The sequence below is a fragment of the Phodopus roborovskii genome, unplaced genomic scaffold (assembly GCF_943737965.1).
Source record: "Phodopus roborovskii unplaced genomic scaffold, PHOROB, whole genome shotgun sequence".
In the NCBI taxonomy this organism is placed as follows: Eukaryota; Metazoa; Chordata; class Mammalia; order Rodentia; family Cricetidae; genus Phodopus; species Phodopus roborovskii.
Genome location: NW_026125937.1, coordinates 306,191 through 450,369, shown reverse-complemented (window position 1 = coordinate 450,369; position 144,179 = coordinate 306,191). Strand labels below are relative to the sequence as shown.

Here is a 144,179-nt window from a genome sequence, read left to right as displayed (position 1 = left end):
ATTATTGTGCTATTTATGGTGGAAAAGATTTAGAATTAGCCTGGGTGTCCATAAACAGATAAAGATAAAATGGTACATACACACAATGGTGTTTTATTCAGCTATAAAGGCAAACAAAATTATGTAATTTTCAGGAAAATTGATGGAACTGGAGAGCATTATGTTAATCAAAATAAGTCTGACCTGTTTATTCTTACATGTGGAAACTAAAGAGAAAGGTAATAGCAGGCACAGAATAGCATGGGGATTATTAGAGAGAAAAAAAGAGGCTTATGGGGAGACATAGACAAAATATGTTATGTGTATATCACAATAGTCACAATGATATTCATGATTTTGTAGAATTAATATGTTTTAATTAAAAAGACTGTATATTTGGGAGTGAATTACAGTAATGTAGTAATGACAGTGAACAAAATTAATGGTGCTAAAGACAAATTGGGGACTCCCAAGTTTAAGGGTCAAGATCCAAATGACCATTTATACTAAAAGCAACACTTGCCCCATCTTTTCAGGTGTGTGTGTGTGTGTGTGTGTGTGTGTGTGTGTGTGTGTGTGTGTATGTGTGTAGGGGACTGGCTTCATTTCCTTTAAACTTTCTGCTTACTCTCATTGTCATAACATTTTGAACAAGTGCTCTTTTCTTCTGACTTTACCTAAAATGAAAGTAGCATAGTTTCCAGGTTTTGAAATCTCACATCTGACTTCAACCCCAGTTGGGTGTTTAGAACACACACTCACTTTGGTTTTCATAAATGCCATTCTCCGCCCCAGTGTATCCCTTACACTCAGTTCTTTAAATTATCCTTTATTAAGTGTATCAGTGAAATACATACTGAAGAGAACACTTAAACCTGAGGGACTTGCACTGTGGGCTACCAATCCATTTTGACAGACAGCTCTCCTAAAGACAACATAAAGTGATAGTAAAATATAAAGAAGCTATATCAATCAGCTTCCCAAGAAGTAGAATGAATGAGTGGGTCTGTGGTTTCTTGGCCACTGATGCTTCTGTTTTGCCCAGTCTGTGCTTTCTTTTGGAGGTGGGAACAAGCTCAATAGTGTTTGGTCTGTTCTTGCAGTATTAAAAGAGACACCTGGTATTACTTAGTACTGATTGGTTTGGGGAGGCGGTGTTAAAGTGCTGAGAGTCCTCCAAAAGAAGGTCTGCATTGTTGAGAAGTGATGATGGAGAGAGAAAAAGAGAGGATGAGTGATAGCTATAAGCCATGGTCCTCCCTCTTCAGAGACATGGTGCTGTTGACAGAACAAATAATCACATGGAAAAGACTTTGAAGTTCCCACATGGTCAGCAGACAAGGGACCACAAGGCTTAGCCATAAATGCTGGAGTTTGTTCAGAGAGCAGAAGGGAGAACTAGCTTGTGCTTGAAGCCAAGACCAATCTGAGACCACAGAACATCAGCCTGAGGGCTAGGGCTAGGCAGATATTTTGCTTTTGAAACCTGAGCTTGTGTTGCTTCTGATGGTGGAGGGTGGAGATGGAATTTTGCTGTATGTTCCACTTGTACAAGCAAACCCTCGCATAATCTTGACCTCAGAACAAAACATTACACAATCCTTTCATCACAGCAGGTTACTTTCCAAGGACACAGCTTTGACTTTCAGCTAGCTATAGGTGTACTGTTGAGATTCCAGCCCCCATACTTAATATGTGCTTGTTCCAGTTCCAATATTTTACATAACACATGTCAACAATCTACACGATGCTGCCTCATGTTTGGATTAATTCAGGAAATCCCCAAATGAGGATCCACCCACATCTATCCCTAACACACACACTTGCCAATTCCCCACCTTAATTGAGTAATGAAGGGTTTTGGTAACAGCAAGGTTTAGCAACAGGTATGTACCTAGTGGGTCTATGGTTTGTGGGTCTTCTAACTATCATGTGTTAATCTAGGTATTGCTCCAGTTGTTTCAAAGTTTCCAGCGCTTACCTGCCCCCTCCCTACTACACATCTTTTAAAATCTGTTTTCCTTCCTATATTTCTTAAATAATAACATGATTGTCTTCTGTCCCTCTTTTTTTTTTTTTTTTTTTTTTAACTGCTAGAATAGCTGAATATTCATTTACTGTTTTTTGTGTTTGCCCTTCTCCTCTCTGCTTTCTCCATGTCACATGACAGACTCATCATTTCCTGCTTAGAATGTTGCCATGGCCTTCAGGAACCCATTGCTTCTATTGCCATAACCACACTGATTCTGACTGATTTACTTGGTGTGTCTGGCCCTTACCTTTTTACCACTTCCTGCACATTCTCTCTGCCCACTGACTTCTATTCATTTACTGAATCAGGCTATTTCCATCATGTGCAATGCCCATTCCTCAATCCCACTGGCATTATCCCACCTATATATTGTGGTTCATGCTAATGCCACTGCATGGGAATCCCACCTGATCTCAACAGGCAGAGTTCTTCACTCTTCATCCTGTGTTCCTACAGTGTTTTATTGAGGGTCCCATTTCAGCATTTATTTCCATTTGTATGTATGTTAGTGATGTGCTTGGAACCACTAGACTAGAAGTCCCTTAGAGCTCAGGGATGACCTAATTTTCTTTCTGTGTCACACTGTGGCATCTAACAAGCACCCTGGCCCTAAACGACCTAATGAATGAAGTAAGTAAATAAAATTTCTAGATTTGAAGTAAAGACAGGTAAGCATTTGCTGCTGTAAGGACAGGTAAAGGGATTCATTTTTCTAAGGTCCTTTAAATGGCAAGGCCACTATTGCTTTCACCACAGTTCTTTGCTGGCTGGGTAATGCCACCTCTTCAGCGATCCTGGCACTGGGCAGTTGGTAGCAATGTGTTATTTTTTTAAGTTGAAAGAGGTTGTCCATATGTGTGATGTGGCAAGAAATTGAGTGTGTAGGTAGATAGCATACACTTGTAATTCCCTTTTTATTCTTGGGTAGAGCTGTCCCATAGAAACATTGTGAGGTGTGCATGCTATTTTAAATTTCCTTCCTTCCTTCCTTTCTTTTCTTTTCTTTCTTTCTTTCTTTCTTTTTCTTTCTTTTTTTTTTTTTTTTGCTATTTTAAATTTTCTGGTACTCAATTTATAAAAGTAAAGTAGTTCTGGAGAGAAGTCTCAGCAGTTAAAAGTACTTGTTGCTTTTGCAAAGAACCTAAGTTTGGTTCCTAATACTTGCTTGGTGGCTAATAAGCATCTCTAACTCCAGTTCCGGGGTATCTGATGTCCTTTTCCAGCCTCCCTGGGTATCAGAGGCACATATATGCACAGCTACACGTGTAAGAAAAACACCTCTAGACTTAAAATTTTAAAAAATAACAATTAAAAAAGTAAAAATTTCCCCATAACTAAATTCAATCTCAGCTTTTAAAATTAAAATTGAGTTAATAACAATTCAATAAAATGTTACAATTTAATTCTTCAGACATATTAGTCTTGCTTCATTCAAATACCCAGTAAGTAGCCCATTGTGGCTTTGGTGTCTGATTGCACAGCCACAGGACTCAAAGATTTCTAAATATCATTTGCCAAGTTCACTTCTCTGCCCTAACAACTTAATTTTGAGAGACAATGAAAAAAGTTGTGGTGAGAAGAGGATGCCATTTAGGCAACAGTCTTATATTCCCAGCTTTGCCACCAACTACACAAAGCTGTGGCCTATTACTGGCTTCCTGGGTGTTCCCTGAATGATAACAGAATTCTGTTGACAAAGCTCTTTAAAATCCTTATTGGGCAGGGTGCCTGTGAATTGGGGTCCTGCCTGTCTTGCTGCTGCTTCTACAAGCTAATGTTGATCCACAGGTCCTTCTAAAACAAAGAGATATATAGGTCCTGTCTCACATCACATAAGTCAATTATAGGTTTTATCATCTGCAGCACCAGGGGGTACCCCATTTTTAGATGCTAACAACTTTGATCGGACTAGAACTTATTTGACATTTCAGCTTTTAACTACTTTTGAGTGATCAAATACATAGAAAACATCTTTCACAGTCAAACATCAGAGTTTTTAAATAAAAAATCTATATCTATATCTATCTATCATCTATCCATCCATCCCGTTTTCTTCAAATTTCCCATCAAATGGCACCTCCAACCAATTTAAAGCTTAAACAGTTTAAGCAAAATATATTGTGGAATAAATGAAAATGAAGTGTGTCACCTAGGCCAATGTCTAGCCTGTGTGTCTCATGCAGGGCCATGACGGCATTCACTGTTCCCTATTTATAATAAGAAACTTGAGTGAGTAATCAATTTCCCGAAAATTCTGGGAGGGTGATTCTTGCCCCATGGCTAGCTGGGATGTGAGATTGGAGGCCTAAAGAGAAACTGAAATGGCTCTAGTGCCGTAAGGGTTTTGAAACAGGTGCAGCCTCTCTTCTTCCCTCTGGGAAGCATGCTGTCCACAGTTGGATGAGTGTTTCAGCAGCAGTTCACTGAGCTCTTGGATGAAAATGGCAAATTTCTCCCCAAATGAGCTGATTATCTGCTGCTGTTGGGTGCAAGGCATCCCTCAGCTATGGCGGGAATTACAGCTTCCATCTGTTCCCTAATGTGAAAAATGTGTGCAGGCCTCTGTGCTACCAAGCTACATGAACTTTAGACATTCAGATCTGCTGACACATTTGGGTCGCAGCCCTCGGAATGGCTTTTGTTAATTATTTCATTACATATCCAAATAACCATCCTGAGGGTGGTCTGGATTTGTGATCTGTGACAGTGTGGTGCTGACATATTTCTGGCCTTTGGAGCTCTCTGTTTTTTGGCTTTGTTTAGAGGTTGATGATATATAAGGACTCGGGATATTTAATCATTATTACTTTTGAAGTGAGCACAGTACCACTATTATGAAAAATTCTTGGGCACAGTTACAGCCAAATCAACATCATTAACTCTTGGCTTCTTCCCAGAGTTTCCAGTATTTCACCTTGCTCCATTATTTTTTTCAGACAAATCAAATAATACTCTGTGCTTACAGTGCAACTTACATTAGAAAATTCCAAGGTCCTCTACAAACTTTTATTTCTTTGAGTACAAATAATTATCTTTGGAGGGCCATGCATATTTGAGTCTGTTTATTTGCGCAGGGCTTTGTTTCCAGCGAACAAAACAATTATGGCTGAATTTCTTTACAATATAGACATGTAATGTGCTGCTTAAATTTTCTTGACATTATTTAGTAAATATTCTTTCAGTAAATGATTAGATAGAATCATAATGGCTTCTGAGAATATAACCAAGCATTAGTTTCTTATACTAATTTTGTGTACTTGAATGTTTTCAGAGTTATGGCTGGTGCATTTGATGGAAAATTTGTTTTTATTAATTATTAACTGCTCCTGATTGTCACCTAGATGAGGAAGTGTTTTGATTAAGTAAGCAGGATTAATTCACCAATTGAAAAACAAGTTATTTAAGACTTAGTTTATGATTTCATTGCAGTCAGATCAGGTGGTCTCGTGGTTGCTTGTTTTATACATTACCAGCAACCTATTTTCACTAAATTGACCAATTATGGACTCTCTCACACTATTTTATGTACTTGTGGAATAGAAAAGAGTAAATATTCACATAACTTTTTTTTTCTTTCTAGTTGCACAGACTACATTTCCCAGAATCCTTTGCAGTTAGGAGATTTGTGACTAAGTTATAAATGTGGGCAAACATTAAACATCTCCCCTTCTAGCCTTGTATGTATGTCTTCTTTCCTTCATATCTAGATGCACTTAATTCAGAGGAGTAGTTGGACTACAAGATGAAAGAAACTAGTTTGCTGGATGACTCCATGTAATAGACATCTCAGCTGCCTTGAGTGTAACACAGAAAGAAGTTGATTTCTGTTCTCTGAAGCCAGTGAGATTTGGGAGTTGTCTGTTATGTCCATTAGTCTACCCTAACTAATGTTCTTTTAGATATGGCAGAGAATCAGTCAGTACATATTCCCATACACATTCTACAGGATTCATGGGTGTACAGAGCACATTACTGGTGTTGAACAGTAGGTCTTGAAAATGTGTAACCAATGAGCCATGTGGTTCTTTGATCACCGTGTCCAATTAAGCCACATGGTTATGTGATTTTCTGGTTTGACTCAGCCTTTTATCTGGGGCAGATGCAACCATGAATAGTTCCGTGTAGCAAAAACTGATCATTTCAGTAAGTGACTTCCCTGGAGGAAGGAGGAGAATATGCGAATATTCATGTGAGTTATTGAGGATTTCAGGCTACAGCTTCATTTCTTTTCCTCTCTGAGAAGCATTTCTTATCCTACGTCCATGTCTGGATTGTTTGCTTCCCATGCTTCTCATTTTAGGTTCTTGCCATCCATTGCTCATTTGCCTAAACTGTCTTCTTACCTCACTAGTAGGTCATTTCTAGCTCTTGGTTCAGGCTGGCTTCTCTAATAGACTGTATGTATGTATCTATGTATGTATGTATCAAAGATTACTTCAATTTGACTCATTGTTTTATCCTTAGCATTCCATTCAGTGTCTCACACATATGCACATAAATGTATTGTTGAGCGAATACGAATGATATGAATGACAATGGTATTTTGATAATCAATGAACAATAGGGTCTATAGAGAAGGCTCAATGGTTAAGAGCACTTGCTGCTCTTGCACAGAAACTGAGTTCAGTTTCCATTGCCCGATTGCAAGCATCTGCAATACTGGTTATAGAGGGTCTGATGGCTTCTTCTGACCTTCTCGGGTACTAGACATGCACATAATACAAGTGCATACACATGCAAGCAAAATACTCACACACATAAAATATAGAATTCAGGAAATAATCCTTAGATTACTTAAATGAGCCAGGCTGGATTTTAATTTCCTGCTAAAAATAAGAAACCTGAAGATGTTCATTGACTTTAGCTTTATCAACAGCTAAAACACAAACCAGAATTTAAAACAAAGGTAGGATCCATTTTCAGGTTTTTATTTACTAGCTGCTGTGAGTCTTTAAGAGTTAGAGCTCAACTAATTAGTTACTCCATTCATCTCATGAAAAAATTGAGTGCAATAATATGAGTAGACGTTAAAGCCAAATTGCCTTTGTTACGGCCCAGGATAGATCTTATTTTGAATTGCATATTCACTTTTCAATGTTTATCAAGCCTCCTCTATGGTACAATCTTGTTCCAGGTCCTGCGACATGGTGGTGCATAAGGTATAAAATGTTCCTGTTCTCAAGGATATTACAAAAATGACAATAACAAATAAGTAAAAAGACATCTAATGGGCATAAAGTTCCAGAAAAATTTTAGAGAAGTTAATGTGATAGAAATTGTCTGGTCCAGGAAGATTCCACAGTTAAAAAAGTCTCTAGAAAAAGGGTGTTCCTAGAACATGTAAACTGAAACCTGAATGACAGAGTCATCAGCTATATGAAAATTGGAAAGGACTACAGCTAAATATTTATCTGGTGCAGAAATGAGAGAAGGTGATTTGTCAAGGAATGAGAAGATGCCTTAAATGGTAGGAGCAGAGAGAGTATTGAGTGGAGGAGGAGTAGGGAGGACTCAGGGAGGGATGGTGGCATGAAACAGTGGGTGGCAGTTCATGGAAAAAACTTGTTTGGTTTTGTTTCTAGAGTCTAGATGTAGCCCTGAGAGTAGTGGAGAGCCATGAGGAAAAGTTTAAGAGGAGTAAAGAAATGACCTAATGTGTATTTTAGGGAGAGCAATTTGCTCTGTGGAGCAATTGCTCTGAGCCTCAAATGGAGGCCTGAGTAGAAAAGGATTCATCCATAAAATGAGAGACTTGAGCTGAAGAGTTCTTTGAGCTTTAGTATTTTCTGATTCTGTGTTATCTCAGTTCTCGGGGTAAAATAAGTGGCCCCTTGCTGAATTGTTAGTATGCTCTGTGAAAGATGATTTTTTTTTTCCAACAAAGCTCTATGTAGGGTGGGTGGGCTGCAGCTGTTCAATTTCAATTAAAGAAACTCACTTAAATCTCCTGCTTTACCTCGATTGTGTAAAAGAACACATCTGAATTCCTAGTGTAGGTGTGAGGAGGCACTATTTCAGAAGCTTCTTCCTTCCCAAATTTAGTTTCTTGAGGGGAAAAAAGATTCCCACCTGGGAGATACAATAGAGAACACACCTTGGCTACCAAAACATTGTCAGGCAGGCCCCAGTGTCCTTGTAATCACCCCCCAATCAGTGGTTCTCTAAATGCTTGTAAGGCCTGCTTACTGAATGACTAAGAGAAGAAATGGGCCTGTTAGTTATGGAGACAGTGGTCCTGAAGCAACATTCCTTCCTCCAGAAGAGGCAGGGTCCAGACCTCTGAACAAATGAATGTTCTAGAACTTTGAACAGATGTGCTCTCACTCAGAGCTGAGTATGTACACAGGTCATCATCCCAAGACAGCTCCCATCACTTCCCAGAGCAGAAATAAGATGATAATATCTAAGCTGTTAGATGAGCAATCCACAACCAGAGCTGGATTGTGATTCCACTACATAGTGGACAGGGCCCAGAGTAAAGATCCTGGGCAGAGGAAGGTGATGAAGAATACGGAAAACCAGCTGGCCAGGGACTTTGAACTCTGAACCCGATGATGGTTTGAGAGGGCTGGCAGTACCATCAGAGGTAATGTACACATTAGATGATTCCACTTGAGTTCTACTGCCAGAGAATACTAGGAGTTTCTCAATGGCCTCTTTTATGGTCCCTAACATGCACTGTAGCTGACCCTCCAGACAAGGAGAAGGGAATTAACATGGAGCAGAGATAGGCATTGTTTACTAATATTCATGCTCTCCTTTCTCCCTCATTACATGATCTGGTTTTGTTTCCCAAACTTCTTTGTGGTGGAGTCTTTCTTGAAGGTGAAGGCCAAATTCTTTGTTCTCCTTCCATGTGCACTGGTTTTTGTTGCAAGTTAGGGAGGAGGTGGAACTGTGGTTAAGCTAGAGGATGAAGCAAAATTTTCATTACGGTCAGGACTATGGTACTGAATCTTCGGAGTGGTATTCACAATCTCCCCAGAGGCTGCTGTAAGTGACTGCATTCAGAAGTGTGTCCTGACTAATAGAAAATGAGAACATTACAAGCGGTAGGGTAGGCAAATAGTGACTTCCTGTCTTGAAAACTGTCCCCAAGGGCATGTCATTAAGATCATATTCATATTTTCTAGACATTGGTACTCTCACCTCAAATACTTGCCTCTCTGTCTCCTGTCTTCTCAGTGTGTCTTGATGATTTCTCCCCAAAGCTTATGTGTTATAACTTTAATTTCTTAATATACAGCTTGGAATGGTAGGGCTTGTATGCAGGTGTTTGAGCCAGGAGCTAGATCCCTCATGAATGCTTTTCTCATAGGAATGAGTTAGCTATTGCAATAGTTTGGTCCTCTCTTCTCTTCTATGTGTGTTGGTTTTTCTGTCTGCTGATTACCATCAACTGAAGTAGTACATACTCCTCACCAAAACCAAAACAAAACAAAACAAAAAAACCAAAAAATGCCAATTCCATTCATTTAGATTTGTTGGCATCCAGAACTTTGAACTAAAATTCCCATTCTCCTTATAAATTACAGTCTCAAGCTTTCTACAATAGAAAGACTAAGGAGGGTCAAGCAGTCTCTCAGAGGGCAGCATAGGACCAGAACACACAACCTGGCTTATTTTGGTCCTCTGTGTTATTTACTGCTCCTCTCCAGCTGCATGCTTGGTCATTACTGGCACTGTTGTGGGCTGGTATCCCTGGCACAATAGCTCTGCATGTCACCTCTGAAAGGACACTTGAGTTACAGGTCTCAACACACAAGTGCTTTCAAAGCTGGGCAGGTAACTTAAATGTGGGAGCTGGCCCAGCATAAGAAGAAATGGTGTGGACTTGGAAGCTATGTGCTTTCTAAGTAAATGAAAGGATTGAAAGTCCATTTAAAAAATAAGTCATTGTGGGGTTGGGTTGAAGAGCCACTCGAAGAACTGAGCTGAAGAGCACTTGGCTAGCATGTAGCATGCACAAGGCTCTGGGTTCCATCTCCAGCACTGAAAAAGTCATTGTGCCATGTAAGCAAGACAACCCATATCAAAATGCCACACCTGAATAAAGTCTTTTGCTATTATTCATTTCTCATGAGGATGGAGGAAAGGGCAAAAATCATAAGCTATGTCTGAAAAATCTGTTTTATGCTTTTCTGTGCCTAACACAGCCTGATTAACAAAAACAATAATTAGTGTTTTATGCTGACTGATTTCTTAACATACATACAGAAAACTGTTCAAATCATTCAGCTCAGTGAATTATTACCAAAAGAATACATCCCAGCACTGACTTGCCAAGTCAAGACCTAAAATATTATTGCCACCTTGGAGTCCTTCAAAGGCTCTTCTTCCTCACCAAAGGAAACTGCTATTTTTAACACCACAGATTAGATTTATAAAAATGAAATCATGAAACATGTCTTTTTTTGTGTGCCTGGCTTCTTTTACTCAATGTTGTATCTGGGAGATTCACCCCAGATGTTGTTGGGTATAGCACTGGGATTATGGCGTGGCATGAAAATGCCAAGGTTTATGTAACTGTTCTACTGTTAATTAACATTTGGCTGTTTCTAATTTTAGACTATAATGAATAGTTTTTTTTTAGCATGAATAGGTGAAACAACAGAATGACCTGGTGTCTGAGATGGGAAGTGGTCAGTGTGCATACAGCTGGCCCTGCAGTTGCATTTGACACACAAGGAGAGTGAGGAGCTATGGGAGAGGGATCAACAGCAGCTGCTACCCATCTCTCTAGAACACAAACCCTTATACTTTTAGAGCAGGACCCTTTGGCTTTCCAATGCTGAATAGCCTGGTTAGGAAAACTTGTTCCTTTTTCTTATTTTCCTAGAACTCTAGTGCCATGGTCAATTTTTTCATAGGCAAGTTAGGATGTTGAAAAATGAGCTAGCTAGTGGGAAGGTAGGGCAACTCTGAAGTCACACTTTACATCAGCAGATTGACTCTCAACTTAGTCCAGCCTTTCTCAATTGATATTTTCACTCATTTGCCATAATCTGACATTGTTTTCTGATCTAACTGTGAAAGGTGCTGCTGCCCCCAGCCAGCCCTGGCTGGATGGACATGTTAGGAGCTTCAGTGGGGTGACATTGAAAAGGACTTAGACTAGGTTGCTGTCCCTATAGGTAGTTTGCTAAATTCTCAGGGATGAACTCCATTCACATCACTGACAGAAAGATAAAACAGTTTTTTCTTGCTTTTTGTCTCCCTGCTTCCATTTAATGGTATGCTCCCCCAAAGGGAAAAGGAAATAGGGGAATGAAGTTCCACGCTAAAAATACTCGGGGCAGAAACACAGTACTGAGTTTAGCATCTTGTAAGTCAAAGGCAACAAAAGTAATTTAACAAGTTTTAAAGGAGAAAGCCTGTATAGCACTAAATATTCCATTTTCTTTGTGAATCGCATCAACTCCCAGTCAATTTTTTAAAAAAGCGGCAAATAAAAATGCTTCCCCGTTTTATACTTTGGGGGAAATCTCTTCCTTATATTTTGCATAAACAGTCTGGAATTCCACACTCATTTGTTTGATCCCTTTGCTGCTAGTTTTGTAGCTGACCAATCATTTGCCATTGGGTGGACAAATGAGGGGAGAAAATCTTTTATTTCCTTCCAGTATTCTTACTTCTCCAAATTGACTGCTTAAGCTTTCAGCTGCCGTTATCACTCATTTTCATCATTTCCCCTAGTGTTGGATTTCTGTGAGAATACTGCATGTGAACGCATGATGTCATTACAAATAAATTGAAAAGAAACTGGAAAGTTTCTGGAATTCCCTTATCTGAAGAAGCCAAAATAAGGAAACTTAATTTGCATCCAACAGGAGCTCAGTGGAGGCTAGTGCTATTGTGGCTGAAATAATTTCTTACTAAATGATATGCCAACACTGAAGTTTTCTTGGGGCTTTTGTTAAAGCAAACATCTTAACTTTTCTGTGTCTGCCCTGTGGTGCATGCAACATGTCAGAGAACTCATGACAATATGATGAGTAGGCCCCAATGTCTATTTTTTCATTTATATGTTCAACTCTTTTTGTTTTTGTTTTTGTTTGTGTGTGTATGTGTGTGTTTATTTATTTATTTATCTATTTATTTATTTATTGTTTTTTTTCCAGACAGGGCTTCTCTGTATTGCTTTGGAGCCTGTCCAGGAACTAGCTCTGCAGACAAGGCTGGCCTCGAACTCACTGAGATCTGCCTGCCTCTGCCTCCCTGAGTGCTGGGATTAAAGACATGCACCACCAATGCCCAGCTCAACACTCTTTTTTAAAGTTGCAATCTTTTGTCTTTTATTTTTTAGATTTATATAATTACAATATTTTCCCTTCCCTTCCCTCCAAGCCCTTTTTTTTTATTAATTTCTATTGTTTTTATATCTATATAAAATACATTCAACTCTTACAGTCAAGAGTTCTATCCAAGACTTAGAACAATAGCGTTGAGGAAGTAACATTTTCTCTTTATCACTCATGCTCAAGATGTCGGTGCCATTCAAAAATGAACCAAAGTTAGATAGAATAATAGAGTGATGGAGTACTTGGGATACTAATGTTATCTCTCTGTCCACAAATGGGCTTGCTCTTAAAATGATTAAATTGTTCTTTCTCTTTCTGGGTAAAACATTTCTTTCCTAAGATCCTCATGAAATCAAATTGTTAGCTAGTTCTAGAATCATAGGGGGAAAAAAACCAAATTGTAGTTTCTCTTTATGCTGAAATTCCTTTCCATCTGTCAACTGATGCCTCTATACTATCATTCCAGGTTTGTTCCCCTATCATTGGGGCAGTTACTTTTACTTAAGCATGAGGGGATGGTTAAAGTAAAGGTGGGGCAGAATGGGGCTTCTTTCTGTATTGGTGAGACCGGAGGCCAGAGAGAGGAAGGAGGAGAGACAGACAGCCTGAAGGGAAGGAAGCTCAAACAAACAAACAAAAATCCACCCAAACAAAAAAACATGAAAGCTCACTTGGTTCCTCAACAGACATCTATGACATCTAGTCCTCTCTACTTAGTTTGTTTTTGGCCTCCTGTGTGATCTAGCTATTCTGTAATTGCTGCTGACAAACTGAAGCTCTGGTATGTAAATGGCTCCAATACCGAGGGGCAACTAAGGGCCAAACAGAGTTTCCAGTCTTTCTAGAAGGGTTTATGGGAACATCAGTGAAGGTCAAGACGAGAGATCAGGAACAAAGGTTTTGTTTTCACCTTCACTTATAATAGGAACTTCTTACTCAAGCACATGGGAGTATACGGCATAAAGAATACATGGAACTACTTTTCTTGTTGCTGTGACTGAATGCAGAAGCAACTTCAGAGAGGAAGAATTTGTTTGGGCTCACTGCTTAAGAGAATACAGTCCAGCAACATGGGGACCATTTCCCAGCTGGAGTTCCACCTGTGGTGGAAGGAGCTGTCAATGTGTTTTTAACATGGATCCAGGCAGGAAAAAGCAAAAACGAGCATAGGCTAGAACCAAAGCTGAGCTCTAATCCTCAAGGCCCATTCCACAGCCACCCACTCTATACAGGTAGGTTCTACCTCATAAAGGTTCCATAACATTTCCAAACACTGGTACCAGCTGGAGATCAACGATTCAAACACATTCAAACACATGAACTTATTTGGGACACTTCACATTTAAATCATAGCATCATATATGTACATGCGTGCTTATACCTACAGACTCTCTCTCTCTCTCTCTCTCTCTCTCTCTCTCTCTCTCTCTCTCTCTCTCCATAAATGTTCTTCCTGAAACACTCAGCAAAGCAAACAACAGAATTTTATCCAGTTCCGGTTTTGCTTATTGTCTGTTGGCCTTTGATTAAGACATGAGTGATGGGAGATTATAAATCTGTGCTTTCTACAACAGGAGAATTGGGCGTCTAAACTCTATCATTAAGATAACTCAGCATAGCAGCCAGGATTGCAGCTTCTGCCAGAGACACCTCAAATGTCTTTAGCAAATTATTTAGTCACTCTACATCTGTTTCTTGACCTGCAAAATTGAGCTAATACTTGTATCTACTGCATAGTTTTTTCTGTGAAAATTGAATGATAAAGCACATACAAAGTATTTTAATCAATGTCTCATATGTAATAGACGCTTAATAAATATTTCCAAAATGTTGTTGTTACTGTATTATTACTACAAGGAAACTGCCATTCCATGTTGGCCTTATATTTAGTGTGAAAAGTGAAAATTTTGACTTCTTTTCTTATCGTAAGTCTTGCAGGCTCATCCGAAGATGTCTCTTAGTGTATGAAGAAAGGAAAAGTAACAACTAAGCACCTCAAAACAAAACAAATGATAAAATCTGGGGTGAGAGGCAGAGGGGGATTGGCTTCTTGTGATGAAATCATGTCATTGTCACAAATTGGAGAAACTGTCAATTTGCACCTTGATTTTTTTGTTTGTTTGTTCTGAGATCTAGGCTTTAGTTGAAAGTATGGAACTTCCTTCTGTGTTTGGATGAATCACAAAAGCAAAGCATGTTGACTTAGTTTTCCAGCACTGCACAGACTTTGTTCTCTTCTTAGATTTCTGTCTGTGTACCTTCTCTGACACAAGAAAACAAAGTGGCAGCACTTCCTTGGTGAGAGCAGAAACTGAGTGCCCTAGTCATGGGGCTCTGTAGGGACATAGAGTACTACTTAAACTCTACTTAGCTAATCTGATGGAAACCAACTTGCTGACTTGGGACCTGTGGTGTGCTTTTTATACATCTCATATTTTTTTCTGCTATTGGAGGCTGAACCCAGGGTCTTGCACATGTTAGCCACTATACCACTGAACTACATGCCCACCCTACTTTCTATCTCTTTACTATATAGTATCACTGTTTTAATAAATGCTGGCATCAGGCCTGGTGGAGGCTGAAGCAGCTGTGGGGCAAAGCACCTCCAGGCTGTGGCCGGATGGGTCTTTAATTTTGCACACATGTTCACATATGTATAGGAATTCAGCAGATGGGCAGCAATCTACTGACAAGTAGCAGTAACTCTGAATAAATCACATTGATCTGGGCAGCAAGTTTGCCTCCAGGGAACAGAGACTTAGGCAAACAGGAAGAAAAGGCATTCACCTAACTTTTTCCCAGACTGCCAGGAAACTTAAAACGGGTCAGTGGTGAATACGAAATTAGCTTATGGCTACTCTCCAAAAATGATTTGACCTGTTTTGGAATCGTCAAGAATAAGGCAAAGGAAGTTCAGTGGCCTACATCTAGATTTCTCAAGGGAGATGAGAGAGAGCGCAGATTGTTGGACAGCTGCAATACCCAAGTCACTGGTTATAGACCATATGAGTGGGTATGGCTGGGACTCATGAGAAGGACTCCAGAAAACTGATTTGGAGCCAACTGCTGGCACAACTTACCATGCAAATGATAACCCCAGCAGATGTGTTGGCTGTTTGACATGCCAGCTTGTGGTCCTGGTCACTGAAAGAGCTATAACAGATTCAGAACACCTGATGCCACATTTAAATTCTTTTCCACTCATTCTGTAAGAGGGAAGTTTGGAACAAATAACAAGGAGATGCTAAGATCTCAATAGAGTACAAAGCCACAAAATACTAAGGTTGGCTCCATCATAAACTAGGTTGCCATCGACAGCCATACTGGTAATGCTCAAACTACATCTCCTTTACCAGCAGGTGTACCTCTCTTTTAGCTGCTGTGACTGTGAGCTTCCTTGTCTCTAGAAAATTGCATTTAGTGAAGTATACACACCACCAACACTCTTGAAGCCAAGGGAGACCAGAGCTCCTTATTTCACCTTCGCTGATAGATGGAGTGTTCTATCAAGTCCAGTTGAGCTCTTTTTGTATTTCCTTCTTCTGCCTGTTAATTCTCTTTTCCATCTTTCTGTAGTGTTGTCATTGGTCAACACCTATGGGAAGAGTGCCCCTTGCCTAGTGTCCACAGAAGGAAGCCTGGGGAATCTATGGCATTATGCATCTTGGGTTCTATACATGTTCTATTCTGGTTTCACAGATAGTACCCTACCCAGAGCTGAGCAGTGCTTATATCAGAACTTTGTATCAGACTTGCATACCTCTAGACTTCCCTCATCTGCATCTCATCCCTGCTTCCCCCTTGGCCTTTCTTTCAAGGTGGAAGGCAAGTTCACAGGATATAGGACACTCTTTTTCCCTTGACATCTGGTTTGATTCTGGGCAGCTAAATAATGTCTTTGCCATGAACAACAAAAGCTAATTCACTGTGGTTTTTAAACACGGAGTGCAAATATTTTTCCTTTTTGGCTTGGGGTCACTGGAAGGGAAAAAACAGGGCTGAGAGAAACATTAACCTTTTAAAACCTATTATGACTTCCCAGAGAAAATAAAACAATGGCAGCATTTCCTTTCATTTGTGAGAGCCCTTTCACGAGTGTATGTTGTTCACGGCAAGGCTAGAGCTCTGCAGAAGAGTTTGAAATACCATGTTCATGCAGTTGTCCTTGCTGAAGCTCACCCTGATTGCTTCCAAGAACCCACAAGGCCACCCTCTTTGCTTTGTTTCCCATTGAATTTTCCTCTTGCTTTTCTCCAACACATGCCTTTCCTCCTTCATGCAAAGGCCAGATACTCTGCTAATGGGTGGGCTACAGTGCAATTAGCAGTATTTTAGGAAACTATATCACCCACTGATGCCACTGACAGATACTGAGAAGGGAAGATCCAGTCTGGGTCATTTATACAAGGTGTAGGTCAGAGTTGCTGTTGATCTGGGGTTCTTGCTTTATTTTCTTTTTCTTTTATTCTTAAGATTATAATATAATTACATTATTCCCCTCTTCTCTTCCTATCCCCAAACTCTCCCATATACTCCTCATTATTCTCTTTCAAATTATGGCCTCTTTTTTAAAAAAGTAATTGTTGCCACATGTATATATGTATATATACACACACTTATTCCTGATTATAACCTGCGCAGTCTGTGCAATGTTACTTGTGTATATGTTTTTGGGGCTGGATGTTTAATCTTGGATAACCAATTGGGATGCTTTTCCCTGGTGAAGACTTGTTCTTTTGAGATAAGGTCTCACCATGTAGTGCTGGCTGAACAGAAGTTTAGTATGTAGACCAAGTTGTCTTCAAACTCTCAGAAATTCCCCTGTCTCAGCATTCACAGTGTCAATATTACAGGTGTGTGTCACTACTCCAAGTCAGATTTGGGCTGTCTAGGTACATCCCAGAACCACAGCACCATTCAGTTTCTATCTGAATACAAATAAGGTGCAGAAGCCTACCAAGAAGGGGGCTGTGAGCATGCAAAGTTCTGATGACTCTGAGAAGAAAGCAGTCAATTCACCATACTAGCTGTTCTTCAGACTCTCAGACCCCTTTCTTTCTTTTTTCTTTTTCTCTCATCTACTTTATCTTAGCTCATGTATTTACTTGCTGGGCTCAGGTGGGAGGTGAAACAGATGCCATGACAACATACAGCTGTTGGAGAAAGGCTGTGAAAGTCCCTGAACTCCCTTTATGACAAGAGAAAGCCTGAAGATAGTCCAGGATTATTGACATTTGTGAATTGACTTCATGCATCTTGTTCTATTACTGTTATCTGTAGTCAGTCCTTGAGCATGTTGAGACAGGTGGTGGAGGTTGGTGATGGTGGTGGTGGTGGTGTGTGTGTGTGTTCAATGGGAGGATCTCAGAAAACCATTTGCAACCTGCAAAGAGCAAACTCTAATTGTGTCCATCCTTGTCTCTCTCTTCGCCTCTTGGATATGTGTGCAAATATTTGTTGGCTTGTTGTTGATCAGCCCTCACACCAAGCAACAATTGCACAGGCAAGCAAACCAGTGTCATCCTGATGAGAACTATGGGAGGAGTCTGGAGCAGCTGTGGAGCAATGGGATGGAATGAATCTTTTCTTGTGATTGGGCAGCAACAGGGGCTGGGCGCCTATGCTCCCTGGCTTTTAGTATTTGTTCAGTTTCCTGTCTCTAGCAGTGTGCTAATAGTTTCCACAGCCACTGGGCATCTGGTAGAGCTTCCTAAATGGGTCAAGCCTGAGGTTCTGCATTTCTAACAATCTCCCAGGTGCTGCTGATGCTAAGGATCCCTTAGCCAAGTGCACTTGGAATCCCAAGGCTGCAAAGAAGAACCACTGTATTCTGAGCTGTGCAGAGCTGGAAATGGAATAGCACTAAGCCCCTCCTTTGGAGACAGGGTGTGTCTGAGGCTGTCCCAGTCCTGATTTGCCATTCAACTGAACCCCAAAGGGATTAACAGCTGGCCCAGCACTTGGGTGAGACCATCTCCCCCTCCAGGGGGGTGTCCCAGAGGCAGTGCAGGGGTTGTGTGAAAATCTGCCATCCTTCTTGCTGAAGGTTGCCCCTTCTCACCCTCCCAACCCCCCTGCCCTGTATGCTGACTTAAGCAGATCAGTTTTCAGTTCTCTGGCATTCCGAGAAGCTTTGCATAAAAGAAAAGGCCTTTCCTTAAGAAGCAGAGCGGGAATCCAAGCATGGCTCTTGCCTGCTGCGTGCCCAAGAATGAAGGTATTTGGGGTTTGCAGCATTTCCTGGCAAGACAAAGAGGGAGGGGAACTGGGGGGGGCCGGGCTCCTGGAGAGGGACTTGCCCTTCTGTGTCTGTAGCTGTTTCCTATTCTTGGGTGAAACAGTACTGTGCTTCCTGAAAAAAGTGAGCCCGTTCACAGGCACAGACGTGAGGAAGGAAAGCGCCTGGCCCTCATTCACAAGTGACTTTGACATTTACAGTCGGGTCTCCTCTCTAAGTTTCCGCTTCCTTGTGATGTTCATGCTGCATGTCCTGACTTTTGTGCTCTTTCTGAGAAGGTGGACTGCCCAAGACTGTAAGAGAGTTTCGTCTTTCTCCCAGCTGTTCTGTGCTACATTAAAACGTTTTGAAGGAGGAAGTAGGGGTGGTCTAATGAGGATTCTTCCAGGACAGGGTCTTGGCTCAGGGTTTTGGGAAAAGGAACTCCATCTTGCTTGGAATCATCCCAGGCATCCTCACCCCTTCTCATCCATCACAACCACTCCACAAAACCCCCATCCCATCCCCAACTTCTGGACTTCTGGGAATCCCTCGGGATCACTCTTCCACTCTGAGATTGTGTGAGGAGAGATTTATGTCCCCATAGTTCTGTAAGCAGCCTTGAACTGAGTTCAAGTTCCCTCCTCTCTCTTTTCCCATCTTATAGTGGCCTCCTGTTAAGTGTTTTAAAACATGTTGAATGCTTCCTACTTTTTTGTATTGTTCTTCGTTTCTTGATTTCATAAGATTGGCCACACACAGAACCCTCTTTGAAAACTATTGAACTGTTCAGTGTTCTTCCTGCATTGGAGATAACTCTTGTCATTATAACCACAGATTGTCTAGTGACAGCTCCTTATTTAGGTTTCTTCTGCAGACCTCACAGTCCCCAGCTGGGTTGTTCCACTAGAGGTAGGCAGCATGAGAGCTGAAGCTGGTTATTCTCTTTGCCTGAATGAAACCACTTTGGTGTACATTTGCCACCACTGACTACCTCGGTGGAGACTGATTCAGGCCCATCCTTGAAGAGAGCTGTGGGCAGCTCTCTGCAGTGTGTGTACCACCCTGCTACTTGAGAATACTCCGTCTGACTTGCATTTGCAGGTGTGGTGATGGGGAAGCTCTGATTTGAGCATCTTTATTACCAAAGTTGAAGAAGGAGATAACTTCTGATGGGCGCCACTGGGCTTGGGACAATGTGTTCGGTGTATCTGGAATACTGCAGCTTCCAGATTTTGCATTGGATTTTCAAATCCCTAATATTGTTCACATGTATTGTAACTAACCTTCATTCATGGGCAGGCCACACTCCAAACTAATTAAATCGGGATTTTCTAGGGGTGGGTCCAGGTATCAGTATGCTTTCTTGTTAGAACTTCTCAGGGATATATATATATATATATATATATATATATATATATATATATATATATATATGTGGGGGGGGGCTAGGGTAAAGAATCACTGACCTGGAAAAGAAATAAGGACTGCAACCACCCCACTCTTCAGTTTACTTCCCCAAAGCAAGTGAGACTATTAAGTTCATACAATTTCATACAGACCAACAGATCCAGAAGGGGCACTCAATGGCTAGGTAGCATTTTCTTATTGAGCCTGAAGGACTAAGGGACAGAATGGAGCCTGAAAGCAAGAATGCTCATCACGGTACCTGCCAGAAGTTTCTGATTTAAGGCCAAGTAGAAAGGCTGGCAAAAGAAGATCTTTTTAAAAGGCTTGAGCCAGTGTACCCTGGAGTTGTTGACAAGTTGGCGGGGAGCACGAGTCAAAGTGGTGAAAGTGGCTGACAAGCCAGGGAGGACTGGGGACCCATGATAGGACCACGGTTCTTCAACTTCTTGTGGCTGTCAGCACACTATGACTTTGATTGTTTTTGAGCAGTAGTCTCAGCAAGGACATGACACCCCAGCTGACACTGGATGGCTCATCTGTAGAGAACCAGACCCTTAAATCAAAGGTTCCTTCAACCTGGGACTTGGCAAATACTAGATTCAGCATAGTAAATAGCTGAAAGGAAAATGACTGCTTTTTGTATCAGCCCAAATTTTATTATACCAGGTTTCATTATAAAAATGTTAGAGGTTTGGGGCGTGTGTTTATTACAGAAACAATGTAGTTACAGTGATCTTCAACATCTTTCAAACTGGAGTCTCAAAGGGAGTTTTATTTACTAGATTTAAAGCTGTGGAACAATTGTTTTGTATGATTGCCTTATAAGCACAGGGATAATTCAAGGAAAAACAACTCTCTGTTTTCTTTCCTCCTTAACCCCTGCTGAATTTCCCCAATGTGAAGAATGGCACAGCCACCTACCAACAATACCAGATCTTGGAGCTGATAGACTATATTTGGGTGAGGCTTGAAAGGGCTAGAAATATGGGCTTCAGGGAAACTAGGGCATATGACTCAAGTTCCAGTCTCCTGTTGCTTCTGGCTTAGGAGAGTATTTTAGTGATTTGGACAGGTGTGTGAAAACTACTTAGCCACTCAAGCCAATGCACAAGGTCTAAGACACTCATGCAAACCTAACAGATACTTGTCAGGGGCTCAACAACTACTGTCATTATCTGTACCAAGATACCTAGTCTTTCGTATTTTCCAGAAACAAGGCTTTTAAATCAGCACCAATGTCAGCTCAGGTCCCTTAGTTTACTCCTGAGAACTCTGTGCTCAGAGGTTGATTGCTACCATCTTGTGGCAAAGACCACTTTGTCAATTTTTTTCAGTGTTTGCAACTCTTAATTTATCTGATTTTTGTGATCTTTATTGGGATTTTTTATTTTAAAAGTGTTTCTTAAAGAGTATGCTCAGGTTTTAAAAAGTAATCATGAAACTGGGCATCGTGGTGTATATCTGTAATCCTAGCACTCTGGAGTCTGAGGCAGAAGGATCATGAGTTCAAGGCCAGCATGGGCTATATACCAAAATCAGGGCCAGCCATAACTACAGAGTGAGATGCCACCTTTAAATAAACAAACAAATAACTATAAATTTATCTTAGAGTGAAGCTTTGGTAACTTTCACTGGTTCTATCATGTTGTTTACTGTTGTTTCTATCCTCTATAGATTTTGCAGGAATGATGTGGCATAAGGGAAATTGAGCTTTGGTATGTGACAGATCTGGGTCTGAGCTCTGACCCTACTATTTAGTAGCTGTATGTCTCTATGGGAGCGGGCGGGGGGTGGGGGGCAAGTTACAGGCCCACAGTTTCTTTAGTTCTCAAATGGCCATCTTAACATTGCCTGTATTTCTTAAAGGAGAATTAAGTGAAAGAATGCAGCTAAAGAATTTAACATGATTAATCTGAGGGTGTTCAGTCCATGGTAGATATAGATAATAAGAATATTTAAAATAATTCCTCATTGGCACAAGCAAGAGCTTTGTGTATGGAAAGCTGCTCTTCATTTGCAGATCTTAGGCAGAGGGCCAGGACAGTGGGTGTCCTTTCTGGATCAACCCACTAGGCCTAATGTCCTCCAGAGGCACTGGCAGATGGGACATGAAAATACCAACAGTATGCCTAGGGGAAGGAACAAAGCCAAATGTTACACTGGATTGAGCATGCCCAGATGAATCAGAAAAATCCTAGTACTATTCAGAACCCTGCCCCTACCCTGAAACCTGCTCCTGCTACTTGATAGAATATTGGAGCCGCCGAGTCCCAGATTTTGTCTCTTTCTTAGCTCCATGACTTGTGTTCTATTCTATAGCATTTAGGGGATACACTGTGGTCAGCACCTCAAAGGAGATGATGATTTGAGGAGCAAAACTTTATGGAATAGATTATTTAAGGATCTAAACTTTATGGAATAGCAGCATCTCTTTCCTAGGCTATGCTTGACTCTGGACATTAGGGATGGCTAATGTCTGCTTCTGCAATGGAGAGCCAGGAAGATACTGACCCATTAGAGTTGAAAGGCCATGCATAGTATCCTGAAGTCCATCCTCAGGGCAAAGAGGCCATTTTTCCCTGTCAAGTGAAGCTGATGGGGGAGGGAACTTCTGAATTGACTCTATTAGGATAAATAGGATACGATATGTCGAGTTTTGATATGTGGTATATGGTATATCAGGTTATGGTATATCAACTTTTGGGTGAATTGTAAGGTATGATGAGTTGTTGTGTTTGCCTTTTGCCTGTTTTCTTTTAGTTGTTCTTTGCCTTTTCTCTGCACTTGTGGGAGGGTAGGTTGTAGAGTACATATTAAGAATTTATGGGTCAAAAATACATAAATAGATAAAAATTTAAAAATAACTTAGGGGGTAGGATAAAGCTCTTGGGAGCTAAAGACAGTTCTAATCTGCATGCCACACCTAGTTTTGTACTATGCAGTTCTCTGTGCATACAGGTAAACTGAAGTGGAAAGATTTCCTGTCTATTTTCAAGGCAGAATATACTCATATTCTCTGTAGCCCATTTAGTGCCTCTGCATACTCTGGCTCCTTCTCTCCTGAGTGCTCAGTGGGGATACCAAGATGGTCTAATCTTTTAAAGAATGCTGCTGGTTCTGGTGTTCTTGCTAGAGAACCTGACTCATTGATCTTATGTGTGACTAGAACTACAGGCTCCCCATATGACAGGCAAGAGAATCAAAAGGTAATTAATCTGAGTCAGATTCTGGTAATCCAGTAGCCAGATGCTGAAAGTTAGACTCCAAGAAGGGCAAAACTATACTTGTTGCCTCAGCTTTGGAGAACCTAGTCCACCTAGGAATGTAATCTTTGTTCCTTTTATTTTTTTTCCTTCTCCCTATAACTGAGCTGGGAGGAAGTTTTGATTTATTCTTCAAAATAGAGGAAATCACTCCTCTCACCACCTTGTCTCTGTGTTGTGTTTGCCATGGATGGGATCTGGCCATTAACAACTATGATACTCCCACCTCCTTATCTAAGTTTTTCACTCTGGAAAGCTTCAACAATGAGTTAGAGTTAGATGACTAATTTTGAAATGAAGAAATACTTGAAAATAGGCCAGGGGCACACATCAGTAGCCACAAAGCCTTTAGTTGAATGGTTGAAAAATTCTGCATCACTATGACTGCTTTTGTGGCTCCTCTTCTGAAAACCAAGGGTGATGACAGGGGCCATGAGTTTCTAGTGATTTCCATGCCTATCTCAGAAAACAAGCCAAATGGACACCAGGGAGAATTAAGATAATTGTGTATTGAGTGTTTATTTCCTTGGAAATATGTTGGTTTTCAGTGTCTCTTGATTAGGCTTTTATTTTTCCTTTTTTTGTACCTCCTCTCTGGGTTTTTAGTTGCTTCTTTTCTATTTTTTTTTTTTTACACGAAAGACATCATTGGTAAGAAGAAGAGATTTTATTTTGAAGAACAATGATCACATTAACAAGGTGACAGCAGATAAGCTAAAAGTCACTCCATTTTCTGCTGGAAAAAATGTTCTTTGCTGCCAAATTGCCTTCTGCCTCTCTTTGTCTATTCTGCTTTTATAGGAGGGTGGCAGGCCCAGCCACTGATGGACTCGGAAGAAATATCTAGTAGATAGGGAATAGCCTTAATTCATACAAGAAAGGAAGCTTTTGAATTCAATGATAAAAAAATAAAACAAACAAATAAAACAACCAAAAATTGACTTCCTCTCCTATTCCACAGCATTCTTGGGGCTTCATCTTTCTGTAGGACAATGACATTTCTTTTTGCTCTTGGTTCAACATATCAAACAAAAAAGAGCTATGAAATCTTAATTTTGGTAAAGGGCAAAAAAGTCTAATTCATTGCAGTTTGATAGACATATAAGCCTAGATAATGTCCTATGGGTATGTTTGGGGTAAAGCTGAGGAACCCAAATGATCCAGCATTGCATAAAAAAATAGCAGAACCAAACCAGTGTATGATTTGGTCTCCAGGAATATCTACCTATAAAAATAAGGTAGAAAACCCCTCCAAATTTCAAATCAGTTGGGGAAAGAAAAGGTCCATATGGAATACAGGGGTGAAAGGAAACTTCCTGAATGATGTGAGATTTGAGATATATACTTTGTTAAACAGGAAAAAACTATATCCTATGGTTATTAGCTCTAAGGTTTACCTTCTGCCAAATTTTAGAGAATTGTGAAGATGAGTAAAGTATTGAAAATAAACACATAACACAGTGCCTGAAACATGATAAGGATTGAATGAATGGTCATTGTTGGGATTGGTTGGCTTTTGGAAAATTGGGAGGTGCTGTTGGAAGCATATGAGCAAAGCCTTCAAGGTTCTTTCATGGACAAATGATGTTATAATCATTATGGGTAATTAAAGCTTTCTTTTTCTATGACTTTCTTGCCTCTAATTTTTTCTATTCTTTTCTGAGGCTGGCTCTCATGTTTTATATCTTGGCACACTTTAGTTATTATCAGCATACCTCTGGCAGAAGGACAGCAGACCTAAGAATACAGAAGATTTTTTTAACCCTTCTCTATTTCTCAATGCAACCTTTCTCATACACTGGCTTGCAATTTCACTTGTGTATGAGTGTTTGGCTGAAGATGTCTTTGTTTCTAACCACTTATGTCAACAACTTCAAAACATATATTATCCGATTTTCTTTTATTCTGTGAATGTATCCTCTAGTGATTTTATTTAGGTAGCAAAGGTGTTTGGGGAAAGAAAGGTGTCAGGTGAGAGTAAAGAAACAATGGAACTTTTTTCTTTTAAAGTTTGTAAGTTAAGATGGGAGGCTGTGCTGGCTAGTTCTTATGCTAACTTGACAGGAGCTAGGGTCATTGGGGAAGAAGGAATTGTCACTGAAAAAAATTGCCTTCATAGCATTGGCCTATAGGCAGGCCTGTAGGACATTTTCTTAATTAGTGATTAATATGGGAGGGCCCAGCTCACTGTGGGTGGGGTGACCTTTGAACATCTTATAGAATCTGGGTTCTATAAGAAAGCAGGCTGAGCAAGTCATGAGGAGCAATCCAGTAAGGAGCACAACTCCATGGCCTTCGCATCAGCTCCTGCCTCCAGTTCTTGCCATGACTTCCCCGGACTATGGACTACAAACTGTAAGATGAAATAAACTCTTTCCTCCCCAAGTTGCTTTTGGTTCTGGTGTTGTTAACTAGGAAACCCTAGTTAAGACAGAGGCTAAGTTTTGTTTCATTTTGTTTTTTTACAATAAATAATTACACACTATGGTCCAAGGTTGTTCATTGATATTGGGGGCTGAAAGATTTGTGGGCCCAATGGTTGGGGAAAACTAAGACGTTAGTATTAAAAGTCATTTAGTGACTACTTTTATGTGCTTAGTAGGATTATTCTGAATACTGTCATGGGTGATTTTCATAACAGCCCTTTAATGTGGGTACAAATACTATCATAGATCCAGAAAACCAAGTTTAGAGTGTTTACACAACGTACTCAAGATTGTGGCTAAAATGTTACAGAGGATGACCTTAAAAGTTTTGCACACTGCCAGTAGAGATCTGAAAATAACTGCCCCAAACTAAATGGGGCAGTGTCACACAATACCTTTGGAGAAGTGAAAATATTCAACACAATTAAAGTTTAAAGATGTGATGTGGTTTATGCTACAATCTCTATGAAGAACATCTGAAGTAGAAAAGAGCTTAGATTCAATTTGTAAGAATTAAAAACTGAGCAGGAGAGATGGCCTTTACGAAATGTGAGACTCTGAGCTAGAAAGAGACATTGCTTTGATAAATATAAAAAGAGAAGAGGTTGGGTAAGGCCTGTTTGTTAAGTTCTACATCAATTTCATTCATGATTCCAGAAGTTTTTGCTAATAAACTTGACTGACTGCAACTGATATATTTGTTAGCCAGCATTGTTTATCAATAGCATGCTGTTCAAATATTCATTTCTTAGGAGAAGGTTGTAAATGTCTTGTGGGACCATAAAAGGTGATAGATTAACAAGGGCTGGAGGTTGTGGCAGGTCAAGAAGTTACCATGCAGTGTTTCCCACATACTTGCTTGGACAGGCTGGCAGGTCAGCATAAAGAGATGGTGTTTTCAGTGATAAGAAAGAAGACAGCTTGTTCTCTCTCTCTCTCTCTCTTTTTAACTTCTGGATTCTGGTGAAGATGCTGGGAGGAACTATAATATCTCTGGACAACATGAAAAGTAGATGATACGATTGCAGCTATTTTTGTAGTTCTTGCAACTACAAAAAAACAAAACAAACAACAACAAAAAACAACCTGTATCTCCTTTCTACAACCAGTCATCTTTATACCACCATCTGCCTTCCCAAATTATGCAAGGACTTCCTGTTTCTGGTTAACCCTGAAGCTATCTTGGACTAACAGCACCCCTGGTTGGTTGGCTGGAGGAATTCTTAGATTCAACACTTTCCCTCTTAATGCCGTAAAAAATACTGTAGAATGACAATGCACACATCATGGAAGCTGTTTGCATCAGCCTGATTTTTTCAGTCCTGCAGATTTGCTTGCACTTCCCAAACACAGCATGCCCACTCCAGAATGCTTTAAGTCCGTCTGGCTAGCTCTGAGACAGTAGGGAAGCAAAGTCAGGGCTTGAACTAAGAAAGGCTGCAAGTGTTGCTAGAGTCAGTCCTTTGAAAATCCAGGAAGTCTCTTGGTAAAATGCCTCCTTTGGGGGAAACATAGACTACCCAATTAATTGCAAATGCAGAAAGAATGTTTGGGCTACAAATAAAAAGTCTTTTCTCTGATTTTTTTTAAACACTCCTTATAAAACTATGCAAGAGTTAACTGAAAGGGAACCCTTTATTTACCCATTCTCAAAGAAGAAAATGAATTAAATGAATTAATTCCTGCAGTATTTTAAATGCAAAATGAAAACCACTTTCACTGTATAGATGAAAATACTGTCTGTATAATTGTTTGTGTGCTTGTTTAACTAGAGGGTACTTACATAAAGACAAATGAAATCATTCAAAGTTCAAAGGCTCTCATATTTGGTAAGACAAAAAGCCCAAGCATCCACATGTTAAGATCATTGAGCAGTCAGCTAATACATTATCCACAGCATTTTCTTCAGAAGAAATAGCTTTTGCTGAAACTGATGGGAGCTCCGAATGCTGAACATTTTTCCTCTTAAATAAAGTTGGTAATTAACGTCATGATTAAGAGCACAGACTTGGGAGTTGCTTTCACTGTGTTGAAATTCTAGCATTCGGCTGAAGCTGAGAACCACGGCTTGAGGTACTTAGTTGTAGCCATTATTTCTTCCTTTCAGAGATAATTCAATTTGGTCTTAATTTAGTTTATATTATTCCTTCCTTTCAAGCATTTCCATCTGTAAGTCTCTAAAGTGTGTGTGGAAAGGGAAGGGTGGACATCTCTTTCCCTTTCTTCCCACCTACGTTTCTGAGTACCTTGTTTCTTTAAGAGGACAGCTATGGGGATGGCTGCGGAATAAAAAGCTGACATAAAGTTCTTTAAAAAAAAAAAAAAAAGGAAGAGAAAGAGAAGAAAAAGAAAACACATGTAGTTTTTCTGGTTCCACAATCTGTAGTTCCCTGAGTTATGCTTTGGCATTTGCAGCCTTTAAATATATCATCCATTCTCTTTCTTCTATTCTCCAATTATTTCTTGAGGGTGGCTTTGTCCCCCTCATCTTGTTGATTCTGTGCCTCAGCCCTATGTAATTGAACACCAGCCTGGTGAGCACAGAAGCAAAGGAGGGAGGTCAACTTCCAGTACTGTGTCTGAACTGGCACATTCACAGATCATATTGAGGTGTGACAAAAAGTCTAGTGTTCAGAAAGATTTGTCTTTTGTTTTATAATGCATTTTCTCTATAATCTTCCTGTTCAAAGCAATAATTGCAATATTAGTATCTGTATGAAGATACGACCAGGAATGTATTTTTAAAAAATTCTACCAGTTAGCTTTTTCCACATACCCTATCAGTCCAATATATTTAATAGGTAGTGAATGAAAATGAGGATATGACTTCCAAGATATGGTTGAGGAGAGGTTTTCATTGTAAATACTAAGGAGAGTATAATCAGAGGCGTTTGAAGAGAGAAAGAAGTGGACTAAACATGGCTAGTAGACTGAACCTGGCCATGAGAAGAGAGAGAGGTGGGGAGAGTGAGAGAGGAAAAGGAGAAAGAGGAGAGAGGGCCAAGAGGACCAAGAAAGGAGCCAGGAGAAGAGAAGATCCAAGAAAGCACATGGCAAAAATGGCAGGGTTATGTAGGAAAGAGAAGCTGGGGGAAGGGAAATAAAGGCCCTGGGTTGGTGAGATTTAGGGTAGGGGGCAGGGTGATAAGTGCTGAGAGGAGCCACTGGTACTGAGTGAGTCTAGAGGCCAAGCAGACACTTTGGTATGCTAATAGGCACCAAAGCTAGCCATTTGTTCCAAGTTTCTTTGTGACCTGACAGGTAGGTTTTCTGCTGCTTAGAGATGGCTTGACTCAGTTAAACCCTTTAGTGCATGCCTGTGCAACTGGAGCTGGACAGCTAAGGTTTGTGACCTAGGGTGGACTTCTGCGTTAGCCTGGTGGTTAGCAGGCTGTGATCCAAGAAAAGTTTGAGGGTTTGCAGGGACGGATGCTGGGCCATTCATGTCTTATCATCCAGAAGGCTGGTTCTGACTCCTTGTATGGCAAGAAGGATTAGCTACTACAGTCAGCAGACATTCTAAGTCTTCATTGGTGTCGTCCAGGGTCAGAAGGTGTGCAACATAATTTCTATTGGACTCTATTAGTCAAATGAATTCTCAAACCTGCTCAGAAATAGACTCAACCTGTTCATGGGAAGAACTAAAAAGTACTGTGGATGTTTCTGAAATCTACTGTGATAACCAAGTAGCTTGTCTGCAAGTTCTTATACGTGTAAATCAAAATGACTCCCCAAGTTCTTGCCATAAGAATGAATCTCCTACTTGCATTCAAATAGAAAAGAACGACATGAAAATTTCTCAGGGCCATGACAATGGACTACTGCCCATGAAATTTCCATGGGTCATAGCAGATGAAGAGCTATCCAAAAAGGTGGAGTAAAAAGAAAAGAATAAGAACTTGGGAATCAAAAAGAACTGAATTCACACTCTAAAGCACCCCCCCTTGTCTAGATGCCCTTGGGCAAGTTACCTAGTCTCTCTGAGCATCAATTTCCTCAACCATAACTCTGGAATGATAATTATTAAGGCATAGGATTGTTGGGGGGACTAAATGAGATTATAGTGTAATCTCCAGAACCTAGTAAAGAGTCATCTCATGTTAGTCATGCCATTCCTGGCTTTCTTTCCTTGTCTCCTTATATTTGTGACACTCATGTGCAGTGGGCATGGTAACTATCTTTTGCTTAGAATCAAAGTGTCTTTGCCTCTTTTCCTGCCAGATACCAGCCTGTCTTTTTACCCATGTATTACTTATATTTGAGAAATGACTTTGATAAAATATCTTTAACTTGGAATCTTGGCAATATTCGCAAACATAACTTACATTAAGTTTTGTATAGTTTGTTTGCTTGTTTGTTTTTCCTGCATGCTCTGAATGGATATACTGTGGGATATCTGGGGAACCCACAGTCATAAAAACAAAACAAACAGAAAACCCCAAAAAACTTTAAAATAATAGGATTTGGGGAAAGGCTCTGTAATCATGTTCTTTCAGAAAGAGTACATTGCATTTGCACTGGATAAGGTTTTTGAGAATAACCAGGAGTTCCAAGTAACGAGCTTAGTCTTTTGGGGCTAGAAGAAGCCAGGTTGGACAAAACCTCTACTTAATACTTCTGCTCTGATAAAGTCCATAGGGTTCAATTTTGGCTAAATCATCATAATTCCCACCAAAACAGCACAGAATGATAATGGTTTTATTTATTATTTTATGTGCATTGCTAGTATATGCAAAGTTTTATAGCTTGCTATAAATCCGGAGGGATTATCACAGCTGTTACTTATTTTAACAGGTCACAATACAGTAGTTTATGCCAGATGGTTTGGAGAATTTGGAGGGAGAAAAATCTATTCAGGCAGCCATATAGATACTAACTTCAGTATTCGTGCTCTAAAATTAATTTGCATTTGTTGTGATAAGGGCTGAGGATAAAGATCAGTGGTAGAGCACTTGACTTGCATGTATGAGGCCCAGGGACATTTGTTGTTGTGTAAAATTTATATTAATAAACAACAGTTCTTTATGAACAGGTGATCGATTTTTATATTTTGGTGATCTATTGTGAGTGGGGTGGGATAGTAGCAGTTCCAATGGCTGCAATTAGAATAGATGAGAAGGAAAATTTAGCCTCATCCATATCAAGGGAGGAGACTTCCAATAGCTCCAGGGAGATAAGACTAGGAGGCAAGACTGAGTATCCATTTTGAGTCTTAGTACATTTTAGAGCCAAAGAGAATAAGGCTGGGAAGTAGCTCTAAGCAAGCACAAAGTGCAGATAGATGTGCTGGGAAGGGAGTAGAGCTGGAGTTGGGATCCTTGTGGTCATCAACAAGGTCAGCTTGGAATAAAATGTTCACCCAGATATGAACATGTTTCTACCTTCACAGACACTGATGTTTATGGGTATAGTTGTCAATTATGAGTGCTCAGCAGAAATGGGGAGAATAAATAAATACTGTCAATTGGAAACTACTTTGGAAGGTATTTTGGTCTCCAGGTCTCATAGACAAATAGAATGAAAGTCCTAGCAGAGACCTGGTAGGTGATATCTACCCTTCTGTTTATTTTTTTGTTGGGGGGGGGTCGGGGAGAAGCAGAGGATCTTTAAATTGGATCTTTTCTTTCAACAACAACCTAACCCTGAAAATTAGACTGCTGTGGTACTTAGACTCCCTTGGCCTTCTCTGCTCTCCCTTTCCTTGGTCAGGCCTCACTGATTCCTCTTCAGATTTCCATTTCGTGCTGGGAAAAGACCATAGTCTCATTGTTCAATATAATTCCAACTCTAGGTCTAACACATGACTGAATTTTCTTGGTAAATTTTCCGTAAATACAAGGATAATATACCACCTCTAGAACTAGATTAAATTATATAGCATTTTACAGTCCATTTTCCCAGCTCCTGCGAAATAGGTGCCAACTAAGATCTGTTGGCATCAACGAAATACTCAATTAAGCAGAAATGGTGAATTTTGAAAATGGGTACTTCAACATGTGGAGAGAGGCCGTATTTCAAAATTCAAGGAGTCCATGAATGTTAAGGGATAGGAGTAGAGCCTGCACTGGGGAATACCCCAACTTATCTGGAAGAAGAATAAAGCTTTGAAAATGCATAGGCTGGACAATACAGAATTGCCTGTTCTTCTCACAGCTGCTGAGCTTCCAATGACTTTAGCTTTCTGGAACACAGCCCTAAGCCTAGAAATAAGCGAAAGCTTACCAAGAAGGATATTTTGCAAGTATGTAAAGAGTTGTCAGCAAGCCTATGCATTTCATCCTGAAGGCTCTTGCTCAGACAATTGGTTTTTTAGTGGACAGATGTCACCCAGCTATGGGTATGTTTTGGAGCCAAAGAGATTAAAGCCAGAAAGTAGCTCCAGGTAAACATAAGGAGGGGGTATGTGTGGTGGGGAGAGAGGTGAACTGGGCCCACTGTGGATTCCAACTATAGGGAAGGAGCTAGAAAGAGGGTGAGAGGAATGAGAGCCGAGAACTAAATATCAAAGAATGAGCTTGGAAATCCAAAAAGTGTCTTAGAAATGTGTTACCATAGAGACCAATAATAAGCCTTCTTAATAAAGACCCTAAGTAATCAGCAAAGCATTAAATTGTGTTTTCTATCGTCTGATTAAAGTGATAGGAAAATGAATTACTCAAGGTAGGCAAATTCTGGAATAAAATCTCCAACATTTCAGTGGCTTATTTTTCACTTATCTAAGTCTAATGCAGATTATTGTATAGTCATTTGAGGAGCCATCTTGGGGCTCCACCACCCCCATGGAGCCTCTCTTCAGTCAGCAATCAGAGAAGAATATAGTAGGGAATGGGTAGGAGTTTTATGGGTGGTGCCTGGAGACACACATCACTTTTTACCAGCGTTCCTTTGGTCAGTTCCTCTTTTGTTTCTAACCTCATGCTGGAAAAAGGACTATACCTCACCTAGGATTAACAACACCAATGAAAAAGAAGAATTGTTTATGAGCCACACTGTCAATCAGAAATTAAAAAACTGGAGCCCAGAGCTAAATCCCACTTACTAGGGAGTTTTGTGAAAAAACACAAACATTTATTGGACTATGCATTCTTTTTTACTGCTTTTGAGCTACCACAACAGACAAAAGTGGTTATAAAAGAGACCACATGACTTGCAATGCCTAAAATACTTTCTGTCTGGCCCTTTTCAGATAAAACTTGCTGTAGATCCTCAGTAGTCTAAGGAAGGATATACATGTGATTCTTTCTCCTGAGACCTGGTATCCAATAAAAATAAGCATGAAATCCACATGGACTTAGTTATAAACTTAATCCTTAGAATGTTAGCTCCAAAGGGTATCGGTGTCTGCTCTGTCACTTCTAGCAGCCAGCACAATACCTGACAGTAAGTGCTTCCATTTGAAACACTGAGCCATAGAAAACTTCAAGTTCCCTAGCCACAGCACAGGTCGTCAGAACCCCCCCCCCCAGGGGAAACATATACAGTATGAGTACTGTGTGTGAAGATCTTAAACACATGAAGGCTCTACCTTCACCGAGCTTTTGTTATATGTCAGGTACCAACATTGTGCCTTATAACGTATTTACTCTCTTAGCAACGTAGATATTCTTATGTTCATTTCACAAGCAAAACAAATGTTGGAGTTCAAGAATGTTACCAAAGCACACTTGCTAATGGGTATGGAAGCTAGGATTCTTTCTGAGAATCTGTTTTTTTTTTTGTTTGTTTGTTTGTTTTGGTTTGGTTTTTTTTGGGGGAGGCTGAAGAAAAAAAAGTTTCCGGCCTTTCTGAGTTCAAAGCTTGTATTTGCTTTCTTTACTCTGTAGGACTTTCTTAAACCCTGTTCATATTTAAATAATCTGGTCATAGTAATTCTATCACCACTATTAAGAACCTCCTAATTATTGGATATTATAATATGAAGGGACAAATAATTGGCTATTTTCATCCCCGTTTATAGTTCTGTACTCCCCATTGTCAAGGTTCCCCCTTGATGGAGCAGCTCTGAAAACCTAGAGCAAGTAGTTCATCCACTTGAACTGTGTGATCAGTGACTTGGCCATCAGTTACTTGCAGTCTCATCCAGGATTTCTATGGGGGGTAGCCATTATGTTCACCCTTACACAAATCCTCTTCTTAATGCCTGGGAAGTTGGAGCTCACCTATGATGGAGCCTCATTCCCACTGAAGTTGGTTTGAGGGCTTGCTATCATGAAGATAGATGGCCACTGAGCCTAGTCTTCAGTGTGATGCAGCAAGTCTGGGTGTGGGCTTGTGGGTATCATTTCTGACATCCCTGCTCCCCACTGGTTGATTTTGCTGCTGTTGCTGATCCTTCAAGTAGAAGAGCTAAAGAAAAAAAATCCTTGTGTTTTTTTCTTTCCATCCCAACCCTTCTATTTCTTCTCCAAGATTTTCCTAGAGCTTCCCAGATCCTGATCTTTCCTCTCATCATTAATATTTCTGTGACATATGGCATTGCCATTCTAGATCACACTATACTTCTGCAACTCTGTCATTTCCTAGCTTCTGATGTGGGACCTGTCCCCATCTTACTTTCTGTTTCTCTGACTTATCTGTCTCTTCTTCACTTGTCACCTCTTCCTTTGCTACTCACCCTTTAAACTTTAGGGTTCATGTCTCACTGGGAAAATGGCTACACCATCTCGTTCCCTTATCTTTCTTGTTGTGGACACACTGTCTTCCATGGGAACTCCTGCCAGATTTCCTGCCCTTGCTGGCTGCTGGAGGCCCTCCAAGCCTTTTGGCATGAGCAGGGTTGGAGGAATGCTGCCAACACAGATGAACTTGGGTTCAATGTGATTCTTCATGTGACCACAATCATTAATTCATAGTAATGCCAATTAGGAAATATTCTTTACTCAGTGCCCCAGCATACCGCGTGATTTCTTGTGACCTTGGCAAAATGTGTGCCTCACCACAACTGTGAATTATGCAGGAGTTAAAGGCCTCATGGACAGAATCTTGCTCATACATGCAAATCTGCCCAGGGCATCAACCTCCCCACTTACAAATAGACAGCCCAGTCAGAAAATAGTCAAGTTTCTCCTAAATGAGTTTCAAAAGCCCCAAGACAAATGAGCAAAACCGGGCATGCCACAAGGCATCTTTGGATAATTTCATTCACTGGTTTCCTCCTTGCTATATATTAGATTGTATCTCATAAGCGTTGTTTTAAGTGGCCCTAAATGACTCTGCCTTCTGCACTGGCTTGTTATATATAGAACCTGCCTGCCTAAGGCATGGGCACACAGAGTCATGGTTTTTAATCCTGATTCAACCTCGGAGCTGGTCTAGTAAATCATTCTTCCCTGGAGATTAATACAGGGCTGCAAAGGCATTGTCCTTGCAGTGTGTTTAAGCCAGGGAAGAGTGAGTTGTGTCTAGATGTGAGGATTCAGAGTCCAGAGCTGAATGGGGGAGGGGAGGGGATGCAATGCCACATTTTTTTTTTCCTGCCCCTCTACCCCTGTTACATGCCAGCACATGCCATAGCTGTTCGTAGTCCTTTTTGCTTCAGAAGGTGGGCTTGCCCTGGTTGGCTCCTTCAAGTGCTTTGCTATGGCCAGAGACTGGGGACAGGGAAGTGAGAGGGGAGCCACGGGGGTGCGGTGCTGAGCAGCCGCGATGGGTCCAGCCTGTTGGTGATGTGTAGAGTCTACTGCCACTCTGGGCATGGGTAACCCGCAGCCCCAGCAGTCGCACTATCTCACAGGTACAAGAAATCCGGATCCGGGATCCTCTGCAGCACCCAGCTCGTGGAAGCGCACAGGCCGGCTCCCGCGCGCCGCCGAGTTTCGGGCTGGGGGCTGAAACCTGCAGATCACTGCGGCTGGCAGCAGGGGACAGATTCTTCCCAGCCAGGTTCTCTCTAACCCAGCGGAGACCGGAGATGTTCGCGGAGCCAGGAGGCTGTCTGCGGAGCATTGGTGCAGCCTTGCCTGCTGCCCGGGAGGTTTGGCTGCCGCAGTCCTCCCCATTCACTGGGCTGTAAATCGAAGCTGTCTACGCGGGCCAGGCGCTCGATCCCAGTGTGGCCCCGGGGCTTCGTCCCGCCCAGGTCTCTGGGCACCTGATTTCCCAGTGGTCAATTAGGTGGCTCAGCCTGCAGCATTGAAGCAGTGGAGGGGCCAATGCCCCTGCTTTGATGGAGCGCGCCGTGCGCAGAGACCTCCCCAGTCGACTTCCTCATCAGAAGGCAGCATCCATTCATAATTCTCTCCCTGCCTGTGGACCGAGTTAGACTGGAATTGGGCATGGATTTCTGCGATCTCTCTTCTTGCATCTGAAGGAGAAACTAAGATAAAAGAAAAAGAAAAAGAAAAAAGGAAGGGGGAATGCGGTCGTAACGCACCAAGGTGCTGGAAAGACCCCCCTCCCGCCCCCGAGAGGCCTCTCCTTTGCGGGGGAGAGGGAGACGAGGCAGATCCCCAGCCCAGCGCCCCAGCCAGCTGCTGTTTCGCTGCGGAGCCGGCACGCATGCCTACCTCACCTGACGGCCGCATTCCCGGGGAACCGGCACGGGGCCCGGCGGCGCGCCCAGGGCGCACGGCCGGTAGGATTTCTGCACCTGGTGAAAGATGCGCGGGCGGCTTGCCCAGGGCCGAGCCCGAGCCTGAGCGGACGCCGGGGGAGGCTAGCCTTGGCACGGCACCCCACCGCAACCCCCCGGGATGCTCCATGACTCGCAGCCCAGGCCATGCTGGTGTGTGAGAGAGGGGACCAGCTTGGGGAGGTGGTGGTGGTGGAGGGAAGGGGTTTGGGCAATTGACATGATTTTAAACTAATTTTTCGCACCTCTGGGTTGTGGGTGAACTTGGGGGTGGAGGAGGCATGGACGGCAGCCCAGCCGCGCGCTAGCTGGAGAGGAAATCCTCGCAGCTGGCTGAGGTCTGAGAGAGCCTGGTCCCCTTGGAAGAGAGCTGAATGAGGATGAGCGGGCGATCAAGGTGGACCATACATAGCTTGGAGGGACAAATTGAATCGTGTTGGTTTTCGAAGGACATTTATTTTTATTTTTTAAAAAGCATATTGCAGCTGCAGCTTTGAAGTTTGCCGCCGCCTCCCCACCCCCTACCCCCATCTCGGGTTTTGGGGCGGGGCGCCACTTTCCCAAGCTGCTGTCCAGACCCTTAGCAGCTGGGTGGAGGGGTCTGCAAAGGCTGCAGAATCTGGTGTTGGGCTGCTTGAAGGGGACATGGGGACTCGAGGGAACTGTGCTTGGAAGAGCGCCCCAGGCTTGGCCTTGGGGGAGGGTGCTCTAACCGCTGAGAGAAGTAGGGGATCCCGCTTGGGGGTCTCTCCTGTTTTTCTGCTTTGCTACTTAATGTTGGGTGACATTTTGCCTGTGCAGGGGTTTCACTGTCATGGAGCTGTGACGCTTGAAGGCAGAGGAACTGTTAGAATGGGTTGGAGGAAACAACCAGAGACATGGAGCTTTTCAGTTTGTGGCAGTGTTAACCATTCGATTCTGCTCCCTTGGCATACTTGTCCCAGGAGGTCACTATCCATGACCATAAGTATGGCTGCCTGGCTGATTAGCCTTGCCGGCTGGTGAGCCAAAGCTGGACCAAGCCAGAAATGCATTTGCAATAAAAGAGCAAAGCCCCACTGGCCTCCCTCAGGGGAAGACTAGGCAGACCTGGCCATTGTGGAATAGTGTTCTGTCATAGCATGATATGCTCTTGAGTTTGGAAGCTCTTGTTTTATGGGTTTTCTATTTTGCAGTTGTGTGCCCCTCGGTCACCAGTTTGTTTTTCACAGCTGCATGTGAGCAAGGCAAAGATAACAGCATCTAAAAATAGCCCTGCGGCTGGAGATGGAGCTTGCTTTGACCCCATCATTCCAGGGCTGGGGTCTCCCTTCCCAGTTGCCTGGTGGGATCCAAACTTGTACTGCCAGACAACCTGAGAGTGAAGCCATGCAAGCTTCAGGCTGAGCTTCAGGCTGGGAGACTGGAGTGCTGGTCTGTGTGAAAGGGCAGCAGCTCTGCCGAGCCTCATCCCTTCCTTTGGGAGACCCAGAGCAACTGGGCTGCAGGATTGGAGGATGGGAATCTGGAAAGAGATCCCTTCCCTGCCCCCATTCTTGGACATTTGGGCTTTATATTCCCTCTGAGTTGCACCCAGCATTATACATGGGGCTTCCTACTCTGTGTTTCAGGAGCCAGCAGGCCACTCCCCCCACCTTAAAGGGCTGTTAATAAAGGAGACCAACGGGTTCAGGTAGCACTTAAATCATGCCAGCTTCATAGTGTAGCCAGGGTACCTACCACTCCTTTCTTTCTTGGTGTGCTAGAGGTTCTCAGCCTACCTGAAGGGCTCTGCCTTCAGCTAATGGGGCAGGGGGCACATGGAATAGATGCAGAAAGGAACTGAAGAATTTTCAGTCATGGTGGCAGGTAACAGGAAGCCCAGGTCCTCTTCTAGGAATCCTAGATCTTCTGACCCTGTTGGGCCTCCCCCACTATTTATTTCCAAAAACCTCCATTTCTTCCATGTTCAGTTTTCTTTGGTGCAATGGTTAGCACATTCCAGTTCTACACAATATGGATTCTGTATTCCTAATTTGAATGAATAATGGTGATTATTTTTGCAAGAATTTTCTGGTAATTGCTGAAAAATGTAAGTGGCTATTTATGTACAGCAAAAGAAACAAAGTATAAAGCAAAGGTGTGAATATTCAGCACTGACTCTGGATTGGAGCCAGAACCTCTCAGGCAATTTCTCTCTTTTCTTTCAAAGTGAATGTTGATTTTTGAAACTTTACCTTAATTTTCTGTAGGTCACAACTGTAACCCTTGGGAAATATTAAAATATCGATCATGATCTAGAGGATGAGACCAGACAACAGAACACCTGAGAAATCCATCCTCCTTCTAGTCTTCTCATAGAATATTGCCAATAACAACTCAACTGGTTCCTCTTAAACATTGCTCTCATGTTTAACTCCCCAAAGAAACATTGGACAAATGACAATTCAATGAAGCCCAGTGGCCCAGTGTGGGAGCAGCCTCCTTTGATCAGCTTAGAAGAGTAGAGGCTAAGACTTAGAAGCTTAGGAGACTTCCACTTCGAATTCAGATTTCCCAAGTCCAAAGCATTGGTTTGGCTTAACCTGTAACAAATAAGATGTCAATGATCCCTTGGTCTTAGGCTGAATGTCAGTTTCCTCTTGAAATTAGAACCTGAATTAGCAGTTAACTAGGGGCCCAAAAAGAGCATATCATTCAAGGAAGGCACCATATAAACCCTAAACCCCAAACAGATAACACAACATTCTTATACAAAGACTAATCACCTTTGGGGTTTGCTGTGATAAGTAGCCCAATCATATTCCCTCTTGTGCCTTTCCCATTCTCTGGAGACTCGGAGTCCATGCTGGGTCCTCTGCTCATGTCAGCAAGAGAAGAAAATGAGATTGCAGAAGATTGCACTGGAAGGAGCACTTGTCATTCACGTCCATGGCCAGAACCCAATCACATGGCCACATCTAACTGCTAGGGGCCTAGGAGGTATAGACTGGGCATTCTATGCATAGTTAATATATGCACTTGCATAAGGAATTCCCTTTCCCCCACCACCTCTGCTTTGGTGTTTTTAGTTTGACCAAATTCAGTTCAGATCTCCATCTTAAAATAGATGACAATTCTACATCACCCCTTCCATGTCAAAGAGATTTGGAAAGGTGTAGAAACAAAAGGCTCTCAAATGGACTATATGGTTCAGCCTCTGTAGGCAAAGTTCCAGTCGTTAGTCCCATCTTCTAGATAACTTTTCCAGCACTGTGTAGTGAGTTTAAAACAGGACTGCAGAAGGAGCTTAGATCCACATTTCTTGGCTCACACTCTTTCCACCATGCCATTCTGACCCTGCCCTCTTAAGAGAGCAATTATATAGGATATAGTTTCTGAAAGCTGGCATCCTTTCCTAGTGTGTAGTCACTAAAAGAGCTATTTATATGATTTAAAATCCACGTACATTTCTTCCCAATTCCTACAGTACAGTCATTTACAGTCAGGCAAAGAATAACCAGACATTTATCTATGCTCTCTACATATATTAGTTCATTCAGTCCTCATAATAATCTTAGGAAGTAGGAAGTGTTATGACCCCCATTTACAGGTGAGGAAATGGAGGCGTGAAAGACTGGGTGACTTCCCAGAGTTGTTTTGGTTAATAGTGACAGATGGAAAGTCTGATTCTGAGCCACACAGCTCTGGTTTCTTTTACTATGTGTCCTCTCTGATTTGGTGGATTTCTTGTCCAGTCCTTTCTAGGGTATATAATTGGCATAGACCATGATACCCAACTTTAATATTCTTAGTCTCATCTTTTAGTGAGTGACGTTGAAAGTGGTAGCAGGAAGTTACTACAAATTTTCTGAACTGGGGTTCTGAGCTCCAAGCCTATGAAATTAACACAAGGTATTGAACTTACAGAAGCCCAACCTAATGAGACCCATCTGCCTGCCTGCCTCACTTCCTTCCTTCCTTCCTTCCTTCCTTCCTTCCTTCCTTCCTTTTCTCCTTCCCCTCCCTCCTTCTCCTTTCTCTCCTTCCTCCCTCCCTGTCTTCCTCCCTTCCTTTCCTTTCCACAGTTTTGATCTAGTCATTATTGTGTATGTAGTGACTATTGCTAGAGAACCCAAAGCGTGTTTATTTGTGAGAAGTGACCATTTAATGAGAAAAGACTGCTGTGATGTTGAAGGGTGGTGAGTGGACATGGTAGGGTGGGTACTTGACCTTGAGATTGCTACTATTTGCTACTATTCTTTTTACTGTTGCATGGGAAACCACCCCAAGCTTTATTGGCTTGAGCAATAGCTACTTATCTGTTGGTGTTGAATTCTGCATTCTGGGATGAACTTAGCTAGCCATTCTGGCTAGGCATTCAAGTGACAGGTCAGGTGGCATGTCACCTGAGGGCTCGATTCCCCATGAGATGTCCAGATGACTATGCTTCTGTCCCCCTTTCTATGCAGTTTCAGGGATTCTCACTCCCCACCTGATTCTCCTGCAGGGTAACTGGATGACAACCTGAATGCTCAGGCTCCCCAAGAATATAGAGACTGCTAGGCCTTCTGATTGAGCACATGGCTAGTTTTGCTAATGGAAAGAAGCAAGTCCCAGATTCAGGAGTAGGAACTAATTGAGGTCATAAATACCAGGGACATGGAAACAGATTGCCACAGAGGTGAACCTCTGGGTTTATAAATTGAAGGTTTCCCAAAGGTCTCAGGAAGAGTTTACTGTATATTGCGAAATATGTAAAATAAAATCCATTCATTCTACTCAATGAAGCAAGACTATTATACATGCTTGGTTCTTTCTCCATCCTCAAACTAATTAACCATTTATACCCCAAAAGAGCACAGAAGCCTGAAGAACAGAACTGAAGTGACGCCTACTCTCTTGCATCCTTTCATGTAGTATCTCAAAGATATCCATTTTAAAAGACACAGCAGGGACCTAGAGAGAAGGTTTGCAGGTTAAGAGCACTTGCTGCTCTTGTAGAGGACCTGGGTTCAGTTGCTAGCACCTGTATAGATAGAGACACATCATCTACTGTAACTCCAGTTCCAAGTGATCCAATGCCATCTCCTGGCTTTGCAGGTATCTGCCCATATGGAGTGCACATGTATGCAGTCAGGAACACACATATAGGCATGAAATATATAATTTTTATTATCCAATTTTTTTCATACAGTGTATTTTGATCATATTATTTTCTCTCCCTCTTTCCAGATCCCCCCACTCCAAATCCACCCTACTTCTTGTTCTTTTACTCTCTCTCAAAAACAAAAAACAATAAATCAAAAATGAAATTCAAAACAAACCCCAACAAGTACAAAGAAAAATACAAAAAATCATAGAGTCTGTTTTGTGTTAGGTAAATACTCCTGGGCATGGTCCCTGCCCTAGAGTATTGTTGATATATGCAGTGACCCTCCGGTGAAGAAAACTTACTTTCCTTTTCCTGGAAGATATTGATTGCAAATAATTTCTTGGTTACGGGTGGGATTTTCTGTACAATTTACTTTCTTTATCCTGGGATATTTTTGTCTGATTTGAACTTGTGCAGGTTTCGAGTTCACATATTTATCAGCCATATTATGTCTGGAAGACACCATGTCCTTGGAGTAGTCCACTACAGTTGGCTTTCACAGTTTTTCACCTCCTCTTCCACATAGATTCCTGAGCCTTGGCAGGAGGTGTTTAAAGAAGATATCCCACTTAAAGATGCGTACTCCAAAGTTGCTCACTCTGTACTTTGTCCAGTTGTGGGTCTCTCTGTTAATTCCTGTATATGACAAGAAGAAATGTCTATGATGAATGTTGAGCACTGCACTGATCTATGGAGATAGCCAAATGGCATCATTTTATTGCTATGTTCTTTTAGCAGAATAGTAGTTGTAGGCTTTTCCCTAATCCCATGATATAGCTCAGGTTTTGGGCCACTTTAGCATTGAGAGAGATAACAGTGCCAACTCTCCAGAATATTATAGTTTTAGAAAGTTGGGACTGCACCAACTGAATGAGAAGGTAGGAGGACTATTTCTGATCCCCTAGAGCAAGTCTTACATTGTGAGGGAACTTAGCATGCACATTGGAATCCCTTGCCTCAGGGGATAGAGCTGCTTTTATGGTTCAATTCATGTGTGGTCCAGCTCAGATTATGTCCCCCAGATTCCAGACTTACTGTGGTAAAAGAACGTGCAAGGGCTACTTTGACACACTATTCTATTTCCCTCTCTTCAACAAGATTCAAGTACCTATACCCAAGTCACTCATTCACCAGACATGAGTGCAGGTAGCTAATGGGTCACCGCTGAGTCCTTCTCTAAAAATTTCCTCCACTGAAGAAAGTCACCCCTCCCAAGATCATGCCCTTTCCCAGATGTTGACTGGTCAGTACAAGTCTTTTATAAAGGCAGGGTTGTTTTGTCTCAGTTTAGGAAAACTGCAGAGCCATCTCACTTCCAAACACTTCAATGCTTTCTGGCACATTAGTCCAAGCTTTTGTTATGACTTCTTTTTGTGTCCAGTCCTGTTTCATTCAGTTTCTTTACAGTTGTTGACCCAGAGAGCATTTCCTAACAAGATTCTTCCACACTAATGTGTATATAAAGGTCTATTTCCAGGGAACTTGACTCATGAGAGTTTGGAAGCTAAGCTACTTCCTGGTCAAGATTGGGTCACTTGGGCATGTATAGAAAGCAAAGCACATGGGTTAGGCCTACATCAAATGCCTCCATGTAGCAAGAGATGACTGGTACTTGGGCAACGTCATGAAGGTCATGAGGAGATGAGCAAAGGTTAAGTGTGGTACCTCAAATATTTTCCTCCTGATTACTGTGTGCCACACAACTTCCCTCAATGTTGTGTTGGTGGTGGTGGTAGTGGTGGTATGTGTGTGTGTGTGTGTGTGTGTGTGTGTGTGTGTGTGTGTGTGTGTGCTTCAGGAATGGATGATTCATGACATTGATTATATGGTTAACAATTGTGCCTAAGCACTCTTCCACCTGATTATTTCTTCCTTTGGGCATGGCACTGGCAATCAAAATTTATCTTTCAAATTAAGGCTATAATTATATTTTGATAAAGATCTACCAATTCAATGAGAATGAAATTTTGAGGGTTGCCAGGATACAGATGACTCTGGGTTATAGAGAAGGGTTTGCATGCAGAATACTAATAGGTGGTTCAGCAGTCTTATCTAGACCTTTCCAATAGCATCTGATAATGCAGGCCCATCAAGTACTGTTTTTCTGCTATTATTCTAGGAGTATAAAAATGATGAAAGATATGAACAGGCGTTTATGAATGAAAAGGTGATTCATCAGATGTTTCTTAGTCTGTCTCATTGAAGTTAAGAAATCCAGTAATAATTACGTGGCATTAGCTCAACAATTTAGGAGACAAAAGCGTGCTCTTACTTTCCTGCCTCTTTTTTTATTGTAAATAAAACAGATGATTTTGGGTTATTGATTTTTCACTGGGAAAAGGACCCATGTTTGTAATGGGGTTGACTCCAAGATGACTAGAAATAGTGGGCATTTTCTGATGTTATGTAATATTTTCTTTTCCATTTTATCGTCTGATTATTATTCAACAAGTAATCTGTTTGATAATCAATCAGCAAATAATAGGGTCCTCAAGTTCTACCCGAGGGATCAAGAAAGTTTAAAATGGATGACAATGTGTGAAAATAATAAACGACAATGCAGAGTTGTATTTCTCAGCATAATGTTATTAAGGGAGAAGAAATGTGATTTGAATAATGCACAAGTTTTATGCTGAATGATATTTGATATACACATCTGCACACTCCCCAAACAAGTCATAGTACATTTTTATGTTTCTGAGTCTGAAAAACTCCTTTTCATGTGCCATGTGCTTACTAGACAGTCATACATCTTGTCTTGTGAGGTATATAGTTAAGGCTTTTTCTCATAGTTCATTGTTTTTCTCTTTTATTGGTGTTACTAATTGCAGTAGTTCTTTGTATATGTTAAATAATAGTATGCTAATATTATTAATTACAAGCACTCCTAGTATTTTGTGCCATACTTAATTTTTTTTAATGATTCCAATCTCTCTACTCCACATGCTGGGGATTAAGCCCAGACTTTTTTAAAATTGAAAGTAGTTTTTTTTTTCTACAATATATTCTGATTATGGCTTTCCTCCCCCAACTCCTCCCAGATCCTTCCTTCTTCCCTACCCACCCAAATCCACACTTTCTCCCTCATTAGAATACAGACATCTAAAAATCTAAAAAAAAAATAAGATATAATATAAACAAACAAACCAGAATAGGACAAAACAAACGAACTGTAGAAAAAGAGCCAAAGAAAAAGCACAATGAACACCTATAGACTCGGACACACACATATTGGCACACAGAGAAAGGAATCACACAAAAGCATACAGCTGGAAGCCATATTATATAAGCAAAGTACCTGTAAGGGTTTTTTTTTTTTTTTTTTAAAGACATGATTAGCAAATGTTCTACTACTGTGCTACACCCTGAACCCTGATAATCTCTTAATGAGCAGAAAAATTTAATCCGACAAAATCCAGTTCATCAGTGTTTTATTTTATAGTTAGATCTTATCAGCAAAATCTGCTTTCTTTAAGTTCACCAAGATTTTTACGGGAATTTTCTTCTAGAAATTTTGTGGTTCTTTTATTGGAACTTAGGCCTCGTGTCCTCTAATTCTTATATGTGGAGAGAGTGTGTGGGAGGCTACATTTTATTTTTCCTTATTTCTCTGCTTAGTTGTTCTAAACCCACTTGCTTAAAAAATGTCCCCCTTCATTAAATTGACTTATTGCCTTTTTCCAAAACTCACCTTTCTGTTTGATTCTGCATATGGACTCTCTATTGATATGTGTCTACCCCTTGCCAAAACCAGATTGTCTTAACTCGTGAATATTTATAGTAAATCGTGATATCAAGTAGTATAGATTCTCCAAAGTCATTGTGTTGAAAATTTCTTAGATATTCCATAATCTATGCATTTTCATATACCTTTAGTACACACACACACACACACACACACACACACACACACGGCCCCTGGTAGGTCAACTGTGTTGCAGCACAGACTTCATACCTTCACACCTTCACACTCAAAAATATTTGGCCAATGTAAGTTGGACTTGAAGTTTTTTTTTCTTTCTTTTTTTTAGAGAACACAAAGTTGGGTGTATACAGACATGGGGGGATATGGGAGTAGCTGAGGAATAGTGATATGAAATTCTCAAATAATGAATAAAGATATATATATATATATATATATATATATATATATATATCTCCCATGCTGGGATTTTTGACTAGCATTGTTCTTGTTCTGAGTGACTCATATCCATCGAATTTTGGATAAATGAACATGTATAACAGTGTTATTTTTTTCAATACCTGAATATGTTCTTTCAATCACTAAATATGGTATGTTCTTCATTATATAGGTCTTTAATTTATCCTGTCAATGATGGTAGTTTTTAGTTTAGAAAATGTACAACCTTTTCTAAGCTTTTTCTCTATGTACTTGATTACTCTGATATTACGATAAATTATATCCTCCTTTATTTCATTCTCTATTTTTTCATTATACACACACAAAACACACACACACACACACGCACGCATGCACACTCACATCTATATCCTTTTGTGAGGATGGGGGGAGACCAGGTGTAGAACTTACTATGTAGAACATTTTGGTTTTGAATTTGCAGTGATTTCCCTGCCTTTGCTTCCCAACAGCTGTGATTATAGGTATACATCACCACTACAGCAAGCTATTTAATTTTTATGTATTGATCTTAAATCCCATACACAGTGATACTTTTCTGAATTCACTGTTGAACAGTAGCAGTGTTTTGCAAATTATGTAGGGATTTTTACCTATTTACAGTGTCTGAATAATAATGATCTCTTTCTCTATCCTAGCTTCATGTCTTCTTACACTGATGAGATTAGGAAAAAAGCACTCAGAATTTTATCATCAAGTATGATATTAGCTGTAGTCATTTTGGAGATGACCATCATTGGGTTTTGATATTAGAGTTACTGAGGCTTTGTACATTTTGTTGGGAAGCATTTATTCCTCCTCTAGTCACTAAAAGAATTAATATTAGTTGATATTATTACTTCCTTAAATATTTAGTTACTGTCTCCTAGTGGTGAAACCAGCTGAACCTAAAATTTTCTTTATAGAAATAATTTTGATCATTAATTCATTTTCTTTTGAAAATATAGGACTATTTTCCATTTCTCCTGTGTCCCCTGTTAAGTTCTTACAGGATTCTTCATGGAAGTTATTGGATGTATTAATGCTACAGATTAGTACAAAGAACAATTATATCACTTGATGTGGAGCAATGCTAAGAAGAGACTTGGAAAAATAAGGAAGGGAGTCCTGAGAGAAAAAATTGCAAGTTGTTTCCCCTGCACAACTTTTTCTGGTGGAAATGATTTAGGGTGATTGAAAGATGACAGTAAAACTAATACATATCTTTTAGCAATGGTAAAGTATGCACAGGTAAGCACTGCCTGTAGGAAATCTGAGAAAGAATGGCACTAAGAAAGAATAGACCTTCAATTTTTGAGAATTTATTTCTCTGTAGGCAACATGGTCTTATGTACTGATATCTGGTTATCATTTTCTATGTTTTATATCCACCCTCTGATCTAGATGACCCCAACCTTTATTTATACTGAAGTTCAATGTTAAGCATAGGTAAGACAGTTAATAGTGCATGAATGAATGACAGCTGAAAAGTTGAGTAAGCAAATATATAAATGAATGAATGAATGAATGAATGAATGAGCAGGAAGAATGAAAAATGGTATCAGTTAAGATAGACAACACTAGAATAGATAGCATATATACAAATAAGAATTTTTAGCCAGGCAGTGGTGGCACACACCTTTAATTCCAGCACTTGGGAAGCAAAGACAGGTAGATCTTTGTGAGTTTGAGGACAGCCTAGTCTACAGATCGAGTTCTAGGACAGGCTCCAAAGCTACACAGATAAACCCTGTCTAAAAGCAAAAACAAAAACAAAACAAAAGAAGAATGTTTTAATATAATAAAAATTCTGTTTCTTCCTCATTCAAAACTTAGTGTAAGCCCGGAATGCTCAGCCCCTAAGTGTACTGAGAAAGAGAGGACCAAGGCTCATAGGAATTTTCGAATGGTCAAGCCCAGAAGTGGTGTACATCTCTGCTGTTCAAAGCCATTATCCAGCACACAGTTTTGGCCCCAGTTCATGCCAGAAAACAAACCAACCCATGGCCATTTAGTAAGAGCTAAGGACAATTAGAAAGGGGTAAACAGAGAACCAAAACTGATACTGCTCATTCTGGGAGACAACTGAGCCTTGGAGACATTAGTAGTCTTGCTGAGAACTGCGCCCTACCTTGCCTTCCACATCCATTACTGACCACTTTGCCTCTAAGAGCTTGATCTCTCTGGCCTGCCTTTCAGGCATTGCTATTTATCATTCCACCCCCCAAATCTCCCTCCCCGGGCTCAATTTTTGCTAATGAACTTTTAGAAGCTATCTTCTCCAGAAGAAACTGAGAGCAGAACAGAGTGCTAATAGACTCTGCCAGCAGTTCCCTGCTAGCTCCATCCAGAAGCACAAATGAAGAGAGGCACAATGTGGGTCAGGGCAGGGAGTTTTGATGATGAACCTCCCAGGAGTCAGCAAAGCAGCCCTGCTCTGGGAGGCATCTGCACTAAGCTCATGGCAGCTGCTGAAAGACAGCTCCACAGTCCCTGTGATCTAGAGTCTCCTGTTCAGGATCAAAGTGGCTGCCTCTGCAGGGCCCACAACTGCACAGTGAGGGCTCAGTGGCCTCAGAAAATGCTTCTGGGCATCTCATGTGTAGCCCAGGGTGTCAAAGCAAGCAAAGCAGCCAGGATATAGGTACATTGTGGCTTTCAGAACAAGGTAAGGATTAGAGATAATGAAGGCCAAGCTCATGGGATAAAGCTGGAAACATAGTGGGTTCTCAGAGTTGTCAGTGGTGATGGCCATGGAACTGGATAAAGTAGTACCTCTTATCATTTCAAGTTTAGGGAGACATACAGAAAGCCTACTGCTTTTCCCTTGAAGGCTACCTCCCCAAGCAGGACCTTGGCTAGTCTCCTAGCTCCTTAGCATCTATCAATGGTTAGGTTGGGGATTTCTTGCCTTTTACCTTTAAATGCACAGTTAAGGCCAGGTGTGGTGGCACACACCTGCAACCCTTGTGAGACTAAGGCAGGAGGATGGAGTTTAGTGTTCTCCCAAACCGTACACATTCAAGGCTGGTGTGGGAAGCTTAGTAAAACTTTTTACCAACACTTCCCCAAAGAAACAAAAAGCCAAACCATCCTAAAGGTACAGTCAGAGTGAAATTAAGAATCTTCATAAAATGGCAGAGTTTTTCAGAAAATTTGCCACAGGAGAAAAGAGAAGTGGACAAGCTAAAGGAAGCTGTAAGAAAAAAAATTAAGGGAAATATTAGCACTATGAAGTGAGGGAGGAATGCTTTCTTAATGCTTCTCCTAACCCTATTCCTGAAGTATAGTTTTGCTGCTCTTCAAATACCCAAGCTTGATTCTACTTAGAGGCTCTTGCCTGTTGGCTCTCTTGGGTTAGAATTCTCTTAACCTCATTTTCACCCAGCTCACCCCTTTAATAGGTCAGACACATGCTCAAATGTTACCTTACCATAGGACTCAGAAGTAGATCCCCAAGAAAATTATTCACATTCCAGTAGTTTCTTTGAGAGGTAAACTTAGGAAAGACAAGTAAGTGATAGGGCAAGTAAAGGCAGAAGGAAAAGGGATCTGACAGAGGCATGTTATCCAGCAGTCATCAAGTAGGCAGCTGGCACTCAGGCCTACTAAGGATCTCCGGGGACCAGGCAGCATGTGCTTAAGAATTAGCCTAACTTGTGAGGACATTGACATCTGCTCAAGGAGTTCTTCCAAGGGGCTAGAGATGACTAACACATCTAGTTTGCCCAGCTTATAGGCTAAGAATTTTCCCATTGCCACGGGGCAGGGGGATCACTTTTAGGTAAAATATTTCAGGAAATCACAGTTGAAGTGAATACTGAGAGGATGCCAGCAAGACGCTGAGCATCTGCCACACTACCCTCTGCAAAACAGAAGGCCTGTCACCCTTGATCCTCTCACCCCACTCTCTGCTCCTTCATGGAACTTCTGCCATTTGACATAACATCTGTATATTTATTACCATCTGTCTCTTCTGCTATACTGAAATCTCCAGGGAGAGAGACCTCATATATCCTTCAGTGCCTTGGACAGAGTACTGAATGTTCAGTAATGATTACATAAATGAGTGAACTTAAGAGAAACATGGGCATTTGTTGACATCACTTTTATCCTGAGCATGTGTAACAGTAGGAGGAGAAGGAATAAATAAGTTGCAGGGACCAAGATAAGTGTAGCAAAATGAGAGGGCATGGCTGCTGCTTGAACATGAGTAGATAAAGAGAATAACAGGTCATTGCAGTTTCTTGGTCTAATTTTTCTGGGGACTCGGGGATTTCATTTTTGCTGTGGATATAATAGCTATTACTTTTGCTCCATATACCAAATGGAAACAGCAACAACACAGCGGGAGTGTCTTCACAGATTGGGAAATGTGATATATATCAAAAGCAAAGAGTGTAAGGCAAGAAATGTGAAAAGGACTGAGAAAGGAAGGAGAGAAAGACAGTGATGACTAAAGTACAGCAAGAAGCTTTAGAAAGGCCTCACATATTCCAAGAATTGAATATTCAACTGAAGTGTCAATTTCTGAGATGCTAGTTTGGGGGCTTAAGTAGATGCATCTGACCCAAAGCTTTACTTGTAAATCCCAAGAACCTGTTGATTCAGGCCCTGATCTATGTGCTTCAGTCTGGTTTGGACTTACCCCAAGAGGAAGGAAATTCCAGAAGTCCCTGAACAGGCAGCTTCTCTAGACTGCCTCAGTGGCTCCTCCTAGTTTCTACCCTTTCAGACAACCCCACCCCAAAGGAAACTGGCATTTCGAGTTGGACTTTAGCCTGTAGCCACTGTGCATAAAGACTTGGGAAGACACATTGGTAAGGGGACACTACAGTGAAGGGTTGGGGAAAATTGGACATACCTGTGTGCCACTTGTTGTGGGTGATTTGTTCTGAAAAGAACAGACCTTTCTCAGGATGGACAAAAGGTAAGTAAATGTTCTATGCACCAAATCTACTGGCTTAACAGTCTTTAAAAGAAAGATTTCAAAACCAGAAAAATGATTAAAATACATTCTTAAATGAAATTTCCAATTTATATTACGCCCCAGATGCCTTCTTGCCAGTATCCTTACCTCTTCATGTAAACATCCTTGCCCTGATATTTAAGTCCCTGAAAAATTGGCAGGAGAGGCCCTCTACTAATAGCCCATTTTAAGTGGGTCTGCCCATCTCTGTACAAGGTGAAATTTTCACTGGTAAAATTAAGAAAGAGCCAGTTAGAGGTGGTTTATAGTTTGTGTGAATGTTGAAATAATGGTTCTCATTTCTTAGTGGGATGACCACATTAGCTAGCTTTTTTTTCCAATTGCAAAAGATTTGAAATTCTATAAAAACACCTATTGTTTATATTGATATGTTGTTAGAACAAGCAATATGACCATAGAGGTATCCTAGATTGTTGTATGACCTCAAAACTATTCTCTGGGTTGATATTATTGACTCCTTTGATTTGGTTTGCAGGTTGGCACCCACAGTTACATTTATTTATTTACTCATCTATTTATTTACTATGTGAGTGCACATGCCAGTACATGTATGTGGCATTCAGAGGACAACTTCTGGTCTTTCCTTCCTTCATGTGAGTCCTGAGGATTCAACTCAGAGTCATCTACCTTGGCATCAAGCATCTTTGCTTGCTGAGCCATGTTACCTTTATTTTATTTTATTCCTTTATTTTTAACCTTTTATGTTTTTCATTTGTGTATTTACTAAGTGATATTTATCTCCCTACTAAGCAGAATTGTATTTGCTCCCTCTATTCTTCATATGACTCCTGGTCTGCCCACAGTGAAGTATCCCTAGTACTCTTACCAAGAGATTCTTCTTAAATTTCATATTAAGTCAGGTCAAGAATTGTTCATATTCAAATATGTTTTTGTTATCTGAAAATCAGAAATTTACCGTAGTTCAACCTAATGCCTTAGCATATAATGATCTCTGCCAGCATCTGTCCTCCTGTCTGATAATCCTAGCTATCCATCAGTCCTCTTCCCACACTACAATGGTTCTTCATTCCTGTACTCCTCCTGGAATTAGAAAGCATTTATCCTGAACCAGTGTGGAACTCGGTGTCTCTTCAGTATGAACACTTGATCCCACCTTGGATAATCATCTAATTTACCTAATCTGACTACTAGGCTATGAACTCCTTGAGAGCACTGCTGGTGTCCTTTTCTTCTCTCAGTACTTCTGTAGTCTTTGACAGTATCATAGGTAAAATGCTTGCTTTCTTAGCCCTGAGTGTGGTGGAGAGTAGAGTCAATTTTCTGCTGGAATTTATTTCTCTTTTCCCTCATCTTGACCAATCTCTATAGCAAATCAACCCAAGAAGAGAAACATAATAGAAATAGCTTGAACCTGAGAAGGAGCTATAGGGTATCACTTATTTATTTTGAAAGATTGCTGAGGTTTGGGGTCTTCATTTTCTTACTCAAGAGGTATAAAGTTGAAGCATATGAATTTGCCATATTCATCTATTTTAACCTACAGAAATCTCAGTTTCACATCATTCAAACCAGACTCTTAATATTTTGGCTCACACACAGTTACTCATGGCTGAAGTTGTCTGATCCCCATGTGTGATTCACTCATAGAGCCCATGGTAGTGCAGTTCTCATGGAGGCTCATTGTAGCTTCTGATGAGGCTGTGGCCTTTGGTAGATTCTGCAGTAGTTTATGGAGTTTACATTAGAAGCTCTGGATGCAAAAAAGGCTGGTTCATTTCCTCTTTCCCTACAGGTGCCAACATATGTGTTTGATCTCTGGGATAAATGCCAAGACCTCCAGGTTTGAGTTTTCAAATGTCCGGAGATCAAAAGCTCTCCTCACGACCACAGAGGCTTCTCTGTACTGTTTCTCAACAAAGCCTGCCCAGCTCCTTTGAGGGCCAGTATGCAGACGTCACAGCAGATGAGAAAGGAAGTGCAGGAGCTCTTGGTTTCCTAAATAGAGGAGATGAGTATGAAGGGCAAAAAGTTGGTAGGTCCTTCTCAAATGAATCATGAATTAAAAATTTAGGAACTTTCAATGGAGTTTTGGTTATTTATGAACCAGAAACACCTGGATAGGTAGCTGAGAGTCTCTCAGAGTTTTCTCTTTCTTGTACCTCCTCCCAAAATACACAAGACCCTAACATTATTATATGTAGTACCTTCAGACATTTCATGTGACTTTTAAGCATAGTATTTTTTACTCTATAGTACTGGTAGAAAACACCCTAAAGACAAAGGAGGATAGAAAAATGAGTTCAGTTCTCTTACTGCAGTCATTTATTTTGTAGCTTTTGAAGTAAGAAATTATGACATTGTCATTAGGAATCTAGATTTTCAGCATAAGAGAAAAAGAGATCAAGTATAAAATCAAGGAAGTTAAACTAAAAGCTACAATCTTACATTTCAATTGGAAGTGACAGTTTAAATTCCATTGACTTTCACCTTTTGAAACATGTGTGTTTTCCAATCCTACTTACTGAAGAAGCCTAGAATTGGTGGCAATACTATACTAGAGAATACCTGTGGTATACAAAAGGATTTTCCATCTTAGAGGAGCCAGGACTAATTTCAGGTCTGGGGCAACAAATGCATAAGATGAATCTGGGATACCTCTCTTGGTATCTCTGTAGACTTAGCAAGTTACAGACTGAGTCACAAAAGAACCCATCTTCTCTGACACACTGGGTTGAACATGGATGGGTTCAGTATTCCCTACTCACCAGGACATGAGATACCTTGTACAAATATCTAAATTTCTAGGATAGAAAGCTCCTTTGAAAAGACAACCATTTGGCTTAGATGCTCATGTAGTCATATGCATATATGTGATAAGGTCTATATACATATACATATCTTATCACAAAGGAAATTTGTTAAAAGAAGTATGGGAGGAAGCAAATATATTATTTTTTAATTATTAAAAGTATACATGAAGGAAACTACTTAGAAACATTCTGGTGTGGTAACAGTGGCCTTGGATGACATGATTTTTGAGTGTTTTTTCCCATGTTCTTTGAATGTTTTGAGCTTACCATGAAGTATCACTGCATTATTGCTATGAAGAAAAACCATAACCAAGGCAATTCTCTTTTTTGGGGGGGAGGGATTTCAAGTCAGGGTTTTTCTGTATGAATCCCTGGCTGTCCTGGAACTCACTCTGTAGAACAGCCTGGTCTTGAACTCACAGAGATCCACCTGCCTCTGCCTCCAGAATTCTGGGATTGAAGGCATGTACCATCACCATCCGGCAGCAATTCTTATAAAATAAAACATTTCATTAAAGGCTTGCTTATAGTTTTAGAGAGTTAATCTGTTATCATCATGGCAGGGAACATGACAGCAAGCATGGTATGGAGTAGTAGTTGAGAGCTACATCTGATCTGTAGGCAGAGAGGTGGGAGAGGGGGAGAGAGGCAGGCAGGCTGGGGAGAAGACAGAGAAAGAGAGAGTAGGTTTAGCATGGGCATTTGAAACCTCAAAGCCCACCTACAGTGATACACTCCCTTCAACAAGGCTGCACCTACTCTAACAAGACCATACCTCCTAATCTTTCTAATCCTTTCAAATAGTGACACTCACCAATGACTAAGCATTCAATGTATGAATCTATGGGTACCATTCTCATTCAAATCACCATAGGATATATTAGGTTGTCTACTGGAACTGGAGGGGGGTTAAATTTACATTTTATTGAGTTATTTTATAAGATAGAGAAATGTATAACTTTAGCTATTTCCTTACTTTAGAGTAGCTAAATAATAAATCCTTGAAACAAAAGGGAAGACGGAGTGGCAGAATGACTATATGACCACAACTATGATGATGACAAGGACCCTATGGTTGACAGCTCTATGACTTGGATCTGAAATGTCCCCTACAGGCTCCTGTTTTGAATGCTTGTTCCTTAGTATATTTTTGAAGGCTGTGGGACCTTTAGGAGATGGTGACTGACTAGAGGAAGTAGGACATTAGGGGCAGATCTTTCAAGGGCGTAACTTGGTCGCTAGTTCTAACATTGCTCCACTTCCTGGTCTATGATGATGTGATGAGTTTTGTCACACTCCTGCTGCTGTACCTTCCCTGTCATGTTGGACTTGAATCTCTCTGGAACTGTGAACAAGAAGAAACTTTTCCTCCCTTAAATCACTGTTGTCAGGTATTTTGGGCTCAGGGGCACAACAGTAAATAAAACAGAGCCTCTGTGTTCCTGCTCCCTGGTTCTTGGCCCAGAGGCTTTGCAATGTAGTTGTGGAATATAAGTGGCAGGGTATGAGCAAATGTCTAGACCCCTCAGGTTACTAACAGGTCAATTTTCCTCTTCAGAATCCTAGTTATCTCCGTATCTAAGCCAGTGCTATCTATTGAGAGTATAAAATATCTTTAGGCCCTTAGAATGTTAACTCAGTTGGCAAGATCAATCACATGCTCTGCTCAATTTACCCCACCTCTTCATTTTTTCTCTTTTCCCTTCTGGGAAGCTCTCTTCTCTACCCATTTCCCCTAACCTCTTACTGTAATGTAGTCTGTCCCTTCTCTTGATTCCTTCTTTGTGAATCCTTCTCTGTATCTAAATTTCATCCACTGTGATTTTGTAGATGAATCAAACTTGTAGTTGGTGCAAAACCCCATTTGAGCTATTTGTGTCTATCTATTTATTGCCAAACTCCATGGGGAGTCATTAACAAGCAACAGCAGCAGTCACACACATTTACACTAAACATTTACTTGGGACAGTGTGTGCCATTGCCAGGGATATGGAGACATGTGCTTCCAGAGGTAAGGTACATGAATGTGTCTCAGTAACTAAGGAAGTCTGTAAGGAGTACGAAAGAGTCAATAGTGAATGGCTAAGAAACAGAGTACAGCTTGGGGCATGAGGGTTATTTTTGGAAATGAGCCTTATAGGATGGATAAAGAGCAAGTGGTAAAAAGCATTCTGCATCCAAAAACAAATTAAGTCTGTCTGCTACCCTCCCTGGGTAGTCCTCTTCTGGGTTGTTTGATACGAAAACAGACTGCAGAAAGGGCAGAATACAAGAAAAGTGTTCAGATAGTTCACACCCTGTGCACCCACATGTAACCCAGATCTATGTCCTCAAGATGAGTTTGTAATTTTTTGTTGCTGTTCCAATGTTCTTTAGTAATGTCACCACCCTATGGTTGGCATTTATACTCTAAGCCTCAACATAGCTCGTGCACAGGGCTATCTCTTCCAGTCATGATATTCTCATAGAGCTCCTGGAAAAGGTACTTTTGAGTGTACCAAGGATCTGTAAGGCAACAGTGTACAAGTCTTGTTTCAGTAGCTGTTCATCACAAGCTTTGCAGCCTAGATTGAAATGCTTCAGAATCCTAAAATTAGAAGAGCTGATTACATAGAAAATAAGAGCAGTAGAGAGTTTTGTCTGAGGGACAACGAGATGAAAGTAATAGGTAGCAAATAATGACCAAAGTGGTGGACACAGAATCCAGCCAGGAAAGTCCATGAACCCAGGATGAGGATGCTTACACTCTATTATTAGCACCACCACCACCATCACCACTACCACCACCACCACCACCACCATCATCATCATCACCATTGCTTCTGCCAAAACTCAGGTCTGTGAGTTTGGATCATATCTTTGGCCTTAGGTTTCCTTATCAACATTTGAGAGTGACCTAAATCATAGTTTTTATAGTGTATTGACTGCTTCTCAGAGTAAGATGTGTTTTTAGATCACGACCAAGCAAATTCGTGTATGCATGCCCAGCAGAAACAACAAACAATAGCTCCACAGAACAATGTAGTACACTTGAGCATATTCTATTCTACTCTATTCTATTTCATTGTTTTCAAAAATGCTAGTCTTGACCTGCTGAATGGGTTTTGCAATCCACTAATGGGTCATGCCCCACAATTTGAAAAAAAAATGCAGAATACTGTAATTTCCGAGGTCCCTTCCAGAAGTAGAATACAATGATTCTGTTCCATGCTTACAGGAAGTTTCTGAAAACAATAGCTGATCTGTAATAGATGACAATGTGCTTACATTGGAGAGGAAGTGTATAGTGTAGAATAAGGCAGGAAAGTGACCTGAAGAACAAGTTATTTTGAACCACTCCTAAGGGGCATGGATTGTACTGTACCTCTGAGAATGACTCTTGAGAGGATCTTCAAGTTATCACACATAGTACTGCCCTATTTAACAGCCATCAGAGATTGGGATGTCAGACATACTGGTGAGGTCACAAGCTCCTTGGTATTGGACAGACTTCTGTTTCCAGCATGTGAGACCCTCACAGTATATCCTGTATTGGCCTTATCTTCATTTGTATTTTATCTACTAAGAATATAGAAGTTTGTGTATTTGTATGTATGTACAATGTGTAAGTGTGTGCATGCACACATCCTGTGTGTGAGTGTGGCCAATTTCATGCCATAGTGTGCATTTGGAGATCAGAGAATGTCTTAAGATGCTCTACTTCCAACTTGTTTTAAGTTCTCTTTGCCATTCTCTATTATGTATACCAGTCTTGAAGGAACACTGGCTTTACCAACCTATGCTACCAACTTTACATGGACTCTGTGAATCTGAACTCAGATTCTTAACACTCACATGGAAGTGGTTTTACACATGAGATATCTCAAGAAATGTAGACATCTCCCCACTTTCTTCTTTTAAGCTTAGACCTTAGACTCTTGGTCTTCTTTTTTCCATACTGTAGGAAAAGAAAGTAATCTTTGATTAATCAGTGATAGGCCAATGCAGTATCATTTCATTGAAGCCTCAGAACCACACTCTGAGTGCTCTGTGATCCCATTTTTTCTGGAGTATGGAACAAAAATCAAATCGTTCCACGGGGTTTCTCTTGCTGTGGTAATTAAGCCCCATCTTTTCATCACTGAGAGCCCAAATTCTCCCCACCAGGCCATGCTGCCATCACTATAATACAGAATCTTTCATGGTAGGTTTTGGTGGCTGGTAGAAAGCAAAGGTATCAGACAGAAACAAGACTGAACCCAGAAATGGACACTTTCCAATCATCATATATAAAGATAGGGATCAGGAATGCTAGGATTGTTCAATGACTTGCATAAGGCCATGTGGCTGCAGAGCTACAACCACGATGTAGAGCCCCGATGGTCTTTCCAAAGGGTATCTGACACCAAAACAAACAGCAATAGCAGTAATGAACAGTCTTCCTGTCGTGAAGGCTTATCTTGGTATAGAAATTGAGAAAAATTGTTCATTCTTTCAGTGTTCTGTTGTATAAAAGAGCTAGAACTTGTTAGGAAATCTCCACCCATCTTCCTGATGCTGAGAAGCCTACATTTGATAATCCATCCAAAGTTGGGAGCAGGTCTGAATTACTACGGATCTGGAGGGGGAAAAATCCCAATATGACAGTTTCAAGAAACCTCACTGTGGATTTGGGCTGGTTGGCAGGCATTTTGTTGTTCTTGCTGTTCCTCTGTGCTGCCCTCCTGTCTCCTCCAAGTTGCCAAGCAGAATGGGCAAAGGGCTGGTTGCCAAAGAAAGAACAGGTGGGAATGAATGGTATCCCTTGGTGAACTCCCTTCCCTGTCTTCCCAGCAGCCCAGAGGACTCTAGATGCAGCAGCTCCAGACTGACTACATTTCCATTTTGCTCACCAAGCTGTCGGCTGCTGTGGAACGGCTTGAGCATAACAGGGAAGTAGGAGCAATCCGTCTGTGTATCTGCAACACCAACTATTTCAGATGCTTTCTAATGGACAAATGTGTGATGCTTCTCACTGCTTTCTATCACAGGCTGCCAGAATGAATGGTCTGTGTGGACATGGGTTTCTGGCTGAGAAGTTATTATGCCATGGGGGTAGGGATGATCAGCAGAAAGACTGGAAGGAAGGTTAACAAAGGTATTTGTAGGTAAATGCTTGTAGACACTCTAAGAATGTGTTTTTAAATTTTTCTTTTCTCCTTTGAAGGGGCAAAAATTCCATTTCTGAGTAACTTGGCACATTTTGCTGTTTTTTTTTTTATCACACATAGCATTCAAACTTTAATTTTAACTGTCTGCTCCCCTCTCTCCTCTTCAATTTTGAGAGCCTGGGAGAAGGAAGAGTGAAGCTAGGATTGGCCCACTGTAGGGTAGAATGTTTTTCTAGGACAGGATGCTAAAGCCTGAACTTTAAGCCCCCATGATTGGGGGTGTTGGGAATTAGACCCTGGTCCTCTGGAGGAGAAGTCAGTGCTCCTAACTGCTGAGCCCTCTCTCCAGTCCTAAGAATAAGCATTTTATCCTTTGCTCGAAGGTTATACTTTTAAGGTAGCAAGAAGGTCATAAGGCCAGCCAGGAGAGCTGGAATCAAATAAGTACCAATCCTAGAAGGGCAGGGGGATAAATAGGGGTTGCAGAAGCTTGGGCAAGGTAATGTGTGCCTCCAATCTTCACTCTTTCCCAATAGCCCCTGAAAGTAAAACTCCTAGGCAGAAGCGTTTCCCACTTCTTACCTCTTCTGGTGTTTGAGGGAGGGTCTCAAATGATAGTCTAGAATCACATGGAACTCATTATGTGATTAAATTCCCCAGGGTAATCTCTGTCTCACAGAAATCTTTCTGCCTCAGCCTTCTGGGTGACATGACATATGAATATTATATGACACACCACATGAGATCTTAAATCTTATGTCTAAGTCAAGTCATTTCTGAGGACCCAAATGAATGACAGTACTCATGCTGTGATACATCACTATAAATCAAGATCAAGACAATCTCATTGTTTCTGAGGTTTGAGGGGAATGAGCTCAAGGGAATCTCTAAAGACTCCGCTGTTCTACAGACACGATGGTCTTTTCTTGAAGCAGTTCAGTCTTGTGGCATCTATTTGTACTTCAAGTTGCCTTTCTGGAATGTAGTAAACCTCTTCCAACCTCATCTAGTCACTATCTGGAACGTTCTCTCAGTTCTTGGTTACACCTACTCTATGGAAGACACAGAAGGTGGAAGTGTTGAGTTCTTTGCTAGATACTTTTAATGTGTCAGATAACTCCTTCTCTCTACATGAATCACGTTTTGCTAATTTATTTCTGATTGGTTTAAGAAAAGCAAGCATCTGTGAACCCATAGATGGCCTGTGACCCCAGATATTCTAAGGTATATGATTATGAATTTCTTTTTTTTGGAGTTCATCTATAAAATGAGCCAGTGCTTCCTCTGTGGGTAGAGTGAAGGGCCTATGGTATTATGAAGAAAATGCACCTGTGCAGCCATGAGGCATGCAAATAGCCTTTTGTTGTTGTAAAGTATAAAAATGAATAATCTGATCCCACCTCAGGTTTAATGCTTGCCATCATCTGCCTTGGGCAGCAGTAACACAGAGAAGATGATAAGATAAGCCAAGTAAGTGACTGACTTGAAGGAAGTAGACACATTAATGGGGACAATGTATTAATCCTATGACTATGCTATTATTCCATAATAAACTATTATAAACTTGGAAACTCAAAACAACATTGTTAAGTAGACCTGGTGGCACAGGTCTGTAATACCAGTGACCTAGAAGGTTGAGATGGGAAGATGGCAAGTTTGAGGCCAACCTAGGCAACTTAGTAAGACTGTCTCAAAGTAAGTAAGTAAATAAATAAAAGGAGAGCTGGCGATACATCTCAGTGACAGAGCATTTGCTTAGCAAGTGTAAAGCCCTAGGTTCAATCCAGTACTACAAAACTAAAACCAACAACCCCTCAATATTATTTTGCAATATTGTGACTCAAGAGTCTGAATCTGTGTCCTTTGTTCAGAATCCCACTAGGCTAAAAATCAAGGTGTAACTTAGGGCTGTGCTGATCTGTGTCCCAGGTGTCTCTTTTGAGCCTATCAGTTCTTGGCAAAAAAGAAAAATCATCTTTTTGAGGATATAGAACTGGGGCTCTTAGTATCTATAGGTTAACCATCATTTCCCATCATCAGGCCTTCTCCACAATGTGGCATTTTGCTTCTTCAAGGGCATAGGCAAATAAATGCCTGTTACTTCTCATCTCCTAAGGACCCACATAATGACCCACTCAGTAAAATGCTTTCCTGTTGATAGATCCAAAGTCAACTGCATAGGGACCATAAAAAAATCCTTTTGCAAACTGTTGTGAAGTCACAGGTTCTTCCCACACACAAGAGGGTTATATGGGTATATATTGAGAATGCACGAATTTTGGGGTTTATCCTGGGACTCTATTTGACAGAGGAGTCCCCTAGTTGTAGTCAAATAAAATAGAAAACCTAGCTTACTTATCTTTTTATTGCTACGAGATTATATATTACAGAGATAACTAAATGTGATATAATCATGATTCAGCCATGATGAAATTGCCAAATATGGAAGAAAATAGGGTAGGGTGAATCTGAAAGTGGGGCAACTATACAATGGCAGTGGTATAGCAATATTATGAACAAATTAATTTGTTAAACTTTAGTTTAACTACTACTTAGCAAAAGAAATTACTTTGTGTATGTGTACATATACATGTATGTGCATTTGGAGGTCAATGCCAGGTATCAACCTCTATCATTTTCCAGCTTATTTTGGGGAACGGTTTCTTGCTGAATCTGGAGCTCACTGATTTGGTAATATAGGCTGGCCAGCAATGTCTGGGGATCCCATTGTCACTGTTCCCTCACTGCTGCTAGGTACTATAGGCATTTATTGTTGTCAGGCTTATTTCATGGATGCTGCGGATCTCAATTCAGATCCTCATGCTTGCTTTACCAATGGAACCATCTTCCTCAAGTCCAGAAGTGACTTTTTTATTAGGAAAATGTGATAACTTCATTGAGTGTTCCATTTGTGCTTTTTCCTGCCTCCAGTAGATGCAGCATACACTTAATACTCTGTGACTAAAAGACATAGCTGAGCAGTGACAGACATCACTGTAGCAATACGTAAATGAAAATATCTCCTGCTAATGTCTGGATTTAACCATCTAGCTTCTCAGAAGAGAAAGGATAGGGGATGTGTGGACTCTTGACTGTAAAAGCAATCATTGTGGGTGAGAGTTGGTTCCTCTAATGAACCAGCATGAGGGTTCAGAAATTAATCTTTGCATCTGGAATCTGTTCTTAGCATCAGGAAGTTTAGTAGTCAAAAACATCAAGACTGGCTTGTCCATTGACCTTAATAGGAATTTAGGGCACCAGCAAAGAGAGTAATTAAAAATAATACCATTTCCTTTCAAATAATGGGAAATTATATTTAATAATGAGAAAAATTGCTGAATTTCTTTTTCAGTTTGTTATGTGATGTTTTCTGAAAGTATAATTACGTACTACAGAAAGGTGCGAGCTGTACTTTTGGAAGTATATAGGGCCTCTCAGTCTGAGGGTTTTAGGTCATTCCTAGGAGATTGTATCATAGTGCAGCATAAAGTATACACCAGACATTATTGTACTTAATCAGTTGCTTTCAGGAAGAATCATGTCAACATTTTCATACAAAACCACAATTCATATGCCTCAAGATGATAGGGATTCTGTGCGTGGTGCTCTGTCTAGCAGAGTCACCCAGTCCTTCTCACTCCTCCAAGGGCCCAAGGCATCATCAGAAAACATTTCGCATTTCTCAAGTTTTCCTGATGATAAGAATAACAACTTTGGAACATGCTTAATAGGTACAGGTTATCAACACAGTATTGATACCAATGTTCAAGGGTTCAGTGATCTTCAGGTTCTTTTTATCAAGCACATCTGATGAGTCTTTTCCTCAAGCCAATCCTAAGATAAATAGTGAGACCATGGGCACTTGACCTTTTATTGTGAGGGGGTGCCAAGGTCTAGTCAACAACACAGATAGCATGAGGGGGATTAAATCTTCTGACCTACCTGCACTCACCTGGGCCCAGTCCCAAATTATGACTCTAATCTCCCTGAAGAGACACACTTTATGGGAGGGGTATTCATACCCGTGCAAACACATTTCTAGAATTTCCCATTGAGTTTCTTGATCCTATTTTATTCTACAATCAGACTTTCTGTTCTGTCCCTTCTACCAGCTGCCACCAGCACATGAGTTCACAGCCACCTTTGTTGGGTTTAGCAATGACCTCAGCCTGTTGAGCAGGAGTTGACCTCCATGTCCAGAGACAGACTGATTTTCCAACTAATCCCATCACTGCACTGGCGTGTTCCTCTGTGGATAACTGAATGAGACTTCTGTCTTCAGAGCTCTGCCCACTGTCCACTGGAGAGGAGCACCCTGATCTAGACCCATCCCTCCCCTTCTATACTAAGACATCCCACACATTTTCTCAGGCCTGAAAGGATCAACTTGACCCTTTGTGAATCCTCCTGTTCTTGCCTACAGGCTTCAGTGACCCCTGAAAGTTGAGGCTAGAAAATAGCTTGAAAAAGAAAAATTGCTTCCTTTCATTCATGGTTCCATTGGCCTTCCTCCTTCCTCCCAAAGAGTGTTGCCTCTGCCCAGGGAAATAGTCTTCTGATTCACATTCTTAAAGATTAAGCATCTAGGAAGAAGAATCTGTGGCCAAAGGCAAGAAAATAGGATAAACTACTTATGGCCACCCTAGAACAACAGGGTTAAATGTATTAGCCACATATAGCTATTTTAACTAATATTAAAAGTTAAAATGTTAGTTCCTCACTCACTAGCTCAATAGCCACTGTGGTCTTCTATCTCTTGGTCCAAGGTCAACGAGGATACTATATTGTATAGTGATGCTATGGAGAATTTTCTCAGCATGGAACATTTTATTAGATAATTTTGAGACATGATATATTCTTCTTGATTCTGCATGTGTTTCAACACATCATTTTATATGTGTTTGTTTCTATTTTCATAGTGCTAAGAATCAAACCCAGAGTTTCACATGAGCTAGGATAGTGATTCTTGTAATAATGAATACTTTATTCTAGACTAAACAGTGCTATTAAATGCTGTATTAGAAAAAAAAAACAAAAATAACCTGTTCATGGTGAGAGAAGGGAAATTTAATCATCAAAAGGTTATCTCTTTCCTTTCTGCATTTTTCTATAGATTATCTTATTCCAGGTTAGACTTCTCAAAGTGGAATGTTAGATCAGACTTCTAAAAGAAAAGGCTCAGAATGGTGCAAAAAGCCTATGTGGGGCCTAGGGATAAACAGTGAAGCAGAGTGTCTCCAAACCATGCAGTGGGGAAATGAAACAAAGCAGGAAGAAGGCTGAGACCGACAGGAGCAGGATCCTCCTTGGCCAGGGGTCTGGCTCTGGACCATAGGTCTGAAGGAGGAAGCCACCTGTACCTGATCTTAGCAGTCTTGAGGCTAATAGGCTGCCAAGTGCTCATGAGTGTCTCTATGTGGCCATTTCTCAGAGTCTCCTAGTTCCCAGGTTTTTCTATAATTGTGCATCCTCTAAACATAAGAAGTTTGTTTTGTCCTAGGCTGTAATGAAGGAGACAGTGGTGAATTAAATGCTGTGTTTAGGAGAAAGAATGTCTTCCTTGATTTCCCAGATGAGTTGTAAGAACCATGTTATCTACACCCCCCACCCAATACGCACTATCACACCTGTCATGGTTCCTTTAATGCTTGTGGTAACCTTTGATGAAAGCAGGGAAAATGGCAATCATTGGAGTCAAGAGGGGGAGGGCAGGATCAGAAACCTGCAGCCAGAAGCCCAAGGAACAACAAACAATATAAAATACAGACCAAAGTTCAGGTAGACAACAAGAACAATATGCAGAAGTATCCTGTGGTTTCCCATCTCTTGGTCCTAGGGCATAGTTGTCTTCATATGTATTGTCAACTTCAAAGTTTTTCCATCCTTGAGTTAGGTTTTCTGATGGGGTCAGTTAATATGGACTTTACCTCTACATGCCTTCTCATCTCCCTGTCAATCCCCCCTACACCCACTAAATGAACAATTAGAGCTCCTGATGCACACATAATACCCTGTTTGTTCTTTGTCTTGCAGCCGTCTCCAACTTGGACATCGAGAGTAAGTTGAGTGTATACTACCGTGCACCATGGCACCAACAGCGAAACATCTTCCTCCCAGCTACTAGGCCACCCTGTGTGGAGGAGCTGCATCGCCATGCCAGACAGAGTCTGCAAGCCCTGCGCAGAGGTAACTGATCACAGGGTGGGGGATTTCTGGGACACTATCAGAAGGCTGTGCCATCTAGGCGTTTCCTGTCCCATCAGTCCTGTGACCTCCTGTGACCTACTTAGTTAAAACAAGCACTTTGAAATGTTCACATTTCTACCCCTCATGAGATGCATACATAATATCAACTACATGTGTATATGCGTTAACATTATCATTATGGCCTAAGTATGATCACAAAGAGAATTCAAAGAGGAAGAACATTAATAACACTGTATCTTAATATGCAAGTGCCAATTCACAATTGTATTAGATGACATAATGAAAGGAGTTAGATGTCTGTACCTCTCAAAACTAAATTTGAATTGAATAAAGACAGAAATCATCCCACACAAAAATGTGGAGAAATGAAGAAGCCCTAGAAACAGGGGTAGGGGAAGAGCCACAAAAATTGGTATATCCAGAACCAATTGGATATGGGCAAAGTAAGACTTGGGCTTATAATGAAAAGGAAATTAGGGCTGACTCGGAAATAGGTTCCTGGCTGGTTTTTTTTCTATAGGAGATTTGGATAAGGCAGTTAAATGCTGTATGGGCTATGGAACCTTCCCATTGACCATTCTGCATATTACATGATGGCTGTTATGCTTGGCTCCTGCCCAGTAATACTAACCATCATAGTAAGGCTCTCAAGTGCTCTTCTGTTTCTGTTGGGAATCTGTGAGTTGATCCAATGTCCTCATTATACAGGGAGGTGCATGGAGACTGAAATTTGTGGACACTTGTTCAGGGTCATTCAGGCTAGCTCCAGAGCCAGTACCTGGGCCTGATCCTCTGATCTCTCAGGCAGAGCTCTTTTCTCTGTGCTGTATTCTGTGTCTCATGAAAATAGCTATCCCTATTGTCACAGCAACAAGAGCACCAAAGATAGGCATAGAACAGCCCAGGTAAAAGTGAACCTTTTCTTACTTCTAAGTACCTTAATACCTGTGAGAATGAGAGGACTTAAAATATTTTATCCTTTAAAAGTCCCCAATATGGATCTCTTAAGATGGAATGCCACATTTTCTGTTTTTTTTTTTTTTTTTTTAGAGGCAGATACTGTCTACACATTCAATGTATTTGTTTCAATGTATTTGTTTTAATATTTCTATACTCACTCAAAGATTGGTAGCTTACAAATACATTGTAATGCAAATAAAATACTTGAAAGCTATTTTCAGGACACAGAAAACCCTAATAAGTATTGTTTTCAGCCTTATCTCTATGACTTCTGCCTTTTCTCCTTTTAATGAACCAACTGGCCTATAACTGTCCCCAAAATAGTTGTTTAAAAGTTTTTTTTTCAAGTTACTAGTGGTAAGATACTATGATATTTATAATAGAGAAACGATACTTGCTACTCATTTCAGTTATGGTTGGGTAAAAAAAGATTCTTCAATAAATTTTTAGTGCAAGCCTCCTTCAGGAAATAATCCTCTCTACTAACCTGTTCCTAGGCATTTTCCCCATAATAACCAATGCATCTTCCCAACATGTACATGCAACCATCTGTCATAACTGACCACTATGGTCCTGCTGCCTTCTACCAGTAATCCAAGGGTAAGGATGGTGTCTTTTTAGTTTATTCCATTCAGAGCACGTAACACAAACCCAACATATGGTAGGTCCTCAATGGATGTGTGTGGAAGGGAATGAAATTCTGCAGAAAGCTGATTGAGCATTGAAAGCACAAGATGACTACTGAGGAATTTTAGCATTCTTACTAAATGCTTTTTGAGATCTCATCATTAGAGAGCTTGAGTAACATTAGCCCTGTAGACATCATTCTTTTTTACCATTTTATTATTATTAATCAGTCCTCCCTGATTAGATTTTTACAGATGTAACCCGATAACACTGAACTGCTCATAAGCTGTCATATTTCACTGCTTCATCAGGTTTGGACTTAATGGCAGAACTCAAAGAACAGCAAGTACCAATATCAATTTTCTCTGCAATTCCTCCTGGGGATGAGACATGGATATAAGGCCTTCTGGGGGTTAGATGGAAGACTATAAGCCTATTTTGCCCTGTTCAGACTGGCTTGTTTTGTGCCTGGCTCAATAGCAAATCTTGGGTGTAGTAGTTTTAATAGCACTGCAGAGAGCCATAAACAAGAATTATAGGCATCATAGAATTAAAAGCATGCAGTGGTGTAGAATTAAAATTAGAAAGTAACTTTAAAAATTAAATAAATAAAAACCCTGCCTAAGAAACAGCAATGTAGCTGTGTATCCATCAGCATAATCCACTTCTGCCATCTGGTGGTGGGGACCAATACCAAACTTGCAGACAAGGGCTTGGCTCCCTAAATGTGGCAGTAAGCTTCCCTGTCTCTATTTGGACAGCTGGAATGGTCTTTTTGTTTTCATGGGGAGAGAGAGGATGATGAAGTATGTGAAAGCAAGACTGGCTGGCTGCAGATTTGTGCTTGTTTGGGAAGTGATATTAAACTTTAAATTGGATTCCTTATCATCATCCCCTTACCCTGAACAAACTGTACCGAAGGCCAGACATTATGCTAGATCATAGGATTGAAAGAACAGTCAAATATGGCCTCTGCCTTCAAAGAATTCCTGGTGTAGAGAGGAGGATGGAGAATCTAGCAGTTAAGTTCAATCCAATGCTATGGGTTCAGAGCAGAAGCATACCTATCATGCTATGGAGCCTCAGGGAAGTGGCATCTAAATGGATTTCACGTTGTTTAGAATGCAATTATTGCTTTCCCTTTTTCTTAGCAATTCTTTAATGCTCAGCACCAGTAATAACTTTAAGTTGTGCCATCTTTTCTGTTCATAAAACACACAGAGAGACTAATACATGCTATAAAGAGATAATTATATTTTATATTCCCTTTCCTTTCAAGTTCTGGCTGCTATCTAAGTTTCATTGGTCTAAAGGAGTAAGGATGAAAATTTCACTGCACTTGCAGGCCCTGGTGAACTGAGATTGGCTCTACCTCACCAGTGGCAAGAAGTATCATTAGCAAACCATTAATTTAGGCTGCCTACTCTTGGCCTGAGTGGAAGAGAAGATATATTTAAGACAGCATGGGAGAAAAGTGGTTGAAAGAGAACTTGAGCTGCTACCCCTTCTCACTTTGCTCCCTTTCCATACTTCCTAACCAATAGCGCTTGTCAGCTCTGCCTAGTGAATTTAAGAATGTAAAAGGTTTCCTTGTGCTGTCCATTAGAATAGCCCACTGTTCGCCTGCAGACAATAATGAGGATGACACTAGAGGTGGGAACTTTACCAAGAAAGGCATTTATCTCAAAATTCCTTCTTGATAAACATTGACTTTCTAGGCAGTGTAGGAAAGACCACCCATGTGCTGCGTTTTTGAGGACCTTTGCCCGGTTGTGAATGGAAACCTAACTTATATACTAAGCCTGTGGCTCTAAGAAAGAGCTTAGGTATTGAGGACCAAAGGCAGTCAACTCACTGGTGGAAAGCAGAGAGCTTGAGAGAGCTCAATTCCTAGTTTCAATGCATAATGTTTGTCAATTTCTGTGATACCCAATATGAAATGGCGAATAGATTAATGAAAGCTCACCTTTTTTTGCAGCTTGTTGCTAACACTCTCAAGAGGGGAAGAACAATTGAAAATATCAAGTCTTTTTCATTATGTTTGTCCATTCTGCACCCTCAGAACACCGGAGCCGAAGTGATCGGCGAGAGCAAAGAGCTGCTGCTCCCCTCTCCATAGCTGCTCCACCACTGCCAGCTTACCCTCCAGCTCACAGCCAGAGGAGGCGTGAGGCCAAGGACCGCCACTTCCTAACGGTAAGCATGATGGCTGCTGGCTGGCCTGCATTTGCTCTTTGGAGCATAGAGTTCCTATCTGCTCAATGTGGGAAGCTGGGCTGGCTGAGGGGCAGGTAATAGGCATATAGGAACTCCTTTCACTCCTTTTGTATTACACACACTCACACACACACACAGATAGAGAGAGAGAGAAAGAGAGAGAGAGAGAGAGTAAACCAATAATCAATAATAGTTAAGGACTCTGAAATCAGAAGGGAATTTTGCTTCTAATCCTAGCTCTGCTTATATGTTAGAGTTTAGGATTGAGTTCTTTTCTTTTCTCTCAGCTCCTCCCTTCGTAATAGGGGATATTATTTATTTAGCTTAATAGGGCTTGAAGATGCACAGAGCTTCACAGAGGGACTGACTGATATAGACGAAGACATCTATACATCTATAAATGTCAACCACCACGGATACTACCATTATTACTAGTCTTACTCCATGGGAGAAGCTGTAATGTGATGTGAAAATTTACCACTAGAACAAATCATAAGTTTGCGCTTTCCCAATATAAGAGGCTACTTCCCAAGGGTAACCTATTATCTCACTGACATCACTGCGTGTGGTTTCAGCCTACTAGGGGTGGATGAGGCTGTAACTCAGGCCAAGCTCTTGAGTGTGGACCACAGATGATGAAGCTGGGCCTCAGTTCAAACACCTGAAAACTCAATCGGCAGCTGGTGCAAACACTTTATCCCACATGTGCCTTCTGGAGCCTCTGTGGGATAAGGAAACATTTGCTTCTGTGTACTTATATCATTAAAGTCAGGAACTATGGTTTTGTGACCAAGACAGTCCAGATTGTGTTCAAGCTTGCCAGCACCCCTACTGTCTTTTTTTGGGTTTGAAACCCGAAGTCTAAAGAAGTTACAGCACTATGTGTATTAATTAACGATTTTGTTTGAAATTAAATGCATGACTACAAACCCCATACCAATATGGGCTGTGCAATATGCAAAAATAGTGCAAAATGTCCAGGTTCCATGATGCCAAACATTCAAATGGAAACATACTTTATCTAAATGAACTTGCATGTTATAACATATTCAGATAAGACCTTGAGTGTGACTAGATGATCTGCAGGTATTTTACCTGTTTGCAGCCAGCTAGAAGGCACTGTGCTGTTCAGTTGCATACATACTGGGTACCATACTTAACACACTGTTGTGATGCAGCCAAAGAATAAGAAAGGGGGGCTATACTTCTCTGATTCATCAGACGGAGTGCTTACACATGCTAGTGATTTGTCATAAATGTCCCTACTCAATACAAGTTCTTATTAAACTTAACTCTGCTTGCCAAAGCATTGTTTCTAATGAGGTATTTTTTGCATAAAATGTTAAAAATATTTTCCCATTCATTATAACACATTTTGCGGCTCATTAAGTTGGTTTTCTTAGGGAGAAGGTGAAACAAAAATTTTGAGTGCTTACAGAGGTGACAAGAAAATATAATTCCTTTTATAATCTGCATAATTTTAATGACATCTAAATATGTAAATAAGATGCTAGGAAAAGACTTAAAGTAGTGGCTAGCAATAACTGTGCTTCATTAACCCAATAGATAGCAATAAGAGGATCCTAGATTATACTTTGGTAAATGTCTGAAAGTTTGCCTATCCTGAATTTATCACATCTTGACATTTACAAGTCACTTGGGGGGAATTTTGTTTTCAATTGAGTTTGGGCCACCAATTTCATTAGAAGATTTTCCATTCAAGTTATACCTCACATACTTGGCTATGATAATGGCTCTATGCATTCATCTTAAAAGGCTACATGTTGCTTAAAGAGTAAAGGTTACAAGAATAAGGATAGGAACTTTGTAGACAAAACCCTGGACACACATTTTCTTAGAGAATTTTTGGATTTATATTTTATTAGAGGGTTTAAACCCCAGCTGCCTATTGTTTTCGGTTGAATGATTTGGAAGAAGTTATATCTGTCTGAATTCTGGTTTCTTTCCATTTTTTTTATAATTGTATTTCAGTTTCTTTGTCTGTAAGATAGGGATAATCATTTCAACTTTACAATGTCATTAAACATATTTCATGTGACACTATATAAATAAGATTAAATTTTGTTTTTGCAAGTCCCTAGCACAGTGCCTAAAATATTTGAGTATCATAGTCAATTGTAATAAAGCTCTTATCATCAAATGAAAGGCCTGTAATATGTATAACCTCATAAAATTAGAGAAAGTATAAATCACTACACCTTTTCCAGAGGAGAAAGAAAACTCTAAATATTCATGCACTTTCATCCAGCAATTCCACATCTGGGAATTAACTCCAGGGTGATAGATCAGTCTATGTAAATATTTACTTATTAATATGTTCATCAAATCACATTTTAATAGAAAGATATAATTACATATATCCCATGTCCAAAACTGATCTTATTTTTAATAAATTTTGGTACACATTATATTCGGTTCTATAGGATGTAATACAATATCATAGTATTATATAAGAATATTTGATGACATGAAAAGATGTATATTTCATCACTGAGGATTTTTAAACAGCCCATAAGATTTTGTAGAGTATCATCTCAAAGTGGCTATCTGTAGATAAATGGCTGAAAAACTATGTGGCTGTGGTTCCCTAACTGTGAACTTAGGTACCCTATGACAGTGCCATGAACTTATACATAGGCAATGGGATAGTAAAACATTTTCAAGAGACATGGTGTCTTCACTTCAGGGACATCTGGCAGTGGCTCAAAAGTAGCTCTGTAAGTCCCACAAATAAGAAGGAATACTTAGTTTTTTATCAATTAATTTACCTAAAAGTTTCTGAAAGAGGAATTTTCAGATAAACAAATGGGTTAAATTTAGCTTAAAGCCCACTATTAGGTGAGAATTTAAGGAGTGTCCCTAAATAACAGCATCTTCTGTCATCAGGATGACAAAGGAGGTGACTTCAGGGAAAGATTCGCTAACAAGATTATCTTTTCCAATGTGCTCTTGAATTCTGAAGGTCTACCATTAGCAACTGTGTATTTCTCTCTTATTAGAAGAGACACCAGCCTTGTCCATGAGTTCAGCTTTAGGATATCAATTTTAATAAATATGTGATATGAAAAGAAAGAAGACTCTATGAAATGAATTTAGAACATCTCTTTGTAATTTGAGATGCAGGAAGAGAACCAAAGCAACCCTCTCCAAATCCATACCCTCACATGGCATCTCAATATTCTGATTAATTCACTATGGAAACTATAGCTTTAGACTAGTCAAGGACCCAAAGACTTGTATGAACCTAGGTGGAAGTCAAATGTATGAAGTTTATGGCAAAAAAAAATATTTCCAAGAGCCATAAGAAAGAGAAATAGCCCAAGATCAATTCTTTATCCACACGAGTAGACTTTTGTCTGCAAATATATTTGTTAATGGCAGGATACTGACTATTTATTGTGGGCAGAAGGGATAAGGAAAGAAGAGTGACACCAAGGTGTGTGTTTGTGTATTGAACAAAAACTCGGTGACTGAAACTCATTTGTCTTCATGTAGAATTCTTGACGAATTTTCCCTTGCCTAGGTTGTAGTCAAATTAGGCATAACAAATGGCAATCAGACTATGGGACATTTGTCAGAGCAACAACAGGTAGCCTCTTCTCTGCAAATGCAAACATGGGCCTCTTCTCTGCAAATGCAAACATGGGTTAGCAAATTTGGTCAAGGTCATTCCAGAGAAATAAATTCAAGATACCCCTTGAAGAATTTTTTGGAAACACACAGTATTTTTAAGTGCTCAAGTGATGTTGATTGGAAAGCTTCTTGTTTGAAGGAGTTGAATAGTGTGTGTGTCTTGGTGTTTGTGTATCTGTGTGTCAGTGTGTGTATCGAAATGTACACTGAGCCTTCCATGTAGCTGAAGACAGTGGTGGTACAGTAAATCCATATCTCCCAGTATTTCCTTCAAAATTTATACAGAACAGCAAGGTTGTAAAATGAAGCTGTGCCACCAAAACACACCATTGAAATTATTTGAAGTACCCCAAACACCAAATTAATATGAAGTAAAAAGATAAAAATAAGCACCAAGTCTTCTTGTCACAGGGACATGGAGGGCAAATTTGAAAAACCTAAAATTGCATGGAGTAGGGAACTAGAGTGTATCTGGAGGTTGAAATCCACCTCCAGAACAGTTAAATTTACCCGATACCTGAAAATACTTTGAAAAGGTGTTCAGATAGAAAATGGATTTTAGAATATGTGTACCATCCATGAACAGATATCCATCCATATATGAAGCTTTGAGAGGAGAAAGGGCAGAAAGACATATGCACCATTTATCAACTAGAGGTGAAGAAACAAAAAACAAACAGAAATGATACAAGTTAAACATGAGAAAATAAAGGAGTAACTAAGAAAATAAAATTGCCTTATTGATTTTTGTCTAGGAAATGAGTAGGCCTTAAACGATAACAACAATCCCCCCAAAAAAAACTAGTAGTAAAAGTTCAAATGATAGAAAAGGGATAACTATGGCAAAACAGTTTGATAAAGCTCAAGAGCTGCGGCACATTTTTGAAAAAGAGAAAGCAGTGAACAAATATAATAAAATATACACAGTTACAAAATATATCAGAATTGTCACATCAATTAATGTGAGCTTAATTTGCACATTAAAGGAAACTCTTTCAATTTGTCTTAATCAAGCAATACCAAACTACACACTGTATACATGAAACACACCTAAAATAAAATGATCAAACAGATTCCATAAAAGATGGAACAAAGATATGACAAGTAAATAAAACAATAAATCAGTAGTGTTTTAAAATATACTTGTGAATATTAATGTGACAAACAACACAGGTGTATATTTAAGAAACAAAACCTGTAGATACATACAGGTAGAAACATGGTATCATTAGGTGATTTTTAATACATCACTTTTAGTACAAGACGGAGAAAGCAGACCAAAAAAAAAAAAAAAAGATTGGAGACAGAAAACCTAAAAAACACTGTCAATAGACTTTAAGCCATGATAATATACCATATTATCAAACAAACCCTGAGAAATAAAAAAATATTGATTATGACTTTGATTCAAAATGTCAGTGTTCCTAAAGTAAGACTATTCTAAACAATACTTGCTGATCAGAGTACAGCAAAGCTCCAGATTACTGACAGAGGCAAAGCACCAGGAAATCCTCTCCACCTGGACATTTTAAACTTCCTGTGAAACATTTAGCAAAAGAAAGAATATGAAGTGATACTATACAACTTCTCAAAAATGATAATGATGATGTTATATAACAGAATCTGTAAGATAAAATGAAATAATAATCAAGAAAAATGCATAATACCATATGGTTAAATAAGAGTAAATTCTAATACCCCCAACAAACAAAATGAAGCAAAAAGGAATATAAGTAAGCAAATAATACTAAAGTATAAACTAATAAAGCAGAGAAATAGTAGTCTAATTAATAAAGAAATTCCTGGTTGATTGAAAAAAATGACTGGGATGGGGGCAGGAGAATAAATGACCAAGAAAAGTGTAAGTAAACAAAATAAATCATTGTCAGATGATATAAACACTGAAACAGAAAAAAATTGAACAATTTTAAGAGATTATTTTATAGACATTATGCAGATAAAGTTGAAATCTTAAAAATTGAACAGTTTCTTAGAAGAATAAGTACTGCCCAAATTATCCCCTTTAGATTTAGTAAGACTAAATAGACTCATTTCTTTAAAAGAAACAGTCACTTTTAAGAACCTTGCCCACAGGCCCAGATTACTTCCCATAAGAATTGAATTTACCTTTTAGTGTCCATATATTCCCAATGTGCTATAACTTGCTTCAGAATATTGGAAATGAAATAAATTTCACTATTTCTTTTATGATGCAAGTATAATAATATGCATACCAAAACATCATAAGGAAAGTCCATAAATAAACTTTACAATTATATAGTTCATACATATTGATTTTTGTAAAAGCATTAAACATTTGCAAACATAATACATTCCAAATTAACAATTAGTGACTGGATGAGATTTATTTCAAGAATGGAAGGCTGTTTCAATATTAGGATGTTTATTAGCATCATATGCCATATTGATAGATCTAAGAGGGAAAACATGATATGACTATGTCCTTGGGAAATACTTGAAAATCTTTACAATCTACATATTTTCATTTAAAACTCAAGAAAGCCAGGCGTTGGTGGCACATGCCTTTGATCCCAACACTGGGAAGGCAGAGGCAGGTGGATCTCTATGAGTTCAAGGCCAGCTTTGTCTACAGAGCTAGTTCCAGAACAGGTTCTACAACAATACAGAGAAACCCTGTCTCCAAAAAAAAAAAAAAAATCAAGAAAATATACATATACTTTAGCTCAAAAGCCAATACCTTACTTAATCATAAACACTGAGAGGCATTTTCATGAAAGTCAGGAAGAGGGCACAAAGGCTCACTACCACCCTTACTGCTTAATACTGGGTTAGCTATATTAATAAGTAAAATTTGGGAAGATAGATGAATTAAACACACAAGAATTAAAAAGAAGTAAACCTGTGTCTAACTGAAGATGATGAGATAGTATAGCAAATAAATTCTCAATAACCAAAGGAGAAAAGGGATTCAAACAATAAAAGCATTCAGGAAGAAAGCAGGATGCTAGCACACAAATGTCACAAATGATAGCCAATTTAGAAGAGCTAGTGCTAGAGCATCATTTGAAGCAATAATAAAGGACGCTAAAATACCTAGGAACTAATTTCCAAGGAATATATAAAATCTGTATGAGAAAAATCTCAAAGAACTTACTAAGACATTTGTGAAATGAAAATATATTCCCTGCAATTGGCTTAGAGTGATCCAATATTGTAAACAAATTAGTTAAGTCTCTATTAATTTGCAAATTTAACCCAATTCCAATTTTATTCTATGAAGTCAGACAAATAATATTAAGGTTCATATGGAAAAACAAATACATCTGACTAACCAAGCAAATGCTGAGAAAGGAACTATACAAGACAAGAAAAATGTATTTAAAATCCCTATAATTCAGCAGTGAGATGTTAGGCAGATAGATCAGTATGATAGAATAAAAAAAAATGAAGAAATGGACTGGTATAACATGATGACATACAGTGAAAGTGACAGCACCACAAATCACTGAGGTGAAAGTTTGACTTATTTAATGGTGCCAGAACAATTGGCTAGCCATTTGGTAAACAGAAAAATGAAATGATCTGACCATTTTATCAAGGTAAGCACTATTGACATTCTGGATCAGATACTCCTTTCCTGTGTGGGCTTTGCTGTCTGTTGTTCAATGTGCCACAGCATCCCTGGTTCCTACCCACTAGCTACAAATAGCACTCTATCCATGACTTAAAACATTGTAAATTTTCACTGTGGTGACAGAATCACCCCTTGTTCAGGCCATTTAACTATATCATTTCCTCTAACCATACACATAATTAAAATCAAAATGAATTGGGGGGCCTTAACATTACAAAATGAAACTTTAAATATGAGAATAAAATACCAGTGATGTACTCCTTGACCTCAATCTAGGTAAACCTTTAGTAATTTTGATTTTTATGACACAAACATCACAAACAGAATCAAGACATAACCAAAGAATATGGAGAAAACATGCATCATACAAAGGGGCAGGTATACCTAAGGGACATATGCCTTCTAAATCTGGAGGGAGAAAGAGCGAAACTCTGAAAGAAAAAAAATAGATTTAAATGGCAGTTCAGAAAAAAATATAGTCATGTTCTTAAACTAAAAAATTGCTCAAAATTCTGTAGACACCAACCCCTAAAAGAAGACAATACAGGTTACTGCCATTGCTTTTGTTGCTGACCAAAACTTGATGACAATAGGCACACTGGTCACAGGATATGGGGAAAGCAAACTTATACAGGTCTGAAACTTCCTCCCTACTGGATAGCTCTCATAATACCTACTGTAAAGTGACTGTGGAGTGCTCAGTCATAAATGGGGCATCTATATTATACCACCTTTCCAAGACTCAAGGAGCACTATGGCAGAGGGAATGGACAGTTTGTAAGATTCAGAGGTTGGGGAAGGATCAGAACAAAGCAATGTCTTTGGGAAATAACAGGACCATTGTATTCGTGGACTCACATCATTTGTGGTTGTCTGCACAAGACCTATACAAGATCAAGCCATTCCAGCATGCAATAGGAAGGGGTCCATAAGTCCCTATTCCTAACTGAGGAGCTATAGATAGTTGATTACTTCTTGGGACAGGGAGTCAGTTTGTATTTAAGAGTGTGGCTCATGGTAGGTTAGTCATGCTCCATTGGATGGCTCCACGTCCAGAAAATCATGAACAACATAAATTTGACTCAACAGGTCATTAAAATTTTAAAAGGAGACACGAAAATGAGGGGCAAGATGTTGAAGATGGATATGAAAGGAGGTGAGGGAAGGAGGTTAAGGGTGAATATGATCAAATTACATGTTTAAAATTCTCAAAGAATTAATAAACATTTATTTTAAGATTTGTTCATACTCATAATCAGAACTCCAGACAGCGTAGGGCAGCATGATCTATTGGTGAAACTGGGGAAACAATTGGTCCTATGCATTACCGCTAGAAATTCAAATTTGAATTAACCTATGAATCTGGCAATATCTAGTGAACTTTCCTAAGCACTTCTTACCTTAACAGTTGCAGTGAAGATACACTTCTGAAAATACAAAAAGATTCACTGAATCATTGTTTATAGGATATTAGAAGCACCTAAGTATGTTTATGTTAGAGTGATAGAATAAGTTACGGAACATCTACACAGTTACATATTATGCAGATATAAAAGAATAAGGTAGATCTTTATGAATAAAAAGTTACTTCTGTGACATCCTCTTAAGTGAAAACCAAGAAAATCCCCAAACAGTATCTATCCTATATGATTATTCATGTTAGAAAGATATATGAAATACATAAATGTTCATGTGTTTGCATAGGAGTCAATTTTGCAATCTTCAAAAACCTCTACACTGCCAAAAAAGACAATTAAAAATCATAGATAAAACAGAGTTAAGAAGATAACATACATAGACTTTATCACACATGAAAAGGAACTCTACAGTGTGTATGGGAGTAGGGGTTTGTGTGTGTGTGTGTGCATGCGTACGTGCGTGTGTATGTGTGTGTGTTATACTGGGAAGTGAGCCCAGGCAAACACTGTGTCACTGAACTGTATCCCAACTCATTGTTTACTTTTGATTTTGAGACAGGGTTTTGTTAAGTTTCTCATTCTGGCCTTTAACCCACTCTGTAGTCCACAATGTTCTTGAACTTGAAATCCTCTCACCTCAGCATCCCAAGTTGTGATTATAGGCCTGCCGCACAAGCCTGACCAGGAACCATATTAAACCACTGTGAAATATATTAACAGTACAATAAACTGATACCCCATCTGGAAAAAACAAAGGCCTTGAAGTCTTCTTGTGAACAGGAGCATCAGAAGGTTTGCAGTTTGTGAGTTATTGGGGAAGGATAGAATGAGGCTGATATGAAATTAGAGGGAAGGTTGTAACACTCTGTGTGAATAGGCTCCCAATCCACAAGGTGAATATGGTAGCTGGTGGATGTCTGAAATGTATTTTGCATTCTTCTACAGCTCAGTTCAGCTAGGTGCAATCCCTGCATTCACTTAGAGTTTTTCATGTATGAAATCATGCATAAGCAAACACAACATTTACATTATGTTCAAATCACGCTCCTAAGATACCAATTGCTTTGGAACTAATGCAAGTTTTCAAAATGAGCATAGCAGAACTGGCTGTAGAGGGAAGATAAATCAGAACAAATGAGGTTGGTTTAACTCCAGGGGATTGAAAGGAGGCAGTGGAGCTGAAGGGGAGTGACATTTCCTTGAGCATATGTTTTTGTTGTTGTTGTTTTTGTTTTTTTTATACCTCATAGTCATAAAACCCAGGCAATATTTTATGAATCCTCTACCCCTAAATAAATGACATTAACTAGCATGTGAGGAGAACCCCAAGCAGGAAACAAAGAGAAGCAAATAAACCTAACTATGTCACAAATGAGTGATAAACCCACCCTAGAGGAGGGGGAGGAATTTACTTAACATTGATAGCTTTGGAAAATATTATTTGGCTTTGGCTTCATTTTATTGCAAACAAACTGATTTATTTATGGACCTACATGCTATATGTTAAATTGAACAATCCAGCACAGCCAGGAATTAAAATGTGTTACTATATAGCTAAAAGTAGAAAAGCAATATGCACATTAATGAGCCTCAGTCGACTGCCACATGACTATTAGATAATCCCTGTATTTCATACAGTTTCTAATCACCTTACCTGTTTCTAAAATATGAATGGTACTTCACAGCAAATGCCTCTTGCATTTATACTTGTGTCACCCTGCCTGCTCCCCATTTGCTATCCATTCACTATCCTTTTGCAGTGGCATTCTCGGCTATCCCTTTAGGAACTGTGTATATATTTTCCTTCATAAGCAAGGAAGTAAGTAAACAGCGAGTCAAAGAATGACAGCTGAAGGCAGATATATGAAAGAAGAGATTCTGCAGATAGATTTTTCCATGTCAACAGCATTATCCAGTGAGGTTTAACTTTAACTGACTTTGGCAAAGAAGCCACTTTGGCTTGCTCAGAGGCCTGTCATTCCAACTCTAGTTGTGCCATCAGTGCCAGACTCCATGTTTCTAAGGGATTAGCAGTGGTCTACATAAGAAACAAGTAAGCCAGTGTAACTAGGTAACTAATACTCAAATACATTTGCTGCTTTGGACTTCTGTTAGGAGCTGACCACAGGAAGTATAGTCCTTTGATAGGGATATATATATATATATATATATCCCTGAAAACCATCTTTAAATCTTGAGCAGGAGAAATTAAGCACCTGCTAAGCAGCAATCTTTTTTTTATTTAGAAACGTGAAGGTAAAAACACTGTAATGAAGGTAACACTGAGGCATAAATGATGCAACAGAGGGATGAACTTAGAAGGTTTTCAAAAGTCTCCAAGCAAATTGTCAGAGCAGCCATTCTGGTGATTATGGTGCTGCAAAGCTAAGCAAACTTTCAGGCAGGTGGTTACTTCCTGATGAATCAGCAGTGCAATACTAAGGCATGCCCCATAGAGGTGTGCATTGAGACTCCGAGGCCTGAGGTAGAGGAACCTGGATAAGTCACCTGCACATTTGGCTCTCACAAGTGAGACAACCTCTCACTTGCCAAGCAGAGCATCTGTGATGACACAGAGAGGGAAGAAAACCAAAACACAGTCACATTCTTTCCAGAGAAGTGATGGTTTCTGAAAAGGTTCGGGAGAGACAATATCAGAGACCTGCTCATCTGGACTATAGAAGAATTTTGCCAAGTTAGAATTACATTTAGCAGGCATAGCCTGGGGTACCACATATAACAGAGAAGATTTATTATTGAGAATCTAGGAGACTAAATAACCAAGGTGAAGGGTAGAGTGGATGGCAGAGAAATAGGAAGCAAACGATGTATGGAAAAGGCTAAAGGAGAAGCTGATAACTACAGGGAAGGCAGCATGATTATAATATTTATCTAGTGAAAGATCTCAGCTGGATGGGTCCTGCCAAGATCCCAATTTTCTTATATTTTCTTAGATCTAATTTTCTTAGATCATATAGATGCGTGGCATTCATCAGCAGAACAGGTAAGATAACATTTGTGAATAAAAAGCCAGCAAATGGATACTGAAGAGAAAAACAAGAGTATCATTTTGTTGTGCCCTGTTTACACTAAAAGTGGCTTTGTGTTCACACAAATCTGGAGCTAACATGCAACAATAATAGTATGAAGAGAAGGGAATAATGACTGGACTCTTGTGTTTTCTTTCTTAAATACTACTTTCAAAGGACAATTTGATTTCAATACTTTGGCCAAGAAATTAGATGTTCAGGGCCCAGAGAAATGGAATCAGCAGTTAAGAGAAGTTGCTGTTCCTCTGGGAGACTCAAATTTGTTTCCTAGCACCCAGCACATTCAGTGTCCACAACCAATTTTAACACCAGTTCTAGGGGATTCTGCACCCTCTTTGGCCTCACTGGGCACTACACTCACATGTGCAGATTAATACAAACTTAAACATATAATTTCAAAATAAAAATAAAATCAACAAAATAAATTAAATGTATGTATTCTACTCTAGTTCCACCTTCTCCAAAACCCTAACAAATTCTGTGGTTATGTCACTGTCTATCCAATCAGCATTCTGGATGGTCCAGTTTGCAATGATGCTCAATTACTCATATCATCTCTAAATGTCGTTGTTTTTGTTTAAATTCCTTTTATTCTTAGGTTTTTGTGGGCGTGCCACCCAGCTCCCAAATAAATACATGGAGTTTTATTATTACTTACAAATGTTCAGCCTTAGCTTGGCTTTTTTCTAGCGAGCTTTTCATTCTTTTTTATTTTACAGTTTTTATTCATTTTATATACCAACCACAGTTCCCCGTACCTCTCCTCTTCTCACTCCTTCACTGCCCACCAACCCACCCCCCCATATCCACTCCTCAGAAAGGAAAAGTCCTCCCATGGGGAGTCAACAAGGCCTGGCACATCAAGTTGAGGCAGAACCAAGCCCACCCCCCCATCAAGGCTGAGCAAGCCATCCCACCATAGGGAATGGGCTCCAATAAGCCAGCTCATGCACCAGGGACAGATCCTGGTCCCACTGCCAGGGGCAACACAAACAACTCAAGCTACACAGATGTCACATTTATGCAGAGGGCCTAGGTAGATACCATGCATAGGCAGCTTTTCTTAAATTATCCCATCTATCTTTTGACCCCAAGTTTTTACCTTTCTATGTATTTTTCTTTACTTCTTAATCCATGGCTTGCTGTGTAGCTGGGTGGCTGGCCGCTGGAGCCATACATCCTTTCCTTCTCCTTTCGCTCCTCAATCTTCTGCAAGATTTCTCCTCCTATTTATTCTTTCTGTCTGCTACCCTCACCTATCCTTTCTCCTGCATGGCTACTGGGCATTCAGTTTATTAGACCAATCAGGTGTTTTAGACAGGCAAAATAATACAGCTTCACAGAGTTAAACAAGTGCAGCATAAAGAAATGCAACACATCTTTGCATCATTAAACAAATGTTCCATGGCATAAAAAAATGTAGCACATTTTAAAATAATGTTCTACATCACAACATTTATAACACCTGAAATAGCTCACCGGGATATCATCTCATTTCTGTCTAGCTCATATAGTTGTAACATAAAGTGGAGATAGTTGATTATCCTGTGGAATGATTCTGACCTGTTCACATCTTTGCTCTTTGTACTGTAATTAGTGGTTCATAAATCAGTCAAAATTCTGACAAATCCAAAGAAGTTCACCTGGTCTTCTACATCTGGAAAGAATACTCTGGTCAGTGAGATAAGGTATATTTCTGAGATTTGCAGAACATCTTCTCAGCTAGGAGTCCTAGTCTCAGGCAGTGATGACAAAAACTGTAGAGGCAGACAATGTGTCTGCAAATGTCTTTCTTGACACCCACAAGTGTTTCACTCAATAGTAGCATGGAGGCCTGGGACTCCATCCTACCCCAAGAGTGTTTCCAAGAGTATCCCTATCAGAAATAAGAGGTTCAAGCTGATTTTTAAAATCCAGTACTGCTGTAAGTAGGAGGTTTATTTTTTCACAAGAATGACTTAGCAATTCTGAAACTATTTTATCTATACCAAGAGTGAACAAATCAATAAGTATATTGCAGACAAAGATAGCCAGGTATATTAATATTGGAGAAAGGAGATACAAATAAGCTAAGTGGGAAGTCTAGAATGAATCCTGAGATGTAGGATTGAAATGAAGTGCCAGTATAAATATATACTTATATTCATGCACAGATATATAAGTAGACAGAAAGTAAATGCATGCATGTATGTATGAACATATAGGCATGTATTGTCTAGCTTATCTCAGAAGCCTTTAGGATTAAAAGAACTCTGGTAACACTGAGCATATCTAGTGACTAGATCTTTTCTCCAAATACCAATAGGACTCCTTGGAGAACAGGTTTGTCTGAGACCAGGTTAGTAAAATATAAGATAAGCCTAGACTATCTTATGGTATCAAAAAATATAAGAGTAGTTAAAAAAAATAAAGAAGTATGTAAAAGTTCATACAACCTGAAGGATAGTCATTGGTCAAAGCTGGTACACTTTAAGCAATAAAATAAACAATGATAATAATAATTTATAACATAAAATAAATGCTATGAGTCCTATGTGTGTGTGTGCACACATGTGCCTGTGCATGTCATATGTATGTTTGCCTATACAAGTATGCTTAGAAGCCAGAGACTGACACTGGAATATATTCCTGAATTGTGTCTCCAATTTAGTTTTTGAGATAAAGACTCACTGCATGTGAAACTCAACATTTTAGCTAAACTGATTGGCTAGTGAATTCTTCTGGGATCTGTTTTCACTCAAACACTGGGATTACAGGCAAATATCATCAAAGGAGGCTTTCTAATGTGACTTCTGGGGATCCAAACTCAGGTCCTCATATTTGCATAGCAGGCAGTTTTCCCACTAAGCCATATCCTCAGAGCCCCTACTGATACAAATGCATTAAATATATAAATAAGTTAACATACAGAGGGTAGACACAGTCTTATAAAAGAATTTTAATTAATGAATTTAGAGGTAATGTTGAAAAAAGATGACTATTAGTCAAATACTATGACAATAAATTTTGCAGGCAATAGTCAAAAATAGATTAAAGTTAGTTGGGTGAAAACCAGGATGATTTTGTAGTGGAAAATTTATCAACCACATTATATTTTTTATTATAAAGAAACAGTAACTTTAACTCTGAAACCTGATAAATACAAGCTTAACCAAGTGGTAAAAGTTAACATTGCTAGTGATAGGGCACCTCTTTTTACGACTTCTTGATAGGATGTATTGATGTATTTCTTGATAGGATGTATTGATGTATTGTGAGAACTCTTGCCAACACAGTCACCTAACCTCACTCTCAGCATGAGAAAACATCGAGCAAATCTAAATATACATAAATTCTGTAAAGTAATTGATCATTCTTCAAAAATGTCAAAGCCACGAAAGACAATGACTAAAAAGGAGACCATGGAAATTTGAGAACTAAGTGCAATGTAAGATCCTGGATTGTATCCCAAGTAAGAAAGGGGAAATGGATGAAAACCTGGCTGCATTAGTAAGGATTATTTAGAGCAGTGGTTCTCAACCTTCCTAATGCTGTGTCCTCTTATCACAGTTCCTTCCTCATGTTGTGGTGACCCCCCAACCATAAAATTATTTTCATTGCTGCTTCATAACTGTAATTTTGCTAATGTTAGGAATCATAATGTAAATATCTGATATGCAGGATATCTGATATGTGACCCCCAAAGAAAGGGGCCATGATTTAGATGAACAGAATTGATAGAATGAATATATATATATATATATATATATATATATTGTTTTGTAAGATACTATATGGGTAGTTCAATAATAGCCATCTCACCCTGGAGAAGCTGAGAATGTAGTAGTCATTCATTACATGCAATGCCAATCTGACACTGATGGGCTCTTTTAGAGCTGCTGGTTGTCAGCAGTCTATGTTGGAAGACTGAAGAAGCTGATTTTAATATTAATTAGTAAAAGAATTCAGCCATGCAAGCATCAGGACAGATGAACTTGCCAGTATGTGTGAAGAAGGCAAGTATGCAAAAATGTTTGCTTCTTTTATGTCCTTTTATCTGGACTGTCACCACAAGGTGCCACCCATATTTAGGGTGAGTCTTCCCACTTCAAACAGTCTGATCAAGATAACCCTTCCCAAGAATGACCAATAGCTTATGTTTTCATTGATTTGAGATACCATCAAGATGACAACCAGTATCAGCAATCATAAGTCCATCCCTCATCAAGTTGACGATCATGTCTCTTTACAGAATGCTTAATTTCCAAATGAAAGCAATAACAAAGACATAATCCTGTCCAACATGATATAACTGTGCTGCATACAACCACTAATGCATTATATATTCATTTTAGAATACATAGCCAAATCCCTTAGGGAATGCTTTATCTTTTAGTGTCTCATAATTTAATAAGATAATATAGATTTACAACACTTAACCACTGATATCTCACTTGATATTACATTACATGCAAAAATTAGAGGAAAGAAAGAAGAAATAACTACCCACTCATGTTTTTAATCTTTTATTTTTATGACTTTATCAGGGAAGCATGCATACATGAGGATATTAATATATAGTCTTTTTTAATCTGTCTTTTTTCCATATCCCATTAAAATGGAATCTTTGTCAATTTAGTTAAGGAGGATTGATTTTTCATTCTTTTATTGAAACAGAACACTGTAAGAGAGATCATCTTGGTCCCAATTTCATGTTTTTAGGTCTCTTTGCCACCAGCCTCATTTCAGAGCTAGCTTGAAGGGATGCCCTCCGGCTTGTACTGCCTACTGCACTTGCTTATATTATACAAGGGACCATAAATGTGTGTCATACATGATAGATTATAGCTAAATCCTAAGGGATCAGAGCATATTTCTATTCTAGGCTATTTGCTTCTGAATAGAGCAACACTAAGTTATGACCTTCACTGTCTCCAAAACAACCCTGCACAACTGAAGCAGGATCATCTTCCTGGAGCTTCAATATGTGACACAACTAACTTCTTAATATATGTATCTATATGCACAAACATGTTCTTAACAAAATAGGTTAGAAATCTCATGTCAACTAAAATCCTTGTTTCTGCAACTGGTCACATGGCCTTGCCTGATAGTTATAACTACCTTTCTCTATTACCCATTCTATATTTCCGCTGCCTTAAGCAAATTGCCTCAGCAGCTCTTGGTTCTTTCCCTGGAGGAGTGATGCACACCTTCATCTCTGAAGGGTCCAAGCCATTTCTCACCCTGACTGGATTAGATTGTACTTTCCCATTCACTTGGCCAAGAGACACCCCAAGGATCTCATGAACTCCAGACATAATCTTCTCTACCTCCACTGTGGAGAAGCAATCAAATTTCCACCTGGAAGTCTGAATCAATCACCCCTCCTCCTAATGTTGTTATTCTTTTCTTAGCTTGTTGACTTAAGGGCATCAAAAGCCCAAAGAGCCAGGGAAGTATTAGTCTCCAGTTCAATGGAGGGAGTTTTGTTGTGTCTCCTTGTAGAATCACCTCTCCTTTCTGGAATCGAATCTTTGAAGACAGTAAGATCCCAGAAATAGGAAGCAAAATGTCCCTAGTGGGGGGTCTAGGAGTAATCGGAATGAAGTCATTCCCATTTCCACCCTTGGATTCCTGGACGCGTGAATTGTGGCTATGGGAGAGACTATATGATACATTAGATACTGATTTAATGTGTATACAACCTTCTGCAGAATCCTGGCCCAACCATTCAGGCTACTACTACCTAATTGGCACTGTAACTGTGTCTTTGTTTTTTAAGACAGGGTGTCTCTGTGTAACAGTACCCTAGCCAGGTACCTAGTTCTGGAACTTGCTTGGTAGACCAGGCTGGCCTCAAACTCACTGAGATCCACCTGTTTCTGCCTCCCAAGTGCTGGAATTAAAGGTGTGTTCCACCACCACCCAGCTTATAACTGTATCTTTCAGTGGTCATTCTATAGTTCTATCAAGACAAATGGCTCAGGATGATGGAGAACACAATAATTATTTTATTAGTCAATTTTCTGGTTAGTGTGATAAAATACCATGACTAAAAACAACTTAAAGAAAGGGTTTGCTTTGACTTATGGCTCCAGAAAGATGGTATTCATAATGGCAAAGAAAGAACAGGAAATGAGGTGAGTCTACATACCCACAAAGGCTACCCCCAAAGATGTGCTTCCTCCAGCCAAGTTCCACCTCTTGCAAATAGCATCAGCAACTGGGAACCAAGTATTCAAATCATGAGCCTATTGTTATGCCTTCCCTGTCATGGTCTCTCATTCCAGGCTGGCAACTTGTTTCTGTACTTTCCACAGTGAATCTCAACACACCTTCTTAGAGACACTAGCCAAGTCCATTCACCTTAGTGGCACTCTCTCAGAGGTCTGCCAGCTCTTTTTAGTCCTTTTGAGCTCTCCATACATTAGTACCTTTAAGGCAGCATCCACTGCTCAGAATTCTTGGTTCCAGCTTCACACAGATGAAACTATGGGCCAGATTTAAAAAAAAAATCTTTCTTCCCTTACATTGTTTTGCTCAGTTAGTTTTGTCACAGTAACAAAAAGCTACTACACAGAAAGAGAAGAGCTTGATACTAGTCTTACTAAAACACTGCAGGATCACTCCCATCTAACTCACCTGTTTGGCCTTCTAAAAAATTAGTTGGATCTTGGAGACTTAATGTAAATTATTGGTGACTGTTATTGTACTTGCTATTCTTATGTAGTCTTTGTATTGAAGGAGATCAGCACAGTGCCTGGCATAGTTAAACTTACAGATGATAGCCGAAATGAACTGCCAGCCTAGGGTGAGGGACCGTTGCCAGGATGATTTACAGGAACAGTGTATATGAGGGAGTAGGAAGTCCCTTCTTCTTCTTCTTCTTCTTCTTCTTCTTCTTCTTCTTCTTCTTCTTCTTCTTCTTCTTCTTCTTCTTCTTCTTCTTCTTCTCCTTCTTCTGCTGCTGCTGCTGCTGCTGCTGCTTCTTCTTCTTCTTCTTCTTCTTCTTCTTCTTCTTCTTCTTCTTCTTCTGCTGCTGCTGCTTCTTCTTCTTCTTCTTCTTCTTCTTCTTCTTCTTCTTCTTCTTCTTCTTCTTCTTCTTCTTCTTCTTCTGGCCTACTGGTATCCTAGTAGCCTATTGGTGGTAGAACATGCTGGAAAGAAGATAACAAGACAGAAACATTTGCAGAACCCCAGCATCACAGAGCAAAATAGAGGAGAATATATTTGTAGCAAACAGACAATCACTTGTTCAGCAGCACAATAGCTGATGAAAGAAAAGCTTTAACAAGTGAGCCTGGTTCGTGTTAAGTATTGTGAAAAAAAAAAAAGAAAAGAAAGAAAGAAAGGAAAAGCCTTGTTGCAGAATTTAATTTTGGAATTCTTTTTAAAACATTATATTAGCCTGGCTGTGGGGGCTGTCAATAAAATTACTTGTCTGTATACATCATTTTATATAATATTGTTGGGTTGAATTTTCTTGCATGCCTGAGAATTTTCCACTATTAAAAATATAGGCAGATAATGGAAGAGTCTTCACAATACAAAATTGAATTATTGATATACACAGAAACATGGAAGGATCTCAAAGGCATTATTCTGGGTGAAAGAACCTAGTCTCCAAAGGTTTAAACACCCTACAATTTCATTCATATAACATTTTCAAGATGACAAAACCATAACAATGGAGAACAGATTAGTGACTGCTAGAGGTTAGTATTGGGGGACATTGTGACTATAAAGTGACAACAGTTTGCGAAGGTCATGGAATAGACCTGTACTCTGGTCATGGCAGTGGCTCCCTGAGTATATACACATTGATAATATCCATAGAGGAGTAGAATGAGCACAGGCAGGAGGTGCATGGCTTGTATGAGAGAAGGTCATACTCTTATACCCTTTTAAAAATGCTGGCTGTGGTGAGGCCAAGGATGACCTTGTTGAGCTTCTGTCACATCTGCCCTGAATTCCCTGCGCAAAGCTTCAATGGGAATGGAACCCAAATGGGGCAACATCTCTCCTCTTCTGGCTTCTTCTACTGACTCCCTTTGCTGCTTGCTCCCTCTGATTCAGTGAAAAGGGTTGTGGTGTTTGTAGCAGTTCAAAGACTTCTTTCTTCCTAGTGCTTCAAAGCAGGGCCTGCTTTTTCCTCACTTGTATCTTTTATTCGCTGTTAGCAACCTTTGATGATTGATGGAGCTGAGTGACCCTTGGCAGGAGCCCCACACACTGGCAGAGCCAGACATAGGGAATGAACAAAATACTCAGCCACACCGATCTTGCAGTCATTGTGGTCAATGAGCCTTGTTTTGTGGTCTTGACAGTTCAGAGCAATCCCTATGAGTAAATGACTTAGCTGAGCAGTAGGTACAAAGTGTTCTCCACCCCGGGCTCCCTGTAAACCTCTTTTCCATTCATGTAGGACTACTTTACACAAATACTTTCAAATATGATTTAGTTAAGCTCTGTGTGTTTAAAATATTTCATTAGTAGCAAACAATTAAACAAAGTGTTCTTGAACATTGCAGTATTTTAATATTCTGTTACCCCAGAAATTTCAGCCAAGGCAAAATGTTTTTTTGGTTGGACAGTTGCTTTCAGAGAGCCAGTCTTTGGGTAAAACATTCAAATTTTCCTCACTTATGGGTGGATTTCACACTCTAAATATCTACCACCAGATTGTGATTAAAAACTGAGTGAGTATATGTTTTTTATTGTTGTTTTATGTTTGAGTGTGTGTGTGTGTGTGTGTGTGTGTGTGTGTGTGTGTGTGTGTGATTTCATTGGCTCCACATCCTTAATTTTTTTCTTATTTTTTGAGGGTTAACTCCAGAGTATTGTGTGTACAGAACACAAGTGCTCTGTTACTGATACAGCCCTAGTTTGTTTCACACACTCTCCAAAATCAAAGTTGAACTATCAGTGATGTGTGCTCTTATATTTTATTCTTTTTATGTATGTATGCTGTGTTACAGCATACATGTGGAGGTTAGAGGAAAATCTGCAGAAGTCATTTCTTCCCTTCCATTACATGGGCACTGGGGACTGGGGGCATTGGGGTTTGAAGCATGTGCCTTTACCTGCTGAGCCATCTCTTCAGCCCACATGTACTTTTTAGATTGCTGTGTTGTATTACAGTTTATGAATACGGTACTGCACAGTCTGTTTACCATTCTGCTGTTGGCATGTATTTGGGTTAGTTGTTTCTAATTGTAGGGTTTTTTGGTTAGTTTGTTTTAACAAATATAACTTCTCTAAGTATTTTTATGCAAGGCTTCTTGTGGGTATATTCATATTTCTTTCTTCCATAGACCTAGCAGGGAACTCAAAATAGGCATATGTTTAATTTTATTAATACTACTAAATAGACTTTAAAGTGGTTTTACCATTTTAAACAACCCGTCAATTTAGAAGCATTGCAGTTGCGCCATATCATTTCCAACACTAGATGTTACTACTCTTTTAAGTTTATTACCTCTAGTATACATAGTGACTTGTGATTTGCATTCAAATTGCCCAGAGAATGTGGATATTGAGCACATTTGTAAGAACTTGTTCATCTTTTGTATTCTTTCTGTTGCCAAACATCCTACAGGAGAATTGAGAATGTGGTAATGACTATGTTCATCAGGGAAAACAGCAAAAATATGATTTGGAAAACAAGATTTCTCAGTGATAAGAGAATGTTCCCCAGGTTTGAATGATTATACTTCTTAGCAATTTTAATACATGTGAATGCATAAAGTAGCTAAAGCATTTGGTAAACATCTTTCCCCAAACATCACCCTTCATGGCCTACCACCATTGTGTACCAAATTCTGCTTTAGTGATACTCCCTTGGATTTTTAGGGCAAATTCTTACACCTTAACAAATGCGTATTTGCTAGTTTTCTTTGGGTTTCAAAGCTGGCTAGGAGTATGCAGTGATGGTTTGAACATTTGGAGTTCAGGTGGCATGTTAGGTGAGAGTGATGACTTTGAGAAAACTGAAGGTTGGGGCTGGGGCTCAGCCCTCCTAAAGCAGAGGATATCCCCCAAGCCTCTTCCTCATCCATTATTTTATTTGCCATCGCTTATTCAGCTCTGTTAGTACAGGACTTAGAGAAATGGGGAGAAAGAAGCACAGGGTAAGTTTAAAATGATATTATTAAACATGTTTGGTAAGACAATCACATTGACAGCCAGTGAGAGACTCTGAGATAGTCTCAAGGGACAGACTGCTCTGTCATGGCAGCAGGAAGAGAGTGACATGTGAAGAAGGCATTGCCAAACTTTTTTAAGTCTCAGAGAAAGATCAAAGTGGTTCATATTTATGTATAATACATTCATACAGACTCCTGCACAGAAGAATCTGAGGCAGATGTGGATCCTCCATCTCACAGATGGGCCATAGTACATACATTAATGCAGAGATTAGTCTGAGGACAAACAAGCTCTGTGGTAGAGTGATATTAAACATCCATGTCACCTTACTAAAAGTCTCATATGAACTGTAAAGGATATCTTTACTCTAAGGTTTTTACTCCTGTATTCAAATATATGGTAATACCTCATCTCCAGTAAATACTTCTCAGGTTTAAGATAGCGTGATTGTTGTAAATCAGCTCTGAAATTTCGACAGCTATAAATGCCATGTGGTATCAGTTAGATCACAAACCAAAGCCAATTTTTCAAAACATTTCCTGCTGGAATACCCACAACATTTTAACAGATGTCTTTTGGCAAGTTTTGAAGCAAAATAATCCCCTATCCGCATGTGAAATAAAACCCAACAGAAAGTAAAACGTGGAGTAGAAGGATTGTCTTCTTTTGCCACTAAGAGAGATTTGGGGAAATCTCCAACTCTTTGGAGAAATGCTTGCTCACAGCCACAAAAGTCAAGGCATGAAATTTTCTCTCGCATATACACCACAAAAAGATCGGGTTTTGAAAATACGTTTCAATGTTCACTAGAGAAATTTCCTTGACTACTTTTGAGTACAGCATTTGTTATTTCTTGTTCTGAGCATTGATCATAAATATAATTCTGGGTTTGGTTGAGGCAATCTTATGAAAGGCTAGGGGAAACGACTTGAAAAATACAATAGGGCCCACAGAGACCAAAATGGAGGTGAGGTATCAAAGAAGAATCTATTGTTAGGAACAAGATGGACATGATTGATCCTGGCTTATTCAACAATGTAGTAATTTAGTCCGAGGCCTCTCAAAATCAATGGTAGGGGGGCCAAAATGAAAGCCTAGGAAAGGAGAAGGAAATGGATTTTTCATTTTTCTCCAGCATGTTTTATGAAAATATCAATAGTATAGACAAGTTAAAAGAACTATACAGTGAGCACACTGTACACTAGAGATAAACTACTTTTATTTTGAGCCTGACAGTTTGTTTACACTGAAACTGATTTCCACCTTCATCTAAGAAACACTCTTAAGTGATTGAAATGGTGGTCTCCTAACACTCTTCCCACAGTTATTCTAAAGAACCAAGTGTTGTTTACTGCCACTTTTACACTAAGTGATACTTCCAAAAGCAGGGATCCCTATGGGTATTCTTCTATTACCTGTTGTTTTGCATGAATCTCACCGGTGTTGTCTTATTTTCCCTTATGCTAAATCATTTTAACTTTGTACTAAGAGCTGTACTGAAAAATGATGTGTAGGTGGAAATAATTTGATGTCATATCTTTATGAGGAATTTTATTTCTTTAAGAGGAATTTGTTTCTTAATATTGGGCACACTAAGGTGCTAGCAACACAACAAATATTTATAGAACATTATTGAGTCAGTGGTAATACAGTTATGAATAATGGATAGCATTTCTCTGAATGAGCAATGGGGTACATTTACATAAAGCCATTAAAGAATAATTTAGTTTATACAAATTTGATCAATGCCTAGCTTTTCTGCAACTTATCCATCAGTACCTATTAAGGAATGGCATTCTGGTCAAGTAGAGATGCCCTGAGGTAGAACTGGCTTTGAATCTGATTTCTTAGATAATTTAGAGAGAAATTCTGAGAATATTCATCATATAAAAATATAATCCAAAACAATCAGAATCAATTTGCTGGATGACCAACATCCAGGAGACAGGACGGTTTCAAATACAAGACTCAGACAGTTCTTAATTCATGGCCCACTTAATACTACATGCACAGATACTATAAATCTACAGGCAGACTAATTAGGTTTAGGTGGAGGAACCAAAGAACACCACCTCTCCATTCCAAAGCTTAAGGTTACCCAGTATCAGCATTTGTGTGTTATAGGTTGGGGCTGGTACCAAAATAATAGTGATATGATTATCTGAGGCTGAATCTGCTGGATAGTATAATCCAAGCAGACCTTGACTTCATTATACTAGTCTAAACCAGTGGTCTGTACTGTCTGCATTCAGTCAAGGCCACCCTTAGTCACTGCCAGCTTTTACCTCATACTTGTTTAATATGTAGATGGGTTTTACAAACAGATAAAAAGTAAAATCTACTCCTCATCTCTCATTCCTGAAGAAAAATATTCCAGCAGGAAAGCTGAATTGAGCGATTTATGATGAGCTACCAAAATTCATTAGTCAACATTCATTTTTTTTTCATGTTTTCTGAATTGCAGTCTTCTATTATGTAGTTTTTTTTACCCTTCATGGGCTACCAAAGCCTTGAATTTCTTTGAAGCAACTTCCATATCAACATGACCCTTTGAGGACCCCTTTCACCTGATTCTATGAATTGTTCCTTTATTTTACACATTTCAGTCTCTTACATGAGAATTATACATCATCTATTGCTGATTCTCAGGATAGAACCAGAGTCAAATCTGATCTCAGGTATTATGTAATACATCTTTCGAAATGTTTGAGTTCAGTGGAGCCTTAGGCTCTTTCAACCCATTAGTTTTAATATCTAGTCAAAGCAAACTGGGTGAGGAAATGTCATTTGCACTACATAAAAATTAAACAACAATCCTACACATTCAAACTTAGAAGAGTAAATTAGAATCAGATCTTGAATGCTTCCCTCAGTGCATGCCTGCCATAGGATTGAGAATAACTAGGTTCCGTATCCACTCATGCCAACTCACTTAGGGAACAAGAAGTCTCTGGTGGTTTCCTGTCTGGTTTTATATTTTACTCTAGTAAGACAGAGGTTTCACTGGTAACTGTTCCCTCCTGAGACCTTCGACATGACTCTAATTTTGTTTAATTTTATTTTGTTTATTGAGACAGGGTTTCTCCGTATTGCCTTGGAGCCTGCCCTGGAACTAGCTCAGTAGACCAGGCTGGTCTCGAACTCACACACAGATCTGCATGCCTCTGCCTCCTGAGTGTTGGAATCAAAGGTGGGGGTCACCAACACCTGGCCTGCCTCTAATTTTAGTTGGAGTTCTCATACCTGCTAAAACACACAGATGTCTAGTATCATTAGAGTGGGCAAATATCTTGGTGAGTTCTTATAAGGGAAATGCAACAAGTATCATAAAAGACTGAGAGAGAAAGTTAAATACAGGAATTCACAATTTACAATATGTGCATGTGTGTGTTCAATGAAATTTGTATTATATTAAAGCCCTGCTGTAAGGTAAGTACTATAATATGTGCATAACTGAATCTAAAGCTGGTATAGATTAGACTCACAGGCATGTCTAGCCTTTGACATTGAAACATGACATTGCTATCAACAAAACCCTTACACGGATATACAAGTCAAGTTACTGAAAAATAACAGAAAAAAAAACCCACAATGCTTTTGGCAAGTTTAAAATTTTCTATTGGGCTACATCCATAGCTATCTTTACCTATATGCAGCCTATGGTTTTTCTCACCTGGTAGAAATAAATGCATGGTAAATGCATTCCTGTAATTGCAACATGTGGAAGGCTTAGGCAAGACCACTGTGGGTTAGAGATCAACATGGACTGGATGCTGAATCTGTCTCTCAAAACAAACAAACAAACAAGAAGAACTTCAATGCCTTTCTTGGTAGTTCCTGGAGAGAATACTGATTACCAAATTATTTTTGAAGCAAGATTGACAATATGATTTGTTTCATTCAATAAAAAATAAATACAGGGCCCCTTCTCAATTTAAGTATTGTGAGATGTTGGCAGCCCAGCATTAAACCATTTGTGGGTATGAAGCAGAAACTCTCATGAAACCAATGGTCTTTAAATATGCTTGATGACAGAGAAGCAAATTTGAGCAGTGTAAAGAAGGTGATACATAAAGGACATTTTCTCCCAAACAATTCATGGGAAAATAAAGTCATTCTAAAGAAAGAAAAAAAAAATTTAGTCTTTCTCAACTTAGCAAGACTTAGATCGAAAAGACAGGGAAGTTACAGATCTGTAGAGGTGGCTCAGTAGGTAAAATGCTTGCCTTGCAAACATTCAGATCTAAATCTTAAAGCCAGGTGTGGTGGTACAAGGTAATAATTCCAGAGCTGAGGAAGCAGAAACAAGCAGATCCCTGAGACTCACTGCCCAGGCATTCCAACCTATTTGACAAGCTCCAGGCCAGTTAAAGACCCTCACACAAGGATAAACAAAAACCAACCAACCACCACCAACAACAACACAAAATGGATAATTCATGAGAAATGATGACACCTGAGGTTAGCCTCTGTCCTCCATGTGCACAAGTACACACATGTACGCATGCATATCAACACTCATACACACACCTGCACATATTCAAGCCTATCTTACTACAGATTTTAAAGAATTGTACCTGACCATGTAGGGGGAAAGCCAGGTAGCCAGGATTGGAACTGAAGAACTCTAGGTCCAGAGTCTATCCTCTTAGCCAGAACAGAATCATTTAGGAGAGAAGTTCTCCCAGAATGTTATTTGTTAGTATCACAGATTTGGCCTAACTAGGGCATTGTGTTGTATACATTTTTAATTTTTTTCTTTTGCATTTCATCTTCATAGTTTAACAGCACCCGCTCGCCCTCCCCCACTGAATGTTGCCACATGGCCCCATGGAGTAGAAAGGTATTGGTTCTGAGAACATTGCTTTGCAGCTTTACCCTGCTCTTTTCAGACACTCTCCCTTTCTTCTCTCTTTTAACTTTATTGCAAGCCCATTTTCAACTAACAGTTTTTCTCTTAAGTCAACTTAAAGGATGGTATTTTCCTAACTTGAATTAAAGACTTTCCTGTCATTGGTATTGTTCCCCATTAATGTTCCCCCTTGGAGTTGCAATTTGCAGCTCTGCTAAGCATGGGAATCCTCTTTCACTGTTCCTGAATTTTGTAGTTTGGGGAAAAGAAATTACAGTTTTCCCTGTATTTATCAGAACTGTAAAGGATCAGCTTCTCAAATTAAAAAAAAAAAGGGGGGGAGAACAAGAAAAGAGGATCCTCTGGCAGCCAATTGTCCCTGTCACCATTAAATAAAAAGTACTTTTGGCTGCTGGTCACAACCTGGAGTGGGTCACTATCCTTTAGTCCTTTCAAGTCCATTGTTATTCAAGGAAGGAATCGCCAGCAAAAAGGAGGACTCAGGTGGTGGGAGTTTTCTTTCCTGCTGGGCTCTAGTGCTCAGCTTTCCTGTGCTCTGGTGTTTCTCTCTCTCTCTCTCTCTCTCTCTCTCTCTCTCTCTCTCTCTCTCTCTCTCTCTCTCTCTCTCTGTCTCCCACTCCATTCTCCTCCCCCTCCCTCCCTCTTTGCATGCACCAAACTTTTTTTTCTTTTTGAAAGTTACCTAGGAAACAAAGTCTTTTGTGCTCCAACTTTATTTGAGCTATTCGCTTCACTGGGAATTTGCACAAAAGCTGAAGAGAGAAAGAAGGTTGTAATATTTTACTAAACCGTTCATGGCGAGCACAATTTTCCCCAAGGGGGAATCATATACCATTGGGTGTGTTGGGGGGCTTTACAGAAACCTCTGATAAGGTAAGTAAATTCTGGGGTTTCCTTTAAAGATGGGTCTCTGGAGGCTACTCTGCCAGGAGACTTGAGGACAGTTCATTTGACAATACATACAATCCTGAGCCAGTAGTATAGTTTCCAATGTGAAGACTAGAGAGGGTTTTTTTTTTAATCCTGATTTTAGGACAGAATATTATTAAATCATTATAGAAATAAGAGGAAATGAAATACTTATTTTATACAGTTACCCATCTTCCTCTGAACTGTATAAAGAAAGAAGTGTAGATTCAATGGTGGAACCTGGATCTTTTACTACTCTGGATTAGAATGCCAACCCTGAAACCAAAAGTGGGAAGGGACTGGACCTTTTGAATAACCTGGATTTGGATCCCATACTTGAAATAGAAGTTAGACAGCATTGTTTTTTATCAAAGGCTCAGGTAGACAATTTCCAAGTGTCATATAGAAATCAAAGCCTGTAACTTACACAGCTGGAAGGAAATAAACTACCAGTCCAAATTCGAAAGAGAAACTCCCTTCAGTCTTTCCCTCTAGAAACAGAATTTGTATATTCCACTGTAGTCGGATTCTGGGGCACATCTTTCCTTTGGCTTTTCTACAGCCACCTAATGTCAGTTAAACTGACTTTTTCAAATGTCATTCACCAACACTGTCTTCCTGCAGTGCCATTAACTCCTGGAGTTTTTGTGGCCTCCTGGTTTAGGTTGGCGGTTTATCCTCCAGGTGCTGTGTTCCAGACCACCTCATGTCTCCAGGTTTTCTTCATGGTCTCTGGGTATTTTTATAGGCATTTAGCTCATCTGCTTTCTTTGATCATCATGGTCTAGAGCTCTCAAGATTTTTGGCAGGAATTTATAGTGACATAAAAATACACAAAGCAAATCTACCTTTCTCTGGATTAGAGACAGGCAGCCTTCTTCAGTTTGAAGGTATAAGATTTCTAACTAATTGGTCTCTTAATTCCAGTTCACCCGAAAAACATGTTTATTTTTTGGGCCCATTTTTTTTCCTTGTATATCTCTTCACTGTTCAAACAAAACTTCTAATTAGTTGTGCTTAATCTAGGACTGTTTCCTTTCTCCTACGTGTTTATTTCTAGCCTTACTTCAAAAGACTGAACTATGAAATCCCTTAAACATGTAAATTATGGGAAGTGAATCTGAATGTATTTCGTTTGCAGTCTCACTCTGCAGAGGATGAAGACACAGATGTCATGTTAGGGCAGAGGCCGAAAAACCCAATACACAATGTCCCCTCTACACTGGACAAGCAGACCAACTGGAGCAAAGCACTACCTCTCCCGACTCCCGAGGAGAAGATGAAACAAGATGCCCAAGTGATTTCCTCTTGCATTATTCCCATCAATGTCACTGGTATCGTTTTCTTTTTTCCTTTAAGGGCAGTTGGGTCTAAACATTCCATGTATTAAGTATGTTCAAAACCTTTGCTGTTAGCCTCCCTATCAGCTAAGAATATATTCAGTATGCTTTTGTCAGGTTTTGAACACCAATTTGCATATATTCTGCTGGACTGCTTGTTATGTAAATGATGGACAGTTTCTTTTTGAAAAAAAAAATCACCAAATAGCTCTTTGGCAGTGATTAATCACATGATAATGATGTGTGGAACCACAAGAAAGAGCAAAACCCAGGTTTCTAAAACTGCAAGTAAGGTCCTGTCAACCAACTAGAAAATTTGTTTTCATGCTTTCCTGGATAAAGGTAGGCTTTTCTACAAGACCATTTAGACTTCTTTGTTGATTTTAGGGATTTTTGACCTGAAAATATGTAGATACAGAGAAGAGGGGTGAATTGTGTTTTAAAACCAGCAAGCCTGGCTTCTTTTCACTTTCTGCTATCTGTATGTATTGAAAGTTTGCAGTTTAGTCTAGGTAGGAAAGAAGCCTAGCTGGTTTTTCTTCAGTGTTTTTTAGCAGAGGTAGTGAACTCTGGAGCTGGAGCTGGGAATTTTAGCTGTAAATCGGATGATGTTTTATATTTTAAAGAATCGGTATAGGTTTAATTATGTGATTTGTGTATATATGAGTGTGTGTGTGTGTGTGTGTGTGTGTGTGTATGTGTTTGTTTGTGAGAGAGAGAGGAGTAAGACAGAGAGAGACAGAGAATTATACTTTGTTCTCAATCATTCTCCCCCAAATTGGTATTTTTTAAAGCACCTAGTTTCCTTTTAACATATTTATATAGTGAAAACTTCAAAAACAGCCACACTATGGCTTTCATCTTTATCCCCATAACTAAAGATTGCATGTCCCCTGAGAAGCATTTTGCACATTGCTATTATTAATTCCCCTAAGATTTCTCTCACCTAAAGTGGGGAACAAATGGACCAGGTATCTGGGACAGATATTATTTTCTTTCCTGAATGAGAGGTACTCTAATGAGTTGGCCAGTTGTATTGTGAGATGAGACTTCATTTTCCTGCTGACCTATTCAACTTGTGGAATAAATTATTCTAAAGATGTGCACTTGTCTGACCTCTGTAATCTAAATGAGATGTGTTAGAGGTGTTCATCTGCCGAAGTAGAGCATTCTGGCATCCCTTTAAACTAATTTTCTGTCTGGGAACATTTGACTATTAGCAGCCTCTGCTTTCTTTCTGGTACTGTAAGTAAAATCTTGTTTTCAAATGTAGTATTATGATTATGGACCATCATCTTGTGATTAGGAAAAAGAGAAGATTTTTCTTCCAGTTTTATTTCAGGAACTCTCAAGATGAAGGCCCAGATTTATGTTGATTTCAAGAGCTCCAATGAGAGCAATGTTAATGATGTCCATATAATATACAGTGTATGTAGATCATGCATTCAATCACCATTAAGATTCAAATAAAGGATTTTAGTTTTTGATTGGAACCAGGAAAGGAAAGTATCATTCACATGTGTTATCTGATAACATTGTAATCATTTATCATGTGACACAGATATTTCAAATTGAGCCTAGAAACTGTTGTCATTGTGATGCAATACAGCTGACCCAAGGATTATCAGTTAGGAAACATGAAGAGATGATCAAATTCCAAAGCACAGCATTCCCAGATTACTTAGCCACAACTTGCACTGGAAAATCTACAGTGCATGCTTATAGCAGACATACTTTGAATTCCTTACCTGCATACTCCTTGTTCTAATTTAATAGAACCACATATATTGCTACTAATGTGATTACAGAGAAGAACTAATAAGCACCATGGTTGGTCCTTGCCTGCATAATAACAAACAGTGCTTTAAAGACTGGGGAATCTATCTTATAGCTGATTGGTACAGAAGGTAGATCGATTTTAAGTGCAGGACCGGGAACTCCTCTGTATGTTTATTTCCAACCAAAAAGCATCCAGTTTAGTCACAAAAGAAAGTAGAGTTAGAAGATTATTGAAAAGAAGAATGCCCTAATTTGTGTGTGGTGTTTGGGCATAGGAGGTAGAGAGAGAAAAACTCACAAAGGCACTTTTAATGAAGAAATAGGTCAGGATACATTAGGTTCCCATCTTGGGTACTGATCTACTATGCAAAGATATCAGTTTCAGAGGGCTCAGAAATAGACCAGTAAATAATAGTGACTAAAGGTCATAGTCTGTTCAGTATGAGAGGGCTTTGCTGGTGTTCCTTTCTATTCTCTCTATTTCTTTTCATTTTCTTCTTTTTGCTTGTTGCTTTTGGCTTTGCAAACTGTTGTGGGAGGCTACATTTAGAAGTAAAGCTGAATGTACTGCAGCATCATTTAAATAAGGGATGAAGAAAGACTCCCTTAATCCAGAGTCTTCCCTGACTTCCAATCAATAAATATCACTGTTTTTCAAGCAAATGAAAATTTGTCTGCTATTTTTAAGCCTAATGAGACCTATTTGTGGGTTTCAGGAGTTGGTTTTGACAGAGAAGCTAGTATACGCTGTTCTCTTGTTCACTCACAATCGGTACTACAGAGGAGACGAAAATTGAGGAGAAGGAAAACCATCTCGGGGATTCCCAGAAGAGTTCAACAAGAAATAGGTATGGCATAAAAATGTTCATGGTTTCTGTCTAGTGAAGATGATAAGGAGAGGAAATAAGTGCATACTTTCAACAGCCTTCCTTATAAATAGCGAATGTTTTAGTTTGCAATAGTTTTAAACTATTACATCTTCATTTTGCATTCATAAAACCATTTGACATTATTTTTTACATTCTATTCTTGAACATAAAGGCTTAACCTTATAGATTCAACCATTTCTGATGAAATATAATATCTTGCCAATTCAAATGTTTTATTAAGATAGAAATATGAATAAAGATTCAATGCAAGTTTTTTGAAAACTGTAGCTTTATTTGAAGAAAAATGTGCTTTGTGACATTAAAAAATTTCTGTTTAGTGTATTTGTAATATTTCTACCAATTTAAAAATATTATGGTAATTAAAACTTTAATTTTTATAATGAAGATTATGAATTGTGTTCCATTATGCTTGTATTTCAAAACACAAGTGAAAAGTAGTGACCAGGATTTTAGATTTTGTACTACAGTTGGTTTTTGATTTTTTATCAGTTTTCTTTTATGAAAGCAGTTACTTGTTGGAGCATTAATGCAAAGAGAGATGATTCATAAAAAAACAAAAAGAATATCTTCTCTCTATAAGTTTGCATGCTGCAAGTGTGTGCAAGTATATACAAACATACATTTAGATAGAAGTAGAGACAAATCACTCACTGAAAGCATTTGAACTTTCTCCTAATCTTACATACTAATTTTTTTCTGTGGGAGAAAGTTCAAATATGGTAGCACACAGATTTATAGACACCCCTCAAAATGCCTGTTAGTCTGCCATTATGTAATATTTTATGGTGTTTTCCATGTACCCTAGATTCTGATGAATCACCAGTGGCCAGGGAAAGGAATGTGATTGTGCACACAAACCCAGACCCCTCCAACACTGTCAATAGGAGGTCCGGAACAAGGGACTCTGAATGCCAAACTGAGGATATTCTGATTGCTGCCCCATCCAGAAGGAGAATCAGAGCTCAAAGAGGTCAAAGCATTGCAGCTTCTCTTTCTCATTCTGCTGGCAACATCTCTGCACTGGCAGACAAAGGCGATACCATGTTTACCCCTGTAGTGAGCAGCCGCACTAGATCGCGGAGCCTTCCACGGGAGGGAAATAGGGGTGGAGATGCTGAGCCCAAAGTTGGTGCTAAACCCTCAGCATATGAAGAAAGGCAACCTTTTGTGGGTGACCATGAAAGAACCCCTAATGATTGTAGTGAAGCTTCGAGCATACCGAGTGCACAGGAACACCAGCCTGCTTTGGGCCTGGCCTGTTCTCAACATCTTCACAGCCCCCAGCACAAGTTAAATGAGAGAGGGCGGTCACGTCTGTCCCGAATGGCAGCTGACTCTGGAAGCTGTGACATCTCCTCCAACTCAGACACCTTTGGAAGCCCTATCCATTGCATTTCCACAACTAGTGTCCTCCTTAGCAGCCACATGGACCAGAAAGACGACCACCAGTCGTCCAGTGGTAATTGGAGTGGGAGCAGCTCCACATGTCCTTCACAGACCTCAGAGACAATCCCTCCTGCAGCGTCTCCTCCCCTCACTGGCTCTTCACACTGTGACTCCGAATTGTCACTGAACACTGCTCCTAATGCAAATGAAGACACCAATGTCTTTGTGACAGAGCAGTACAATGACCACTTGGATAAAGTAAGAGGCCACCGGACAAACTCCTTCACCTCCACTGTTGCAGATTTGCTGGATGACCCCAACAACAGCAATACAAGTGACAGTGAGTGGAATTATCTACACCACCATCATGACGCATCCTGCCGCCAAGATTTCAGTCCTGAGCGTCCAAAAGCAGATAGCCTGGGCTGCCCAAGCTTCACAAGCATGGGTACATATGACAGCTTTCTGGAAAAGTCTCCTTCAGACAAAGCAGATACTAGCTCTCATTTCTCAGTGGATACAGAAGGATACTATACCTCGATGCACTTTGACTGTGGTCTCAAAAGTAATAAGAGCTATGTCTGTCACTATGCAGGCCTAGGCCCAGAGAATGGTCAGGGTGTAGGAGTTCCTCCTGGTCTTCCAGACTGCACCTGGCAAGACTGCTTCGACCACAGGAGGCAGGGGAGACCAAGCATCTCTTTCAGGAAACCAAAGGCAAAGCCAACTCCACCTAAACGTAGCTCATCATTGAAAAAGTCCGAAGAAAATGCAGACATTTCTGAGAAGAAAGAACCAAAGATAAGCAGTGGTCAGCATCTGCCTCACAGTTCCAGGGAAATGAAGCTGCCTCTTGATTTCTCCAACACGCCTTCTCGAGTGGAAAATGCCAATCTGCCTGCAAAGCAGGACTCTTCTTGGATAAACCAGAGTGAACATGCTATTAAGGAACCTCAGTTGAATGCTACCGACATTTCACCATTCAAAGATGAAGGTGCTGAATCAACTCACTATGCAGACCTCTGGCTTCTAAATGACTTGAAAACAAATGATCCTTACAGATCCTTATCTAATTCAAGCACTGCTACGGGTACCACAGTTATTGAATGCATCAAATCTCCAGAGAGTTCTGAATCCCAAACATCCCAGTCAGAATCAAGGGCAACCACCCCCTCTCTTCCTTCTGTTGACAATGAATTTAAACTGGCTTCACCAGAAAAGCTGGCTGGCTTAGCATCTCCATCAAGTGGCTACTCAAGCCAGTCAGAAACTCCAACTTCCTCTTTCCCTACGGCTTTCTTTTCAGGCCCATTGTCTCCTGGAGGTAGCAAAAGAAAACCGAAGGTCCCAGAAAGGAAATCTTCACTACAGCAACCATCTTTAAAGGATGGAGCCCTAACATTGAGTAAAGATTTGGAACTTCCAATTATACCTCCTACTCATCTTGACCTAAGTGCTCTTCATAACGTTTTGAATAAACCATTCCACCACCGTCACCCATTGCATGTTTTTACTCATAAGCAAAACGCAGTAGGAGATATGCTGAGGTCAAATCCTCCACCATCTCTTGCAATTACACCAACAGTCCTGAAATCTGTAAACCTTAGATCCATCACTAAATCTGAAGAAGTTAAGCAAAAGGAGGGCAATCATACAGATCTCCCTTCCTTAGAAGAGAGTACTGTCACAGTGGCTTCTGTGGCTTCCTCATCTCCAGATAAAACAAGGTCTCACACAGCAAAGAAATCAATATCACGCCAGTACTCTGCAGAAGACAGCTCCCTGTCCCTTTTAGATTCTTCTGCAGTTGAAATGGGGCCAGAGAAACATTTGCGAAAGAACCCTACTTTTGATGTGAAGAGTCACTGTGATCCAGAAACTGTAACCTCAGCTAGTTGCAATCTTTCAGATTCAAATGTGATGAAAGACCAAATACAGATGGAAAGTGAGCTTATTCCAGAGAACACAGCAAGTAAGAACTGTGGATTTGCAACAGGATTTCAGAGGGTGTCTGCTGCCCGCCCCAGTGATTTGGGGGGTAAAATGATGCAGTATGTAGCTAGTCCAGATGGAGCCCCACAACAAGGGCAGAAGGCACCCTTTGGAGTTGGGGAAGAAGGTGTGAAACTGGAATCTGTGGAGGGAATCACACTTCAAGCCAACTCACCAACTAGAGTAACAGACATAAGCAGTCAACATAAGCATCAGCGTCTTATGAGCCGCCACCACGACAAAGTGCCTGTGACTATCCACCATGAGTCAGAGATGTCAACTCTAAAATCATTCCCTGATAAGTGTTCTGAGCAGGAAAATATTGCTTCAGGTATCTCACCCAAAAGTGCCTCTGATAACAGCAGAGCAGAGGAGACCCAAGGAAGTATGGATGAGACTTCATTGAAAGGTCAGTTAATGATACCTTAGTAAGGGTAAAAATGTGTCCTAGGTTTTTCCCGCATTCCCTGTAGTTCTCTATAGCCCTGGGTGATGGTTTCCCTCTGCCATTTCTTTTTTCACCTATTAAAATAATTGAGAAGAAAGCTATTGTTTTTTAGGAACTAATATTTGACAGATACCTCTTATTTCAAAAATCATGGTAAGGTACCTTCTGTTCGTTTGATCCTGGAGTCAAGGAAAGAGGGTAGCAGGATGTGTAGCTACCTCTGAAAGATGTTTCTGTTCTTGTTTTAAGAATCATCACCAAGTGATGACTCCATCACTTCACCACTCAGTGAAGACTCCCAAGCTGAAGCTGAGGGTGTATTTGTGTCTCCAAATAAACCTCGAACAACTGAGGATTTATTCGCTGTCATTCACAGGTGAGAGCATGTGACCAGCTTCCCAGAAACAAAAGGCACAGAAATGTATTTGCTTTCTGAAGTGCTCCTTGTCAAAGCAAATGTGGGGAAGTGTTTTATATCTGTAACACATACAACCAAAACAAGAGCAAGGAAGGAGGATTATCATTCCAAGTCAAATTCATAGACAAGTGCATGTTTGAAAATATGAATCTAGATATACATCTATAGCTAGATAGACAGACATACAGAGTTCAATTAAGAGAGTTCAGTAAGAATCACTGAAGGGAAGATACTGGATGATTTCCCGAGGAAGAAATTTACATGTGAAAATAATTTATAGTTAAATGACTTGGAGGGAAAGCCCAAATTCAAGTGTAACCTCTGTTGTACATATTGTATTTTGTATTTATTATCTTTTCAGTACTAGAAATCAAACTCAAGATTCCACACAGTCTAGGAAAGCACTTTGCCACTGAGTTATACACTTAATCTCTGTCTTTTAACTAATCCCTTGAGTCTACAAAATATGCTCAAAGCTATAATCTCACACTAGCTGATATAAAACTATATTGACTTGACAAAACAATCTGAGCCCATCTCAGCTTGGAACAACTGAAAACTGCTCTCTTTGATTCTCTCTTCAAAAATTAAATTTCTTTCATGACACTGACTTTTATCTCTGAAATGGAAGCCATATCCAGTGAATAGGGGGATGCTCTCTGGGTTGCTTTCCTAGAACATGGTTGTGCCTTTGCTGCCCATGCACACTTTCTCTTTTGTACCTTTATAACCTGTTATCAATGGCCCATACTTGCAACAATCCATTACAGTTGCTGCCCAGAAAAAGCAGAGCCAGAACTCCCCTTTGGAAGCAAACTCATAGCCACTGAACCAAATGAGGCTACTTATGCTCTTTCCACAAACATGAATTCCTTCTTCCACCTGGCCTAGGGGACCTAGATGGAATTCCCAAAGGATAGAACCTGAGGATTACTTTTCCTTTTTCACAGACTTACTATTTCAAAATGGTTTATAATCTCTCCTCCCACCCTTTGGATTTCTGCTTTTATTTCTTTTCTTTTTTTAAGGTTTCTATTTTCTGTTGGTGCTGTTTTGTTTTTCTTAATGAAGGAGCACTACTCTTTAGCAAAATCATTATCCTAAGGGTTCCATTAGCAGCACAGTCTGTATGTACCAGGCAAGCTTCCTCACAAACAGGGTACGATTTTCCAGTTTATGTTCTTCACCACAGCTGTTGTCAAAATGCCAATTATAGTCCTCTAACCCTCAAACTTTATTTCCAATCTCAGTACGAATTATTAATTTGCTGTGTAAATTAATGAACCCTCAAAGAACCATCTGGTGTGTCTGAAATAGTGGGCAGAACACACATTGTAGAATCAGAAATATATTGGATTGGAGTCCTGACAATGCTGCTTTCTATGCTATCTTGAATAAGCTAAGTCTCTGAACTTCACCTCACAGATAATTCTGTTGATAAAAAGAAATAATTTTGTGTCTAGAATATTGTAGATGCTCAGAACACCTGCTATATGAAAACTGTATCATCTGGTGGTACCAAGAACAGATATGTAAAGATATCAACCACAGAGGCTTCTCTGAGCACAAGCACGCTCCCCTGGAATCTGGAAAGGCAAAGCACACATTTCTTTACCACACAAGGTTTTCAATTAGTGAGAGAGCATGCCACCAGAGTCATGAATGACTGAGTTATGTTGAAGGCTCATTGAGTTTATGGACACTTAATTTTCAAAATAAGATCAATAGTTTCATGATGGAAACAGAGGTGAGGTAGATTTAAGGAGTTTGGTAATCTTAGATTTGTATTTGTGTAAGATTGGCCTGTTTAATTTCACCCCAGTGACAAGAGTTAATTTGTTGTTTTGAGAGCTTAGATTTTATAATATTTTAAGAGCTCCAGAAATGGTTTGAGTTTTCGGTTCCTCACAGAGAGTTGACTTGCTGCTTGATATGCTGTTGATGTCCCTGGGTGGCTAAGGATTGTCATATTTGTATTTAAAAAACAGACTGATTTATTTCAAAGGTCACTTAACTAAATTTCCATGTACAGTAGATTAAAATGTAGATTTTATTTGTAAAATATAGGCTACTCTGCAACGCACCTCCATTGTTCATCATCAAGACCCACCAGGTATTCAATTAAGGCAAGCCGTGTCCTACCAATGCCATTCTACACTTGCTGCATTTAGTATTATTTGAAAGCTGATTCATGATGTGAGACTATTCCTCTGTGTTGTACAGACAGATTCAGTGAGAAAAAGCAACAGTTTTTCCTCACATTGTAAACAGAGGTCAGCAGGTGTTTTTCTCCCTTAAAGTTGAGGAGGGCAAGTAATGGAGCTTAATCTTCCTCAATGTGATGCTAATGCTTAATATTCTACAACCTAGGGATGCTCTTTAAATATAATGGATGCAGGAATCAGATGGAAGGCTTCTTGATTCATAAAAATGTATGTAAACTCAGATATCCACCCTATTTTCTCTTTTCTTAAAAGATCCAAGAGGAAAGTACTTGGAAGAAAAGATTCTGGAGACATATCTGTTAGAAGCAAATCCAGAGTTTCCCTTGGCAGCAGTAGCAGCAGTGCCTGTTCTGTCCCTTCACCCAGCAGCAATGTGACAGCTGGGACTAGCCAGAGGTCTCCTGGTCTCATCTACCGTAATGCCAAAAAGTCCAACACATCCAACGAAGAGTTTAAGCTACTGCTTCTCAAGAAAGGTAGTCGCTCAGATTCTAGTTACCGCATGTCTGCCACCGAAATCCTGAAGAGCCCCATCCTGCCCAAGCCTCCTGGAGAGTTCAGTTCCGAGTCCCCACAAAGCCCTGATGATAACCACCAGGGCACACCTGGGGCTGAAGCACTGTCCCCTCTGTCACCGTGCTCTCCACGAGTCAGTGTAGAAGGGTTTTCCTCGAAAACCTTTGCCACCTCAGCATCAGCACGGGTTGGACGTTCCAGGGCCCCACCTGTGGCCAGCAGCAGCCGCTACAGTGTCCGCTGTCGGCTGTACAATACGCCGATGCAGGCCATCTCCGAGGGAGAGACTGAAAACTCCGATGGGAGCCCTCATGATGACCGGTCCTCCCAGAGCTCCACATAGTTTGCCTGAGCCCAACTGATCTCAGATGTCCAACCTCTTACTAATGAAAGGGTTTTGTGACACCTTAGAAGAACTGGGAGAAGTGGCAACAGGGTGGGGGGGGGGGTTGTTGCATCGTTGCTTGGCAATGAGCTTCTAAATATGTGCTGGAGAAACAAAGTTGTTGAGTCGTTTTTATTAGTTTTCATGTTTTTAAGTAGCAGTTCTGTCTGTCGTGGCTTTCTTTAGCATAGTTTGATTTATCCAATCTCATTCCTTGTGATAATAGAGAATACAAAACTATCTAACTTTCTTGAAACCTAGACAAGGTTTTCCCAGAGCTGCCTATTCCGAAAATAAAGCCCTCACCGTCATACTTTAAGAAGATGAAATTACTCTGGAGGTTTGGTATTTTTTTACATTAAAATGAACTAAAGCAAAATTTAGAAGAAAAAACTACACATATGTAAATACCATATTTTTGATAAAAATGTGTAAATAGATTTATCAATGATGAGTGGACAAGTGGCCAATTATCAACCACACACCAACTGTTTATAGGAAACACACAAATAAAGTATAATAACTGTATTCTGTGAATACCATTTTCATATCAGATACCATATTTAAATGTCCACCAACATGATTTGTGAGTGATAAACCTCAAATATGAATTTAAAACTGGTTAAATAATGGAAATATTGAGGTCATGTACTGAGATGTGATTAATTTAAAGTAATGAATTCAGACCTAATCATTGTTGTGACAAATTATAGCAGAAACAAGCTAATCTCAGTTTGTGGCTGTGATTTGCCATGTGGCAATTTGAAGAGAATGAAAGCATGCTTTTGATTTTTTTTTAATCAATGAAAAAAATCACCATTCTCAATGCAAAGACCCCCCCAATAGCATTAAACAGTGTCCTTTAGAATCTATTTTCCCCCCAAATGGATTGCTTTAAGAATGAGTAGAGAAACCAGTAGTCAATTTAAGGTCATGTTTTATATAAGGCTACTTGGGGACAGTCATACTCCAATGACTATACTCTTTAAGCTTCTTAATTAGCTCCACGTTCTCAAACTAACAGAAATAAAACCTAAGCATGCCACAGAGCTATTGAATTCTCAGTAAGTACCTGTGATGAGTTTTCAGCGAAGCTTTCTCTCTGTGCTGATGAGATTCATGCTACCTAAAACATAACAGAAATGACACTGTGAACAATGTAGTTGGGAAATAGGTATGTGTATATGCATTATTTATATTCATTCTTCAACTGGGCATGGGGAGCAGCTCTGGTTCACAATGCTACATACAACGAATTTTTGTCTGGTTTTACTAGATCTGCTTGATGGCAAAAGGGGAGGGTGGTGGGTGGGAAAGCAAATGTCAGGGCAAGTGCCCTGATAAAATGAAGGCAGGGAAACAAGCTGAATTACTTGAAATTACTTGAATTTTCTTGTCTTAAAACTGAAAAGAAAAAAAAAGAAGTATAGTAACAAGTTGAAATCTGCAAGTGGTTCTCACACCTCTGATTTTAACATGAACTAATGTTTGAAATAATATGTCAGAAATATAATCACCTATGTACTTAGAATAGGTTATGAATGGGAGTGGTAGAAATTAGAACTGAGAAGGGGTATGATCTGCAGAAGACTACAACGTGATGACAATGACAGAACACACCAGGGTTACCAAGAAATTGATAAGCAGTTGGCTTTAAGCCTATGCAAGTGATATTTGAAAAGGTAAGATGTATGAAAGGATTTGCTTATGCTAAATGAAGGAGAAAGTCTGGTCTAAGAAGACACTGTGTTTCAATAGAAATTTGTTATATTTACAGATTAAGAATTAAAGAACCTGTTGTTGGTGTTTTGTTTGGGGGAAAACGTCTGACTTCTTCTTTTAGTTGCTTTTACTACCAAATTGTATTAGTTAATTTCTTGTCATTCTTGTATGTAAAATGGGTGTTAGGGGTGGAGGGATAGAGGAGGAAATTGAGAACAGGGAGAGATAATGAGAGAGAGAGAGAGAGAGAGAGAGAGAGTGGGAGAGAGAGTGAGCGCAAGTGTGTGCTGGGGATAGATAAACTACCTGGTAAAGGGTTTGAACATATACGAAGTGTTATAATTTTATTAAAAGAAAATTGTTGGGGATTGACAAAAATTGACCATCATTCATCATTGGAACATGTAACTCATTAAAAATAACACAGTACACACACACACACACACACACACACACACACACACACACACAACCAGCATGGTTTAATATCATGTGGGATCATGAACAAATCTGTCTCATGCTTTGAAAAGTACATGTCACAAAAATTTAAAAATAAAAATTTTTAGACAAGTGTGATAAGGAACCATCATTTCCAGTCACAATAGGTGATCATTTGTAATTTTCATAAAAGCAGTTCGTTTGCAGTATGGCTTTTGTGTAGCTAGAGGGTTTTTAGTGTGAAGAAAGGTTTGTGGGCTTTAAAAGTGATTCTAAATCTTGAGTAGAAAAACCCATAAATTGGCTTTAATAAAGATGTCACCTTTTTATTGACATTAATTTAAGTAATCATACCATATATTTTTAAACATGTTTAACTTGAATTGTGAGGCAATAAGATACCGTTGATGTGTTGATCACCAAACCAACCCTTATAATATAGTTTTACTTATTTTGTTTACTCTAAAAATCTATAGCAGAGTTTCTCTATTTTGTATTTCATAGATTTAAAGAAATCCCCAATAAAGATGGATTTTAGATTCACTGTGGACAAGAATATTGAATAAGAATGTTTTAAAAGCAAGAAAATCCTTAATAATCTGGAATAGTCTACACGGCTTTGTAATATACTAAACAAGACCAAGATGTAGGGCTGTCTTTAACATCACTGTCAGCTTGAAGCAGGGTACACACATTAGGTATTGTTCAAAAAACCAAAACCAAAACCAAACAAAAAAACAAAACCAATTGAAACTTTTCTTCTGTTGTTTGCACTGATTCTAATTTTTCTTTTCTGTGTTTATCCAACATGTTTATGTTCTGTGGGGGAATTCTGTTTTACTTTCATGCTTTTCTGGTGATTCTAGTTTGATTTTTCTTGTTTTGTTTTTGGCTAAGTAGAGGACATGGGCTAGTTGTAGCAAAGAAAACACCATTTGCTCTTGCCAGTGAGTACATTCTCTGTAGTGGAAATTGCTTAGAGGATAAGATGGTAACAAAGCTTGAACTCTGAAGGTTATGGTGTAACTATTTTGGTACTAGAACCAGTTCATGCTGGCCGAAAAGACAATGGTTTTTGGACTTGCATCCATTTTGTATTTTTGTAACATTTGTAAATATGAACTTTTTAAATTGTTGCAAAGATGGTTTCTTTTGTAAGATGTTTTCAACGTTTACATTCAATCCAAACCTTTGTATATTTTAGAGCTGTGCAACACTTTAAGTCTTGTATTTATTTTTAGTACAAACGGTGACAGTTTCATTGTGAACCCCTCTCAAAAAAAATGTATCAGAACAGTTTGATTACCTAGAAAGTGTGTATAGAGACTGCAAATAAACGTGACTGCAATTAAAGAACTGGATTTTCTCTTTATTATTATGTAACTATAGTTTGGACGTTTCACAAGCATGAAGTGTTTCACAGGCTACTAGATATACAGGAGGGATTTCTTAGCAGGAAAGCATGTTATCTATAATGGAAACTACCCTAATTTCAGTTTTAATAGGGAATTATATATTTTTAATGCCCAAGCTATTTTGTGGCTACTTTCTATCCTAGGTTAAGATTTGTGACTTTATTTTGAAACATTTGACTGCTTTGTTTCAGAGTTTATTATACTGATATATGTAAGATAAATTGCCACTAGTTAATGTCACATCAGCTTTATTATCTAATAAAACTACTGTCTCCAGCACTAAGTGCTTTGCTTATACTAATGTGTATTCTTCCCAAGATATGCCCATTTTATACTGGAGAAAACAACATGATTATGATTTAGCTTGCACATTGCTTTAGAATAAGTGTTGATCATGGTGTTTAAATCCAGCAACTATAACACTGGAATATGTTAGCTTTGTGCTCCAATAGCTTTGCTTATTGGAGACTGGAAATACCTTTATTCGTGTCCCTAGGCTACCAAGCAAAGATCTGTTGCTAAGAATGGGGCCCTCCCCATTCAAGTTTTAGCACTGAAGTGTACCCCTGGAACCCAGTCATCATGGACATCTCTAGTGGATTACAGAAGGAGGAAAGGAGTATGTGGTTGCATGTTAATAGTAACATGGTTTATATAACCAAATGGAAGTGTTTGACATGCTTAGGAAACTGGCCCCTAGAATTACTTTTGGGAGGTAGAAGTTATACTAGCTAGCCCAGGTGCCTGTGTCTCCACAAAACTGTGCTTGAGAGACTCTCACAACAGAGCCCTAGAGGTTGCCTGTCCTCCCAATCATCTCAGCTAAATTAAGTTTAGGATCCAAGGCCCAGCTTCGAACCTTCGAAGCTAGAGGCCTTGCCTCTCAGTAGGCAGAAAGGCGCGATTGGTTGGAAACCTTCCCTTTCTATGCCCTATTTCTGTCTGAAATGTGAAAAATCTCCTATTCTAAATAGCCTTTTGATCAACCACAGGATTTACTGGCCAGTGGTCATGTAATATTCATAAGTAACTACAGATTGGTTAGCGCAATCACCTGATTAGTCACAAAAGCCGTGAACATGCATCGTATTACGGCCAGGCACTTTGAACGCCTGGGCTTTACGACATGCAGTGCGTAGGGCGCACCTGGTTTCCGGCACGTGGACAGTTAAAAGGCGTCAACGGATCTTAACAGTCACTGGCAGCTGCTGGGCGTCTTGATGGACACCTAGCAGTCTGCTGGTGGATTTCTGGAAGTTTCCGGAAGCCAGTGTGGCCAATTCTTCATCAAAATATGTAAGTTTGGAGTGTCTTAGCCCCCTTTTAACTATTTTTTTTTCACAGATGGGTGTGTAAGAGTGTACTAAAGTGAAAAACTGCCATCTGAAGTATTTGGCTGAGGGCCTCCTGACTGAGGAGATATGTTTGACGGGAACAGCAAATCTGTACTTTGTTTTCTCAAATTTCAAAAGCTCTGTAGTTTGGTGATTCCGATACTTTTTTTTTAAAAAAATAAATTTTAGGTCTCCATGCCACTAGCTCATGTGATTTGTTAGTGTCCTTGGTAAGTGCTTTTTGGTCGAAGACAGTAAAGCCTTCTCCTTTTATTGTTAGTTAGTGGGGAAAAAGAAAATGACAGAGAGCTGTATCAAGGAGGCCTTCAGGAGTATTGTGTTTATTGTTTGCTTTCCAGAGGGCAGATGTGTCATCTCTGAAACATGTAAAATGGCTGAATCTCTGTAAGGACCAGTGGTTTTGAGATATGCCTCGGGACTGGCTGAATGTTGTGTATTTCTTTGATTAAAAGAAGGGGGGTGCTCTAATCTGTTAGGAATTATTTGGCACCCCCTCTCCTGATTCTCTCCGAGTTCAGTTTATTGTTGTAAGATGCCATGTATGTTGCTAGGGAAGAGTGGAATGTTGATTTCAACCCTTCCATCAGTGGGACATGTATTTAATGGGATAAACTGATGGAATTTAGTTTTCCCAATTTGGGCTGATTTGGGGTTTTATATCATTGAAAGGCCTAGATGCTATAGATTACATTTTGTGTTTTAAAAGAAGTCTTAGAAAAAAACTGTCGTAGTCATTGCAATGTATTCCATGTCATAAGTTAATGGGGACTCCTCAATTTGGTTTTGTATGGGGGCTTATAATTTAAAAAGATCTCTTTGCCTTGATTAGGTTTTTTGTGTTTTAAAAATTATTAGGGGAAAATATACCTCTTAGTCATCATAATAATGGTTACCTATGCCTTATGGGATAAGTGGATAGCAGATAAGTTATTTGTGGGATCTTATTACCTGAAGTCCACCAATCTGGCTATTGTGTTTTTTTTTTTTTTTCTTGTGTTTCTTTACGAAGTCACAGGGTCAAACATAGATTTCAGCCATCCTAAAGCTATCCTTTATGGGATATGTTCTTGTAGGTGACACTGGATTTGGCCTACTTTGGGATTTTTTTTTTACATAGAAAGATATAGCTGCTGTGACTTATATTTTGTGTTTTTAAGAAGTTTTTAGCATAAAAGGTAGTTTTCAGCCATCCTAGATACTATTAGCTATGCCTTAAGGGATAAGTTGATTGCACATGACTTACCCAGTTTGGTTTGTTGGATTTGGCCTGTTTTAAGATTTTCTTTTTCTTTTTGGTTTTTCGAGACAGGGTTTCTCTTTTACTTTGGGAGGCTGTCCTGGAACTTGCTTTGTAGACCAGACTGGTCTCAAACTCACAGATATGCATGTGCCTCTGCACCCTAAGTGCTGGGAATAAAGATGTGCTCCACCACCTCCTGGCCTGCTTTGAGAATTTTTTGATATAGAAAGATATAGGTGTTGTGATTTATATTTTGTGATTTTAAAACTTTTTAGTATAAGAGGTAGTTTTCAGTCATCCTGGTCACTACAAGCTATGCCTTATGGGATAAGTTGATGACAGGTGACTCTCCCAGTTTATTTTGTTTGGGTCTTTTGTAACTTGGAGATATCTAGCTGTCATGGTTTGCTTTATGTACCTTTAAGAAGTCACTGAGTAGAACATAGTTTTAAGCCATCCTACCCATCATGATCTATGCCTTATGGAATCAACTGGTGGCCTTTAACAAACCCTCCCAAATTTTCATCTGTTTGGAGCTTTGTAACTTGAAATTTACCTACCTGCCTTTTGTGGTTTGCCTTGTAGGTTCTTAAGTCTTATAGAAAAAGTAATTTTCAGCATCCTGTTTATTATAAGGTCTGCCTTATGGGATAATTTTATGGTAGGTGATGGTGTGGATTTTGGCTGTTTGGGGCTTTTAATGATCTTGCTGTTGTGATTTGCTGTCTGTCTTTAAGAAAGCTTGGGTATAAAAGGTTGACTTTAGACATCCTAATTATTGTCAACTATGTTTAATGAAATATGTTCATGCAGATTTTATTCAAATTGGTCTTATTTGGAGTTTCATATTTTGGAAGTTTCTGCCTGCTGTGGTTTGGCTTTTGTGTCTTTAGGAATTGTTAATGTAAAATATTATTTTGAGCTATGCTTGTTAATTATTGTGAGTTATGCCTTATGGAATATGTTGTTGAGTTTTATAAGTTGGAGTTATACTGATGCTTTGATTTGTCTTGTGTATTTTTAAGAAGTCTTGGGATCAAAGTTGTTTAGTACTATCTAATAATTGTTGTGTTCTGATTAAAGATAAGTAGAAACAACATTGTATTCTGTTGTCAAACAACTGGTTGACTTCAACAGCCCTCTTTAGTTGGGCTATTTAGAAACTAGTAAAGTATTTTCAGATCTGTAAGTCCTGTTTCCTAACATTTTACCTTTTTATTCTTATAGGAACTTTTATTCTAGAAGTACTTTTACCAGTGCAAGATTGTTCTACAACATTCATTGTAAGAATAAAACTATAGAAGTAATTTCATGGTTTATTCATGAGATAAGACACAAAAAGTTGTTAAAATGACCATGATGTAATCTTGGAAAGACCTCTTCTGCCATAGGCTACTTTTGTCTGATTTTGATTTTTTGGGGGTGATTTATATACTGTGTTATCTTTCATGTCTGGAATCTTTTACTCAAGGTTGCAGTTGTGAGGTTCCTTCTTGTTGGCAACAGCAGTAAGTAGTTTAGTTTCAGTGTGAGATTTTCTTTGTATGGCTACAGCTACAGGTTAATTACTCACAGATAATGTCAATATTATTGTCAGGAATTCCTAAACAGTTGAAAATAAAATGTAGTGCAAATTATAGGTCAAATTGTGGTGCATTACAATTTGGAAACTATACAATATTGGTCTGCATTTGTCTAACTTGGGAGTTAACTCTCCTATCTTTTTAATCTTCCTTTGAATTTTGTCCTGAAGGGCTGGTCACTAGTTTCCCCACAGAAGATTAGAGGATAACAGAAAAGGAATGAAACCCTGATCTATTTATTGTGTCTCTCCGTGCCACTCTTTCTGAGGATGAATAAAATAGACTAACTTTTGCATTAGGGTGTCTGTACATTAAATATATGGCAGAAATTCAAGTCAGACCTCTGATATAAGCTAGAGGACCATATCATTGCAGACATGCCTGGTTCTAGTTCCATATTGAATGACTCAGAGCTATAATCAAGCCGTGAAAATTTCAAGTGTTTTCTGTTTATATTTCTCATATACATTTACTTAGGTTTAAAGTTAAAGTCTAACTCATTAAGCAATCATGATTTTTGAGCTGCATTTGGCCCAGGAGATAGGAGCCTCAGAAGGGTTTACAGGGCAGTTGAGGAGGCGGGGTCTCTAGGTGCTCTGCCCACATTATAGCAGCATCACCACCAGCAGGAGTCCAGCAACACAGCAGCAGCAGTGGCAGAGGTACCAGCATCACCACCAGCAGTGCTCTAGCAGCAGCATCACCATCAGCAGCAGTCCAGCAGCAGCAGCATCACCATGACAACCACCACCAGCAGCAGTAATAGAGGCACCAGAGGTGGAGCCTCGACGTGACAGTGACATCAGCAGCAGCAGTGGTGTCAGAGGCAGCAGCAGAGACCATAGTGGCCCAGGCAGTAGTGGCAATAGTATTGGTGTCAAGGATGACAGTGAAAGCTGCCATTAGATCAAAACCGAGTCTTGGGACAGTTTGGTGGCATTCTGTCTCCCTAAGTAAAAGGCCCCTTTGAGCTTCTTTACAAACGTGTTAGCAGTATGTTCTCTTTGTTCGGTGGTTTTCGTGTTTGCTTTGTAGACTTTAAGTTTTGAAGCAACTGTTCACAGATGGCACTTGCTTTCAACTTCATTATGAGCTCCCAGTCATGGATATTATAGTTCTTCTACACATAAAGATATATTATAGTGCTGGGAATAGTAGCCTTGTGATAAGGCACTTGCCTAGCATGGATAAGCTCTTTGGTTCCACCCTCAGCCCCATAAAGTAACCCATGTTAAGTTGATTTAGATATTAGGTACATGAAATAACATTTTATGCATTTCTTTTCAGGAGTAGTTTTGCCTCTTAGATGACTAAGCAGTTTTACAAGTAACCCTTCCTGCAAGTCTAACAGTAATAAGCTCAACTCAGAGGAAGCAGAGTTTCTCCTGTTGCACAGCAGTGATGTCTGCCTCCAGAGAAATGGATCCGGTTTGTATTTTAAATTGATCATCTCTGTTTTTTTCCTTATACTAAACTGAGCTAAATTAAAGTGAAATTCATAGATAATAAGTGCGGTTTTGACAGTGCTCTACAAAATTTCAGTGAGCATTTTGTGTATAAATTTAAGAACATATACTTAATATTCGGGTACTCCAAAATTGAATTGCAACAAGTAGAGTCTATATATAGAACTCAATTTTATGAGAATCTGACAAACAGCTTTTAAAAATGGTTTGCCTTTTAAAATTTTCTGTTGTATTCTGCTGAGTTTCTTAATCTTTGAAGTTGAACAGAAATGTAAATTATTAAACTATATTTAATTTTGCATAGCAGTAAACACATTAATAAATGTAGTTACATAAGAACATGTATATTAATTGAAGTAATATAGGCAAATTTCAATTTCTATCAACTGTTGTGTTGGTTTTTTTTTTTGATTTTCAAAATGTTATTATTTTTATTTGTATGTGTGCATTTATGTGTGTAAATTTATACCATGCGTATATAGATGCAGGGAAGGGTTGTCTTTGGAGCTAGATGAAGACATTGGCTTGCCTGGAGCTTGAGTTATAGGCAGTTGTGAACTGCCCATTGTGAGTTCTTAGAACAAAATGTGGGTCCTTTAGAAAAGCAGGAAGTACTCTTAGCTACTAGGCCCTCTTGCTAGCCCACAAAGATGACTTTTAATGAACAGAGCTAGCGTAATTGTCCTCTGAACTTTTTTTTTTTAACTGCTGTGTTTTTCATCATTGGAGTCAATGCTCACTGTCAATTATTGAGAGTCATTTTTGAGAATATTTACTTGAAAACACAAGCTACCATAGAAGGTAAACTACTATATTCATGTAAAGATTGTTACATAACCCAGTTGTAGTTATTTTAGTAATCTAATCAGTGGGAGGTAATCACATACAGAGCTACCAAGTCTGTTTACTTTAAAATGTCTTTGCCTCATTTCTTAGAATAATTATTTTGCAGATATGTAGTGACTGTTCTTATTTATACCCTGTCTTATTTCAACAACATTTTAAAGTGTTTTAGAAATTAATTTATTAAGCGTAAGACTGATAGCTGGGAATCCAGAATTGGACCGACTCAGACTCCCTGAATATGGGTCTCAGTTAGAAGGCCTGGGCAGTCTAAGGGACCTCTAATAGTGGAACCAGGATGTTTCTCTGGTGCACAAAAGGACTTTAAGAGCGCATTCCCCATGGAGGGATACTCCCTTAACCTACAGGCAGGAGGGAGGGCCTAGTCTCTACTCCAGATGACTTGAAATATTCTGTTGAAGCCTCCTGGAAGATACCACTCTCCCTGTGGAGTGGGGGAGGGGGAATGGGAAGGGAGGGTGGTCTGGGGCATGGGAGGGAGAGGGAACTGGGTATGAAGTGCTTGTGTTTCCTAATTTGACCACATGGGGGCAGTCCTTGCTTAGGAATCAAAACTGGTGCAATGCTCTGGTCATGATCCGTTCTTCGTTGTTAGGGTGTTAGTTTGTCTGGGAGCTTTTCTGTTTTTGTTTGTTTGTTTTTGCTCTTTTTTGTTTTGATGTTTTTTGGGCTTTTTGAAAGCAGTTTCTACACTGAAGACTAATGTCTCTGCCCTGAAGAACAGGAGGTGTTAAATTTGGTAGAAAAGGGGGCTCTGGTGTAGCTAGACTAATGAGAACATAGTTCTTCAAGTATACTTTTTCTCTTGTTTCCTGAAAGAAGGCCCTTGGCATACCCAGGCTGTCCTTGAACTCAGCATCCACTTGCCTTAGCTTCCTGAGTTTTGGTATTACAGGCATGTGTTACTATCTCTAGCTCACATATACCTTTCTACATAGGGATAGTATTTAAAATAGGCAAAGATCCTTTGATAATACAACAGATTTTCAAAATTTCTAAGAAGTGAAATTAAAGTTCCCAGCTTTTCTTTTTGTTATTTTCTATTTCCTTTTAATTTGCTAAGAAATCTTTCTCCTATGCGAATATGAATATCTCCTTAGGATAGTAATGATTGTATGCTTTATGAGTATGCACCAAAAATTGCATATCAGTTATGTAAGTAACATTAAGCAACTAGTTGTTCAGTATATCAATGCTTACTATTTTAATGAGAAAGGCTTAAATTCCAATTACATTATGGAGTTCCTCTAAACTGACATTCAAGGACATACTCTATCCTGAATCTCTTTAGACAGTGAAATCTTAGCCATTTTATATGTTCCTTTTTCTTGTGTATTAGGACATTCTGAGCAACTTTTTACTGGAATTCTAAGTCTAGACACTTCTGCTTAAGTCTTCTTTCCTTTATCATTTATTTGACTGGCAATTATTTCATTCCTTGTAATATGAATTTTTATTTCCTCTCTGCTTTAATTAAGACATCTGAAATATTGGTGAAAATTAAAATCAACTTAATAGATAAGTACAAGTAAGGTAAGGTCACTATTTGATGTGACTCTTACAGAAATAAAGTATTAACTATTTGTGGTTTAAAACCTATTCTAGGAAGAACCTCACCCACCTGAATTTCATGAAATTGACGAATCAAAAGCCATTTCTGAAATCCTGAATCATTTTCAGGTATGACACTTCTCTTTTCAGTGTGTTTTTCTAGAATGTTAAATTGTGAATATTTCTTACCTTATATGAGGGAGAACTATATCATTAATTGAAATTTTGCCATATTAAATTTCTTGCGATTATTCACCTCATTATGATTATTTTGACAGAATAATATTTTCAGGTGAAAATTTGAAATATCACTATGTGTATTTTAGATCATTAACAACATTACCAGGTTTATTTATATCTTTTCCAGATATGTTGCCTAATACTAGTTTCCACTATGAAACTTTTAAAATAAGATTTGTATGCACTTTTAACATGTGCCTAATTACTTACATATTAGGCTATCACAACCGTAATGAAAGGGTAACCTACTTGTGTTTTACAATGAATTTATCTTAGATAATTTTGAGGAGAAATCATAAAAATAGGCTTGGGGTTAGGAACTGATAGGAGCATCTAATTATTGTGGATCTTGTGAGCTGTATACTTCAGAGGCAATGACAATTCAAATAAATGGTTCTTATCCCATGGGGTTTATGGAATAGACTGAACTAACATAGTTTGAAAAGTGAAAGTTTGTGTGTGTGTATGTTATCTTTTAGACTGATACTAGTGAGGACATAAGACATAGTGACAGGTCTTGGTTTTAAGATTGTACAGGAGTACCAGAGGCTGGACAAGGCTGTCTGACCTGCAGTACCCAAATCTTGGCAACCCTGAAGCCTAGAGTGTAGTGTTCAGCCAGGGGACCAGTAACTATGCAATAGGATATGACATTGTGAATGAGCTATGCTTAGGTTCCCAAGCTATGCCCCTAAAGGGGCCCTTGAGAATCCTGTCATTTCGCTGAGTGTGCTGACATTCATGCTCTCCTTATCTGTGTAAGAGATAATGGAAACAACAACATGTAATCTCAGTACTTTGAAGGCAGAGGCAAGAGAATTGCCACAAGTTCAAGGTCAGCCCCATCTATATAGTTAGTTTAAGGCCAGCAAGGGCTACACAGTGAGACCCTTGCCATAAATAAAACACAGAAACAAAGGAGTATCTTACTATTTGGGGAGTGTGTATTTTTTTTTTTTACTGTTTTTGCGATTATAATATAACTAAAAGTTTTGCCCCTTCCCTTTCCTCCCTCCAAACCTTCTCATATACTTCTTCTTGCTCTCTTTGAAATTCATAACCCTTTTCCAGCAATTGCCACTGTATTCACACATACATACACTTTTAAATACACCCTGTATAGTGTTACTTTGTACAGGTTTTCATGTGCCTGTTGAAGTATCTTCAGTGCCAGAAGATGGGTGCATCACAGCTCCTTACAGCCTCATACCTGTATTGCTGCAGCCACTTCCCATTGAAGAGGGTGCTAAATTAGGAGACAAGCATCCAGTGATGGTCTCACAGTGTCATTGAGTACATCTTACATGCCATAGCAATGAGGAACATTACTGAAACATGATGAGGGTTTTTCTTGAATTGCTCAGATATTTCAGGAGCTGTGATGCACTCATCTTCTTGCACTGAAGATACTTCCACATGCACATGAATCCACTACTGCAGTGGCAGGTGGTAATTCAGCATCTCAGCCAGGGTCCCTTAAAACCAGGCCTCTACTAGAAAATGTGATGTTTCTGACCACTGGAGAACTTCCATTGTGCCTAACAATTAACTCTTGGCTTTGTACATTTTCACATGTGTTACTTTTCTTTTGACACAGCAACTACTAATACTTTTTTTTTAAATAACAGGTTATATATAAAACTGTTCAAAGGCTGGAAAAGAAGTTTGATCACATGAATGAGAAAGTGACAAAAATTTATCAATCTCGTGCCAGATCCTTCTGGCGTTACCCTGTAAGTGTACAAAAACATATCACAATTTTCATAAATATATTTTGTCTAAAAATGCCAGTCAGTGATAGAGATCTAGTAAATGTGGGATTATCAAGGCTTATCTGTACTGACAGGAGGGGCAGATGGAGACTACAACTCTTTTTGAAAGAATAATCAGATTCAGGATGAATGAATGTAGAACAATGTACCCATAAATATATCAAATTAAATGTAGGTCAGAAGAGGAAGAAAAATCATGTGATCAAAAGAGAACACCATTTTCCTAATGTGAAATAATGTTGTATAGAAACCTTAATGTCCTGACTACTATTTTTATCTTTTTGTTATTAAGCCTCTTAGATCAACAACCAGAAGATACAGTTATCTGACATCTAAGAGACTTAAAATGCAGAGACTAAGACGATTCATTCATGATAATTCTATCTCCTATCCTCAAAGTTACAGTCCAACTTCACCAGTCCGCACAAGGGATGAAGGCAGCCAGGATATGGAGAACATCCAGACTATAGATTACACCCAGACTTTCCAGTATGCTGATGCTATTGACAACACCCAGACTTTCCAATATGATGATGCTATTGACAACACCCAGACTTTCCAGTATTCTGATTCTATTGACAACACCCAGACTTTCCAGTATTCTGGTTCTATTGAGAGCAACCAGACTTTCCAGTATTCTGATTCTATTGACAGCAACCAAACTTTTCAGTACTCTGATTCTATTGACAACACCCAGACTTTCCAGTACTCTGATTCTATCAACAACAGCCAGAGTATCCAGAACACTGAGAACAATAGTGATTCCTCACCAGAGAGGGACTATCAAGAAACTCCACCTAGTCCTACATATACTGCACAAACCTACCAACAATATTACAGATATAAAAACATTCCTGGGTCTTCTACAATGACCTACTACAGTGACATTGAAAATACCACCTCGGACACCATCACTTCTGCCACTTCAACAGTGAAGGAAGCAAGTCCCCTCCCTCCAGGGGAGCTCATCCCCATCCAGAATCCTGAAATGAAACGATTGGCTTTACTGGAGGCTCAGCGTGTACCTATGATTGATCCTACCACTTTTGGTGAGTTTGGAATGGCAGCAATGATTGATTAACATCCTCAAAGTAAGCTAGTAGAAGTCTCTTGTTTGCTATTTTGATGGTTGATTTGAGTTATATATACAATGGCAGCTGTTTATTGAGTAGGTATAATGAATAAGGCAGTGTGCTAATAAACTAATATGGATTGTCTCTGGTGATCTTCATGATGTCACCCTTGTGAAAGTGAAATCCACTTTCTTTATCTTTCCCCATAGTAGATACTCAAAATGAGCATAATGTGGTAAGAAAGAAAGGATGGCCTTTTGGATAATTCACAAACAGAAAAAAATGAAATTTCTATTGATTCTCTTTGGTTAGAAAAAAAGATCCAGCCAACAAATTACCAAGTCCCCTTCATTTGTCATCACACATTAACTGTAGGGGGTCAAACATTCTGCTTAAATTAATATTTGAACACAAAGAAGTTTCTATACAACTTAGTGAACAGCACAGCTAATATCTGCTGAGATGTGAGCACTTCCATTGTTTCATGTATCATTTCTTTATTAAACAAATTCAGCCAAAACATTTATTGCTATTCAATTAAACATGAAAGAATAATTGCATAAAATTTCAAAACCACTACTGATTAGACTCATCAGAAAATATTTTTTAAAATTCACTTTATCATTTAAACCATAAGAAATGTGTATTTAGAGTAAAGGTAAATCTAAAAATGCCAGTATTGAACATAAGGGAGAGATTTGCTTCAAAGAACTTATCTTGTTACCTAAGATAATTGTGGTTATTGAAATTAGTTCATAGAACTAAAAAAACTAAGCAATTATAAAGTGTAAGCTTGAGGGATTTACACTGCATTTAGAAAAAGATGTTTAAGAGAGATTTTCAAGTTCACTGAAACCCTTAAAGTAAGCCAGAGTACTGAGTTAGCTCTGAGTATCCCAATTTAATCTAAGTAGCACCCTTTCCTGTACTTGCTTGTGACCTAAGAAGCCTTAGATTGGTACACATGTTTCATGAACATTGAAGCTTTTAGGTGCCATCTAAAGTAAAGCTGTTACTGCTCTTTGGGGAAGGTCCATTAACACACTCTTATACAGCACTACTCAGATCTTCATTCAGGCTCTCATGCAGTTTTACAGTTGGAATCATGAGTCCTTATACTTAGGTACTTAAGAGAAGGTTCCAGGAGTGAGTCCATTACTTTCTACCTAACATCTCTTCTTTTCAAGATGCTGTTCAGGTTTAAAATGTTTTCCCTCACTCATTGTTAACTGCAGGTTCATCATCCCAGTGTAATGATGCTGTTGTGAGACACCTTGGAAACCCTTTAAACTGGTCTGTGAATGATGTGATAACATTTCTGAACCGTTTAGACCCTCCGTTGGCAGACCAACTCTACCCCACCATCAGAAAACATGTAATGTATTTTAAAATCCAGTTTTTGTGGTACTGTAATGCCATTGAATGACCTCTGTGCTCTTTCAATTGGATATTCAGGGAAACCCTATGACCTGATTTAATTTTTGTTTGTGAAAAAGTTGTCTTGTCCATCTTAGATATCTAAATACCTATTACACTAAATAGCCTCAAGTTCAGTAGTTCATGATTGCAAGTTTTAGACAGACCTTTGTCCTTGCAAGGGCAAATACTCAAATCCTCCCCATACTAGCTCCCTGTTCCACTCCAGGACTTTATCCACAGTGCATACCAGAGTAGCCCTCTTGTTATGATATCAAGAAACTAATTCCAGCTGGTAAGTTCTGTTGTAAGTTGTGATTCTGATGACCATTTACAAAGCAACATCAAGGTTAAATGTTAGTTTTCCCTTGTATTTTCTTAAATATTTTCTTTGGTGTCTTAAAATTTTGATTGTAGAGGTCTTTTACTTTTTTAGCTTGGTTTATTCCTAAGTCCCTTTAAAAATATGGTGAACATGAACAAGTTTATTTTCTCCTCTAATTCCTTTCTTGGCAAAATTTTTAAATTTGTTATATAGAAAAGCTATAAATTTTTTTTAAAAAAAATGAGAATACAGACTACTTTTATTCTGATTTGAGAATTTTCCTATAGATGTCCACTACTTTAGGTTCTTAGACTCATTTTGTCACCTCTTCCAAGATAATTTCTGAGTCTAGGGTGGCAGCATGCGGGAATCACTGCATGTGGATGAGTTACGGGTCTCTGTATTAATCACCATGTTCTAGAAAAAGAAACACACACACACACACACACACACACACACACACACAAAAATATATGATGTAAGGGGACAGCTTACTGAAATGTTCATTTAGAAGACTAATAATAGTAAGTTCTTCCCTAGGGCCTATAGCCTATCTAGCCAAAGGATTTTAGATGAATTCTGTCTTATGGACCAGACTTTAAATCCCATGAGAATGTGGTTTGCTATTCCCATAACGTTCTTGCTGAACATATGCTGAACATATCTATATTTCTAACTATTTGGGAGGCTGAGGTAGGAGGATCACTTGAGTCCAGGAGTTCTGGACTATGTATTCTATGCCATTGGGTGCCCACACTAAGATGAGCATCATTATGATGACCTCCTGGGAGCAGGGAATTACCTAAGAAAGTATAAACATGATACAGGTAGGAAGCTACTGGTTTTGTATTCTGTGACTATTGAAAATTTAAGCAGATCTGAGAGTTTTATGATGGCATCTCTAGGGTCTTTTAAGTATAGGATCATATGACTGGAAAATGATATAATTTGACTTCTTTCCCATCTGTATTCCTTTTTAGTTTTTTTTTCTCTTATCTTGCTGTTATGAGCTGTATTTTAATAGATTCTACTTTTTTCCCCCCTAATTTTACTTTCTATCATAAGAGATTCTAGGTCTCCCTAGACAAGAATATGTGATTAAAGTTTTAATTTATGCTGGAACCTACAAAACAATATGCTTAAACTTTATGCTGGAACTTAGAAAACAATTAAGTAGCATAAGGTAACAACAAATTAAGACAACAAAGAATTTTTGTAAAATTGCCTTGTGACTATAAAGTAGTAGAATATCTATATACCATTTTTCAGTATAGAAAGAAAACCAATAATTAGTCTTAACATTTAATTAGTTTCAGACAAGTAACTCACTTTCATATAAAGACACACAGTTGAACATATTTACTGTGTGCATTGATGTTGACATATTTATTGCTAGCCTCTATCATAATGTTAATAGCCATGGAATTAATTTCTCCCATTCTTTTTTACTTTTGTCATAGATAGATACATAGAATTTTTTTCATGACACAGTATTTAAAATTTGGTCATTTGATGTAGTTAATTTTAAATTACTAAGTTAAATTTGCCTTTTTCTTAAAATTGATATGTATATATGTTTCAAAATGATACATTGCTGTGCAATGGTATTTTTGATAGTTTTTATAGTGGAGATACTCTATAGTGAGAAGCTTAATTTTTCATGTTCTTAAATACAAAGGAACAACTGCTTATCAAATATTGCTATGTTTTAATCATTTTAAAAATTTTCCCTCTATAGGATATTGATGGGAAGGCCCTGCTGCTGCTCAATATTGATGTAATGATAAAATATATGAAGATGAAGGTGGGAGTAGCCATGAAGTTTGGGAGCTACATTCAAAAGCTTAAAGAAGGAGTAAATTGTGGCCAGTAAAAATGTTTGTAGAACTTGAAATATTCTCATAAACCCCTTCCTATTCTCATTAGCTTTCATTTTGGAGAAGGTTCTCCTAAAATATAACATTATCATCAATGTGTTTTGAGGTACATATAACATATTACTATTAACATGCACATGTTACTTCTTTAGATTTTTCATTTTATAGATTAAAAATATGCTTCACCCAAGAAACAAACAAGCTACCTTTGATTTGAGTTTAACTTTATACATATACATATTTTAAAGTGACTACAGGGGAAATATGAGGAATTATAACATATGAATATTTTTCATAGAACAGAAATTAAAGAACATAAAGTTACCCTTCTAGGATATTTTATCTATACAATACTATAGTATCCTTCTTGTGTTCTACAAGTTTTTAGAAAAAAAGAATAGCCATATAATTTATTCCCCTCTATTTCTATATCTCTGTTATGATTATTCAGATTCAGAAGGAGAAAATTAAGTTTATGAAGTATCCAGTGAGTTTCAGACAACTAAATATACTTTCCATTTTTAAAAATAACTTATAGTATATGTAGAACGAGATACTATTTCAGACTCAGAAGGAGAAAATGAAGCTTATGAAGGATCTAATGAGCTTCAGACAACTAAATATTCAAAGAGGATTTTAGATGTATAGAATGTTTGTTTTATCTAAGAATTGTACTTCAGGAGTAGTTTGGAATAAGTTGGACTACAGTTTAAAATACACACTAAATTAAAGCCTCCATATTTTTAAAATCAAATTTGGACATTTATCTTAGAATTCATTGTTCAAATGTCTATGTGATTATACTCATACTCAAAACTTCAAAATATATATATTTTATTTTATGTGCTTATTCCTCATGAAGGTATTATTTATGTTTCAAAATTAAACAGAAGAAAATATTTTATTTTACATTTAAAATAGTACTTATATTGATACAAAGGGAATGACGAGCTGTTTATCAACAAGATGCTTTTATTCTGTGAACTGTGTATGTTCCACTTGCCCCTATTAATCCTTCTCAGTTTAGCCTTCAGAAAATCAGAAACTATGCCAAGGCTAGTTTCCACATATGGAAATGCTCTGTCTTGTGTCATATTTTCAAGAATTTAGGATGTTCACTATTGACAGAAACAGTCATCTGACATGTTTGGAAGTTTATTTTATAAATTAAAACCTTCAATAGAAACATGGATCATTACTCTTTTGTTATGGCTTTTTGTATAACTTTTGAAATAAGATAAACTGAGAATTGGTTACTAATAATATTGGCTACTTGTTGAAAATGGTAATGAAATATTAAGCAGGGGCAAGGATTTGAATTATTTATTTAGAAAATAAAGGGTACTACTTTCTGAATACAGGTGGTTTAAAAGATTGCTTTATTTATATTCCTGCTTGTATGTAAAGACATTCTAAATTCATACTTTACAAATTGTATAAAGATATTATGCACAATTGAACATCACTCATATGCTTGAAAAACACTGTGTTCTGTATTTTTCTGATTTCAAAATATAATAAAGCCAAATAGCTATAAAATTAATAGCAATGTCTCAAGGTTTTTAAATTGAAAATTCATGTAATATATTCTGATCAACCCTCCTCATCTCCTTCCAGATACTTCCCAATCCCCACTTACCCACCCCTCCAAATCCATATCTTCTTTTTCTTGAGAAAATTCCCCACCAAATAAAAACCCAAGCAAACCAGTATAAAAAAACAACAGCAAAAAGCACAACACACAGACACACACCATAAAAATACAAAATTGGAAACCAAAACTATACAAGCAAAATACCAGTAAAGATAAAAAAATGACCAAACAAAGCAATATTAGGGAAAAATATACAAAAATATCATTGAGTTTGTTTTGTGTTGACCATCTACTGCTGGTCATGGGACCTTCCCTTATGAAAGCCAGTGAGACTCCATTGGAGAAACCTTATTTTCCTTTGCAAGCATTTGTCATTTGGAGATCTCTTTTTTGGTAAGGGGTGGAAGATTTTGTCCATTTCCCCTTCTTGGTACTGAGACCCCATCTGGGATGAACCTATGCACTCTTATGCATGCTGCCATAGTGTTTTGTGGGTTTGTGTGTGTCAGTTTTGTTGTATGTGGATGACACTGTTTTCTTGGTGTAATACATTCCCTATGGCTCTTACAATCTTTCTGCTTCCTGTTTCACATAGCTCTTTGTACAGAGGGCTTTGATGAAAACATCCCATTTAGTATTGAGTGTTCCAAAGACTCTCATGCACATTTTCCAGTTGTGGGTCTCTGTATTATTTCCCATCTACTTCAAGAGGAAGTGTCTCTGAAGATGGCTAAATGAAACACTGAACTATGGTTATAGAACAGTGTCATTAGGAACCATTTTATTGCTATGATCCTTTAGTAGAGCAATAGTATTTGGTTTTCCCCTAGGCCCATGTATTACCTCTCTAGTCTCAGGTTATATGCATGAGAGACATTGAGAGGCAGCCCGGATGGCCATCTCTCAGAGATTCAGAATCTGGTACCCAGAAGACAATAACTCAATCTAGTGATGCCCAGATGGGTAGTCTGGTGTAAATGATGCACCAAAAACTGTCTGAGGGCTGTAGGGAGGATAATTTCTTGAGTCTGGCAAGATGCACCATCCAGTTGGATATTATTTCAGATTTCAAGAGCCTTGTTCCTTGGAGTGGGTGAGTTGGGGGGTATGGATCTGGAAAGGCAATGAGCAAGATGGAAAGGAGTCCCCCAGACATCTCTATTGTTTGTCAGGTCACCTGATATCTCCTCCAATTTCCTTTAGCTTCAGGTGTGTTGACTGCTTGATGTCCCTTGATAGATAACAACTACCTTCTTGGGGAGCTAGACCACTTCAAGGAGAGAATTTCCTCTTTAACAGTTTTTCCTTCAGCAATTAATGGGTCTCTTGCCTTATAGATAATGGCATTGGCATGAACAGTAGCAAAGGTATACTTGATGTCTGTATAATACTTATTCATTTGTCTTTTCACCAGTACAGATCTTGAGTGACAGCAATCAGTTCTGTCTTTGATGTGCCCTATGCCAAGGCGTGTGTCCATATGGTGACCCATTAGGTAGTAACTGCTACCCCAGTTCTCCTGACTCAGTTAATGACCAGTCTACATCCATAGGTAAGCAGGGGAGTGTCAAGGAATTCTAGGTGACTGGCCTGAAAAATGTTCATCAAATCTTCACAGTCATGGAGAGGCACCTTAGGCATCAGTGCCACAAGGCTGAAACTGTATAGCAATAAAAGTAAGACAGGACTGATAAGTAACAGACTTGATATTGAGTGATTTGGGTGTTTATCATTCACTGGCCATTTGCCCCTCATAAAAGGGTTTCCACAGCATGGGGAGCCATTAAAGTCAGATTCTGGCTCAGCATGAGCTTGTCAGATTCCTTTACTAGTATAGTGGTTGTGACTATGGTGTCCAAACAGGATGACCAATGGGAGGCCATGCTTGGACATATATGCTACAGGTCTCTGCCAAGATTCCAGGTCTGAGTTAAAAAATGCTCTTTTCAGTGCCCCAAATTTCATGGATGAAAAGATGGAATAGTTTAGTTACATCTGGTAGAGTCAAAGCTGGGGCTCTAGTTAGAGTCTGCTTTAGTTCTTGGAAAGCTTATTCCTCTGTTTCAGTTCAATTCAAAGGCTGCTCTTACACAACAAGCCAGACAAGCCAGAGCCTGCAATATCCTGCCACCTCCAAGAATTCACACAGCTATTTCTTGGTTTGCAGACTAGGATCCAGAAGATAGCTCCCTTCTGGACAACAAGGAAAGTTCTACCTTAACAGAGTTTCTTTCCCCAAAGACCTCTCTCTGGCAGGACTAAGCCTCTTTTATGAAGACATAATATCCCTATGTCTAGAGCTAGTGTGATCAGTAAAAGATCATCTATGTACTGGAACTTAGTGGAATCAAGGTGTGGCACCCTGAGTCCTGTTCAGTATTTGTATGCTTCTCTAAAGGGCAGTGGAGGGATTTTTGATCCCTTGGGGTACTTATGTCCAGGGTAGTTGACTAGTCTCATTGGACAGTGGATCAGTCCATTCAAAGGCAAATATGGGCTGTCTCACTGGTGACAAGGGAATGAAAAAGAAAGCATCTTTAGTGTCTAGGACCATATAGACTGGTATTCTGGCAGGAAGAAGACTGAGCAGAGTGTATGTATGTATGTATGTATGTATGAATTTGGAACAGTAGAGTAAAATATTTCAGTCTGCTTATTTATCTCCCAAAGATCGGACACTTGCCAGTAATCTTAGGTCTATGGTTTGTAGACAGGCAAGAAAGGCATATTCCAAGCCACCTAGCCTGGGACAGGGCTGTTGGCTTCCTATAGCCTCTTAATATGAGAATAATTCCCAGTCTAGTCTTTTGGATCATGGGATATTGCTAGACGCTTATGTTTGTGGCTGCAGCCAAGAAACTTACCTCAATTAGTGGGTCACCAGTGTGTTACAAAGACTGAGGCCTTGCCTCAGTCCATACCTTAGGTAACAGTCAATGTAAGTCCTGGGGCAGGATCCCTGGCTCTGGATTTGCTTCCTCTGTAGAATCTGGAAGAGCTAGAAGGCATTCTTCAGGTAGAAGGGCAATTAAGATATGTTGGTAGGAAGCTGTAAAGGAAAGTTTAGTTTTACAGGAGTAAAGGCCATGGTGGTATCCTATTTTCAAAGAGGATCTCTGCTTAGAAGGGAACAAAGGGCAATCTGAAACTACCATGAGGAAGTGAGTCATCTGTGACCCAGGTGTTCTTTCAGATGTGAAGTGATAATCTTTAGTCATGCCTGTGTCTTCCTATACTGGCTTCCTACACTGTACTTCCTCTACTGTTCTTTTATTTGTTACCAGCCCCATTGGAGTTTTAAAAACAGAAACCTCTGGCCCAGTGCCTAATAAAATCTGAAATGATGATCTCCTATTGACACAGTAATCAAGGGATCTTGGATGCCTAAGAGGGTAGAGGCTCAGGCCCTTCATTCTGATTCCCTATCCATCTCCTTTGTGGTCAGGAGGGTGATTGCTTTCCTGGGTTTTGGATGGCTTGGGCATTCATTCTCTCAGTGTCCCCTTTCCTTACAATAAGTACATTGATCCCTTTTCAGTGGGAACTTCTCCTCCCCATTTTTGTTTTGGGGGATCTAGTCTCAGTACAAGCAGTAGGGAACTTGGGGTTAGTTGACTGGAAAGCATCTCAGTTGGCAGTCAAGGCACCTTTTCTCTGGTTTTCAGTATGTCAGTTATTGAAAATTTTTTGAGCCATTCCAGTGAGCAGAGAGGTAGTCATTCCAGCAAAAGCCTCTAGCTTTTGGAGTTGTTTTTTTTTTGTTTGTTTGTTTTGTTTTTTTGTTTTTGTTTTTGATTTTTTTTTTGTGTGTGTGAATATCTGGGGCTTAATGAATGACAAAAAAAGCGAATTTAGTGCCCTAGCATTTTCCAGAGGCAATGAATCAAAAGGTGCAAAGTAAATGCAGAAAGCTTTTTGTGTTGCAGAGTTTTGTGACCCCCTGGGAAAAGACCATAGACTCAATCCAGATTATAGCTAGTTAAAGTTATTGCAACTGCTAGCAGGACAGGGAGTAAGGGGGCTTTTTAAAGGATGAAAGCACAAGTAGGCCTTGAGTATCTGCACAAGCCAAGAGCTGTCCTGCTCTGTCAAGATTTGGTCATCAAGTTGACCTCAAAATAGTCCTGGAATGTCTGCATAAGCAGTTTACAGAAGCCAGATGCAGTTATTCATAACATAGCAAGTAAATCGTCACAGCTGGACACTTTTTGGGTGGAAAGGGGGTCACTGAGTCGAGGTTACTGAAATTTATCTTTCAGGGTCTTGATTCAGAGACAAAGGGTTACCAAGATGGATGCCTAGCATAAAATGGAGTTTTAGAAAGTCATCTATGTTGGAGTTACTCAAGAAATACATTGGGACTGCTCTGGACCCTGGAGAACCTCAGTAGTACATTTTTGAGCTATGCCCAGAATTCATAAGGTACTGGTAATGTTTCCAGGGCTTTGGAACTGCAGAGCGAATTGGGGACCCAATCAGGGCACTTACATGGGAAAGCTGCCTCAACATCTGTACCAGTGGCCGAAGGAAAAAAAAATGCCTTCTTTGCCTCTGCCTCAATATGTTCCCTTTCCTCCAAACTAACACAATCAGAAAGAGTGGCTAGCAGCTATCTCGGGATGGACTATGACTGTTGAGGATAGGTTTCAGGAGGGCAGTTAAGGCTTTGAGCTTGTCAGAAAAAGGGAGGGTTGGGTTTTCCAAATGTACAAATCTGAAGTAGAGAAAGAGTCAGAGACTAAGAAAGGGTGGTTCCCTTTCCCTAAGTTTCTGTCCTCACCTCCTGGAGGGAGTGGGCCTCTAACAAGGGAATGACAAAGGCTATTATCTGACTCAACTCTGGAGCATGGCAGGCCCTCAAGCAGGATGCCAAAGTGGCTAAGGAAGTACAGGGATTTTGGAGGGGGGGAACACTGGATGGCTCCACTAGGAGGCATTTTGATGGTTGCAGAGAGAAAGGGGAGCAGGAGTTACTGATCCAGAAGGGGAAGAGAGGAAGTAGAAATGGGATAGAGAGCAGAGATGGATAAAGCAGGGTGTGGAAGAATAGAGGAGCTTGAGTTTGAGGGAAGAGGGATGCATCTGGAGGGGATGGGCAAGATGAGAACAAGAGAGATGAACATGGGTTGTAGGGAGTGGGGGAGAAAAACCAACAGAGGGTCCCAGGATGGTAGCAGGATGCAAGTGACAGGGAACTTACTAGAAACCAAAACAATAGGATAATCCCTAAAGAACGAACCTTAAGACAAGTGGGTGGGTTTTGAACAAACACCAACCATTGACCAATATAGATCAAGGTGTCCTGTACTTTGAGCCAGACTCTAAGCTGATTCTTCAGACCAATAGATAATCCACTTCATAGGAAAGTCAGCCAATCTAACAAAAAGTAAGCAGTTTTTCCTTCGAGAATGAATCCTAATAGTTTCCCCAAAATCCTTGGGAGCATTTTTTTTTTTACTATATATAGAGTGCTGAGAGTTTAGATTTGTGGTCCCCATATTAGAAGAGAATTTATGTGGCTGGGGGATATTCCAGGAACAGTTTAGTATGACTGAAGATTATTTCCCATCTAGGAGGGAAAAAAACAGTTGGGGAGATTGCAAACAAAACAAGAAAAAAGAAGGAAAGAAAGAAAAAGACAAACAATAATATGCAAAGGGTGCTACCAAGTGGCAGAATCTGGAGAAATTTTCAGGAGCCCCTGGGACAGTCCTCCTAGCCTGATTCAGTCTGCTTTTCATAGAGGAGGAGCATATGGGGCTTACTTTGTTAGGAGGAGATGGTGTGAGCTTGCCTGCTTGGGAGGGTATAGGTGTGACCATCCAGTCTGCAGGTATAGAAATGTTGGAAGTGTTAAGTGTGAGGCCTCCTCCGTCTATTAAGCCAGAGCTGGGGCCCAGTGGGTAAGAGGTTTTCTGACCTAAGCCATGGTGATCTGAAGGTGATGCACTGAGGCCCCTTGTGCTGAGGGCTTAGGTATGAATGACCGGTCTGTTGGTATGGACAGTGTCAGAGGCCCTTGCAGGAACTGTAAAAGACCGTGGTACAGATTAAGAAAGGGCACCAGCCCCTGGGGTAAATGTGGTAGTGTCCAGGGATCCTTGGGCCTATTTGTCAGAACCTGGAGCTGACTGTGTATATATGCAGGACCCAGGAATCCCTTTGGTAGATGTGGAAGGTGTCATGTCCTTTTCAGGGCAGCTGCCCCCCTAAGGGGGCCCTGCTCCCACATGAAAATACCTACAGTTTCTGGTGTGCATGGTTCCTCACACCTATGCTCTCCCAGTCAGGTGAGCTCACACTGTCACCTTCTAGCCAAAGTGGGCACATGTGTTCCATCTCTACAAAAAACAGCTGAAACAGGTGTGTCGTGGAGATCCTGCTGATTTGCATCCGTAGGTTTGTCCCACTCTCATGCTCCAACAGTTCATAGATGAGATGGATGTTGGGGTAGGCTAACTCATAACCCTGGTTCTGGGCCTGTGTGGTAACTGGGTTGGTCAGGCTACCAGCCTTCCCCCCGCCTTCACCACCCAAGTAAGCTCTCCAGCACTACCTCAGCCAGCCCATTCATCACAGCCTGCAGCAAGGAGCAACATCAATTCTCCTGCTCTCAGGCCCCCGGATCTGACTCACTCAAACTCACACCATAAGGGCCAGCTCTACTGTCTTGCTCAGGCAAGGTATAGGGCCTTTTCTCTCGATTGCTGTATAGTCCATACAGGGCGGTGCTCTCATGTGTTCAAGGCTGCCTCACTTGTGCCCCTGACAACAGTGTGTGCTGTGCTGATGAGGTGCAGGCCCCCTTTTCTATGTGCTGCAGCCAGTTAGGGACAGGGCAGTTCTCCCAGTCTTGTGACCCCAGGCAGGAAGGAGCAGAAGAGGGCATCTTTTTTTGCTCATGCCACTACATGGCAGACAGGGTGGGCAGGGTCTTCTCTGCTGTTCTCAGGACTTCAGGAGTAGCTCCTCTGCATCCCTGACCATAGGGTCAGCTCTAGTGTGCTGCCCAGGTAAGGTGCACAACCCATGGTCAGGGGTGGGTCCATCTTACAGAATGAATAACCAGCTCTCCTTTGGGTGTGTCTAGCAGGACAGGGTTGGATGGGTGTGAAGGAAGGACCAGCTTTCCCAGGGCCAATGAGGGATATGGGACCTTGGATTTCAACATTCATGGCTCCCATGATCCCCATAGAAACAAGGGCCATGAACATCAACACGGACCCCCAGCTGCAGCAGGAGAGTCTCAGTATAATTCTCCCTTGCCTCATGGGACTCAGTCTTGTTCTGGGCCATCCTGGTCAGGGAGAGATTTCAGGGGAGGTATCCCCTGACAAATGGTCTGGGGCTCTACTCCTCTCACTGAGTCCAGAGAGGTCTGGAATGACTGCCATATTCCAGGGCATCAAAACAGAGTCCTTCTGATATTCCTAAGGGCTAAATCTATACACTCAAGTCAGTTCTGGTTCTGGCTGATGATGACAAGCCCTGTGATGAGTCTTATAACTAATTTGGGTAGGCCTTTTCTGGGAGCCTTCTTCTGGATAAGACGGGTAAAACTTTTGTGGGGAGCCCTCTTCTGAATGGAGGATTTACCTGATGAGGATTACCCCATGATAAGGTGGAAGTCCTATAGCAAAGGATCTGGTTTTCTGGTTCTGCCTCTCATGAGAGATCCAGTTTCAGTTTTGTTTGTCAAAATGGCCAGCCAAATGTGTGAGTGATTGAATGTTTATTGGGCAAGTTTGGACCAGGGGTTTATGTAATAGAATTTCTTGATTTTGCTGTTGGTGTTTATGGTGATTTGGATGTAAATGGCCCCATAATCTCATAGGGAATGGCACTATTAGGAGGCACAGCCTTGTGGGAGTAAGTATGGCCTTGTTGGAGGAAGTGTGTCTCAGTTCACTTCCTGCCTGAGATTCAAGATGTAGAGCTCTCAGCTCCTTCTCTAGCAACATGTCTGCTTGCATGCCACCATGTTCCACTGTGGTGATAATGGACTAAACTTCTGAATTTGTAATCCCAAGGGGAAGATAAGACTTCTTCACATATACCAGGGTACATCAGGCAACTCTCTATTACCTCACAGTTCCTCTCTGCCAGGGGCCCTCAGAAGGGCCATGGCTCCATATGGACATTAAGATCCTTTCCCTCTTACCAGAAAGCCCAAGCAGCAATTGCTTGAGTCCTGTGTGCCTTTTCCCTTCCCCTCCAGCCACAGCATATGGTCCAGAGCTGTTGCTGTTATCTTCTCTAGGGTCAGGGTCTACAAACCCTGGGCAGTCAGTGCACAGGGTTTCTATGGGTCTAGGCAGCAATCTATAGCCTTGTGGAAATTCAAGGGCTGTGCCATTGCCAGGACCATGCTGATCCGAGTGGCCTACACTGTTACCTAGGTCCATGGTGTTCTCTGGACCAGGGCCACTGCAAAGGGCCATGTCTGGGTGTGTGGCCCTACAGCAGTCAGTTTCTGAGTTGATGTCTGTGAATCCTGTTACCACTAAGAGTTGATTGGATGCTCCAAGGGTCTGGTCAGCCACATGAGACCATGTTGCTGTCCAAGAGCCATGCCATTACAGGAACCATACTGATCTGGAGTCCTGTGCTGCAGTGGATGGTGTCTAGGGTGATATCTGTGGCTCCTGTTACCACCGAGGGCTCTGCAGATGCTCAGGGTCTTGTCAACCACCTTGGACCATGTTAGTGTCCAAGGGCCATGCTGATCTAGATGTTAGTGTCCAAGGGTCTTACTGATTTAGATAGCCTGTACTGCCACCAGGGCCATGGCCCTTCTGGGTTTTAGATTCTCCATTGAGAGTCAGATGCTATTCTAATGGGTCTGTCTTCATATGTTACTTGGTCTTTTCCACTTAGAGCTTTTAATATTCTTTCTTTGTTCTCTACATTTAGTGTTTGATTACTATGTATCATGGGAAATTTCTTTTCCTGGTCCTGTCTGTTTGGTGTTCTATACACCTTTATAATATACTTTTATAATATACATCTCATTTAGGTTTGGGAAATTTTTCTGTGCCTCTGACCTGGGTTGTAACCCCTTGAGGCACATGATTAGGGCTAGTCCCCTCACCCAAGGACCACCAACTACCAGGTTTCGCCCATACAACACTCTAAAATCCCTAATGGCTGGACACTGCCCCCACCATGCAGAGTTAAAAAGCCCAATCTCTGGATTTGAATTCCCACCAATTACCACCAACTCTACCCCCAAGAAAAGCTATATTAAACACTATCTTTTGCTTAACTCTCTGCTGTTTCTCACCTGAGCAGAGGCAGCCACTCCCACTCTCCTGCTTTTTTCCTCCCCCCAAAATCTCTTGTGTGATGTTTGTTGTGTTCTGTGACTTTATGGTATTCCTTGGCTTTCAACTTCCAGGATACATTTCCATCTGAGCTGTAATGCTTACATGGGTTTCTTCTCCTTCTTCTTTGCCTATTATTCATATATTTGGTTTTAACAACATGGGGCTTGAACCCACAACCCTGAGATTGAGAGTCTCACATTGGGTACCAATATGGAACACAAAAAATACAACACCCAGAGACTGATATTGGGGTTCAAACATCAAGCTGAGGATCAGGGAAGCAAAGCAGCCAGCCACTAGGTTCTTACTTCTACCTCAGGCTGAATGGGCTGATCCTATCCCCATGAGCTCTCACCAAGCCTCAGACTGTTAGCATGAGAGTCATAATCTCAGGGTCATGGGACATTTATTAATTTGTGTAACATTTATAGTGTCCCAGGTTTCCTGAATGTTTTGTGCCTGTATTTTTTTATATTTAACATTTTCTTTGACTGGGGGTTTTCTACCTTATTTTCATTGCCTGAGATTGTCTCTTCCATGTCTTATACTCTGTTGGTGAGGCTTACATATAAGGTTTTTGTTTGAATTTGTACATTTTTCATTTCCAGTCTTATCATGGCTTCTGTGTTCTTTAATGGTTCTATTTCTAATTTCATGTCTTGAACTATTTTTATTGTTTGTTTCCTCCCACTGTTTTGCTGTGTTTTCACAGATTCCATTGAGGGTTTTCTTCATATCCTCTTTGGGGGTCTTTGAATATTCATAAATGGTACTTTGAAGTTTTTATTTTGTGCCTTAGTTATATCATATTTCTCAAGGTCTATTTTTAGTAGTTATTGGATTCTTGTAGAGACATATTGTCTTGCCTGTTAATGTTTGTGTTTTTGTGCTTGTGTTTAGGCACATGGAATATGAATGATTGGGATGACTGTAGGTGCTGATATCTGGTCTCGTTCTGTTGTGTGACTGCTCCATTCCTTTTGCCCTTTGTAAATCTTATGGAAGTGTGGTGGCTGGGGGTGGCCTGGTAGAGAGTGCTTCTGCAGGCTGGTGAGTGGATATGTGGGATAAAGAAAGGACAGGACAGCTGGGGTCCTCAAAGCCCTAGCTGACCAGTGCCTTGCAGAGCTGGGCATGTGGGTTTCATTGTGATGAACAAATAAGTGGTGGAGAGATAGGAGAGAAAGAAAAACAGAATAGTTCATGTGATATGGAAAGAAGCAGAAAGTAAGAAATGAAGATGGTGAAGTGTGAACTGATGGGGGAGGTCTGCTTGCCATCCAGGGCCATGGTAATATCCAGGCCAAGCTGCTGCCAAAGGCCATGTCTGGATACCTGGTCCTATAGTAGCCACGGTCTGTGTTGATGTTCATGTCTCCTGCTGCCATAGAGGGCCATACTGATTCCAATGATCTGGGCCCCTCCTAGGGCTGTGTTTGGGTTCAGGATCCATACTACCACTGGGGCCAGCCGATCTGGGTGGACTTCACAGCTACCTGGGGCCATGGTGACAGCCAGACCCATGCTGCTGCAAAAGACAATGTCAGGGTTCATGGTCCTACAGCAACCAAGAGGTCTATGTTGATGCCCATAGCCCATGTTGCCACCAAAGGCTACATAAAGCTTGGGGGTCATGGTTGCAACATGTGGCCTTCTTGTTTTCCAGGGGTCATGCTGCTGCTATAGCCATCCTGATATGAGTGGCTGGGAATACCACCTGGAGCTAGGAAATCAAGAAGACCCAGCTACTGTCTGGGGATGTCTGGGACCATGGCCCAGCTGCACCTTGGGTCTGTGTTGAAGTCTGTGGCATAGGTTGCCACTATGGCCCAAACGGAGGCCTGGGATCTGGACTGGAGCCTACAATCTGGTTGGAGTCTGGGGGCCATGCCACAGCAGGAGCCATACAGATCTGTGACTTGTATGGGGCTATGGTATAATCCAGACCTGAGCTACTGCTGAGGGCCATGTCTGGATCTGTTGCCATGTAGCAGCTATGGCTTGGATTGACATATGTGGCTCCTGTTGTCACAGAGGGCCATGAGGATGCCCAGAGTCAGATCAGCCACCTGAGTTCAGGTTGGTGTCTGAACACCAGGATGCATGGAGGTCTAAGTGGCCTATACTGCTACTCAATATCATGGTGACATTCAGGCCAGAGCTGTAGCTGAGGACCATGTCTGGGTCTGTGGCCCTACTGCAGCCAGGGTCTATGCTGATATCCAGGTCTCCTGTTACCATCAAAGGCCATTCAGACACCTGAGATAGAGGTCTGTACTGTCTCTAAATGGCCTGCACTCCCACCTGGGGCAGTGGTGACATCCAGACCCAGCTGCTTCCAAGGGCCATGTCTGGTTCCATGGTCCTACTATGACTGGGGTCTGTGCTGAAGTCTGAGTCCCATATTGCCACTAAAGGTTGTATAGAAACCCAGGTTTGGGGCCACACCTGAGGCCTTGATGGTGTCTGGTAGCCAAAACCATCCTGACCTGTGGCCAGTGATTCCACCCAGAGCCAGGGTGTCATGTAAATTCTCCATAAAACTGTTACATAACCATACACACTTAACATAAAGGAATAAAGAAGTTATGGAAGCCCCTGACTTTTGGAAGCTTACCATCTGTCCGAGAAGACAACAATAAAAACAGAGACACCTGTAAGTATGCAAAATAATGCAAAGTGAAGTGACCATGAAAGATACAAAATAAAGCAAGTGAGTATACAAAATAAGGCAAAAGTGAAGTGACCACTAAAGATATTACAGACAATTTTTGCCTGGAGAGAGGATGCCAATATGCTTGCTTGAGGAAGTGTGTGCACTAAGACATGGAGGGTAACAGGCAGAGGTGAAGAGGCATGCATACTGAAGGATGATAAGCAAGAGCATTTCTATTGGCACACATTAAATCTCTTCTAGAAGATATGCAGGTTTATTTTGGAGGGGTCATAAATACACTTCTGTATTACTTTATTAGAAATATTTCATTGCCCTATGTTGAAGCTACATCATTAATCAAATAATCCATCTTCCTCTAATGGATAAAATGATCACCTTTATCATATATTATTAATTCACATTTTTATTATTTGTATGGAACAATATTGTCCCTAAACTTAGCATCTTAAAGTGACAGATAATTTGTGATTTCTCAATGTTTTGTATGATTAGAAATCTTTGAAGTGCTTAGTCAGGTGGTTACTATTCAAGGTCATATGTAAGATGCCACTAGTACTGCAGTCACCCAAAGGCTTGACTAGGACTGGATGAGCTACTTGAAAGATAGTGTCTTAACAGTTTGCCTAGAATGGTTGCTGGTATTGAGCTCAAAAAAATAAAGTGTAGCATTCTAGCTAACCATTTTGTCTCAGGGTGTATCCCTGGTGCACGAAAGGACTTTGGGAGCACATTCCCCATGGAGAGATACTCCCTTAATCTAGAAGCAGGAGGGAGGGCCTAAACCCTACTCCAAATGACATGACAGATTTTTTGACCCCTCCAGGAAGGCATCACCCTCCCTGTGGAGTGGGGGCTTATGGGATGGGAGGGTGGTAGTGGGGGCATGGGAGAGAGGAAGGGAGGGAGAGGGAACTGGGATCACTATGTAAAAGAAGAAAATAATAATAATAATAAAGAAGCACAGTTTGAAGTAGATAGTTCCACTCCACATGTTCCCAAATTTGTATTGTCTGTTAAATTTATATATTCATGTGTCATTATATGATTGTAACTCATACACACACACATATATATTGCAAAAGACATTAAGTTTTAATATTATGTAATAGTAAGTTAAGCTTTTTGATTAAGACGAGCTATCGGCCAATACAGTAGTAATAGGAGGATAAACTATGCTAAGCTACAGTAACAAATCCTGAAGTCTCCTTGGCTTTGCACACTCTCCCAGGCAAAATCTGCTTCTTTTTTATGCCCCAAAATTTCTGTAGCTCCCAATATCACCACATCAAGGCAAATGAGAAGTAGAAGGTAGGTCAGAGACTTTTTGTTGCATCAGTCCCAAGCCCTTTGTGGTTACATACTTAGATCAAGTTTTAGGTAGACTCCCTGCCAAAAGAAGAATAAAGGTATTTAAAGAGCTGGTGCTGTACATATCAGGTTTCTGCTAAAAGGCAAGACATCTTTTTTGGTTGAAAGTGTCCAGAGATATGACTTTTTCATTGTTTACTTTCACTTTTGTTTCTGCTTTGGGTTTATTTGTTTGGTGCTATGTATTGAACTCATATCTTTGTACATACTAAGCATGTGTTCTACCAGTGATCAGCCCAAACCTGGAAGACAGATTTTTGAGCTGTGCCAGGTTGGTGGCCTGAAGATAGCTAGGTGTAGTACATAGGTGTGCACAAGTGGCTACAGGAGACTGGTGCCTAGTTGGAGCTCATATTTTGTGCCTAAGGAGGATAATAATTATTCCACTTTTTTGCCATGTAAGATTTTTAGGCTTATGTTACAGATCTTCCTAGTTTTTTAAAGAAAGAAGACTGTACATTTAAATATCAAACTCAATTAAAAATATATGTCTTAAACATATGAAAGTACAGGCCAAACAATATATTCTTGTAAGACTAATTTACCCTGAGTGCCATCTGTATGAGCATTGAAGCCTAAAATCTTCAGGGCTTGAATGGCCCTTTAACAGTGAGATACAGCAAACACAGAATTTTTCAGCAGAATCTCACGTTTTCCTAAGAGTCCCTCAGTCCACATTTTTTTCAGCTTCAAGTACATTAGGGCAATACATAAAATCCAACACAGATTTCTTGTATTCCAGATCATTGTCAGGCTGTGAAATCTAGAAGAATTGTGGAGACCACAAAGTGTTAGAGTAATTGAAACATAGGGTACTGGGGATTAATAGGAGCTTAGAGAGGTTGACAAGGCCTAGTCCAGGAAAGATCTCCAGTTACTTCTGAATTGGGCTGCAACCACCATGGGAAGCAGTTAAATAAATCTAAGAACTGCTTATTGTACAGATAGTTATGGTAATGGTTGGCATGGGGGCTCTGTGATGGATATTCTTGACTACATCTGGAATCAATTAAAAACCAAAGCTTCCAGGCAACACGTGAGGAATATTTTGTTAATTGGATCATTTGAGGTAGGAAGACCCACCTCAAGTCCATTATCCCTTGAGGACAGAAGAACCACCTTTAATCTGGGCCACATCTTATGTTGGCAGCTTATACAAAGGACAAGGAAGAAAGCTTTTTCTCTTTGTTTGCTTACTCTCACCCTCACATCCCTGATATTAGAACCTACTTCAGGGTTCTCGCATATATTGAAGTCCAGCTGAGACATCCACCCTCATAGACTGAACTACTACTAGATTCTTAGACCTTCTGTTAAGAGACAGCCATCGTTAGACTAGACAACAGCCTACGCAACATTCTAATAATCCTCCTTTACACACACACACACACACACACACACACACACACACAAATACACACACACACTTAGGTGCTCTTTTTCATTGTAGATCTTCATAAGAGTGATTTCTGATAACCATGTGATACAGTCAATACCAGGCTTTCTTGAACTCTCGGCTGATACCATTAATCCAAGACTCTTCAAAATACCCAGAAATTTTTTAGTATAAGGGCAAAAGGCAGGCACATTCTTGCCAAAATATCACAAGAATGGTCTCTAGGCCACTTACTAATAATATTCTTCCCCTCTGAAACTTTTCCCGGTCCCAGAATGTGTAATTGGGGTAGATATACTTAGAAGTTTGCAGAATTCTCACTTTCTGACCTGTGCAGTGAGGGCTATTATGGTTAGAAAGGCTAAATAGATGTTTTCAGAGTTGACTCAGCCAGGGAAAATTGAGAATCAAAAACAGTATCACATCCTGGGAGGAACTGCAGGAATTAGTGCTACAATCGAAGATTTGAAAGATGCAGAAGTGGTGGTTCCCACTACATCTCCCTTTAACTCTCCTATCTGGCCAGTGCAGAAGACAGATGGATTGTGGAGAATGACAGTTGACTATTGAAAACTTAATTAAGTAGTCACTCTGGTTGCGACTGCTGTGCCAGATGTGGTGTACTTATTTGAGAAGATTAACAAATCCCCTGGTGCATAGTATACAGCTATTGAACTAGTAAATGCAAGTCAAGGAGAGGCTCAGGCTCAAGCTCCAGAAAGTGGAATTACTTAGTGGCTTGGGCCAGGTGTTTCTGAATTTACAGTAAAGAAGGATATAAGAAAGGGGTTGTAGAATCTTCATCCACAGCTAAGGAAAGCTACTGAAGCAAAGTATTTAGGACAGTCAATGCATGCATGGAGGCACAAAAAAGCCATTATGTGAAGCTGTGAAGGTGAAGCCTGGATCATGTTGGAGACCCCAAGATTTTAGAGATACAAGAGTTGTGGGTACATTGCCTGAAAGCCACTAACAGGGTATAGAACCAGCCTAAGAGAGAGATGTTGAAGTCAAAAAAGCTGAACAGAGTTAGAGATCTGGAGAGCACTTTGACCTCAGACATGTTGACAAATAATCTGAAAATTGCCTTGCTGAGTCTTGGTCTTGCTTTGGTACAGTATTTCCTTACTATGCTCCTTTTTCTCCTTTTTGGAATGGGAATGTATATTATGTGCCATTGTATGTTGGAAGTATGTGATTTGCTTTCTGCTGATGATTTTATAGGGGGTTATAGTTAAGAGATTGCCTAGAGTCTCAGAAGAGTCTTTGGATTTTAGATTTTTAAATAGTGTTGAGACTGTGTAAGATTATGGGGACTTTTCAAGTGGGACTAAATGCATTTTGCACATGGCATGGTTATAAGACTATAGAGGTTATGGAGTGGAATGTGGTGGTTTGGATAAAATTGGCCTTCATAGACTCATTATATTTGGATACTTAGTCCCCAGTTGATGAACTATTTGTAAAGGATTGGGAGGTGTGGCCTTATTGAAGGAGGTGTGTTACTGGGAGTGGACTTTGTTTTCAAAAGCCCATACAGGGTCAGGGTCCTCTCTCTCTCACTCTCTCTCTCTCTCTTTCTCTCTCTCTCTGTCTATCTCTGTCTGTCTCTGTCTGTCTCTCTCTGTCTCTGTTTGTCTGTCTCTCTCTGCCTATTGTCTGTGGAACAGGATTAAAGCTCTCAGCTACTGCTCTAGCACCATGTCTGTGTTCTTCCTGCCATAATAATTGGCTAACCCTTTAAAACTGTAAGCAAGCCTCCAGTTAAACGCTTTCTTGTGTAACAGTTGCCTTGGTCATGGTGTCTCTTTATGGCAATAAAATAGTTGCTAAGGCAGACTGGAAGCTCTCGGGAAACAGGAGCTGATCAGTCACTTGGTGTAATACCTGAGATACTCTTTCTTTATATTTTCCTAGGAATCACCTCCAGGGGTTCCACCCTGTTTCTTTACGTTCTCCCCCCCCCACCTGCCCAGGGGTTAAAGGTTGTCCTATGAGGTTAGGACAGGTTGTGGCATTGATTCCAGTAAGCAAACAAGGAAACCCAGCTATCTCCTCCCTCTTTACCATGAGAGAATAAATTAAAGACTACCTGAGTTCTGAT

At 39.7% G+C, this 144,179-nt stretch overlaps 2 protein-coding genes across 3 annotated transcripts; both read left to right on the top strand.

Moving 5' to 3' along the window:
* The first annotated feature begins 35,314 nt into the window (after positions 1-35,314).
* Positions 35,315-107,422, top strand: Nhs (NHS actin remodeling regulator). 2 transcript variants are annotated; one of them, XM_051179043.1, is made up of 9 exons: positions 35,315-36,351; positions 64,373-64,525; positions 68,196-68,329; positions 94,997-95,059; positions 97,140-97,332; positions 99,834-99,965; positions 100,813-103,794; positions 104,083-104,209; positions 106,729-107,422. In XM_051179043.1, the coding sequence occupies exons 1-9, from the start codon at positions 36,126-36,128 to the stop codon at positions 107,333-107,335; spliced, it is 4,617 nt and encodes a 1,538-aa protein (XP_051035000.1). In that variant the 5' UTR covers positions 35,315-36,125; the 3' UTR covers positions 107,336-107,422. The 2 variants fall into 2 exon arrangements, with proteins under 2 accessions (XP_051035000.1, XP_051035001.1); XM_051179044.1 differs by lacking the exon at positions 94,997-95,059.
* A 13,245-nt stretch (positions 107,423-120,667) lies between these two features.
* Positions 120,668-125,746, top strand: LOC127218033 (sex comb on midleg-like protein 1). Its single transcript, XM_051179046.1, has 5 exons — positions 120,668-120,700; positions 120,880-120,984; positions 121,316-122,072; positions 123,332-123,471; positions 125,576-125,746. The coding sequence occupies exons 1-5, from the start codon at positions 120,668-120,670 to the stop codon at positions 125,708-125,710; spliced, it is 1,170 nt and encodes a 389-aa protein (XP_051035003.1). The 3' UTR covers positions 125,711-125,746.
* The last annotated feature ends 18,433 nt before the right edge of the window (positions 125,747-144,179 follow it).

What these genes read in the sequence shown, in the direction of transcription:
- LOC127218033 (XM_051179046.1), top strand. Translation starts at nt 120,668, where the DNA reads ATGCACATGAATCCACTACTGCAGTGGCAGGTG. An exon ending in CACTACTGCAGTGGCAGGTG is followed by an intron (nt 120,701 to 120,879) that starts GTAATTCAGCAT and finishes TTTAAATAACAG; the next exon opens with GTTATATATAAAACTGTTCA. An exon ending in GATTGATCCTACCACTTTTG is followed by an intron (nt 122,073 to 123,331) that starts GTGAGTTTGGAA and finishes TGTTAACTGCAG; the next exon opens with GTTCATCATCCCAGTGTAAT.
- Nhs (XM_051179043.1), top strand. Translation starts at nt 36,126, where the DNA reads ATGCCTACCTCACCTGACGGCCGCATTCCCGGGGAACCGGCACGGGGC. An exon ending in TCTGCAAGCCCTGCGCAGAG is followed by an intron (nt 64,526 to 68,195) that starts GTAACTGATCAC and finishes CTGCACCCTCAG; the next exon opens with AACACCGGAGCCGAAGTGAT. An exon ending in TTATTCGCTGTCATTCACAG is followed by an intron (nt 104,210 to 106,728) that starts GTGAGAGCATGT and finishes TTTTCTTAAAAG; the next exon opens with ATCCAAGAGGAAAGTACTTG.